Source organism: Rhineura floridana, chromosome 1, assembly GCF_030035675.1.
Source record: "Rhineura floridana isolate rRhiFlo1 chromosome 1, rRhiFlo1.hap2, whole genome shotgun sequence".
NCBI classification, from domain to species: Eukaryota; Metazoa; Chordata; class Lepidosauria; order Squamata; family Rhineuridae; genus Rhineura; species Rhineura floridana.
The window spans coordinates 44028767-44172945 of NC_084480.1; the positions used below are offsets into that span (position 1 = coordinate 44028767).

The 144179-nt window shown below is 41.2% G+C and overlaps 1 protein-coding gene and 2 long non-coding RNA genes across 7 annotated transcripts; 1 reads left to right on the top strand and 2 right to left on the bottom strand.

Moving 5' to 3' along the window:
- Positions 1-13324: 13324 nt before the first annotated feature.
- LOC133381100 (uncharacterized) lies at positions 13325-19777 on the bottom strand. The gene is made up of 3 exons (XR_009761622.1): positions 19066-19777; positions 17969-18312; positions 13325-13528 (listed from the first exon to the last, which is right to left on the bottom strand). It is a non-coding gene; the product is annotated as an uncharacterized LOC133381100 (long non-coding RNA).
- On the top strand, positions 19215-96505 carry PIK3R1 (phosphoinositide-3-kinase regulatory subunit 1). 5 transcript variants are annotated; one of them, XM_061619612.1, is made up of 16 exons: positions 19215-19304; positions 33836-34573; positions 67552-67644; positions 69932-70006; positions 72607-72738; positions 73645-73846; positions 74069-74148; positions 87380-87482; positions 87961-88059; positions 88167-88347; positions 89390-89515; positions 91072-91214; positions 91317-91493; positions 91592-91660; positions 93100-93270; positions 95194-96505. In XM_061619612.1, the coding sequence occupies exons 2-16, from the start codon at positions 34240-34242 to the stop codon at positions 95381-95383; spliced, it is 2175 nt and encodes a 724-aa protein (XP_061475596.1). In that variant the 5' UTR covers positions 19215-19304; positions 33836-34239; the 3' UTR covers positions 95384-96505. The 5 variants fall into 5 exon arrangements, with proteins under 5 accessions (XP_061475596.1, XP_061475586.1, XP_061475607.1 ...); XM_061619602.1 differs by lacking the exon at positions 19215-19304 and adding an exon at positions 19364-19589; XM_061619623.1 differs by lacking the exons at positions 19215-19304; positions 33836-34573 and adding an exon at positions 60563-60831.
- Positions 41884-67286, bottom strand: LOC133381097 (uncharacterized). The gene is made up of 3 exons (XR_009761621.1): positions 67208-67286; positions 49986-50088; positions 41884-43834 (listed from the first exon to the last, which is right to left on the bottom strand). It is a non-coding gene; the product is annotated as an uncharacterized LOC133381097 (long non-coding RNA).
- Positions 96506-144179: the final 47674 nt, after the last annotated feature.

Here is a 144179-nt window from a genome sequence, read left to right on the forward strand (position 1 = left end):
ACCCTACGTAGAGTGCATTACAGTAATCCAATCTAGAGGTTACCAGAGCGTGAATAACTGAGGCGAGGTTCTCCCTGTCCAGATAGGGTCGTAGTTGGGCTACCAGCCGAAGCTGGTAGAACGCATTCCATGCCACCGAGGCTACCTGAGCCTCCAGTGACAGGACCCCCAAACTACGGACCTGCTCCTTTAGGGGGAGTGTAACCCCATCCAGGGCAGGTCTGACATCAACCATCTGGGCAGAGTGCCCCCCCCACCAACAGCATCTCAGTCTTGTCAGGATTGAGTTTCAGTTTATTAGCTCTCATCCAGTCCATTATCGCGGCCAGGCAGCGGTTCAGTACATTGACAGCCTCACCTGAAGAAGATGAAAAGGAGAAATAGAGCTACGTATCATCAGCATATTGCTGAAAACGCACTCCAAAACTCCTGATGACCTCACCCAGCGGCTGTTGGTCAGTGACGCAGGCTGTGAGACTCACAGACAAGGTTTTTTAGCAGAGAGAGAGAAACCTGAAGCAGAAGGGTTAAGCTGTGAGAACAGAGTGCCAGACTATCAAGGTCAGTGGCTGGCTGGGAGTGTGATAAGGTGGGAAACTGGCAGGAACTCAGTGTGGGGGAAGAAATGTCAATGGAGAGAGCTGTGTCTAATGTCTTTCCCTAGTAAAGACTCTTACAAGAAACTTGCCTGGCCTGTCTTATTCCTGTTCTAAACGGCTCTTGAATTCAAACCACGTCTGACCTATTCACGCACTCGCCAACAGCGGCTTCATATAGATATTAAAGAGCATGGGGGACAGAACAGAACCCTGCGGGACGCCATATTGGAGTACCCAGGGACTCGAGTAATGCTCCCCAAGCATCACCTTCTGGAGACGACTCCCAAGATAGGAGCGCAGCCACTGCCAAGCAGTGCCTCCAATTCCTAAATCCGTGAGTCGCCCCAGAAGGATACCATGGTCGATGGTATCAAAAGCCGCTGAGAGATCAAGGAGAACCAACAGAGTTACACTCCCTCTGTATTTCTCCCGACAGAGGTCATCATACAGGGCGACCAAGGCCGTTTCTGTACCAAACCCTGGCCGAAAGCCCGATTGAAATGGATCCAGATAATCAGTTTCATCCAAGAGAGCCTGGAGTTGGTGAGCGACCACGCGCTCTAGAACCTTGCCCAGGAATGGAACATTTGCTACCGGTCTATAGCTGTTGAAATTATCGGGGTCCAAGGAGGGCTTTTTTAGAAGCGGTCTCACCACCGCCTGTTTCAGGCAGAGTGGGACCACTCCCTCTCGTAAAGAGGCATTAATCACCTCCTTGGCCCAACCGGCTGTTCCATTCCTGCTAGCTTTTATTAGCCATGAGGGGCAAGGATCCAGAGCAGAAGTGGTCTCCCGCACCTGTCCAAGCACCTTGTCCACATCCTCGAGCTGTACCAACTGAAACTCATCCAATAAAACCGGACAGGACTGTGTTCTGGACACCTCATTAGGTTCAACTGCTACAATATTGGAGTCAAGGTTCCGGCGGATGTTCGTGATCTTATCTTGGAAGTGCCTCGCAAACTCGTTACAGCGGGCTATTGATGGTGGTATTGCATCCGGAGGACCAGAGTGTAAAAGTCCCCGGACAACTTTATAAAGTTCCGCTGGGCGGTTACAAGATGACTGAATGGAGGCAGCAAAGTACTGCTTCTTTGCTGCCCTCACCGCCTTCACATAGCGTTTGGTAGAGGCCTTCACAAGTGCATAATTACAGCCGTTGGGAGTTTGCCTCCACTTGCACTCAAGCCGTCTCCTTTCTTGCTTCATCACTCTTAGCTCCGAGGTAAACCAAGGAGCCAATTGAGCTCTGCAAAGGAGAGGGCGCACCGGGGCGATTGTGTCAACTGCCCGGGTCATTTCCGTATTCCACAGAGTGACCAGGGTTTCGACAGAATCGTCAGTTTTATCAGCTGGAAAATTCCCCAGAGCCCTTTGAAATCCCTCAGGATTCATTAGTCTCTGGGGACGGACCATCTTAATTGGTCCTCCACCCTTGCAGAGGGGAGAAGACAATGTGAGTCTAAATCTCAATAGGCGGTGATCTGTCCATGACAAAGGAATAGATGTAAAATTCCTCACTCCCAGATCACCATCCCCTAGCCCAGTGGCAAAAATCAAGTCTAGAGTATGTCCCGACACATGCGTAGGGCCAGTAACAAATTGAGACAGCCCCATGGCTGTCATGGAGGTCATGAAGTCCTGAGCCACTCCAGACAAAGCGGCCTCGGCATGAATGTTGAGATCCCCCAATACCAAAAGTTTGGGGGATCGCAACACCAAATCCGCGACCACCTCTGTCAGCTCAGTTAGGGAGGCTGTTGGGCAGCAGGGTGGACGGTACACCAACAGTATTCCCAGTCTGTCTCGCTGACCCAACGCAATGTGCAGACACTCCAGGCCATTAGCCACCTGTATAGGGTGCCTAACGAGAGGAATGGAACTTTTATAGACCACAGCGATTCCCCCTCCCCGACCCTCGGATCTACCCAGATGCTGGACCGAATACCCAGGTGGGCACAACTGGGAGAGATTAATACCTCCCAGATCGCTCACCCAGGTTTCGGTAATACATGGCAGATCGGCCACCTCATCCACAATTAAATCACGGATGAGGGAGGTTTTATTATTTACCGATCTGGCATTAAAAAGCAGCAACTGGAGATCCGAGAGTTGGCTGATAAGACTACCAGCAATCCTGTGGGTGTGAGGAGCACCGGAACACGGCACAGCCACCAATTGTCTGGGCCGAGTTCCCCTTAACTGGCATGTCTTCCTCACAATGCCATACCTCCCATTACCCGTCACTGCACTGATTGGGGCCCCCTCTGGTCCTCCCTCCCAACACACTATCCTCTTGCCCAGGCACATAATAAAAATAAAGTAAATAACAAAGCTCATACTTTATACACAATCACACACTCACTCATACAAACCACTCATACATCCAAATAGCACAGCAGCAACAGCGATGTCCCAGCAACCAGCGGGTCGCAACAGCAGCAGCCATAACGGCAGGGGCTCAGGAGCGATGGAGCGGCGGTACCCCCCAACCAAACAACAGCAACGATGGCAGCGACCACAAAGGCTGCAAGGTCCAGGCAGCAGCAACAACGGTCAGCAGCGGCGACGACGATCCCCAGAACAATTCGAGGCCGTCGGGACGAAGCAGCAGTGAAACAGCACCCAGATCCGCACCAACTGTAGTAATGACGATGGTAACTCGGGCGCAAGGTCGTAATAGCAGCAGCGGCAGGCACCCAGTACTCGAGACCGCAGCAACAGTAGGGAGGCGGCGTCTGGGTCCACGATGGCCGTACAACGATGATGGTGCACCGGGTCGTAAAGTTGCAGCAACAACAACAGCAGAGCGGCGCCCAAGCCCACAGCAGTTGCGACGGCAATCCAGGGCGTGAAACCACGGCGGCGGAGATAGCACAACAGCCCAGGGATACTCTGCTAAAAGCCCCACAACGACCAGAGGCAGAGATGGAACCGACCCGGGAGGCGACAACGGCCGAGACCAGCGCACCGGGAGAGCAGGCACAAGCTAACACAAGCCGGGGAGGGATAAAAAGCAAAACACTCCCACTACAACACTGGCCATGCCGAAGAATGAACAAATATCATCAGCAGCAGAGAGATAGAAGGCCGCTACCATCCCCGGACTCAATTAGCCGCAACTCCCGGCTCCTGTGGTTCTTGCGGTTCTTGCGTTTTTCAGTTACCACGCCATTCTGTCTCCTATGCTATTTAGCATCTGTATGAAACTGTTGGAAGCTGTCATCTGGGGATTTGGAGCATGGTGTCATCCATATGCTGATGACACATAGCTCTACCTCTCTATTCCATCTGAATTAGTAGAGGCTGGGAAGATGTTGGACAGGTGTCTGGACGCTATGATTGATTGAATGAGGGCCTATAAAATGAGGATGAATCCTGATAAGATGGAAGGGTTATGGGTGGGTGTTTTCTGTGTCCAGGAATTAGGTGTACAACCTGTTATGGGAGCTGTTATACTCCCCCTGAAGGATCAGGTTTGTAGTCTGGGAGTACTCCTGGATTCCATCTTGTCACTAGAGTCTCAAGTGGCTTCTGTGGCTAGGAGGGCTTATGTCCAACTTAGGCTGATTCACCAGCTATGGCCGTTCCTGGACCAGCATAGCCTGGCCTCATTTGTCTGTGGTCTAGTAACTTCCCACCTGGACTACTGTAATACACTGTAAGTGTGTCTGCCCTTGAAGACAGTCCAGAGGCTGCAGTTAGTGCATAATGTGGCTGTTAGGCTGGTAAGTGAAGCAACCCAATGGGACCATGCAACATTGGTCCAGAAAGCATTGCACTGGCTGCCAGTGAACTACCAGGCCCAATTCAAGATGTTAGTACTAACATATAAACCCTAAATGGCTTGGGGCCCAAGTATTTAAAAGAAAACCTTCCCCAGTATCAACCATCTCGGATTCCTGTTGGCTGCTGCCTGGTTAGCAATGACCTATGACAGAGCCTTTTCAGTGGTGGCTCCCCATTTGTGGAATGACCTCCCTGGTGAGGTGTGTCTGTCCCCATCATTTTTTACTTTTAGGAGGAATTTGAGAACATTCCTGTTTACTTAGGCATTTGATGTCTGAAGGAGAGTGTTCCTGCCCAGAGATCACTAGATGGAAGAATGTTTTTATCTGAAACTGTTTTTAGAATGTTTTATCTGCAACTGTTTTTAGAATGTTTTAACTGTCACTATTTTTAGAAAGTTATTGTTTATTGAATGTGTTTTGTTGTTGTTGCTATTGTTTTGTTGCTATTGTTACGAATAATAGAAATATCTTATGAGGAAGTGGCTGATGTAATAGACCAGTCACTCACCACAGATATTTCAAGACTTTCATATCAGGCAAATCAAACCAACATATTTCAGGATACGTATACAGAATTGAACCTCATTTGAACTGTTAGATGGGACAATTAATGTGAAAGGATGGATAAGTGTATGTTATATGTTTTTATTGAAACTGAATGATATAAAAAATTGGATATTCTATACCTAATGAAGATTGAGAATGGCTCTGAGTTAATGTATTTCCCAAGCTAATTTCAACAGAATTGAAATAAAACTTCTTAAAAATAATTTCCGTTGTCAAAAGTGACATGCAGACCTTGGATACTGAGGGCTATAGCCAACTATGTTTTACTCAGAGTAGACCTACTGAAATGATTGTGTCTAAGTGAGTCATACTAGCTAAATAATTTTAAAAGGGACTCCTCTGAGAATGAATGTTGTTGGATACCACCCCTATTCTTTACATGCTCTTTATCAGGGATGGGGAACCTGTGGCCCTTAAGATGTTGTTGGACTATAACTCCCAGCATCCCTGACTAATGGCCATACTGACTAAACCTGATGGAGTCCAAAACCAAGATGGACCTCAAATTCCCTTCTGCTGCTCTTTATTATATAGTTTTCAAAGTGAAATATTTGACACTGTCAACAAGATTATGGCTTGTTGAATATCATACAATTCTAAGGATTTAACATACTGTCTGAAAGGAATTCGGAATAACCCTGATTTGGACTTACTACTTAATTTATCTACAGCTGCTAAGAGGTATATGGCATGATATGTGGAAAAACCTTGAATCCATCTGTATCAGACTGGTCACAAAAAAATCTGGAGCATAGTATTCCTGACAAAATTATTTTATAAGAAGCCAGAATATTTCCAAACAGATTTTTTGAAAGATGAATATTGGATATTGTTTATCATGTGTTTTACAATACATTCATAACATCAATAGATGCATATTTATATTAAATCAGTATTTTAATGTTTTTTTAATGTTTTTAACGTTTTGTTTTAATTTATTTTAAGATCTGTTTTTATGATGTTTTAAAGTATTTTTAGTGCTTTGTTTGCCACACTGGGCTCCTGCTGGGAGGAAGGGCGGGATACAAATTAAATAATAAATAAATAAATAATGCCCAGAACAACTAACTGTTTTTTTTACTTACATACAAATTGGTACAACTTCCTACCAGTCACTTTTTATCTGTTAAACCACACAAAAAGTAATAAAGTAATAAGGAAAAATATGGACCTTCAAAGATAAGGTTGAAATTCTGTCCTTTAACTTTGATATTGTGCTTCATTAGTGACATAGAAACTGAACCCCATAGGCTTGTAAGTAAACGTTCAGTAGTCTGGAGTAAAGGATTTTTCCTCTGAATTATTTTGTACATTATTATTATTATATTATTATTATCTGTTGGATTTCTTACCCGCCCTTCACCATAAGGTCCAAGCTGGGTCACAAAAAGATGAAAATATTAGATTAAAATCAGTTAAAACAATTTACAGTCAGAAGAATAGGGTTGACCCTTGTTTGTGTGTGTATCAGGTGTCAAAGGCCAGGATAAAGAGGTGTGCCTTCAGCATATAACTAAATATTATTAACAAACTATGGGTTGTTGTCTAAACCTTTGTCGCTTGTTTTTATTTTTTTAAAGCAGGGATGGGGAACCTGTGGCCCTCCACATGTTGCTGAACTATATCTCCCATCACCCCTGACCCTTGGCCATGCTGACTGGGCTGATGAGATCTGGGAGTCCAACAACATCTGGAAGGCTATAAAATAGCTCTCCCTGTTTAAAAGCATTGCTTTATACAACAAGAGGGAGGAAAAGTATCAGATAGCAGGGAAAATAATGTATATGGAGGCATGTATGATCCATCCCCTGACAGCCAGCATGATTAAGGAATGATATTGCTGACGAGGTGCGCCTGGCCCCAACACTGTTACCTTTTGTGTGCCAGGTCAAGACTTTCCTCTTCTCCCAGGCATTTTAGCATGTGTTTTTAAATTGCTTTTTAAAAATGTGTTTTTAAATTTGTATATTTGTTTTTAATGTTTTTGATTGTTGTAAACCACTCCGAGAGCTTCGGCTATGGGGCGATACACAAATGCAATACATAAATAAATAAATATTGTGATTAGAATTTTGGACTAAGACTGAGGAAATCTGATTTCACATCAACACTTCCCCTACAACTCTCAATCCTAATCTACCTCACAGGATTGTTGGGAAGATAAAATGGGGAGTGGGGCTACCTTGTACAGCACCCTGACTCCTTGGAGAAAAAATGGGATTTTTAAAAAAGTGATCAGTTTTTTTAAAAAATCCTAACAAGTCCTTAAGCTGTCAACCAGTGTCTTCTCACACACAATTGCCTCTTTGCAATTGAGTAATTGCAAGTTAGTAATGGTGCTAACTTGCTTGTGTGAAATGAGCCATCAGACATCAAATACCCCAAACAGAATGTTCATATCGTCACAGATACAACACTTTCCCATGGAGATAGCTCATGTGTTCAGTGTGAGTAATCTATTGTTATAAGATTAGGGGTTTGGACAGGAAAAGGTTAATGCAACCAGATGTGGTACTGGAGATTCTCAGTAGCAAAATTGTCAGGTACTTTTGTTAGGGAAACTACAGGTAAATGGCCTACAAAGGGTAGAAGATGGTTGGAGAAGACAACTCATCCTTATACTCACTCCAGGCAGAGAGAGGAGGCACGCTAGCTGTGAGTGGAGAACAATAGAAGCAGTTTCTCAGACAGACTATGAGAGACACAGGGACAGAAAAAGTGTTGTGTGTTTGTGTGTGTGCGTGTGCGTGTTCCTGGCTCTCATTTGAATGTTTAAGCTGTGCCTTCACCTATGCTCAACTTGTACATTTGTAAATAAACTCAGATATTACAAAATAAGCCTCCCGTAACCAAACCCAAGTAAGCACTACATCTCTGGAACTTCTCACCGCTTGGAGAAATGAGGAAAGGATAACACTATGTTTAAAAATAAACTAGTGTACATCTGTTTCATATCTGGACCTTAAAGATGCTTTACATCAAAGATATTATCTTTTCCACATACCCTGTGGGCTAGGTTTGACAGGTGGCAAATTTGCCCGCTTGTCAATCACATGATGTGATAATGATAAGCAAAATGGGTTGCTTATCATATTATGCAAATAGCAACTGAACTGTGAGGACAGTTTTATCTCCTTTTTATCTTTAAAAGAGAAAAAATCTGTGCTTATTGTTGCTGGCCAGGGCTCAAAAAGGGAGTCAAAAAGGGCCTCTCTAGTTGATGTGCAGGATGGAGCTGGTTGCAAGAATCAGGTGAGGTCTACATCATGGGAAAACCTCAGGGTGAACCTGCTGTTCTTCATGATAACACTGCCTAAGGGTAGCCCTGTATAGTGTTGTTCCCTATACCCAGTCCAACCTTCTGCTCTATTCTCTGTGGAGGTGCTGTTTATTTTACTTATTTGCAGATTTATAACCCACTTCACAGTGCAAAGCTACTGAAACAGTATACAAAAGACAAAAATAAGATCAAATACAAAAGATTACACATGCAGCACCTTAAAAACAATAAAATCATCTCCACAATTGTACAATTAATATTCTATAAAATGACTAGGTCACATTACAAGGACAGCCTTCATAAATAAAAAAGACCTTAAACAGCTGCTGGCATCTGTCTAATTTTGGCAGGTAATTGATTCCAGAGGGCAATGCAACACTGAAACCTGATTTCTAATATAAACTAAGCAGACCTCTGGAACATATGGTACTCTCAGCAGTATCCCACCTGAGGTGCACCGTTACCTGGCAGGGAAATACAGGGCAAGGTGGTCCCTTAGGCTAGGATGGAAAGATCTGTCAATTTCAGTTGTTCATATTTCCAGCCTGAAATTCAGTTCTCCTCTCCTTTGTTAAAAAACAAAACAAAAAATTCCTCATGAAAATTCTCCAGCATTTTACTACAAAATTCTCCTAATATCTGTGTGTGCAGTTTTGACTAATGTACTTTTGAAGGCAATTTCTAATTTTGCATTTAATTTTATTTTCACTAATATATGCATTTTTCTAAACATTGGTCGGAGAACTGCATACAAAATCCAGATCAGTGCAAATCTGGAAGGATGACTCTTTTTGTTCTCACATTATTTCACAAAGGCAAATCTGATAAATCTGGCTTTAAATGTGAACCAAACTGAATTTCTCCCCCCTTCCTTAGGTAATCTAGTTCCAAGTTGTTTAGGGCTTGACATGCTAAAAGTAAAATCTTGAACTGCGTCCAGTAGCATATTGGCAGCCAGTGCAGCTCCCTCCGTACAGGTATTATATGATGCTGACCAGATCTTCCCTTATCTGTGGAGATTTGCTGTAAATCCCACTGGTTCAGAATAAAAGGACTACACAAAGTAATGTAGCTGTATAGGTTGGTATCCTGCTTCCCTAGCCGTGCTCCAGGTAACAAGAAATCAGTAATGCTACACTGCATAAATTAAAATATTCCCTTTTCAGTATTCAAATCTGTTAAATGCTAGCATCAAATTGCTTGGGTTGTTGGCCTTTAGAAAGAGTGACATATGGTTTAATCTTTAATTGTCAAAAAGATTGTGTTACTTGCCTTGAACATTACAGATAAGGCAAGCTATATACTGAAATAAACCATAACAGATTTTTTAAACAGAAAAAAAAAGATCTTGAAAATGATGGATATACAAATGATACAGTAATCTGGTTAACCTGATATCTACTTAATCTCTCGATATTTATCAAATAGGTCCTGTCGTATCACTATTGCCATCCCATTCATGTCTGACAGTTACCATGACAGTTATCATCAATCCTTCATATTTTATAGCAATATCTTTTCCCTCAAACATTTGCTGCGCACATACACGTGTTTCCTGTCTACAAGCTATATCAGTGGCAAATGTGCACTCTGGTGATTTACATTTGAAGGCAATTTTTCCATTTTAAAATTAGTGGAGCAAATAGAAACCATTATTTTACCACTTTTTCGTTTGTGAAGTGAGATGGTACCCTCAGTACAACAATGTTGTTTTTCACACCTAATAGATTTTATTTATTTATTTATTATTTGATTTATATCCCACCCTTCCTTCCAGTAGGAGCCCAGGGCAGTAATAGATGTCACTAATACATCAGTGATGCCTAGGGTTGTCAGTGCACTCAGTTCTAATGTTACTGAGCCTATTACCAAATCCCCAGACTGCCACCCCAACAGACTGGGAAGAAACCAACAGAATTGATCAGACCAGAGGAGGCTGGTTCATTGCCAGCCCTACCGAGTGAAATGCCCAGCAGTTTTTGTAAAGTTTTCCCCAAAATCTTAAAGCCACACTCTTTCCTTCCACAATCCATTTCAGCATAGTCCTGAATACTGTCCTGTCAGTCTCCTGTTCTCTACCCAGATAGCACTCTGCACAACTCAGCCAATCTCAATCCAAAAGAGTTGCTATGGACAGGAGATCCAACCCTTCTGACTCTAGGCAGAAAAAAAATGTCATCAGGGCTGGCTCCAGGCATCACTGGGCCCTTGGGCACCAGCCTGCTGCAGGCCCATGGTGCCATAGCCCAACACCCCTCCCAGTATAGGTGGTGCGGGGCTAATAAGCCCATGCATATTCCCCATCAACCATTTGCATCAGTGTGCAGGATGTGTGAGCTATGTGTGCATGCCTGCTATCAACCAAGATGGCAGTGGGGGCATCATCAACCACTTAGGGAAGCCCCTGCCACTATCTTGGTTGATGCCAGGCATGCAAGCACAGCATGCACATTGACAGGAGAGGTAGATGGGGCATGCAGATGGGCTATTTGCATTTATTTTTGTGAATGGGCTGGGGAATATTATTGGAGGATCTGGAGGAGAAATGGTAGACTGTAGTCTGTGCCCCTACACTTGATGGACTAGTAGGAGGGGGGGGTAGCTGGTGAAAGTGAGTTATTTTCCATTTCTCCCACATTCCCATGCTCTATATGCTTGGTAGTTGCCTTCCTCTTCTGCAAATGTGTTTGATCCCAAAGGCTTTTGGAAAGTTGGAAGCAGGAGGTTGTGGTAAGTCTCCACTCTCCTAATGTCCCACCCACCTCTCTATTTTAAAAGCCTTCAAGATACTTCTCCTTGCTATTTTACCTGTAAAAGTCAAATATAGTAACAGTTTTTAAAATTAAAGCAAATCATTCTGCTTTCCACAGTCCCCCATTGCCAGTGGCTGCAGGCCTAAGATAACTCTTCTTAGGAATCAGTCCCCTCTGCACACTAATTTGGGAGTAAAATCAGTTGAACGCAAGTGGGATTTATGTATCTAAAACATGCAATAATCAGGGCAGATTAAGATTGGTTGAAGCGTTGGAGCTGCACTAATTTGCAGGGGGACGGGCAGAAAAACATGGCCCTTTATTATGTAGAGATGCTCCACTCTGGTAAAGGAACCAAATTTTGACACTTATGATACAAGCACTAAATCGCCATTTGCATTTTATTCCTCCATCTATATCTCCGCAACAGCCATGTGAGTTAAGTTAGGCTGCGAGTTGGTAACTGGCCCAGAGGCCGGTATGAGAGCATGTAGAATAGTGGTTAGAGTGTTAGACTAGGACCTAGGAGACCAGGGTTCAAATGCTCACTCAGCCATGAAGCTCTCTGGGTGACCTTGGGCCAGTTGTAGGCTCTTAGCCTATCCTACCTCACAGGGCTGTTGTGAGGATAAAAAGGGGGGAGATCCATGTACACCACCTTGAACTCCTTAAGGAAAAGGTGGAAAATAAGTGTAATAAATAACAAAATATGTTCCTTTCTAGAAGAGGGCCCTATTTTGGAAACTGCACTAGGGCCCCCAACCACACTAATCTTACCTTGATTGTTACATTAACTTCTTCGATTACCAAAAATAGTGCATCTGATGGACTCTAGCCCAAGAAAACCTATGCCATAATATTTTTTAAGTCCTAAAGGTGGTAGTACTGTTCTGTTGTTTTGCTAAAATTGTACTTGATCTACTTTAAAGGGTTGTTGTGAGGATACAAGACTATGAAACACTTTGGCAAGTTTAAAATGCTATGACAAAAAGTAGGAAGCTTCAGGGAATGGTGCAGTTCAGAATGCAGTGTGCACAGCCTATATGTAGTATGAGAGCATAGGTTACACCCTGCCTGCGTAAAAAAACCCCATCCCCCAGCAAGCCTGTCCCAGCAGGTAGCCAGCCACACATTGGATTTGCTGAGGATCTGCATGTAAAGTTCAATGCTTGTAGGTCTGAATATTCTGGTTATGTCCCAGATTTTTTTCTGAGTTTTTTTTTAGGTTGGGTTTTCTCATGATTCCAAAACAGCATCCCACCCCACTCCCAATTCAAAATCAGGGACAGGCAGGCTGGAGATGGATTTTTTTTTATTTTGAGTATTTCTGATTTATCAGTATTACATTTATATCCACTCTACCTTTCTTCCAAAGAACTCAAGGTGGCATTCATTTTCTCTGTTCTCCTCATAACTCTGACGTAGGCTAGGCCAAGAGACAGTGACTGGCCCAAGGTCACACAATGAGGTCCCTGGCTGAGCGGTGATTTTAGCTGTACCCTCCCAAGTACTAGTCCACTTAATTTTCCTGCATTTTATTCAAAATTCTGGAAAAAATGATGTGGAAATGAATAAGCCAGGGGAGGGGGGAAATAATATTTTCCCATAGGTCTGGAAATGTATGGGGTCCCTTATTAACAGTCCTGTGTGGCATCTTTAAGACCAATTCAGGCTGCAATTCTGTAGACACTTACCAGGGAGCAATACTTTCCAGAGAGCAATGGAATTCAGTGAGGGCTTACCTCTGAGTAATGTATGATCATTCTGGCATAAATCCACAATGTATCATTTGTATATCCATGGCAAAGGAGGATGACAGAGAGAGAACCAGAACAGGTGCAGGCCCTACAGCTTTTCTCCCAGCAGAGAAGCAACAGTGACAGCAGGGACCTTTCTGAACCAAAGAAAGACATTTTTTTTCCAGTTTAGTTAGGTGCTAACTATTTGTAAGACAGCCGTGCTTAAGTGTTTATAGTATATTTTCAAAGGAGGATGGTGAGAAAACCAAAACAACTGCTTCCTTATTTATATATTAAATGTATAACTTGCCCTTCCTCCCAGAAGGAGCCCAGGGGAGGAACTTGGCCACACCACCCTAACCACTCACTAGCTATGCCCCTGTGCTCTCAGCAGCCCCACCAGGTGGAATAGGCCCCAGTCACCCCTGAGTACAATCATCATCTATGAGATAATGTGGCTCATGCTTTATCGTGGCTGTGTTGGCAGCAAAAGACTTACTCATATTTTAGAAAAAGTAGGATCTGTATTGCCCTATGTTTACAATGTTGAAAAATAAACACAGATGTCACAATTACAGATAATGTTTGTAATCATTTTACTAAGTGCTTGCAAAAATTCAGATACCCAATTATCAGCCTAGAAAATGCTCAGGAATTGTGGAGTCTGGAGATGTTGGATTTCTGAAACCTGTCTATGTTGAGTAGACATAGTGGACATTCTTCTTTTTCTTTTTCTTCTTCTTCTTGTCGATTTTTACCAAAAAGAGAACTTCACTATGGTATGCTTGGCCAGCAGCATCTACAAATGTTGTGGAAATTCCATTAGTGCTAGCCCCAGTTAAACTGTACATGCCAGTCAATGAATGATTTTTTCTTAAAATAGAAGCCAGAAAATGAATGATTATGCTTTTGCCCTTCCCAATATGTTCTTAGGTTCTAATAAAAAAAAAAACACCAGATTTAACAGTGCAATCTTATGCATGTCTATTCAGAAGTCCCATTGAGTTCAATGAGTTGTACTAACAGGTAAGTGTGCATAGGATCGCAGTCTCAATCTTACTGTTTCTTCTGATACATTTAGAAGGTCTGATTCCTTCTCATTTGTCCAAACACTCCAAACTCTTGCTCATGCCTTTATATTCTCACTTGTTTATTACAAACCTTTGGTCCCTGACCTTTATGACAGTGGTGTCGCCTTCTTCAATCTCTACAAAATGCAATGCTAAATTAATCTCTTTTGATGGTCCCCATCATGGATATTAGAACCTACTCTTTTGAATATTTCTATTAATTCCCAGTTTCCTTTCACAATTCAGTTAAAATGCTCATTTTGGGTTTAAAAACTTTATTTAATCCTACCAGCCTATATATTTCACTCAACCTTTTATTACAATGTCTACATATGTTCATCTATGATATCTATACTCGGATAAGTTGTCTGAATACCCCCATCATTCTACAGCCATAAGAGTGGCTGTATACTATAGTCAGCATGGATTTTTCGCATTCTGCAATGTTAAATTGAAAATACCCCTCATGCCATTCTGCTCTTTCCCATAAACTCATTTCAAAACAAAACCTTACAAAACTTATAGTTCTGAACTCAGAAATGCTTGTTTAACAACCCTCCACATTTTCATGGCAATACACAAAACACTCAGAGAGAATAAAGAGCTCAACATGTAAAACAAGAGAACAAAATCCAGATCCCTGTTGGACTTTTTTCTGTCAGTGGTCTCATAATTTGTAGAAATTAATTAAAGATCAGCCATGTTCACAGAGTACCTGTAATCCTATTGCTGACCTTGCCCCATGCTCTGACCATCTTCTGCAGTTTAAAAGTTTTTAAAATGCCTGGCTGATTTTTAATTAATTTAAGAAAATTAACATTGGAGTCTATTATAGCATTGGGCATGCTCAGTAAGAACTGTCAGTGTTCTAAAAGCCAGACTCACAGCTGTTTGGCTTGGCTAATCAGGAGGCCACACCCAAGCCAGACCTTTATTTAGACAGTTATGGCCTCCCCCATATGGGAAGTGTAGTTTGTGAAGGTTGCTGAGAGTTGTTAGGAGACTCCTATTCCCCTGACAAAGCTCCAGTAGCCAGAGTGGTTTAACAGTCAGCCCCTGTTCTGGAGATGTAGCTCTGTGAGGGGAATAGGGCCTCTCCTAGCAACTCTCAGCACCCTTCACTAACTACACTTCCCAGGATTCTTTGGGGGAAAGCCATGACTGTCTAACGTGACATAAAGGACTGGTGTGGATGTGGCAAGTGACAGCTTTGGTTAAAATTTGGGTGGGAAACAACATTTGCCTACATCGCCTAACTGCTCTTCTGGCATGTCTGGGGGCTGCATGCTGTCCTCTTCAGAGGCAGTGCCGTCCATGGGAATTGGCATGAAGTCAAACTCACTCCCTTTCCCAAGGTCTTGAGGAGACTCAACTACTGGATCCTCCGCACCTTCTGAATGCTGGGGAACCTGAAACTCATGCCTTTTCCCTCCCTGGGCCTCATGAGACAGCTGGGGCTCAACACTACCCCTCCCCTTCCACCCCTACTCTCCCCCTTCCCTCTCCCTGCCCCTCCTCCAGGTCAGTTTCACCTATCCTAAGCATGATTGTACAGGAGTAAATCCCATTGAACTCAAAAAGCATGCAAATGATCAAACCTTCCCTCCTCCTCCCTCCTATCCCCTCCCTTTTGCCCCTTCCCTCTCCTGTCCTCTCCCCCTTCTCCTACATGGTCAGTTTTACCTATTCTAAGCATGATTGCATGGGAGTAAATCCCACTGAACTCAATAAGCATGCAAATGATCAGATCTGCCTTTCCCCTCCCCTTCCCGCTTTCTCCTTTCCCTCCCCTCCTTCCCCTCTCCTTTCCCTTCCTCCTCCCTTCTTCCTCCTCCCCTGCCTACTTAATCCCTCCCTCCCAGCCTCTTCTCCGCCTCCGCCATGGTCAGTTTCATGTATCCTAAGCATGATTGCACAGGAGTAAATCCTACTGAACTCAAAAAGCATGCACATTATCAACCTTCCCTCCTCCCCTCCCCCCCTCCCCCTCCTCCCCTCTGCCCTTCCTCCTCCCTTCCCTCCTCCTCCCCTACGCATCCCCCCATGGTCAGTTTTACCTATCCTAAGCATGATTGCAGGGGAGTAAATCCCATTGAATGTCCTGCCCGTTGTCGAAGGACTCAGTTGCAGACGTGTCTGTGGTTTTTTCTCTTTTTATTAAAGTTATAGATACACCAAAAGCTTTGCAGCTCTCTAACCTCTCTATGCTTTCAGGGAACTTTTGCCCTGTACTAACACTGACTAAGCATGACTTTGTGACTCTCAGATGTTGACTCAGCAACTAGCCTCTCCCCTGAGTCAACTTAAGTAGGCTTGGTTTTCACTTGTAAACATAGGCTCCTTCTCAACTCCATCCATTGAACTTCCTGCCTCTGAAGCCTCTGAGCGCAGGCAATGGGGGATGGATCTCAGCTTCCCCCTCTGACTGGTGGGGGCTATCTGTCTGCTCAAGTGTGGGAAGTTGTGGGGCGCTTGGCTGGGGAATGTCAGGTTGACAAGACAGCATCACTGGCATGGGTGAGGGGGGTATGTCTAATGGAACAGTCTCTAACAGGGCAGTCTCTGACAGTTCAGGTTGCACTTCAGCAGGGGAGCCAGGATTGGGGGAAACTGAACTGACACTGTCAGGAGTCTGGGCACGCTGTGAGCTCTGCTCGCTGCTAGTCCCTTCTCCCAGCTCATCACCCCAGTCCTCAAAGTCAGTGTCGCCCTCATCAGTGCTTCCCCTCCCAACCTGGGTCACACCACTGAACTCAATAAGCATGCAAATGATCAATACATTGTCAGCAAATTTTCACAGGATCCCATTCTTACCTCCCAGATTAAAAAGCAGAGAAATTCACTAATAGGCAAAAAAAACCCTTGCGGTTTAAGAACGTACCTATAGCCCAGATATTTCTATCAAACTTTGAAAACTTTGAAAATTGAGCAGCTATAGTGAATGCATCAGGGGAGCAAGACACTTAACTTCCTCTCCAAGATATTGTAGTGCCCTACAAATTTGTAAAAATGCAAACACAATTTGGATTGGTCTTTCACAGTCCAATCCACTTCCTGTGTAGCTTGGAAGAATTTGGTAACATAGTGAATATATATAGCCTGAGCTAATATATGGCAACACTGAACACGTCCCTTCTACCCCACCTCCTTTTAAACTGTACTTGTCTTATCATTTTGCAAGCCTAAACTGCTCATAGTGCAGTTAGAAGTTCCTGACACGTCTAAGCATGTATCGCTCATTTTGAATCTGACAATGTGCTAGCATTATGACTGCACTGTCACATTTTTAGATTTTGCAGGACAGACCTTTACAGTGAGGTCTGTTGCCCTGACAGTTTTTAGGAAGCAACTGTGCAACCATGACACATCATTCTCCTGTTGCAGCTTAGGATATATCAAATGCAGCTTAAGATATATCAACATGTCATAAGAAATGAATTTCCTTTTATTTAGGAGACATTTAATTATTACAACGCATAATATTCATTTTTTCAAAATCTGCAGCACAGAAGAAGCAAATGAAAAACACAAGCATTTACTTAATTTTGCATTGTCTTTTTGTTTTAACTCTCCTTATGCTATCATTTTAACCTATGGGGAACCTATGGCCCTCCAGATGTGAGTGTACTCCACCTCCCACCATCTCTGACCATACTGGCTGAGACTAATGGGAGTTGGAGTCCAACAACATCTGGAGGATTATGGGTTCCCCATCCCCATCATTGGTCTTCAACTGATGGGTCAGGGCACACTAATGGATCCCAGCCTGAGGTAAGGTGGGTTGCACCAGCAACATTATCACCATACAACTATATGATAGAAATGGGCCTCCAAGTACCTGTTTGAGCTAAAGTCAAGTCCCAAGTCCTGCATCTGAAAAGATCTTTAAACTGTTTTGAGCCAGATTGCCAATGCTACAACAAGTTCTATCAACTCTACAGTCCTGACATAGGCAATTTATGCATATACTTGTTTTCTTCTAAAGGGACATGATCTGAATGAAAACATATTTCTTTCAATTTTGTATATTCCTCCTGCTATTTCACAAATGCCATGAACTGCAACTTCCTTCAGTATCTGACATACTGCACAATTTCAGAAGTAGCTTGCTGGGTGATGTGGCAGAGCCACTACCCTAGCTTCTTGGCAAGAGGGTTTCTGTTGCTTACCAGGAGGAAGATGAGGGGTGAGGCTGTGGGTGGACAAGGCTATGTACTACCTCCAGTGTCGGGGGCAGAAATGCCTCTGCTAGCCAGTTGCTGGGAATTATATGTGGGAAGAGGGTTGCTGTGACCTGTGTCCTGCTTGTGGGCTTCCCATAGGCCATTGTGAGAACGGGAATGTAGCCTCTAGGCATCCCTGGACTGATTCAGCAGGGCTCTTTTTATGTTCTTGTCCCTGGCCATTGTCCATGTTGGCTGAAGCTCCTGGGAGTTGGAGTCCAAAAGCATCTGGAGGGCTGCACCCGATTTAGAGATGAAGGTAGGGGGGCAGGTGTGTACATTTCAGGCAGCTGTTAAAAGCAGAGAAAAAGTTGGAGGCCTTATTAAGTAGACAAATCAAACATATGCAGACCAGTAATGTAGTGGCAAATTCAGAAGTGCAGGGTCCCTGCATGACAGTCACAGCCATGCCCCCTTCTAAAATTACACAGCTTTCTAAGATTATAGAATAATCTGACCAGGGTTGAATACTGCTTTCTGCTTCTCTGTCACTGTCACCATTTGACTATCCTTTCTCACTGTCAAGAGATATTGCACGAATAACTGAATTCAGTGTCTGCACATTTATTTCCTGCTGCTACCAAACTGACTGATGAGTAGATGGGATGCTGTATCAACAGGATTCATGCCTCTTCTTCTTCAATTACAGAATTCTCACTCTGCACAACTTGGCTTTTTGAAGGAGGAACTAATAGAAACTCCTTTTACTCTGGCTCCAATCAGCAGGAAAGGAAAGGAAGCAAGTTAGAAGACTCCTCTCAGTGGCTAATACACTCCTCTTTCATGCTGCTTGGCTCATTGGATTTTGGAGACCTAGGAGCTCTGCAGGGACCTGTCTCCCAAAAAAGCAAGGGGGTTTAAGACTCTGCCCCCAGAACTTGGACGACTACCCCTGAAGCGGATGCAACTGGATTTTAAAATAACATGATGTAACCTAGAATCTGGTGTCAGGAAGGAATGCCTGAGCGAGAAAAGGCCAGCATATTGCGGCGCCTGGCTAACCATTCCCTTGGAGGGGATTCCCCTCCACGCCATACACAAACCTTTCTCCCCCAGCCTCGCTCCTGCCAGCTCTTCTCAGGGTCAATGGCCGGCTATTTTTTCTCAGCATCAGCACCTGACCTGAGGGGAATGGACCGCGACGGGCGCCCTGCAGCTGCAGCAAGTGGGACATTTTCGGCAGGCAGGGAGGCAAGCGGGAACCGCCGAGCCTGAGGAGAAGACAACAGCTGCGGCAGGAGCAGCAGCAGCAGCAAGCCGGCGTAACAGCCTAGCCGGACGGGTAGGCGGCGCTTTGGTCCCCAAGGCCCGGAGCGGGTTGGCAGGGGTGAGGGAGAGGAGGCGGGGCGAGAGGCGAGCTGGGAGGGAAGCCAGCCTTGCTGGGCTCAGGCTCCTAGCTGGGGCTGAGGCGAAGGAAGTAGGACGGCTGCTGCAGCTGCTGTGGCGGTGGTAGCGGCAGTGGTAGCGGCGAAGAAAAACAAGACGGAGGGTTTGCGGACTCGTTTTCCCTTTCCCCGCTCCAGCGACGCGTGGCTGAGGCCCAGGCGGGTGTGTGTGACAGCCGAAGGTGAGAGCCCGCCTGCGCGAGCCTTCCCCCCCCCCGTTGCTGGCCTAGTGGACGCGGGGGGGGGTCAAGTGGCGTTTGTCGGGCCAGGGCGCCGCTCGGCTGGGCAACAGACATCCTGTTCGGCGGCGCGAGGCCTCCTGCTGCAGCCGGGGAAAAGGGGAGTGCGCGGCGGCGGACTTCCCTCTCGCCCAGGCTCCTTTTTCTTTCCCTCCCGTGACAGACTTTGCGGCTGCAAATACCTGCAAGCCTTCGTTTCCCGTCTCCCCTGTCCCGCTTGCTGGGTGGAGGAAGTTGAGTAGCGGAGCTGCCTCCTGCACCGCTGGGACCCGATTCATGAAGTTCCCCGTGCAAGCCCCAATCCCACCGCTGGCTTCCCTCTCTGGGAAGCAAAAGCTCAGTGGGACGTCGTCTAGGAAAGGGTGCTGATGACTGCCGCCCTCGTACTGGTCGCGTTTATAGCAACCCGAAGCCGCAGACACGCAGGGCAAGCCTTAGGGGTGCCTCGTCTCTCTCCCCCAGGAACTGGGAAGACTGCGGGGAAGAGAGGGTGGAGGAATGGCCAGATGAAATACTCTCATGTTCCTTCTTTCTTGCTTCCCTTTCTGAAGGGCGGTGGTGGCGGGCAGAGTTAAAGCTGCACTGAATTGCATTGTGGTTAGGCGAATTGTTAATCAAGTCATTTAAAAAGCCGGGAAGAAATAATCCATTTGCTGATGTTATGCTTCAAAATCAGAACACATTTCCCTTCTGCCTGCTGCGCCCCCCCCTTCCCCGTTCTTTTTGTGGACTTCGCACACTGACTGACATGGTGAGGAAGTGCATTGCTCGTTTATGGGTTTTTTTAAAAAGCAAATCAAAGAGTGAATGGCACTTTTTGGTCTAGAAGAGTCTAGACAGTGTGCAATGGCAAGAGTGTAGCAAGGTGCTAGACTGGTAGATGCTAAATAAAGCTTGCTAAATATTGACACGGAAATCTCATTCTCTGGGTAAGTGACCGATCTGCAGAACTTAATTTGGAAAATTGCTTCATACTGTTTTCCTGATAGGAATTTTAATTGTGTATCTGATGGCTTTCTGCTACATACCTATAAAGCATTCATACTGCAAGTGTAGAATTTGCATAACATTGTTCAACTTACTTGGCTTTTGACTTGCAGATGTCTTTTTGAAAAACTTTAATTTCCCTTATAAATAAACAAATGTGGGCCACCCTATTCTAAATACATGGAGATCTTAGTAAATTTTTTGAATTCATGACACTGATGTTATATGAAGCCTGTGTAAGCTAACTTTCAGTGAAGAGAAATGGGCTGTTAAGAGAACTTCTTGAACTTCTTGTGTTATTGAGAGCACTGCTTTGTGTTTGTTGATGCCATTTTAGAAGAATAACTCTTATTACTGTATTGTGGCTTTCCTGGAAATTGAAGGTGTCGGGTTCTGAAGGAACAAATGGCTGATTGAAGGATTTCAATCAGTGAGGGGGAGAAGAAAGTTTTGTATTTTCTGTTGCCAATTTCTTGCATTCAAGCATTGGTAGAATTGTGTGTGCAGATCGTTGTGGCAATTATGAGGTGCAGGTTGGGATACAGATTCTGGTCTTGAAATCTTTGGAAAGCAAGCAGCTTCTCTCTCAGTAATTTTGGCCGTTAGGTGACCCTTTGACTGCATGGCAGTGGTGTATTCTGTGAGGGATGCTTGTGGAATAGAACATTCATAATAATTACTGTACAAATAATACTTAGAAGGATGCTTGCTTTTACTTTTATCTAAAAGTAATTATCCATTAGTCAAGATAGCTATTTTGGCTAATGGTTTATGGTGTTGATTTATTTATTGTATTTCTATGCTACTTCCCATTCAAATGAATCCCAAAGTGGCCTACAAACAATAAACAACAAGAACAACAATAAACATAACAATAGAACATCACAGTTACAGCAGAAAACATCACAATTACAAAGCTTGGGCCTTTAAGACCTGAGCCTGACAGCATCATATAATAACATTAAAAATTAACAATAAACAATTATATAAATAATTATAATCTATAAAACAAAATGGCAGCTGAAAAGACAACTAAACCTTACTACCCTCACACACCACATACACAAATGCAGTAATCATTTTCCTTTTTCAGTATATTTGAATACACTGCCCAACACACAGAGGACACTGATCCAATAGAAATACCCACCAGCAGAGCCATGTTTTAACAAACACCCAATCTCCCACACACCAGTCACACAGAAGTGTGTTCCTCTACTCACATCTAGGCTGCTGCCTCCAAACTCAAGCTCTCACCAAGAGATTGATATAAACTCCATACATCCCTCCCTTGGTGCTCTTTACTTTCACTGAGGAGTACCCACCATTCAGCTCTAATAAACAATTCCTGCTTGTTCTTGATTGCTTCTGACATAATTTAGATCCATCTATTTTTTATGTGAACATCTTTGAAGCAGTTTAGCGTCTGAGAAACCCCTCAAACAAGAAATCTCAGAGGCTTAAAGTGTTTCTTGCAAGGCTATATCTTTAAAGTGGTGCAATAAAATGGCCTTGTGACTTTTTTGAAAGTACATAGGATTACTTGCCAAATCAACTAGTAAATATACTTGTACTGTTCAGAGTAATTATACCCTATTTTACTACAGAGACAATTGAAATTTGCATCCAAATCCAACACATGTTGATTAGCAAATAAGTACATTGATTTTAAGATTTACTCCTGAAGTAATTCTTTTAGGATTGGGGTGCTAGATATCCAGAGAAGATGTTGAGTGTCTGCATGTATCAGCTGTTTAAGGTTCTTTTAATTTTGATTGGCTGTTGACTTTTTGATATGTGTGTTCATTCTGTCTGTATCATCATTGTCTTCTGATTAATGGTTTTTGAGGACTTCACTCCTGCAGCTGTCACCCATGCAGGAGGTCTATAGTAACCAGTTAGATTAAAATGTGACTGCACTGATATGAAGAGGATGTAAGAGGCATGGTAGTGTTTGTAAAAGCAAAGGAATTCTGGGCATTCAGATTACAAGTGCAAAAGGAATTGTAGAATAGATTTAAGCAAAGTGTTGCATTTTCAAATGGTATGTGTTGCTGGAATATAACTGATTATACTTTTAGTAACAGAGGAATTATGATGTGGGAATCCATAATGTTAAAAGTCAAAACATTGGTTTGTTTCCATCTAAGTTCTACTCAGAGCAAACCCAATGAAATTAATGAACATAAATTAGTCAGGTCCATTAATTTCAGTGGGTATACTCTGAGTGGAATTTACATACAATCCATTATTTTGGATGTATAACTGAAAAAGAAACTAGTAAAGTGTCTATAGTGCAAACAGGAGGAGCTATTATGACTTAAGGCTATGCCTTTCACAGGTGCAATCCCATGCCTGTCTACTGAGAAGTAAGTTCTACTGAGTTCAATGAAACTTACTCCTGTGACAGCAATTATACAATTTTAGCGTTAACATCCTAGAGTTGTCCTATTGACTTTGCAAATCTGAAGGTTTTTGAGGAATGAATCCAAAGTCTAAAAAATTGGATATGTGTTGCTGTGATGGGCACCATTCAATAGTAGAACACATGCTTTGCATGTATAAGGTACCAGTTAGTTAAAGGATCTTGTCCAGCAGAGCTCAGACTCTTAAGAGTCAAGAGTATACAGTGCTGAGGCAGAGAGACTGATTGCCTGACAGCATGAAATAGTACTCTATACCCTTACACAAGCCATGTTCAGAAATAATTTAAACTCTGTATGTATTCATTTCTCCTCCGAATGAAAACCTGTATACTACCCAAAAGATAAACTTGGACCGCATAAATTTAATTATTCTACTTCTTCATCAGGCAAATCCAGTGCCATTTTATTTAAAAGATAGTAATGATGTTTGCATGTAGTATTATGGATAATGTACAGTCCTATAATAACTTACCAGAGTGTAAGCCCCATTGCACTTAGTGGGCTTTACTTCTGAGTAGGCGTGCAGAGAATTGCATTCTAAGTTGTATAAACATCTATAATTCAGGATTGTTTATGATATGTTTACGTAGCTGGAGTCTATGTTTTAATTTTGGGTAAAATGTGATTGGCTTGCGTAACACACAAAGAGTAAATGTAACAAGTAAATTGGGTTGTGTTTTTTTAAAAAAATGTTGCTTAATGTGTAAGGTCATAAGAATGTCTTAGGCAGAGCAAATAGCACTTCAACATATTTTTAGAACTTGAATATTCATACTAAAATGTCTAGGTCAAGAAAGCAGTAGGCTTTCTCATGATAAATTTTTTCTTGTCATAGTAAATGCTGCAATATTTCTGTATTTTTTGTCATGGAAGTATTGGGGCACTGTGACTGTGTTGGTAAGATTCAGCAGTTTGCTGGCCTAAGAATAGGTTTAACTACTAGAGGTTTGCTGAGCAAGACAATTCCTTGGCCCTGATTTCCAATTTAAGTCTGTACTAGCAGATAACAAAAAGGCATTTTTTTTGCTGTGTTGGGGAATGCATTAGTATTTGGGTGCAGGGCCAGTGCCAGTGGGCAGCCAGGTTAGGCCCTGACCAAGGGCCCCTGTGGCCCAGAGGGGCTCCTCCTTAGGGTGGGAGGGTAGTGCTCCCATTCTGCGATCCGCGGCAATGTCAGCTCGCGATGCTGTGGCAGATCGCAGAGAGGGAGCTCACAGACACCTCCCCCATATAGTTAGTGTGGGCCACGCATGCCCCACCTACTCTCCCCTACCTCTAGCATTCCTATAAATGATGTACATGCTATGCACGCATGTCTACCATCAACTGTGTTGGTTGATGGTAACATGGGCATCAGTCCCTTAGGGAAGCCTCCGCCACCATCTTGGTTGATGACAGGCATGCATGCATAGTGCGAACGTCATTTATAGGAGTGCTAGGGATAGGTGGAATGCGCGGGGGGGTTATTAGTTCCACGTGGGGGTTGTGCTCCAGCACCATGGACCTGGAGCAGGCTGGTGCCCAAGGGCCCCGGCATGCCTAGCGCCGACCTGTTTGGGTGCATGGAAGTTCAGCATTTAACAAAACAATGTGTTGGTGCTTTGGTCACCCTCTTCCCTTGTCACTGTTTATCCTGAGGTTTAAGAGAGTTGTTGCTATAGTTCATCTATATTCATCTATAATCAATTCTCCCTTTTAAATTTACTGGTGAGTGTTTTTGGGGTGAGGGGACTGTGCTTTCTCTCTTCCTCTACTGAGGGGAGGGGGAAAATAGATTAAAGTAGACAAATTTTACAATGTTTAGAGAACTCAATTTGACAATCTTCCAAAATGCTTGTGGCAATGAAAACAAAGTGAGTAGGCCTCCTCACACTCTTGTGTGCTTGTTGAACTGAAACTATTTCATAACATGATAATAATTATTTCAAAGCATTTGAGATATTTGGGGAAGTGTTAATTTTCTGTTACAAGGTGTGTGTATATTTAGTTTAGTGTTGGCTGTGTTCCAGACTCTCAAGTCAAGGTGTGTTTAAGCGCATTTGCTTGTTTGTTGCAGGAATTAGAGAGCAAAACAGTGTACACAGAAATGATTGTAGAACAATTTAATTAATACTTAGGATGCATCCCTCCTCCCTGTTTTTCAGTTCCAGATGTGTTCCTGTGTATAGGTGTAAAAGTTATAAAATAATCAGAAAACTTTCAAAATTAATAGCAAAGTGTTCAGTTCCTTGGGGTGTGTGTTATGGTGCATAACCTTTTAATTATGAATCCCCCTAGCGCTATTCTCCAAGAGCCTAAATCCAATATAAGATGGTTGGCCAACATCCATCAGAACATAAGAAGAGCCTTGCTGGATCAGACCAAAGGCCTGTCTAGTCCAGGATTCTGTTCTTATAGTAACCAACTGGATGCCTGGGCAATAGGACTCTCCCTTAGGTGCAGTGGCAATGTATTGCTAAACTGCATGCTGCATCTATAGAAAGTGTTTCCTTTTCTATTTGAGGGTCTTTACTGAGTGTTACATTGCACAGATAATGATCTATATTTCCTTCTTACTAAGAAGTTTATCCCTGAGTTTTGGTTGTGCATTTTGTTAGATGTTTTTGTGCATGTCATACAACTTCATACACCCATTCTTTCAGTGCATAATTTCTCTTTCTATTAAGGTCTCCAAAGAAAGTTCTCTTGGGAATACCAGGGAGTGGAGAAAAGTGGCATATATTAGTAATTCATGTTCATTTCTTGATTTCTAAGCACATTAGAGACTGTAGAGTACATGACTGTAGAGTACATGGAGAAGAACTTATGTAGAGAAGCTACGTGATGCATTTGTAGTGTCTTCAGAATCAAAGGGCCAATTTTGCAGTGAGGTATGCAACAGAATGATAGAGGAGGAAAAATAGAAATCGTTAACAGAGCTTAGTAACTGTTAAAAATGTAACCAGCTATGGTAATCAAAGCAAGAGTTTTTCTAGGGACTACGTTTGCAGCAGGTCTGTTTCTCTTCTCCTCCTCCGGTAGTTTCACCTTTTAATTACGGTATGTTGATAGATGGTGGTTGGTACAAAGCCTCTTCTTGACATTGTGTATATGCATAGAAATGCTCTTTTAGCTTATAGTCACTCAGCCAAATAACAGAATGCAGCTGTTTTGAATGAAAATTCTGTTGATGGTTGATTATTGGTTGTTGTAATTGATTAGGCTTCCCCATAATTTCCCCAGTGCATGGGAGTTGTAGGGTGCCATTTTCTGTATCTTATGAAACATGGAAAATATTTATTTATTTATTTATTGCATTTATATCCTGCCTCACAGACAAAGCTCTCTGGGCAGTTTACAACAATTAAAACATTAAAAACAAATATACACATTTAGAAAACACATTTTTAAAAAGCAATTTAAAAATGAGTAAACATGGTGTAAAATCCCATGCAGGGCCAGCCCCAGACATGCCGGGGCCCTTGGGCAAAAGCCTGCCCTGGGCTCTGGCACTTCCCTTCTGTGATTCGCTGCAGGATCGCTGCTGCAGATCTCACAGCGACAGCTCTGGAGCACCCGCCATTCCCTTGCTCAACCTACCTTTCTCAGCTGTTGTGCAGTTGCGCGCACAGCACTGCCCTCAACCAAGATGGCAGTCCAGGTTTCCTTAATGGGCTGAAGCCTCTGCCGCCATTTTGGTTCATGGCAGGGATGCGCACACATAGCATGCATGCATGGCATCAGCCAAGATGGAGGCAGAAGCTTCAACCCCTTAGGGAAACCTTGGCCGCCATCTTGGTTAAGGGCAGTGCTGCGTGCACAACAGCCGAGAAAGGTAGGTTGAGCAAGGGAATGGAGCTCTCTCCATGCAATCTGCGGCAGCCATGCTGCTGCGAATCACAGAAGGGGAGCGGAGGGGCCCCTCAGGAGCCCCTGTAGCTCCAGAGGTCGTCAGCCAGGGCCCCACCTGGCTGCCCTTTGGAGCCGGACCTGATCCAATGTTTTTTAGATCATGAAAACCAAAGGACGTATTAGAATTAATTACAATCTACAATCCATTAATCAATAGACATAGATATTGGATTCTGTGCTCTGTTTTCACCTCTCATACATGATTGCAGAATGTAGGTCTATATATATAAGTAGGTATATGCTAAAGTTTCCTAATCACTTACATCTATCAATAACAATCAGTTATATTGAGAAATTTATCCCAATATTTTGTCCTACTACTGAATCTGTGTCATTGCTGTTGCTTGTGGAGCCAATTATTCATCTTCCTATAGACACACTGATACAGTTATCAAATATATACAACTGATCATCCCATCAAAGTTATAAGATAGTGGAACAATTGATGTCAATAACAGAACAGTTATGTCTATTGAAATGTTTGATAAAAAGTTATTTGTATGGGTTTAGGGGGTTGGACTCAATGGCCCCTTCCAACTCTGCTATTCTATGATTCTATGTATATAGGAAAGAAAAGTGCTGGATTTATTATTATTACTATTACTAAATTTATTACTTTTCACCAGAAGATCTCAGGGCAGGTCACAACAATGTAGGAGGAAAGAGGTTAACAGTGGTACCATCACTATTTTGGATCCCAGTATCTTAAGCTTCAACATCTTCCTTGTGGGAGGTTGTATTTTGTTTGTTACTGGGACATTGTAGAAATGTGAAAAATTAACACTCAGACAATGGAACCCCCTAAATCATGCCTGCTACTCATGTGACATATGATACTTTCAAGAAGCTCCTTTGAAGTTGTCACCTGATGTTACAATGATGTCAGGTGACTGGCATGTGGGTGGCCCTGGGGGATGGGGGAGGTTGGGATCTGGCCCACTGATCAGAAAAGGTTCCCTACCCCTTTCTACATTTTCTTCAGGATTCTGCATGTGACACCAATGAGCTGTACCGCATGTCTCCTGAATTTGTCATTAAGTCCTGGCATGGTTTGCACATCATGGTAAACTATAGTCTGCAATAAACTATGGCTTACCATGACTGATCAAAATGCACCGACTCTACCCCTTTGCTGTGCAGGAAGAACAAACCTTAGCTTCAGCTCACAGCTTTTTTGGAGAGAACCAAACACGAGTGCTGGTTCGCACATAACACTTAAGTCAGCCTCCACCATCCTCTGTGAGCCATCTTGAAAGATGGGTGGGACTGTCCACATGTCAGTCGCCTGACATCATTATGACATCAGGTGGCAACTTCAAAGGGGCTTGCTGAAAGTGAGCTGCAGAGGAAGACTGACCATTTGCAGGTGTGGTTTGAATCCAAACCTCCAAATGGACAAGGAAGCACTCACTTTAGTGCTGATTGGCTCTGACAGTGAGCGCCCTAAGCTGCAATATTGCAGCTGATCTCAGTGTGGCTCATTATCAGCCCTGATAGGTGCTGTCAGTGAGTGCCAATTGAAAAGAAACAATTGGGAGCTCACTTTAAATGCCTGATGGTTCCTTTGGAGCTGTGTTCTTACATGTCCCACACCTGATGTCTCATATGACATCAGGTGTGGAACAGGTGGGTGTGGTTTAGGGAAAATAGTCTTGCAGGTAAAATTGGGACCCATGCCAGGCCTAACTAGGCCTGCAGGCTGGGTTCCCCACGCTTGATGTACAATATTCTTTTTTACCACAGGCTTCTTTCCATAATGTTAGCTTCATCTTGTTTTAGTGTGTGTTTGATTGTGATGTGCTGTTGCATGTTGCCCTCTATGTATGTATGCACATGTTAGAGAGAGGGTGGGGTGGGTGAGAGGAACTTACATGATTTCTTTTGATTTGTAGTCTCTGGTTTTGCTTACTTGATTCTGCAGCCCTGCAGAAGGAGAGGACTGGTGACAGAAGACCAAGAGAAAGTGTGGGTGCATGGAGGCTAAGCACAATATGTCACAGTATAGAACATGGTTACCTCCTTCACTTACATAATGCAGAAAATAAATATGATTCCTTAACCTCGTGATGTTCATGCTTTTTGAAGCACAAATGAATTTGTAAGAACCTTAATTCTACTGAAGGTTTTTTGATCCTAGAATACCTGATTCATATTGAGAGGTGTAAATGGTTTCTGTAACTTTGAAAACATAGGATTTGACACCATATCCATTTTACTATGAGTCATAATTCATGAGATACAGAATTTCCAAAACCATGCTGTATCATGCAAAAATCATGGGAACTGCAGCTCCCATGCATCTTCCGGACTTCTTTGGCAGAATTAATCCATCAGCAGGAATTTTCACATAACCATTATTCGTTATACTAGCAGGAAATGGCAGAGTGACTATTAAAATGCAACAGGAAGAAATTATTATCCTGTAAAAAGTCTCACCTGCTAGAATTACATAGCCCCCTGAAGACACTTTGCTTTTCTCTTTAGAAGGCATTCATTGTGTGAGTACTTGTTGGTATAGCAATGCAGCAATTAGATTATGAGCTGAATTTTGATTTTTCTATAGCTGCAGAATCAATAACAGGTGAAATAATAAAAACTTTATAAGGCACACGCTGTTCTGGATTTCTATAGTGTTTAGTATGTGTATATTACTTTTTAAACTTTTCAATCACACCAACATGATTTAAATGGTCCAGCCCCATCGTTTGCTTCAGGTCTAAATTAAGTATTTACCATTTCTCCCAACCTGTCCAAATACTACTCCATAGGTGGCCTAGGTGTGTTAGCTGAAGTACAGTTAAATAAAACTGTGGGAAATCTGTATCAAAATATGAAAGGAATGTTAAAGTTTTCATAGAAAAATGGTAACCATGCAATTAAATTTTTTTTTGAGGAAATGAAAAATGGAGACATGATTTTACCTGCAAGAAAAAAAGTGTGTTAGAGCAATGCTTCTTCTAAAAAAAAACCATCCCAAAGCAAGAAGGTGTGTTTAGGAGAATGCCAAGGGTTAAGCCCACCAAAGTTTAAGTCCTCTTGCTCACTTTTGCCTTCAACATTGGAGACAGTAGATCAGTAGGGAAAAGAGCAGTGACACAAAAGAATGTAGGAGATTTTTAAGATAAGAGCCGTAGGAATAGTGGAGAATGTGAGCAGGTGCAGAGTATAGACAATTATGTTCATGACATGTATTTGTAAAGCACTAGTATTGGTAAAACACTATAGCAGGGATGGAAGAAAATGCAGTATACTGCTTCACTAGGGAAGTGTGTGTGCGTGCTTGTATGTGTTGGCAAAAAAAAGAGGGAGTGGATTTTCCTCCTTGAAGCCTAAGCTCTGATGATCAATCACAAGAGACAAGGTATGAAGCCACTCACATTGCATTGATTGAAAGAAATTAAGGGTGAACTGATACACTTGGAGACTCTTGTGCTTTTGTTTCCAGCTGCTGTCCTGTGACATCAGTGGGCTGCCTGTACTTGGAGAACCATTAGGTTTCAATGGTTCAGTGGTTGGGATGGAGGGACCGTCTTTCCCACCTTCTCCCATCTTATAGTGCTTCCACTAAGTTGTACGTAAAAGCAGTTAGGGCGGCGAAAAAATCTTATTTTGCTGCCACCATTAGAGCATCTCTTTGCCGCCCAGCGGAGCTTTTTAAGGTGGTACGAGGGCTTTTACATTCTGGCCCTCATGAGACTAAGGAAACATCGGAAGCCCGCTGCAACGAATTTGCGGAGCACTTCCGGGATAAGATTGTATGCATCCGTCGGGACTTAGACTCTGACATTATGACAGATGAATCCATTGAAGTGTCCAGAACACGGCCTTGTCCTGTATTATTGGATGAATTTCAGTTGGTGCAGCTCGAGGAAGTGGACGAGGTGCTTGGAATGGTGCAGGCGACCACGTCTGCTCTGGACCCTTGCCCATCTTGGCTGGTGAAGGCTGGCAGGGCTGTAACCACTGGCTGGGCCAAAGAAGTGATAAATGCCTCCTTGGGAGAGGGAGTAGTCCCTGGTGGTCTCAAGGAGGCAGTAATAAGACCTCTTTTAAAGAAACCTTCTTTGGACCCAGATAAGAACATAAGAACATAAGAAGAGCAGATGTTTTGTACAACTACAGACCGGTGGCAAATGTCCCTTTTTTGCGCAAGGTTTTGGAGCGGGTGGTCGCTGGCCAGCTCCAGGCGCTTTTGGATGAAACCGATTTTCTGGATCCGTTTCAATCCGGTTTTAGGCCTGGTTTTGGCACTGAAACAGCCTTGGTCGCCCTGTATGATGACCTTTGTCGGGAGAGGGACAGGGGGAGTGTGACCCTGTTGGTTCTCCTTGATCTCTCAGCGGCGTTTGATACCATCGACCATGGTATCCTTCTGGGGAGGCTCGCGGAGTTGGGAGTTGGGGGCACTGCTTGGCAGTGGCTCTGCTCCTACTTAGCGGATCGTCACCAGAAGGTAGTGCTTGGGGAACATTGCTCGATTCCCTGGACTCTCCATTGTGGAGTCCCTCAGGGATTGGTTCTGTCCCCCATGCTTTTTAACATCTACATGCAGCCTCTGGGTGCGGTCATCAGGAGTTTTGGAGTGCGTTGCCATCAGTACGCTGATGACACGCAACTCTACTTCTCCTTTCACCTTCTTCAGGTGAGGCTGTTGATGTGCTGAACCGTTGCCTGACCGCGATAATGCACTGGATGAGAGCTAATAAACTGAAACTCAATCCTGACAAGACTGAGACACTGTTGGTGAGCTCTCTCTCTGCCCAGATGGTGGATGCTCATCCTGTTCTAGATGGGGTTACACTCCCCTTGAAGGAACAGGTTCGGAGTTTGGGTGTCCTTTTTGATCCTTCCTTGTCGCTAGAGGCTCAAGTGGCCTCGGTGGCACGGAACGCGTTTTACCATCTTCGCTTAGTAGCCCAACTACGCCCCTATCTGGACAGTGATGATCTCCCCTCAGTTGTTCACGCTCTGGTAACTTCTAGATTGGATTACTGTAATGCGCTCTACGTAGGGCTGCCCTTGAAGACAGTTCGGAAACTTCAGCTAGTGCAAAACGCGGCAGCCAGGTTGCTGACGAGGACCAATCGGTCCGCACATATAACACCTGTCCTGGCCCGCTTGCACTGGCTACCTATTTGTTTCCGAGCCAGATTCAAGGTGTTGGTTTTGACCTATAAAGCCTTACACGGTGTGGGACCACAATACCTTGTGGAACGCCTCTCCCACTATGAACCTACCCGTCCACTTCGTTCAGTATCTAAGGCCCTCCTCCGGGTACCAAATCATCAAGATGCCCGGAGGATTATTACTAGATCCAGGGCCTTTTCTGTAGTGTCCCCCGAATTGTGGAACAGCTTATCAGAGGAGATACGCCTGGCGCCTACGGTACTTTCTTTCAGGCGCCAGGTTAAGACCTGGGTATGCTCCCAGGCATTTTAATGTTTAATGTTAACGTTTATGTTTCATGTTTAATGTTCTAGTTTTAAAATCTTGCTGCTATTTGTTATTGATTTTATTGTAATATTGTATTTTAACCTTGTACACCGCCCAGAGAGCTATTAGCTACGGGCGGTTTATAAATGAAATAAATAAATAAATAAAATAAATAAAATAACTTGAGCTCCTCTGTAATGATATGTGTCAAATAGGAATCCAGTAATTTGAGGGGGGAATTGCACTAAACAGATACCAGGGATGACTTGGGCATTAAGGTTAATCATACATGTACTTTTTAGGGAGACTTCACAGTCAATAGCAGCCAGTGGGATGGGGTGGGGTTGCTTACTTGGCTTCCCAACATGGAGGTCATTGCTGGAAACCAAAAGGGGTAAGGCGGTGGAGAGGCTGGCATGGTGCAGCAGCAGAGCCAGTCCCACACTCCTGATGCTATGTGCACACTGCATTGAATTCCTGACCACCTTGCTCCTCTCCCTCTCAGTTACTGGAAATAACCTCTGCATTGGGAAGTCAGGTATCAATGCCACCCCACCCTGCTGGGCCCTGTTACCCACTGCTGTTCCCAGTGATGTCTCAGCTAATTCCAACAGAATGGCTTTGGAATGGCCTTTATTTCGAGAGTAGATGAAGCTCAAAAGGAAGTACTGGCTGCCAATAAGCTTCCAGCTAGATTCAAAGTGTTGGTATTAACCTATAAAGCCTTATACGGAGCAGGGCCACGATACCTGTTGGAACGCCTCTCCCGATATGAAACGGCCCGTACACTACGTTCCACAACGAAGGCCCTCCTCCGGGCCCCGACTCATAGGGAGGCCCGGAGGGTGGTGACAAGATCTAGGCCCTTCTCGGTGGTGGCCCCCGAATTGTGGAACAGTCTCCCCGTGGAGGTGCGCTTGGCGCCGACGCTGTTTTCTTTTCGGCGCCAAGTGAAAACCTTTCTTTTCACCGAAGCATTTTAATTTAGTTTAATTTAAATTTATACAAATTGTTGTAATTGATTTTTTATTGTTTTTATGTCCTGTGGTATTGTATTATGATTTTACTGTACTTTGTTCACCGCCCAGAGAGCTATTGCTAGTCGGGCGGTTTATAAGCTTAATAAATAAATAAATAATAGTGCACTGGAAGCTAGCCTTTAATGTAAGCACAGAAGGTAGAGAGCACTCATCTCCTGTCCATTTTATGAAAAGAGTACAGTTAGTGTAGGAACATCCTCTATGTGACAAAGGGATCCTTTTCTGAGCTAGTGTTCCCTCTGGAATTCTTTCAGTTTTGTCAGGGCTTTCATCATAATTTTTGATCTGTGACCACATACCTTTTTTTAAAAAAAAAATTCCCCCTAGAACCTGAGCTTAACCATAGTAAAAGCCTTAAATGGCAGTTGGAGTAATTGCATTAATTTCCTGTTTGAATGTTTTTTCTCCATAGGTAAAGTATGTATGCAGAACTCCATCGCAAAAAGTTTAAGAAAAGCGAACATTTTACGGCAAGTACATCAGAAGGAGGTGCAGCAAGGAGTAATGTTCAGCCCACCTTGAAAAACTGTGCCCATAAGTGCCAAGCAAATCTGAAAAGGAACTAGCTGGGAATAAATAAAAATCCATTCTTCTGACTTCTCACTGATTAAATGTAAAGACACACATACAACATCAGCTGTACAACCACAGATTCTGGTGTTTCATACATGTTTGTGTTACAGCCCTTCTAACTGACACATTACTTCCTCTGTTTAGAACTCCATTAACTGTATATACCAAGTAGTAGTAAAACCGAGTAGCACTGTGTTGCTGTTCACTAAAATAACTGAATGTTAAGATAAGACCTTTGCCAAAATGAGTGCAGAAGGATACCAGTACAAAGCTTTATATGATTACAAAAAAGAACGAGAAGAAGACATTGATTTGCACTTGGGAGATATTTTAACTGTGAATAAAGGTACTCTAGTTGCCCTTGGATTCAATGACGGGGAAGAAGAAAAACCTGAGGAAATTGGTTGGCTGAATGGTTTTAACGAAACTACTGGAGAAAGGGGGGACTTCCCAGGAACTTATGTAGAATATATTGGAAGAAAAAAAATTTGTCCCCCAACTCCAAAGCCTCGTCCTGTCCGACCCCTTCCTATGGCACCAAGTCCAGCAAAAGTAGGAACGGACAATGATCAACCAGGTTAGTAGTGCCCCTCCCCCGCCTCCATGGTGGTTGTGATTCAGTATGAGAACTTTCGTTTTGTGGAATGCTAAATGGATACTAACTGGTAGGTCACCAGAATTAATCAGAACATCTGTGCTTTTTTCTTTTTGTGTTTTTCTCTATCATGTTCACTTTGTAACAACCGCATTTTCCTGTTGGGACTAGAACTGAGTCCATGCTTCCCTTGCATTTTGGTTGCCCTTGTGGAGCATGACCATCAAGTAGTAAAAACTTGTAATAGTTTTGGGAAGCACTTTAACACAGTGGTCTTCAAACTGTGTTCCAGAGAACCTTAGAGTACTTCATTGAGAATATCAGTAATGGCAGACAAGTTTTTTCTTGAAAGATACATTACTAATGAACTTCTGTAACATTCAACTTTTTGTGTGTCAAAGCATGTTGTCAAGTCATTTAGGGTGACAAATCTGACTAGTGCTCTGAGTGCTGCGCTCTGCAATATCCACAGAATCCTCTGCAATAAGTAGGGCTTTTCTTTCAGATAAGTATGGAAATGGACCCCCAAATGTAGATTTTTTCAAAAAAAAGCCAAAAGAGGGGCAGTGGCTGCTAACATGGTGCCCTCCAAATGTTGTTGGACTACAGCTCCCATCATCCCTTACTATTGTCCATGCTGGTTGGGGCTGATGAGAGTCCAGCAATATGTATGACCCCTATATATGAATTATGGTATTAGAAAAACACCCAAAGTAATAACCACACATTTCACTGATACTATTACTTGTCTTTAAGTCCCAGGCTATGGTCTGAAGGCACATGAGGCCAGCTCCCTGCTGAAGCTAAGCAGGGTCAGGTCTGGTCAGTGCCTGGATGGGAGACCGCCTGGGAACCGTATGGAAGCCGCCTTGGGTTTCTATCATGAAAAGAAAGGCGGGGTATAAATGTAATAAATAAAATAAAATAAATAAATAAATAGGAAAAATACTACTGCTGGATTATGTTCATGTGCCAATGTTGCTTATATTGCTTTGTATTTAAAAAAATCATACACAAACTTTACTAGAATAAATGCATGGTTTTAAAATGTAATCAAGGCTAGCCCTACCATTATGCAGAGTGAGGCAACAGCCTCAGGTGGCAGATGCTGGAAGCCAGGAGCAGCAGCCCCTGGCTGTTACTTATGAGGCCTCTAACTGTTCCCCTCTGTTGCCACATGGCCTGTCCTGGGCCCGAATCTGGCCTGCTGCCTCAGATGCAGTGGAGGATGGCATCGTGTTGCTAGTGTCAAAGTAAGATTCAACTGCTGGTCCAGTTGGCTTCTGGATGCAGGATGGGGACAAAGTGTCATCATGTCTTTAGCTTTAGACAGCAAAATAACTGAAAGCTGCCTGCTTTTGTAGTCACCATGTAAACTATTAAAAGTGGTGAAATTGGATTTTCTGCTCCCCAAAGAATGAAATAGTTACTCTTTTATGCAGTCCACATGAATGCAGGCAGCAAAACAAGAGGAATCTTCCCAGGATAATAAACTATTACTGATTGAATATAAGGACACCATGACATAAAACTTGGTGGACTGTATTTGGTCAAGTTTATATTTTCTGTGCTTAACTGTTTCAGACTGCTCTATCAGTATGAAGGGAACATGGAGGAGTGATGTACTATTTGGAGTCAAACTAGAAATAAAAACGAAAATATAGTTGTATGATGTACAGATTAAGCTTCTGTTGTGGTTTTTCACTGGTACATCACTATGGTACCTTTACCACAAACTATATTTAACATGTGTTCCCATAAACAAAACAAGCTTTCCTTGGGGGTTTTGCTTTTGTTTATCAATAACTTGACACTTGATTCAGTCCTCCTACCTTAATCAAACAAGTGTTTTGTCTTCCTGAGCTTTGATATCAACAGACATGATTAAAAATCATGTACTATTTTTGTGTCTCTAAAGCTTTAATTAACTTATGGAATTGCTTTCTGTTTCAAGTTTAATTCTCTATGCTAACTTATTTCTTATTCACCAAGCTCACAGAACAACTAACACAGGATTCATTTCCTAACTGTTAGAGCAGTACGACAATGGAAACAATTACCTAGGGAGGTGGTAGGCTCTGCAACACAGGAGGCATTCCGGAGGCAGCTGGACAGCCACCTGTTGGGTATGCTTTAAGTTGGGTTCCTGCAATGAGCAGGGTGTTGAACTCGATGGCCTTATAGGCCCCTTGCAACTCTACTGTTTTATGGTTCTGTGATTCATATATATTTAATGCTAACCAAAGGCTTTTAATATATGCATACACAACATAGAAACTTTAAGCAGTTGTAGAGCACTAATAATAATAGTTTCCAACTGTTTCCATATCCAATAGTTTCCATATTCTATATTAGTTGGCTTTTGCAGTTAAAACAACAGTTTTGCAATACCCTAAAGACCAACAAATTATCAACTGGCTTACCAATGCCAGGATGTTTGTATTATCGTTGAGACTGCTTTGCTTTGTGAATGGATTTACATACATTTAAAAGTTAACGTATCAGTCTATACTTTGCATTTTATTTTCCTTTGACCTCACCACTTACAAACCTCCTCCTATGCACGTATACACAACTATGTGTGTGAGTTTACCTGCCAACTTAGGAGAATGCTTCATACATCTGATGTATTTAACATTATCTGAATTGTGATGTTGCTGCTTCCCCACATTTGGACCTCTTTCTGTACTTGCCATATTTAGAAAGAAGAAGAATATGATATGGACAAACCATGTGGTTATGTAGAACACTAAACATAATTTTTTCTCAGGGATACTGTTGTTGGAAACAACCACATCACTCAAAGCATGTGGTTTCTCTTTTCAGGTGAGATTATAGCCATGAGGGATTTAGCCAACAGGCTGAGAGCCCCACTGCTCTGGTAATAACAGTCAGGCCTAAGTCCCTCCCCAGTTGCCCCCCCAGTTGCTCCCCCCAGTTGCTTATTCCACTCCAATGGCATTTGTATGGGTATCAGTGCTAGTACAGTAGGGCCCCGCTTTTCGGCGTTCCACTAATACGGCAGCTTTCAATTAGAGTAAGGCCCCACTCATACGGCGCTTGTTCCGCTTTTATGACGTTTTTCGGAGATCGGGCACCATTTTATTGATGGAGTTCTGCTTTTTGGCGGGTTTTGCTTTTCGGTGGGAGTCTGGAACGTAATCTGCCATATGAGTGGGGCCCTACTGTATAATCATGGTTGAGACACAGAGGGCACTTCCATTATTCCCCCCCCCTCCAGTTGTATGTATTCCTACACATTTGCCCATTGACTTGAGATAATAGGCCAGGTGTTATAAATATCTAACTTTGTAGGAGGTACAAAGCTGCACATGCCAGCTCTACTTTTTGACACTGATGAGGAAGGTCTGAAGTGGCATTGTAAGCCCATTCAGCACTATAATGTCAGGATGGAGGGGGCAGGGCTGACACACATGACCCTGTAGCTCCTATATAGTTAGACATTGATAACACCTAAAGAGGGCTCATGTATGTCTGTTGACAGTTGTGAACTCCACAGTGATGATGTGGTGTGAACACGGCTGTCGTATTCCTAAGTGAAAGAAAAAAAAGGAAAGTTCAATTTACAGTTCAATTTGTACGCTATTTTTGCAAAAAAAAGTGCAAGTTCAAGTGGATCACTGCACAACACAGAAACAGCATTTGAACATTTCAATAATATCAATAACATTTCAAGGCATAGCAATTTCAAGGATACAACAATTTGTAAAAAAAACCTTAACACTTAAAAAATCAATCCGGACAAAAAACTGAGCAGGCCAGAGGTTCCCAAACGTGGTCCATGGACCATCAGTGGTCTGTGAGCTTCATTCAGGTGGTCCATGGCATGTCCACATTAAATATTCATATTGATTTTTAATTGTATTTTATTGTATTATGATTTGAATTCAGTGGAAGGCAAATTGTAATACAATAAAATACAATATATAAGAAATAAAAGAAGCAATAAAATATTAAAAACCATACAGCATCTATCACAGTGCATTACAATTGCTACAACAGGTAGAAAAATCACCAACACCATCAACTTGGGGTGTGGGGGAGTTTGGGAACCGCTGGCATGGACATTAAAATGCCAATACTGTATGCAAAAGTGCCTTTAACTGTTAGCTTCATAATGGGAGTTTTCAAAAGGCTTCCTGCTTCATAACTGTTGCCTCCCATCTCTTACCTGGGGCAGTCTTTCACACCATGTCCCCCACCCCCAATGCCAGTGGCATTTCTAAAGTCATAAGCAATGAACATCACCCTCCAGAACTAAATGGGATGGCACCCTCAGCTCTGTTTGATGGCAACTAGAGTAATTCTGTGTGTGTATCTACCTTCTAACAGCAATTCATTTTGAGGTTGAGTGGGAAAATACAGATAGAAACACCCAAGCCCTTGATTAGCCAGGAGTGCCTTTTTCTCGTCAGTAATTTCTATTGTTTCCACCTTTATGATTGTGTAAACAACTTAATTTCTGAGGACAGTTAAAGAAGTGTTGACGATGTGTTTTTTAAATAGATTAGCCGTGAAGCTCCTTCTGGGAGGAAGGATGGGATGTAAATATAATAAATAAATTAATAAATAATGGAGGTCATCCCACTGTTTTGTAATCTATCAATATTACATCTGCCTTTGTTTATGTGTTGTTTACTTGAGCTAGGGAAAATCTAGAATCTCTGAAGGACCCAAGGTTCGCTGAGAACTAGAATTTTCCCGTGTCTGAATATGCCTATAGTCCATAAGACACACTGTGTTTTGGGGTGTTTGTTAATTTTTGAGACTGATCCCACTGAATTTGTAGACTAACTTAAATGAGCTACTGTCTATTTAAAAAGAAATATATTAATTATTTTTTACATTTATACTTGCCTTTCCAGAAAACATACCCAACACAGCCAATAGTAAAATCCAGGATGAAAAGTAAGCGATGTGACAATAAAATCAGATAAAAATGGAAGCTAGTTAAGACACAGTTAAATTAGAATTGCAAATTAAAACACAGGAAAGCAAAACAAATCAGCCCAGTAGGCCAAGCAACTGTTTAAACAAAAAGGGTTTTGCCGGTTGGTGGAAGACCATCGATAAGGGAACTAGACTTTGGTAGGGAGTTCCCAAGTCTAGACGCAGCCAACTGAGAAGGCTCTTTCAGTTTAGGCAATCTGAACAGTTCCAGAGAAGGGACAGTTGTTGAACAGGAGAAAGCATCCTAAGCACAGTAGGGCCCCACTCATACGGCAGGTTAGGTTCCAGATCCCCGCCGAAAAGCGAAAACCACAGAAAAGTGCAGAAGTCCGATTGCGCCAGAAGAGGAGGAGATCAGCTGTAGCGCGCTTCAGGTGATCTTCCCCTCCTCCGGCGAGATCAGCTGGAGAGCGGGGAGCTCTAGTCCCCCTCCAGCTGATTGCCCCGCTGGCACCGTGTTAGTGGAATGCCGAAAAGCAGGGCACCGAGAAGCAGGGCCCTACTGTACCTTCATCAGAAAATGAAAAAGTAGGAATAAGCATTTCTTGTCTTCTTCCTTTGCCGTTGCTGTCATAACGGGTTGTATGCAGCGTTGCTGTTCATCTTGTGCAGTAGACATTCACTTGTGTGGCAGAACTTCCCCCTCCTCTCACCTCCCCAGCAGCCCTCCTTGCACCCTCAAAATCTGCTCCAGAGGGTTGGCTCTAGAGCAGAATTTGGGGGCACTGGGGTGGAGGGAGGACAGGAAGGGGAAGTCGTATTGCTTGAGTGGAGCACTACATGTGCAGCATTGGTTACAGTCTAAGGCTCATCCAAACGGAGTGGGATAATCCATGTTTTTCATATCCACTTTGTCATCTGACAGTCCCCACTCACCTGTTTGTTCGCTCTTTCCAGATGTAAAAAACGTGCTTTTTTCGTGCCCGCACATGCAGCGGGAAGATCCCCACATTCTTTTTGCTTTTTCCCAGCTCTGCCTCCGACACAACCCACTACCAGCCAATTGGTGCGCAAAATCTGATGTGTGCTGCTCCGCCCATTCACCCACAATCAGCAACATGCATGCTCTTGAACGTAAGAGCGCGAAAGTTTGAATTTCCTGTGTCAGTAATGGAGTTCCTTGCCACGCGCCACTCTTGTATTTTCGATACTATGCAAAAATGAATGTATGTGTTTTTGCCGAGCTTTTCTACAGTGCAGCGCTCGGCTGCGGCTCCCAGCTGCTCCCCAGGAATGCTGCCCCCAAGGGAAGCAAGCGGCACCCCCCCGTGGGTGGCCACTCTTGGCTCGGGCAGGAAATGTGGGCAAAGAGCCCCGCGCGCTGCTGTGCAAAGCCTGAGAGATCCAGGCAATTCTGCGAGGTATTGGGGGGGGGGTTAGAGAGAGAATGGGGCAAGTCATCGCCATGTCGACTTTGCGTGGGGTCAACATGCTGATTTTTAAAAGGGATTTTTTTAAAACAAAAAATCTCTCTGAAATTAACAAGAGAGCAGGGAACAGGTTAGTCAGTGTCACGCGAGGGTGGCTCAAAGCATCCCTGCAGATGATGAGGGTGCCCTAGTTACACAACTTGCTCCCCCACCCATAAATCCATATTAAAATTGCAGAAAAGAGCCCCGCGCGCTGCCATGCAAAGCTGCGCTGAAACGGCCAGCACAGGCTTTGCGGTATTCCCACTGATAAAAGAAACGTGCAAACCACTTATATGCCAATAATACCTGTATTTCTGTTAGTTTGTATTTGTGACATTTCGCAAAATCGACTGTATGCGTTTCCACCTTTATGCATATTAATGTTTCTGGAGATACACATGGCTGGCAATTTCACTTATTTCTCCAGAAACGCAGCGCAATGCTCTAGCAAGCCACTTACAGGAATACCCTGCTATACGGACCTTCACTTAACGTACACAAATCAGCTGGGAGGCGCGATCGCGATCAGCTGAGAGGCGCGGCAGCGCAGCAGCAGAGGCTTTAGTGCGTGGGGTGGAAATAGACGTGATCGCGCCACTGCAGATCAGTTGGGAGGCACGATCAGCTGAGAGGCACGGCAGCGCAGCAGCAGAGGCTTTAGCACGGGGCTTTGAGGCTCCACATGAAGGAGAGGTAAAAAAAGTTAAAAGGTAGTGCTTCACTTTAAGGACATTTTCGGTTTACGTACTCACTCTGGTCCCATTGAGTACATTAATGTGAGGTATTCTTGTGCCAATATTTCCTGTATCTGCACAGTAGAAGTTGCAGAGCCCCCCCCCCAACACTGGACCATTGCTCTGATTGGTTCCCTTTTCCCGGGCTTTCCCCAGATATTCACGCACATGCGCAAAAGTGGAAATACGTGATTGGCTGGGAGTGAGGGAAGGAAACGCCCAAGAACCGCCCACAGCTGTAAAGTCCACGGTATTGCATCCGAGCGGCTGAAGGCACAGCAGATGGTTCCCAATTTAAAAAAGCAAATCGCATTTTTTGCAGTTTTGCCAAAGTGGATTTAATCACGTGAAAATGCGCAAAAGCATGTGAGGTCATCTGGACGACCGAAAAATAATGAGAACACAAAGCAATCATGTCACACATTATACAGTCGTCTGGATGAGCCCTCATAATCTTGAAGCTTATACATGTACATGGTAGCACATTAAAAACTTCTTCAAACAATATTGTTGAAAAATGTATTGGTATTTTCATATACCACTTTGTAATATAATTTGAGCCATAAGTTAAAATCTTTACTTGTTTAGATAGTTTGTTTTGTTGCTGGGTTCACCAGTTTCTTGAAATGCTGAATGGTTGAATTATCAAAGACATTCATACTCTGTTCAATTATATTAGCAAAAGTGTATTATTTCTGCCTGTTGGTTATCTAGGGTGGTTTTCTCTGAGAGTGCAGACAAAGATAGAGAGAATGGGGAACTGAAATGTATTACATATAAACAACACAAGCATTTAAAATATCTTGTCAACTATTGGTATATTTTAACAGTTTGGCAAGGTAACTTAATCTAAAACAATTACACACAAAAAGTGATTGAATTTTCAATTCATTTGGCGTATTTTTGTTATTGTATCCCCCCCCCCCATACTAGTGAGCGTCTCTCGCTGTTTGATGTTTGACTCCACCTGCTGGTAAATACTCATAGTCCCAGAAATGTGTAAGACAACAAATTGATGGATTGAAATGATTGAAATGGAATCTAATCATGTTTTTTTTTTACATAGACATTTTAATACTGTGTACTGTGCCATATTAATGCTGCATCACTGTCTTTTGTATCTAATAGGTCAAAGCTTACAATCTGATCATGGCTGTTGAAATTAAAAGAAAAACAAAAGCTGACAGTTTTTCTAATTTAGGGCCACTTGCTTACGTTCAAATAGCCAATTGCATACTGGGGTACTTAACTCCCACCCCCTGACTCCTAATAAAAATTGAAGTATATGCTTAATTGGTGGTAATATACATTACTGACACAGTCTGTAGGTTCTTTTTTACTTGGGGGTTGCATATAAAGGAATACTTTTTTTTGCTGCAAAACATGGTCATTTGCAGCTGCTGAGTTCTTGCTAAGAAATTATTAACTCTGTACCACTATGCCCTTAAATCTTTGTTTAATGCCATTTACAGATACACTGTTTCTTGTGAAAGAACACAGATGTCTGCAGCGCAGCTGGTCATAAAACCTTTTGGATGTGTATCTTGCTTAAAATCTTGTGTCCATGATGAATTACCATGAAATCAGTCTGAAGGTTGAAATCTGAGGAATTACCTTAATAGCCGGGAATGAAAAGGGCATTTGTGTTACAATTTAAGTATTTAACAATGGTTATGGTTTATGTATTCAGTGGCATTATATTAACATTACTCTAAAGTTGAAGGAGTGGTTGGGTTTGTTTTATTATCTAAAATCCAGCAAGTTTTTAATTTTTATTTCAAAGCAGAAGGGTTAATATATCATGTCTTTTAATTCTTTTAATTCTTACCTACCTATCACAAAGATAATAAGAGTATAACAATAAATGTGAAGGAATACATACAATCAACGAAAATCAAATAAAACATACATTTTTTTAAAGTTCTGTTAACTAAATACTGACCACAGAAGCCAGACAAACAAAGGTCTTACAGTGTCTCAGAAAGACACTTAGTCTTTTTGGCATTTTTCCGGGGTGGGAGGTGGAGAGATTCCACAGCTGTGAGAAAGAAGAGCTCTTCTTTCTGTGCCTTTTTGTTTTCTGAATATAGCCAGTGATGGGGGTTTCCAGCAAATCTTCTGATGCCCTAAATAGATTGGGATTCATTAGTAAGTTGGTTTGACTTGCATTTAGTGAACAAAACTTTAAAAAATGAGCATGTTAATTTTATATGCTGTATAAATATCACAAATATTTTTCCAATAGCCAAAAGTATTTGAACTGGAATATTTGGGAGATTATTGAAAATGCAGGAAAGCACACTTGAGTGCAGTTCTGTGCATGTCTACTCAGAGGTAAGTCCTGTTGGCTTCAATGGGACTTATTTATTTATTATTTAACAATATTTATATGCCACTTGATTGTTGAAAATCTCTAAGCAATTTACAAAAACATTAAAATTATCAATCAAAACGGTTAAAACAAGTAATTAAAACACTTTAAAACAATTTTAAAAGCAATAGACTACAAAGAGATAAAACACATCAACATTTATGTGTCTGAATAGGCTTGTCTAAACAAAAATGTTTTAAGCAGGTGCCAAAAGGATACAGCAAAGGTGCCTGCCTGATGTCAGTAGGCAGGGAGTTCCAAAGTGTAGGTACTGCCACACTAAAATAACAATTTCTTACAAGCGCAGAATGAGTATTATGTGGCACTTGCAACAGTGCCAGTTCCATAGATCAAAGCTGTTGAGTGGGCACATGGGGTGAAGCAGTCTGTAAACTGGTCCCAAGCTGTTAAGGGCTTTATATACCAACTGTAACATCTTTACCTTGACCCAGTAACAAATCTGCAACCAGTGCAGATCTCTGAGCAGGGGAGTTATATGCTACAGCATTCTACACTAGATGCAGTTTCAGGGTCAAGTGCAAGTCGAGCCCCACATACAGTCCATTGCGGTAATCCAGTATTGAGGTCATCAGTGCCTGAACTACTGTGGTCAAGCTCTCCTGGTCCAGGAATGGTTGTAGCTATCTTACCAAGTGCAGTTGATAAAATGTGCTTCTAGCCACTGAGGCTACCAGTGACAAAGCTGAGTCCAGATGCACCCCCAGACTGCATCCCAGATAAGTTGTGAATTAGACCACAGCTTCAATAAGATTGCAGACTTAGCTTTGTTTAAATGCTGTACTCAAAGCTTTATTTGGAAATTATTATTACTGTCATAAATATTTTAACATGTAACAACTCAATAATAGCATATGCTGTCCTTCAATTAAGGGAATAAAGGGACTGAAAACTTTTGCCAGACCAATTTTAACATTCTCTGAGACCAGTACACTTAGATTTGTTATATATGCATGTTTAGGGATAAGTAATCCAACTCTGAAGCTGTTCAATTTGACCAGCATTATATCCATTCATTATGTTACGAATTAATTTTAAGGCACAATGCATTTTGGAAATTGAAGCATTTCCACAGAAAAATATAATAGTGGAATTTTTTCCATACCACTTTCATTGATTGTAATACATGCAAATGGTAGTGTTAGGAGACTAGTCATAGCTGAACTTTGAATGCAGTAGAATGGGGAATAGAGGAGCAGCCAAAGTTAGATATGCCTAGATTGTTGAGAGACTTGTAGGAGAATTTTGGAACAAAATGTGCAGTAGTGTTTAGCACTAATTAGTATTACTCAGACACAGCTCTTTGAGCACATAAAATTCTTTGCAGCAGTTCATTCAGCTTTACAACTATAGTTGTCAATTTTTTTACTATTAAGACAGCGATCCTGACTTTGTTGGGGTAACTAGTAGTTATGTGGCTTAAGGGGTCAAACTGGGTATCACAAGGGAAACATGAGATTTCCTTCATAATGGTAAGGCAGGAAATCCTTAATAAGGAGAAGCATTTGCAGAGGAGCAGGTGGTCAGGAATGCACCACTTCACCTTGCTAATTCTCTGTGGAAAGTGCCTCGCCTGCATTCAGCATTACCTGTGGGGTTGGGACTGTGTGTTTTCCAAGATAAATGTAATATGGACCCTAAAACAGCTCTTAAATCAGGTTCTCTCTCAAGGCATAAGTCAGAGTATAAGTCGCTGAATGCAAACGTTATCGCCGCTGCAGTTAGTACAGAAGCTCCACAGCTGCTTGCCTGTTAACTGAACATCACAAAGTCTCGTGATGAATGGAAAGCAGGTGAACAGCACAGTTTGCATCACTATGATTGCTTTCCAGTACAAGCAAAAACTTGGTCATCATTGCACTGAGCTGTAAATTCAGCATAACCCAACCCATTTAAGTTGCATCTGTAATTCCTGTTATTGATAGTCAAAGCTGATTCTTTTTTGACTGCATGCCTTGCTGTAAACAAATTAGTACTGAGAGTAAAAAAAATGATAGTGCTGAGGCTAACAGTCTGATTAATCTGTTGTTGGGAGAAGGAGACCGAGTACCGACCAATAGCAAGAGGCATACTGAACTGTCCATGTGAATGAATGACTATCCTTTTTTGTGTAAGAAGCTTCAGGATGCTCAGAAGAGGATTACTACAGCTCAGAGCTACATGTGCTTTTGTGTTTTGTTGAAAGAGAAACTGATATTCAGAGAAGCAGTACTTGCATCCTGGTCTCAACTGTTAACCAAAGAGCTTCAGGTATGGAGCGGTATACAAATGTAATAAATAATAATAATAACCAGCAATGACAACATGTGAATTCAAGCCAGGGCCAGAAACGGATTAAGGGCTTCCTGTTAGTGTTGTGTATTAGGCTATAAAGCTTTAGTTTTAAACAGTCATTTGAATACTTAATCTCAACAGTTCTTACCAAAAAAATCCTATGAAGCAGACCAATATTATTATTCCTTATATTACAGATAAAAAAGAGAAGCTAAGACTGAGAAATGGTACTGAAGGCCACTTAACATGTTTGTGGATGAGCCAATATTTAAACTGGGCTCTATTCATACTTTAAAACTAGATAAACAGTAAAGAGTCCCAAAAGGACCTGTCCAGACTTTTATGACAAATTGCGTGAAGTATTAGTTCCCCTCTATTCAGCACTGGTTCGGCCTCATCTTGAATACTGCATCCAGTTCTGGTCTCTGCTCTTCAAGAAGGATGCAGACAAACTGGAACACGTTCAGAGGAGGGCAACAAGGATGATCGGGACTAGAAACCAAGCCCTATGAGGAGAGACTGAAAGAACTGGGCATGTTTAGCCTGGAGAAGAGAAGACTGAGGGGAGATATGATAGCACTCTTCAGGTTCATGAAAGTACATAGAGGAGGGCTGGGATCTCTTCTCAATCATCCCAGAGTGCAGGACACGGAATAATGGGCTCAAGTTGCAGAAAGCCAGATTTCGACTGGACATCAGGAAAAACTTCCTAACTGTTAGAGCCATACGACAGTGGAACCAATTACCTAGAGAGCTAGTGGGCTCTCCGACACTGGAGGCATTCAAGAGGCAGCTGGACAGCCATCTGTTGGGAATGCTTTGATTTGGATTCCTGCATTGAGCGGGGAGTTGGACTTGATGGCCTTATAGGCCCCTTCCAACTCTACTATTCTATGACTGTACAACTAAACAGCAAGTCAAAATTTCCCTAAGAAAATGCAAAGTGGTACATAGTGAGACAAAAATGTCTAATTGCACATACATGCTGATAGTGTTCAGATTGGTTAGAACTGCTCATGAAGTCCTGTGTTCATAGCAGAAAGCTCACTGACAACATCTGCTTATTGTGCAGTGGGAAAACCAGGTCATAGTGTGTGAATACAGAGAATGAAGGGACATATGTGGAGCATGATCTATGAACGGAAGTTTCAGCTGCTGAAGTTTCAGCTGCTGAGTTAAGGTGGTGAATAAAGATAACTGTCATTATTATGAAAAGTGCGGACAGAATTACAAGAGAGAGATAAATTATTCTTGCTTCAGACACTAGAACTTAAGAGTGATACAATAGAATTGATTGGCTGTACATTCAGGAGAAACAAAAGGAAGTTATACTTCACTAAAGCGTCACAAATGTAATTATGGAATTCATTGCCACAAGATGCTGTGACAACCATTAGTACAAGACTTTTTTATTTTATGAACTACTCTTGGCTTTATATTTTGATTGCTTCTTCTCTTGACAGAGAGAAATTTCAGAAATAGTGGCTGCTTGATTTTTAGCTTTTGAACATGGACCACAAAACAGATTTGGAGTTCTTGCAAATGCAAATCCAGTCAGCTGTTCCAAATCCACAATAATTAGTCTGCATAAGCATTTTTATGAAAAGCATTATTGAGGACCTTTTCTAGCTAAATCCAGTTCTGAGACTTGACCTCTCCATGTGCTTCAGAGTCTTGCCTGTTAGGAGGGGAAAGTGTTGAGGAATGCATGATCATTAATACAGTGGTAAATAACAAGAGCTACTTCTTTTTAAATCTGACATCTAGATTTTAAAAAACTTATGTTCATCAAGGAACAGGCTGTCTCCAGTGCACTGATGCTGCATAATAATGGTGAAAATAAAATAAAAGCTGTATCCTTACCTTATCTACCACCAGTTCAGTATTTTTGCAGTTTCCTCTCTGGGCCAGATTTTTGTTCGGATACTAACAAACCTTTTTTTTAATATGAATGATTTGCAGCCCCAACCTAACAACGGGGTTTTCATAAAAACACATTCTAATGAGGCACAAAAATTTTGGAATATACAGTCAGTGAGTCGGTTATAATCAAAGCACTATGGGCTTTTTAAAATTCCTTGTTGTAATAAGCTGACAGTTGTCTTTAATTATTCATTTTTCAAAGCACAAAGAAATTGTCTCTTTCAGTTTATGCACCATTGGTAAAAACTGTTTTAGTCTTTCCTTATGTAAGACTGATTTGACAGCTCCAGATCATTTCCAACAGTAACGCTGTTTGCTGGTGGGAACTGTGTCTGCACTGCAGGGTTTTTGGAAAGAAAAAGGGAAAGCATGATCTTATGCTTAACGGTCAGGAGGAGGTGGTCATTGCAGCGGATATCTCAGTCAGCACCATGTAAGTTCAAGTTGCTGACTAGCTAGTATCCTCCAACGTGTATTACAGGCATCAGTGGGACTGCTAGGTGGTTGGCAACCATATGCTTGCGTAGTACATTGCTTAGACATTCAGTGTCACCCACCACTTCCCAATGGTTGCATGCATGCTTTTCTTACCATTTCCCCCCTGACTGCCTTGTGGCAGTTCTCAGATTTGAGAATAGTCACTTGCTTATTTGCCTCTGGTGAGTAAGAATTATCTCCAGATGACTAAGCAGGGAAGGTTTTGCAATTTGGAAGTGATGGCTGTTTTTCCCTTTTTGTGAAGTGGGAGACAGGATAGTCACTTTTGCATGGTTGACCATAATTAAGGATCCATTGTAAGAAGTTCATAAAAGTTAAAAATCCACAACTTTTTTTTACTAACCTACCTGCCCGCACTTTGGAAGACATTTCTGGCCTAAAAAAAGAACCATTTTCAATAAAGTTTCTTGCCTGACTACCTGGAAATAATTCTTACACCAGAATACTAGATGAGTGGCTATTTATACATTTGATTAACGAAAACTACTCAAAGTATCATGTCAACTTCCTGTCTTGTACTCCTTGCAACATGTATATCAAATCTTTTGAATGTAGATATTAGCCCCCCTCCCCCCAACAATAATGAAGACAAGCTCACATTTGGACGGCAGTAGACAAAAAGGCCCAGACTGATTGTGCAAATATCAGTGAAGCTTGATCATTCTCGTCAACAGACATTGATCCAATTCGCCATAGCAGCATGAAAAGGGGAAGACAGTTACAGGCTGGTCTAGTTTTTTCTCCAGATGTTTCCTCCAAAACACACAGCTAGAGTTTTTATTATATTTAGGTAAGAGAAGGAACTAAATAACTTTTATTTTGTGCTGTTTGTCTGAGGTGTAGCATTTATCATTGACTGTTTATATCAAGACAGATATTAAAAGCACATATAGACCCCTTTTTAAAATTTGGAAGGATGTTAATTTTTTTTTATAAATGACAACCACTGAAATGCCTTAACAGTACCATTTGCCTCTAAAGATGCTCTTAGTTCTCAAGTATTCCATATTTGTTCAGAATAGCACAGGAAAGAGCAAGCAGTCTTCCTCCCATCAAGGTCATCAGCCAAATTCCTCATTAACTTGAGTGAAAATAGGATCAGACCTATAAAGATTATCCACTACAGCCATGTGTTGTAAAGCTTTAAAAAGAAATATGGGAAGAATTATTGGTTGTTGTGCCTGTTAGATTACCTTTGTATATCGTCTCTTCTCTTAAATACTATATGACACCTAAGGAAGTTGTCGTATTTTGTTGACCATTCGATGCTTTGCCTTGCAATATTGATATGAAAACCTGCAAAAACACATTTGGAAAGCTCTTTATATATAGTCCATCTTTTCCACATGCATTTCATTGATTCGGAGGGACTTTTTTTTTTGCTTTGCTTTTTAAGTATGGATATCAGAATGTACCAGTTCTAACTATGACCCTAAACATGAAACAAACTTTCCCCCAAATGCACGGTAGATTCCACTTAAGAATGCTGCTAGAATAATGAATTTCATGGCAACACCTTTTTATCTGTAAGAACTAGGGACTAATTATTGCTTCCAGTATGCTGTAATAATAAACCATAATAATCATTCCCTTCTCACATTCTGAAGTTATGTGTAGCCATAGACATGCTTCTTTGTGTTTCTTATGAATGAGATACATGAATCCAGCCATGTCTTTCATCTAGCTGGTGCTTTGCCAGATGCACATCTGAAGCCAAAAATTCACCACTCCAACCAATTTCCAGAGCATGAGTTAGGGAAAAGCTATGTTGGAATCACCCCTGAATGATTTTCATAGGCTTGAAGGAAAATTTAGAGCTGCTTCATATTTATATTTTATAACTACATAAAGCATTTTACTGTGTTTATATTATTTGTATTCCGTATTATACCAAATGAGTCAGCCTACATATAAAACAATAAAGTACACATCCACCATACAAACAACAAAATAAGAACAGCAAATAAAATAGTGAGGCCAAGTTGTAAATAAGTATGGGTACTGGATGGAACAACTATAATGTGGATCCACAGTTGGCTAAGAATCACATTCAAAGTATGCTTATCAATGGTTCCTTCTCAAAGTGGAAATGTAACAGGTGGGGTACTGCAGGGCTCAGTCCTGGGCCCAGTGCTCTTCAACTTTTTAACTAATGACTTGGATGAGGAGGTGCAGGAAATGCTTATCCAATTTTCAGATACAAAATTGGGAGGTATAGCTGATGCCCTGGAGGACAGAAACAAAATTCAGCGTGATCTTGATAGACTGAAAACAGCATAATGAAATTTAACAGGGATGTGCAAAGTTATACACCTAGGAAAAAGAAACCAAATGCACAGTTATAAGATGGGGGATACTTGGCTCAGCAATACGACATGTGAGATGGATCTTGGCATTGTTGATCACAAGCTGAATATGAGCCAACAGTGTGATATGACTGCAAAAAGGCTACAAAAACATCAATTTAAGCTTCTATCATCCATCTATCATCCATCTATCATCCATCTATCATCCATCTATCATCCATCTATCACCTATCTATCACCTATCTATCACCTATCTATCTATCTAGACTTTTAAAAGGAAAAAAATCTATTCTGGTTTTCTCTCAGAAGAACATAGAAAGCAACAAGGTAGTTTGTAGCAGTAAGAAACATGCAATATGATCATAAAAGCAAGTCTTTAACTATCTTTGGCTTCCTGGACGAGCCCAAGACATTCTGCTGCCTGAGGCAAAGCCCATCCCACATTCTGAAGCTACTGGACTGGCAGTTGAATCTTATTTTAACACTGGTGACAAGATAGCATCCTTCATAGCACCTGAGACAAGGGGCCCGAATAGGTGGCCCGGAACAGGCCAAGTGGCAACTGAGCGGGAATGGCTGGGGAGCTCAAGAGGAACAGCCTAATGGTAGGGGCAGCCTTGTTAGCTTCACCTGTGGTCTTCAACAGAAGTATATTTCTCTGTGAATTCCTTTAAAGAAATGGAGATGGGGAGGTGGTGATGAGAAGGAATAGTGGCAAATGAGAGATGGATGGAGCACAGAAATATGTGCGCTTTTTGAATACCTAAGGGTTGTGAATGTACATTTATATAACAGTTAACGTTGCGAGAACCAATTGAGTTGGGCAGAGCAAACTTCTGACAGATTACATGCAAGTCCCTGCGTGTGTGTTTCATTATTTGATTGCCTTAGGAGACTGCTGTTTAAGTTGCAGATCAACTTATTAAAAGCAAAGCTTGTCTACTGGCAAAATTACAGCATGCTGGGGGGGGAGTCCAAATGATGATGTATAGTGTGCTTATAGTGTAAGGAAACTATAAAGTTATTGAGAGAAAGTAGGATTAAATGTGGTTCCAGTTTATTGTACTGGGCTCAAGATGATAGTCTTCAGGATGTGGGAGTGATATGATGAAACCTTTTTATTTCTGAGTCAGATATGTTGGAAAAATCTTAAATACTTTGGTCTTCTAGCTCCTTGAAATAAACTCCTTGAAATACTGGAAGTTTTGCTCTCAATATTTCCTAAATATTTGAGCAGTTTTAAAAATAAAGAATTTAGATGGTAACAGAACAGTTAGATGTGCTTAGTCTTACTAGCCCAGTTTGCATATAATGCTAAGCCAGCACTCTGTTTGGTTTCCTCCTGGTGCAACACAGAGAGGAGCAGCTGAGCATGAGTGAGCAGCAGGCTAATGTTTGCTGCTGATTCACAGTAAGCCATGGTTTCTGGTTTACTGTTGCATGTGAACCAGGTCACTGTGTCCACTGGCAATCTAGTGGTGGGTTTTGTTGTCGTTTTTATCATGTGTTTGGATGCTGCTATGATGGGTTTGGGTTCATGTGTGTACAGGATAACTGGAAAAACACAATAAACCAGATAACCCTGAATAAGCATAATTTTGGTCCTAATTCAGGTTCTACCTACACATTGCAAACTTGGGGCCAAAGCAGACATGTGCTTAAGTGCATGTTTATTTTGGCCCTGACAGTACATTTGGTCCATTTCCATTCTAGAGTAGCTACTCCTGTAACCTGGTGCTTGCTCCTTCTTGTTGTTGTTGTTGTTGTTATATTTGTTGGTCACCTCATACCCAATGGTCTCTAGGCGACTTACAACAGATTTAGAAACATACAATAAAAAACATTTTAAAACATACAATATAACACAAATGTAAAAACATATAATATAAAAACTTAAAACCCAAACAAAAGAAACTAACTTAAGGCAGCACACCGGCCCAAAGGTCTGAGTGAAAAGGAAGGTCTTGGCCTGGTGCCTGAAGATGGATAAAGAAGGTGCCAGGCATGCTTCCTTCGGGACAGCATTCCATAGTGGGAGAGGGGGACACCGCTGAAAAGGCCTGCTCTTGTGTTGCCACCCTGTGAGCCTCCCATGGAGGAGGCATACAAAGAAGAGCCTCTGGTGACGAGTGCAGGTACAGTTGAGTCATATGGGTAGAGGCAGTCCTTCAGATACTGAGGTCCTGAGCCGCTTTATAGGTCAAAGCCAACACTTTGAATCGAGACCAGAAACTAATTGGTAGCAAGTGCAGCCATGCCAGAATTGGTGTTATATGTACCAACCAATTTACCCCGGTCGGCAGTCTGGCCGCCCAATTCTGCACTAATTGGAGTTTCTGAACCATCTGCAAAGGCAGCCCCACATATAACTCATTGCAATAGTCTGCCTTAGAGGTTTCCAGAGCATAGACAGCCAAAGTTAGGCTATCCTTGTGCAGATAGGAGTGCAACTAGGCTACCAGTTGAACCTGATGGAAGGCACTCTGAGCCACTGAGGCCATTTGAGCCTCAAGTGACAGTATTGGATCCAGGAGTATCCCCAAGCTATGTATCTGCTCCTTCAGAGGGAGTGTAACCCCATCCAGAATGGACCACAACCCATCCAGTCTAAACACCCACTAACATTGCCTCAGACTTGTCTGGATTAAGCTTCAGTTTATTGACTATTACCAAGGCATGACACCAGTTTAGTACATCCATTGCCACATCTGCATATGTAAAGGAGAAATAGAGCTGTGTGTCTACAGCATATTGCTGACGACATACTCCAAAACTCCAGATGACCCCACTCAGCAATTTCATGAGATATTAAACAGCACGGGAGATAAAATGAAACCCTGCAGGACCCCACACTGAAGGTTCCACTGAGCCAAACAGCATTCCCCAAGCACCACCCTCTGGGAACGACCAAGTAGGGCTGGAACCACTGCAAAGCAGTGCCGCCCAACCCCACCTAAAAGAGCCATTCCAGAAGAATGCCATAGTCAATGGTATCAAGAGCCACTGAGAGATCAAGGAGAATTAACAAGGACACACTCCCCCTGTCTCTCTGCTGACACAGTAGGGAAACTATAATGACTAAAATGCACCAGGAAGTCCTTACTTATTTTATAGCAAGGGTGGGCAACCTGCAGCCCATGGCTTAATTTGAAAAACTCCCTGAAAGTGATCACTGTAGACTTCTAGCAAGACCTGTCTGTCCTCTCCTGCAGCCCACTGAGTGGAGAGAAAGAGGGCTTTCTTACCACCCACTGTTGGCTTCTGCCCCAACCATCACCAGCAAGCGGCCCCAGGCAGATTCCACCTAAGGAAATGTGGCTCAAGATAGAAAAAAGTATTCCGCCCCTCATTTGTAGCTGAAGTTCCAAATTCACAACTGCTAGAGTACTGTCAATGTGTTCAGGTGATTTTGCATGGGCCTTTGATGGACCAGCTGCTTGCATTGGGCAAAAACTGCTAAATATTTTCCACAGATGGTAATAATTAAGTTCGCTATGTATACTGAATGCTTTTTATATGAAGGCATCCAGTATAGGTGGAGTGATTGGCTGCAGTCCTAGACACACATACTGGGATTAAGTCCCCTTGAACTCAATGGAACTTACTTCTGAATAGACATGGATGGGACTGCACTATTATGTATCTTTTTAAAAATAAAAAAACCAGCTTGTAGAGAACAGGAAAGAAGAAGTGATGGACAAGAAAATAAGTAAATAGCCTAAAATACCCCCAGAGGGTTGCTGCTCTTTTTGTAGCTAAACTATGATGAGGTGCAATAGGTTAAGGTAATTGCCATATCAGCTCAGTTCTGAGCAGCTTTAATTGATGCATATTTTGTACATTGCTGTAAGATTCAAAAGAAAGGATAATTAGGGTACAGCTTGTTCTAACTGCTTGCGCGAATTCAGCATGATAAAAATCATGTACAAGTATATATTCAGGTACTGTGGGTGGTGTTAACGTTAGTTATCTTAGGAATAAGTGCACTAGGTTATTAGAAGAAAAGTTCACCAGAACTAGTTGGGACACAGCTCCCTTTTTTTTAACCATTTCCTGTTAACCAGAATTCAAATAAGTAGATTTTAAGTTCTAAGTGAGGCTGTCTTCTGTAATGGAAAGGTCTTAATTGAGCATTCTGATGTCAGCATTTTCTGTCTATAGTACATGAACATCCTTACCGGTCTGGTCTAGTGCCATGTTGAGTGATGCTGTGTAAACATAACAGCAAGCACATGTTACCAAATTCTTCCGAGCTACACAGGACGTGGACTGGACTGTGAAAGACCAAGCCAAGTTGTGTTTGCATTATTACAAATTTGTAGGGCAGTACAATATCTCAGAGAGGAGGTCTGGTCTCCTGTTCCCCTGGTGCACTCACTATAGCTGCCCAATCTCCCTGCTTTTTAAAGTTTGATAGAAATGTCTGTTGGCTATAGGTACATTCTTAAACTATTAATGAATATATATGGGGCTCTTGTGGAACTGTGTAGGTTAAAAGGGGGGGTAAAATAACTAAATACATAAATTTTAACATATAATTAATGAATAACTAGAAACCTAAAAGAGAGCTCTGAAGCATAATGACCTACTATTGTATAGGAGACTGATCCAAGGTATTGGCGGAAAACACTGACTATCTAAGGTGGAGAATAACTTCAAAGCAATCAACGCAACCATAGGATCACTGAAATCTTATATTACTTAATTTGTAGTAGATTTTGCTGCTCAGTTTCTTTCCCTTTAATATCATCCCATCAAAGCATTTTGAGAAGGTAGGCACTTTGGCACTGACCATATGTAATGTGCTTAAGTACACAGAGAGAGGCCTTGTACCTAGTCAGACCCATTTGTCCATCTAGCTCAGTACTGTGTGCATTGACTAGCAGGGTTTCCTCAGAGGTTAGGCAGGAACCCTTCCCAGCTATACATGGTGATGCCGGGGATTAAACCTCGGATCTTTTGCATGCAAAGCATTTTAAAAACCTTTTTTTAAACAATCATCTTTTGAAATGTTGTTTTAGTTACTGCTTTCTAGGCATTTAAAATTCTTCATTTTTTATGCATAATGGCACACTTTTACCAACTGGTACTTGCTCCTTTTTCAATACAATACAAGCCATGGCAAGTCATTCACAGGGTCCAGGAGAAATATATTGTATGCCAAATTGGTGTTAGATAATGCAAATCAGCACCATGTTCCTGCCTAAACTGGGCAACAGCCGCCACAAGGGAAATCTTTGGCCAGTTAGTATCTCCCAGGGTACCTGTCAGCCAAGAGAGAACTATGTAGGGGTATAGCTCCTTAGACCAAATGTAGGATATAAATTAAATATTTGAAGGGCTGTCAGTCCTCTGAATGAGTCCTCTGTTTTGAAGGGCTCCTCAGTCCAAGTAAATCTGGTTAAAAGGGAGAACAGGAGTGCTGAAGTTATCACCTGGATACTAGTCAGAGCAGACACACATGCTAGCTGGACACAAGGCTTCCCTTACAGTTTTACATTGAACATGGCATTTTTTTTAAGGAAGGCTTATTGAAAAGGTGTCATTACTTTTATGAAATAACATGTACTTTCAAAGTGGCCCATAGGGGGGAGTAGAATATAGCAGACACTTTAACTACAGGCAACTTTTTTTAAAAAAGGTTCCAATTGGAGCCAACAAAAAACATCTGTTGTCTTATTTATAGCTCCCAATTCCAAGAAGCATATTCTATAGCAGATGAAAAAGTGGATGACAGCTCATAATTCATAAAGTTACCAAAGCCTAATCTGATAGAACATAATGTACAAAACTCCTCTCTACCACACAGACAATATCATTTCCTTTTAACACAAGGGAGCATGCTTTGCTACGTATTAATTGAGAGCTGACATACAATTTGCAGCTCTTGTTGTAATAATTAAAATTTAATAAAGAAGCATGGTGTCTCAAAATGTTGGCTCAGAACCAGCAATTTGGGAGACGCATTTTGTTAGCATGCTTCTAAACTGGCTTTTTTGAAATCAAGTTTACCCCCCTTAGTCCCCAAAAAACTGTTTTGGTTTTATATGGACCCTTTGCATTGTCATGTTGATGTTTTTGCTTCCTATATAATATTTTTGTAAGCATCATACTCCATTCTTCTATGCAGGCACAAGCCTGCACAGAAACATTCATATGTAGCATTACATTGTGAGGCAAGTTGAGGCAGCAGTAGCAATGGCCCTGATGCTTGCTCGAGTTGCCCAGTGGTAGCAGCAGCGCCCATGGCAAGCAGGTGAGCAAGCGAGTGGATGGAGGTGAGTGAGGCGTCCGGCAGTGGCTGGCCCTGGGCCTTGGTGGGTAGGTTGGTTAGTCAGGTGGGGGGAGGGGGGAGACCGGTGGGGGAGACCCATGAGGAGGGAGGGAGGGAGGAAGGGCTGGTGACCCATGGGGGTAAGGCTGGTGACTCATGAGATGGAGGAGGAGTGCTGGCAACCCATGAGGGGGAGTGCTGGTGACCCGTGGGGGAAGGGAGGAGGGGAGCACTAGTGACCCGTGGGGGGAGGGAGGGGAAGCACTGGTGACAGCAGGCTGGCCTGGCAAGCAAAGCAAGCTGGGGTGGAGCCCCTAGTAAAAAAACAAAAAAAGACAAAGGGAAGGGAAGAGAAATGACATTTTCTTGCATGTAATTTTTGGTAAAATATTGTTTTGAAACTTGGGAAAAGGCTACATTGGGTTACCAATAAGTTACCAAAGCTTTCATCAGAAACTTGACTATGAAGTGAGAGTTGAGCATACATTCTCACACAGTCTAGTTCAATCCCAGGTCAGTATTGCAGAAAGCTGCCGTTTACCAGTATTACCTGTGTGCACACATACAAACTATGGATGGGATATCATCTTTATAAAACCAGCTTAAAATGATATAGTTAAGTAAAATATAAATGCATAATTTAAACAATATAAAATATAAACTCTCATGTACAAATGTCTACATTATGTTGATCAGAAAGTACACTCCACTGGGAATTCTTTGAACAAGCACCATTCAAATGAACAGCTGTTGCAAAATAATACCAGGGCTGTGAAAACCCATCTTGCCAGACCTTTGAACAGACACAAAAGTTGTGGGGGGGGCATTTTGGGAATGGGGCAGAAGTTGTCTGAGATTCAAGAGATGGGGGGAATTGTGTTACTTATTAATTGTTGTACGAGCTGGTCCATGGTCGCCACATAGGGACAGCTATCTTGTTTCCCTACAGTGTCCTGCTAACCACACTACGTCACACCATACTACACCTTCACATAATGACATTCCCAGGGACTTTAGTGGTCCCATTTGCCAAGCACACACCAGCTATGCTGCCAAGTAAGTGCGCTGTCACTAACAAGCAGCTTCATTGTAAATGTTTTAAAAAAGAAGAAAATAAAGACACCAGACCTTGGAACAGGGAAGGAGGAGAAATTAATTTGGTCCACATTGTAAAGCAAACCAACCTAATTCGCCAGTCCAGAACTGAAATATGGATCTGAATGCAAGTGCCAATCAGATTACACACTTCTCAGAATTTTAAAACCATGCACAAAAATATGTATTTTATATATAGAAATGCAAAAATACGTATTTAATGGGAAAATGCAGGGAAAAGCATACAGAATGTATATTTTAGGAGAAAGAGCACAATTTGAATGCAATTTTTTCATTTTTTTAAAATGTAAGATATAGGAAGGACTGTGAATAAGCACATGTGAAATTGACACAGAATATAAATAAGATGATCGGGCCATCCCTAACTTTGGACCACCTCACAAAACACAACAAGAACAATTTAAACCCTGACTGAGCAGCAGCAGGGCATGATAGAATGATGGAGCCGCTGTTGCATCCATATCCCCATCACTCATGCTTGTGTGGAAAGTAGGAGGTAGGCAGAAGCTTGCTCCAGGCTTTGCCCACCTGGAACTAGCATAGCAATCAGGCCTAGTGCTGTCAAGTGACAGCAGAGGGGCCAGCTGAGCCCCTCCCAACCTCCAGTAATCCCTGTAATTCTGCAAAAATATTCATATATGAATATTTTGTATAACCTTGAAAACAACTGCATGCCTTCATGTGTGCACCTCTTAAATAGACATCTAATTTTTGGAGAAAAACAGGTAAGTAGTGAATTCTCAGATTGTTAAAACAGAAGTAAATGTTCATGTTTTCCCCCATAACCAGTTATATGTTTTTATTTATGTCGGAAAATTTCCTCCCCTTTATCGCATTTTGTCTACCTATATAGTATGAACCTGTGCACGTTTACTTGAAAGTAAATCTTATAAAGTTCAGCAAGGCTCGCTCCCAAATAAATGTGCATAGAATTGCAGACTTAATATTTCTGACCCAATATCTCTATGTTTTACACTGCAGTCATGCATCTGTTATTAAGAAAACAGTTTCATTCTGTCAACATTGGGCGCAATCCAAGGGAATGTGAAGAAGTCCCATGGGAATAATTGGCCATGATCTGATGAGCCCTGTTAGGCACCCAGCAAGCTTTCAAAAGGGTTTTTTGTTTGCAAACATCATCATTATTCTTCTCCTTCCTAACCTCAGCCATATGATAAAACACTTCTGAAGCTCACTTCACTTCAAAAGCTGTTTGCTATGTGGAACAAAGTTGGGGGGCGGAAGAAGGGAATGAAAGTGGCTGTGGAGAGTTTACAGCTAGTGGCAAATCAAGTGGTACTAATTTTCATGCGACACATCAACTTGACTTTCTCTAGACTAATTCTCATACGATATGTATTTCAAAGATAAATTCACACATCTAAACAATTTTGTATGTATTTCTATGAAAGCAATTAATTGATGGAAGTTTTATATCTGTATACCTCGCATAGGAGATAAAGAAATAATTCTTTTCCAAACACCCATGCTTCATCACACTCACGACAGAAGACTATGAAAATCCAGGAGAAAAGAAAAGGTAGAATTATTCAGGTTTGGATTTTAACTGATGTTAGACCATAGTCTCCTGTATATCTTCTAGTAAATGAGTCCTTTTTTAAAAAAGTGTATCTTACTACATTTTAAAGGACAGGTTGGGTTATAATTTTTATTCTATCTGCTTCTTCTAGCAGTAATGAAAGGTTTGGCTCAGATGCTTGGAGAGCCAATCTTCCGGCTTTAACTTTCCATAGGCCTTTGCCAGGTAATAACTCTGAAAATCTCTTTTTACTGAGAACTCCTCCAAAAGGTGCAGCTGTGTGCTGGTTTCATCTTGCAGTTTGTAGCTATGTTGGCAGTGCTTAGTTGCAAGGTATGTTGTCAGCTCTCACACGTTGCTGTTGCTAAATGCTGTTCAGGCCTGTCTCTGTTAAGGAGAGTGGAGAGCTTTTGGATTGGAGGGAATCTCAAGTTCTGGTTCATCTGATTGGTTATCACTCTGGCAAGGTAAAAATAGAACTAGTGGAAAATCCAACATTTCTGACATGTCATCAGAAGCCTCCTTTTAACCTAGGATAAAGTCCTAATGACCAGTGAAGAAGGCTCATTTAAGACACCTCCAACAACTTTTAAATATTGGAGACAGTGGGGTTTAAAATAAACCCAAAGAGTACACTTTGTCTTATGTGAAGATTGTAATGATTTCTTTAAGTGAAAAATTGATACTGGATTGTAGCAAAGGAATCAACAAATTTGCCCAGATTCTTAAGAATGGACTTGGGTCTCCAAACCTCTGTGCTGTGTTACAGCACACTTCGAAGCAGAAGATAGTTTTAAAGTCAGGTACTGATTGTAGGCTGCTTGTTGAGTTTTATTATTGTGTTCCTAGAAAATAGTATGTTGAAAGGGTGGGGAGGGGGTTGGTTCTTGCTGTAATCTTTTTGATGTGCGTGCAGTCCTTTGCTCTGTTCTAATCCATATTCAGAGCTTGTTTTGGCTTTGGTAGCTGGAATACTTATTTTATTCCATTCTGTTGCTGTAGCATGTCAGTGTCTTAAAAATGTAAAAGCATAAGAACAGACCTGGCCTTCTTCTGTGTAAATCTTGTAAAATGGCACTTAGTTGTAAGAATGTTGTAGAGTGTTTAGTTTGGCAGACAAATGTTTCCTGAGGTCTTAAAAAAAACTTTAAATGACTGTAATTTTCAGTTTTGTGCCAAAGGTGGAAAGTTTGCTGTCGAAAGTACCAATTGCAGTATAATAGTATGGGAATTTTGTACAGGAGCCTTGCAGAACAACTAGCTGCTGCAAGAGTGTTTTTAAGTGGCATACTGTGACATTGAGTCAGTTTTGATGGTGATGTGCTTTGCTTATTCATCATTGCATCACATGACACATTTAATTTTTTTAAAATTTTCATCAGTTTCTTTTGAATTTAACTGGAATTGTTAAGCTCTTCATTAAAATTATAATTTCCTCAGTTAATTTGAATTTTGAATCAATGAGATGATACATGGTTTCCAAAAACAAAATAATCAGGGTTGGCACCCAATTAAAGAATTCTTTGTTAATTGTATGGTTTTAGTTGATTAACCCATGATTATTCAGTTAAATTTGCGTATGACTAAAAATAAAAACTATTGTGAAGTGAAAAGGATGATATGCAGACATCACACTAGTGCCCCTCCCCCTTTTTCATATCATCTTAGTAGAGGCATTTTTAAGTAATTTGTCTGCTTGGGGGTAAGCCCATTGAAAATGTGCATAGGATAGCGCTTGACACATTGCAGTCCTCAAAATTATCCTTTATAACTATAGGAGTATTTCTAACTGCAGCACGCTATTTTATCCACTACAGAATATAGGATAAGAGAAACCTCTCCTCCAAAATGTTAAAATATTTATATCTGCTCTAAAATTACAGTGCAGTGTTATATTTGTGGAAATAACCAGTCTTGAAATATTATATTTGTCCATTGCTGCTGCTCTGTACTGAAACTGGTTCTGTCCAAAAGTGTACATAGATGTTTAAAGCCTATGTATAACAATAAAAAGTGAGTAGCATGGTTGGCTGAGGCAGTTACTACCCTGGAGCTCTCATTTTTTAAATTGTGTTGATAAGAGGTTAACTTTTCATAATACTATCAGTTTGAATAGTTTTACCTGAAAAATTGGAACTTTGAAATTTTTACTTTCCTGTTTGGATTATCAGTGACTGATAACTTGCTGTTGCAGTTCCTGAAGTGTAATGTATGTATAGAGGGGAAATGCCATTGCAACGGCTTTAGTTTGGAAGGAGACATAGATTGGATTCTGTATAGTAGATTGCTAGCTGTGATGTTCCTATATATTAGTGTATATATGGTAAGTGCTGGTTGTTTAGAGTATACATGGTAAGTAGTGAAAGAGGAGGGGGAGTGAATAGGCAATAGAATGCTTGATGATTGGCTGAATGTTTAAAATGGCTGACAGTATAAATGAAAGGATGACAGGTAAATCTGGGTGAATGTGAGGTGGTGAATTGTGGAATCTGGGGGGAGAAGAGAAAGAGTGGATTGCTTGGTGGGGTTTGAGAGAGTTGTTTGCCAGGAGAGAGTGGAGAAGGAAGGAGGTGGAGTTCGGATTAGTATTGAGTAAAACCATATGCTTATGTGCCTTAAGAAGAAATCTTGTTAATCTTGTTAGCTTTGTTATCTGTAATAAATACTTAATTTGGTTTACCAAAGGCCTGATCCTTGGCTGGGGTTTCACAGACCAGAAGGGAGGGTAAGGTAATGACCAAGGCTGAAGGGGAACTGTAACAAATGGTGGCAGCGGTGAAGAGAATAACAATACCAGTATTCAGAGTCTCTGGGAATACTAGTATTGGGACGTTACTGGTGGTTGCCTAGCAGGGGGATCTGTTGAGATCTGTGCTAGAGCGGGGAGAGAAATCATAAGAGAGAGCGGTCCGGACTGGTGGAGTTCCTGGTGGTGCCTAGAGACAGGCAGTAACCACGAGCAGGTAGGAACCTGACAGGGAGAGCCAGGGAAGGAAGCACCACACTAGCCACGATCCAATATTTCTAAATTACTTCTGATGAAGGATAGAATAACTGGACTCAAAGGAATAAGGGGAAAAGGGGATTTGCTTACCTTACAAAACCACTAGAGGGAGTTAGAAAAAGAAGGCAGTGAGCTGGATTTTTTATTCCATCATTGCCTTCCCCAGAACTGCTAAATATAGAAGTATTTTCTGTGCAGATACTCTGAATAGAAAATCTATGTATGCATGGTCATGTGTACATGTATTGGAAAGATGCAGTTGGATATATAGACATTGATTTGACACTTGCATTTCTGGTATGGATATCATTCAAAATTATTGATTTTCCAGAAATAAACAGAGCTTCTTTTAATTTTATATTACTCCTTTTTAGCAAAAAACTATATTTAAATATTTCTGGCTCCACCATGCTAGGATAAGGGCGAACAACCTTTTCATGTCTTTTACTTGACACACTGCTCACAACAGCACTTCAAGGAATCAGTTTAGACTCCTGTCCTGTGAATTTCCTAGTAATGGTGGCAAATTCAAAGAACTGCTCTTAAGAGGATTACATGCAAACTATAACAAGTTTCTGTTGCTTTTTTTTTTAAGTGCTATGTTCTTGTAGAAATCACATACTCCCCTAAAAGAAGGTGTATAGCACCCTCAGGTGGTGCTAGATGTCAATCCAGGGTTTTTATTTTATTTTATTTTATTTTGTTATGAGAAGCTTGTATAGATTGTGCACATAGGCTATGTTTTGTTTTGAGTACATATGTGTTCTGTGCTCGTGCAGAGCACATTTTGGCACGTAGAACATGTGGACAGTGCATATGGAAGGCACTAGTGTGTGTGTGGTCTTTAATGTTCACACAGCAATGCAGCCTGTGTAGAGCAGGGAAAGAAAGAAATAGGAGGCTGTCACCAAATATCATGTACTTGCAAAGGAAATATGAAACAAGCATTATGATGTGCACCCTGACAACACCTTGTACAATAGCTAGGCTTCCTTGTACCTATCACCAGCCAAGTGCAGTCAGTTCACAACTACTCTCTACATCCTTTTCTCTGGGGAGACAGCACATGTCACTTGAGGGAGATCACAGATTGCAAAGGTAGCATATCGGCCTTGTAGAGCTTTTATAGTGACAGCAAAAGGGAGGGGTCAAGGGAGCTTGGGTATTGGTTATGCTGTGTAGATAGCAGTTGTAAGTGTCTTTTGGGGATCGATAGGCATCAGGACCTTGATGGCAGGAGAGGAGCAGAATCATTTGCTTCTCCCCTCTGAATTTCCCAGTGCAAATGGACCCAGCATGGAAAATTGATGCAACACCACGTTATTGTAGATGGTCACCATGCCCAACCAGCTTCTCTCATCACTGAAGAGGGAAATGAGCAAGCCTGGAGCAGGCACGGCAAGAATTCTCAGTAGGTCAGCCCGAGGAGGTGCTCCAGTTGTCAGACTAGATTAGAGTGTGCCCTTGATTGCAAAATGGATACCAGACCCACACCACAAAACACTTTTTGAGAACCACCATACAGCAGTTATCCCATTATATCCCCTGTGTATTTGGGTATATGTGCTCAATACTCATGCAGTTGGTGCAAAGAATATGGGACCATTTTTCCTCCAGCTGGGACCATTTCTGGTGGGAATCAGTGCACACTGACACTTGCTCTGATACTCTGCATTAGCTTCCCTTGAAAATATCCCAAGGTTATAGGAATAACTTTCACTATAAGGTTTGCCTTTTTTTACAAGAAGGTGATGGTAGCATAGTGACACTAAAGCATTCCTGTGTGACATAGTTGCTATTGCCCTCCAGTGTAACACTTGTGCATGGCTGTCACACATGGGCTACACACAGACCTGGATTAGGTTCATGCCCTTCTTTTTATTTACATTCTCAGAAGTGAATGTTCATTGTTATGGCATGGTTTGAGGCTCTTGGAATGAAAGAGTTATAGCAATATAATGCTGAATATTATTTATTCACTACTGTCTGAAAAGTTCAGATTGTAGCTGTATACTATAGCCAGCATGGATTTTTCACATTCCACAATGTTACCCCCATGCCATTCTGATGCTTCCCGTAAGCTCACTTCAAAACAAAACCTTACAGAACCTATAGTCGTGAACTCAGAAACGCTTGATTAACAACCCACTCAGTTTTCATGGTGATACACAAAAGTCAGAAAGAATCAAGAGTTCAAAGTCTAAAAAGAGAGAGAGAAAACCCAGACCCGTTTTGGGCTTTTTTCTTTCAGAGTTTTCATAATCTGTTGAAATTCATTAAAAATCAGTCATGTTCACAGAGTACCTGTAATCCTGTTACTGACCTTGCCTGATACTCTGACCTTCATCTTCTGCAGTTTAAAAGTTAAAAAAAATGCCTGGCTGATTTTTAATTAATTTAATAATTTTGCATTGAACTGAATGATAATGTCAGGCATGCTCAGTAAGAACCAACTGTCATTGTTCTAAAAGCCAGACTCACACCTGCTTGGTTTGCCTAACAGGGGGCCACATCCATACCAGACTTTGATTTCACATGAGGCAGTCATGGCTTTCCTCAGAGAATCCTGGGAAGTGTAGTTTGTGAAGGGTGCTAAGAAGAGACTCCTATTCCCCTGAGAGAGCTCCAGTGGCCAGAGTGGTTTAACAGTCAGCTGCTCTGATTGAAGCTCTGTGAGGGGAACAGGGCACCTCCTAGCGACTCTCAGCACCCTTCACTGACTACACTTCCCAGGATTCTTTGAGAGAAGCCATGACTGCCCAAAGTGAAATAACAGTCTGGTGTGGATGTGGCCAGGGACAGCTTTGGTTTAAATTTGGGTGGGAGACTACATGTGCCTTCTACAGAATAAAAAGGTTGGGGAAACGCTGAAAAGCAATGATACTATTCACAATGCTTTCCTTTTAGAAAGGAAAGGGGCTTCCTCTCTGCTCAGTGCCCACCCACCCAATCTCCTCCACTCCTCCCCTCCCTGCCCCTCCCCCAGGTTAGTGTTCGACTATGACCTGGGAGACCAGGGTTCGAATCCCCACACAGCCAAGAAGCTCACTGGGTGACCTTGGGCCAGTCACTGCCTCTCAGCCTCAGAGAAAGGCAATGGTATAACCACCTCTGAATACCATTTACCATGAAAACCCTATTCATAGGGTCGCCATAAGTTGGGATCGACTTGAAGGCAAGTCCATGTCCATTTTCAAACATGATTGCACAGAAGTAAATCTCATTGAACTCAAAAAGGATGCAACTGATCAAACAAACCCTCTCTTCTCCTGCCTCCTATCTGCGCCCTCTTGCCCCTTCCCTCCCCTCCCCCTCCCCTCGCTCTCCCCCTCCTTCCCCCTCCCCCTCCTCCTCATGGTCAGTTTTACCTATCTTAAGCATGATTGCATGGGAGTAAATACCATTGAACTCAGTAAGCATGTAGATAATAATAATAATAATAATAATAATAATAGATGATAAAACCTGCCCTCCCCTGCTCCTTCCTCTCCTTCTGCTGCCCTCTCCCCTCCCCCGCTCCTTCCCCATGGTCAGTTTTACCTATCCTAACCATGATTACATAGGGGTAAATCCCACTGAACTCAATAAGCATGCAAATTATCAGACCTGGCTTTCCCCTCCTTCCACTTTCCTCTCCCCTCCCCTCTTCCTCCTTCTCTGCCCACTCCAGCTGTCCCTCCCTCCCCCCAGTCAGTTTTACCTATTCTAGCATGATTGCATGGGAGTAAATCCCACTGAACTCAATAAACATGCAAATGATCAGACCTGTCCTTCTCCCCTCCCCCTCCTTCCTGCTCTCCTCCCCTCCCTCCTCATCCTCCCCTTTCCATTCCCTGTGGTCAGTTTCACCTATCTTAAGCATGATTGCAGGGGAGTATATCCCTCTGAACTCAATAAGCATGCAAATGATCAATCCATTCTCAGCAAGCTTGCACAGGATCCCATTTCTTATCTCCCGGATTAAAAAGCAGAGAAATTCACTAATAGGCAAAAAACCTTGCAGTTTAAGAACGTACCTATAGCCCACAGATATTTCTATCAAACTTTCAAAAGCAGGGAAATTGGACAGCTATAGTGAATGCCCCAGGGGAGCAGGAGACCTGACCTTCTCTGTGAGATATTGTACTGCCCTTCTGAATAACTGATTTAAAATAGCAAAAGGTGAACAAAATTACCTGACACTGACGTGTGTGTTTCTGAAGTTCCATTTTATAGTGGAGAATTGCTACTGAAGCTATGCTGAATGTGTCCTGGATTTTTATAGTTTTGGTTAAATATAAACTTGATATTTGGGACTGAAAAGAAAAACCCTAGGTGATTACGTATGATTCTGATACGAAATAAGACTGATGAAAAACTGTTTGCATAGACTTTGACAGGTGATAAAGGGAATTTGTTCAGTGTTTAAAATTTAACTAGCTGCATTACATCATGGTTTTCATAAACTCTTAACTGTAGCTCAGCTGCTTTTAAAAAATCTTTATTATTTATTTATTTATTTTTCTTTCTTTCTTTACAGCTTTCACACTTCCAGATCTTTCCGAGCAGTTTTCACCACCTGAAAATGCCCCTCCTCTTCTTGTAAAGTTAGTGGAAGCTATTGAAAGAAAAGGTATGAAGATGATGAATGGGGCTAGGATATTAATTTGCTGTGTGCCTAGTCATTCAAATACCACTCCTTTTGAACGTCACACTTTTAAATTGCAAATGGCATGTACAAATGTCAGGAGCCATATGAGCTAATGCTTAGGGTTGCCCAATACTCATGTGCTTGCACAATAATATTGGATTACACCCAAGGTCCATAGGGTTTTTTTTAAAAAAAAATCAAACAAATCTAATTCAATATTCACATGCTGCTTGAACTGTGGCTACTTGGTTTATTAACCTAGTGATCAAGCTTGAACAGTTTGTCACCTCATAACTGTCTATAGAACTATATTGAAATGAATATTACTTAAAGTCCATTTGGAAAAGCCCTAGAAAAGTGAAGTGTTTGCAATATAGGTAGCAAAATCTCTGTCCTTGAAATGAATAGTTGATCCAAAGGCAGGGAACTGTTTGGTATCTTTAAAGCAGCTTTTCCCAACCTGATACCTCCAGATGTTTTGGGCTACAGCTCCCATCAGCCCTAGCCAGCATGTCTAATGGTCAGGGATTATGAGAGTTGTAGACCAAAACACCTGGAAAGCATTAGGCTGGGGAAGACTACCTTAAGGGGTCCCCATTTCCCTCAGGTGTGAGAAGTTCAGGGACAGTGGGTTTCCTTTGGATGGCAGGGAGCCTGGAGATTTACAAATTACGAGGAGTCTGGAGAAAACAGTTGCTAATTTTGTGTCACGTTTTTAGAAAGAGCAACAGCGGGCAAAGTACTTCAGTGTTTGTAAACATCAGTAAAAATTCTCAGTTCTCCGTGTGTGTCAAAATGCAAACTCGCAACACATTTTTCTGTATCCTTTCCATTAGCTGAAGAATGTCACCTTCCAAAGACGGAGGAGAGAAATTTCAACCATCAAGAAACATAAATGTTCTGTTGTTATGTCCCTGACCACTTATTAATTCATCAGTGAAAGGCCCATCCATAGTAGTCAAAACAGCCAGTCTCATAACAGCACATTCACTTTTCTGCTTTAAAAGTACATGTTTATTCCTTCTATATTTTGACCAGTATTTCTCTTAGATTTCCCCCCCTACTGTACTGTTCCCAGTGCGGTTGGGATTACTATGTATTTGTGTTTCTCCCTCCCTCTGATCTTCACTTTCCGTGGTTGGAAATGCTGTTTCTGTAGTGTTCTTTCATTGGCTTTAAAGTTACAATTGGACTGGCTATTGGTGGAGGTTAAAAGACAAAGGGCTTGAGGGTTGGTTTGTTGCAATTTCAGTGTTGTTCTTGCTGTCATGACTATTTTCTTTTAAATGGAGCCAGTGTTAATTGTCAGCAACATCAAACAGCTCCTATGAAAGGAATTAGCACCCGTACTTGAAATGGTTGTTTCAAAATATACAGGCATTTTTTTGCTTTTGTGTTTTTGTTAATCAGCCTGCCAAAATCCTGCTTTAATGAAACCGCTCCTGACACTGAGGAAGGGGTGGTAGGCAGGGACTATTACACCCAATAGTTTTAACACATTTGTCCTGTTTTTGTTTTTGTTTTTAATTAGGCAAGGTATTATAGTAATCGCCAGCCTGCACTTGATTTTCTCTGTCTCCAAGTACGATGTATAGAAAGGGGTTGCATAAAATACATTTGTAGATGCAACATCTCGGAGATCTTCAGTCTTACCTGAGATGCAAGACAATGAAGATGGCAGAGGGTGTTCTTTTACCCTCCTGTGCGCTAAGCTATACATGTTGCAGCAGTTTTGGGACCCAATCTTTCTTGTTTTGTTTAAAAAATATTTAAAAGCACCTGCAGGAGCAACCACGTTTGGATCAGAGCAATAGCGCTAGGGAAGATATTGTACATATCTCCCCCCCTCCCCAATTGGGATTAATAGGTACTGGGGGGGATTTCGATAGGTGAAACATTGTGAGAAGAAAAGGTTCAAACCCCCAACCCCACTGCTGCCCTGAACCAACTCAACCCCTCTCTTTTAAGGTTTTTTAAAAAGTCAAAACTGATCACAAATCTTCCACTTCAAGTTTAATTTGGTCCTGATGCAAATCCCAAACTCAAGATTTTGGAATCCATAAGCTAGATTTCTAGTATAGCTCAGTTATTAGTTTGTAGTCATGTCCTGTATAGAGTGCAGTTATATGTGAGGGACAGAGAATAGAATTACACATGTACATACTACCCTACTACACAGTGGCATTTGGATGAAATATGATATACAAAAAGCCAAAGGACATGTTTAAGTTTTTCTATTTAAAAAAAATCAATCTGTTTTCTTTTTAAGGTCTGGAATGTCCAACGCTGTACAGGTCACAAGGATCAAGCACCACTGGTGAATTAAGGCAAATTACTGAGTGTGGTAGGTACAACTCTTTTTCTTTTTAGTAAATGGATTGGATTGTAAGTTAATAGATTTCAGTGTTACATGGGATAAATTAATTTTAACATGCAAACCTAAATATTGTAGAATATTGTGTATTCTATTGGTATTCACTTACAGTATGAGATTTAACTGAACCCATGTCTCACCGACTCTATAAATTCTATAGAAGGAATTAGACTTTCCTGGAAAACCCTTGGACAAAGACAATTTTGAAGAAATGTGATTGGCTGAATAACTGTGATACAAGCTGTAATGTAGGTTAGGTTAGGCAAGGTGAATTAAATTTATACATTGCTTCCCACTAAAAAAGCCCTGAAGCAATTTAAAAGAAAGTAAAAAATACAATAATAAAATCATATAAACATTATTAAAAGCAGATTTAACAGTACAATATCATATCATTAATACTGCCCAAATGCCCAGAAAAGTACTGGCACTGAAACAATCGCAAGGATGGCACCACCAAGCCAACAATGGAGTCTAAGTCCCTACAGTTACAATTTCATCCCCCAAAATGCCTTGAAAATAGATAGCAGCCGGCCACTGAGGGTACATTTACCTCCTTCAGGCTGGAATGTAAAAGGCCCCATACTTTATGAAGTTACACTAAGCAAGACAGTTCTACTGAATCTGATACCCCCTCAGTAGTAATATCTTCAACAAAGAAACATAGGAAGTTGTTTTATAATCAGACCATTGGTTCATCTGTCTTAGTATTGTCCACACTGACAGGCTCTCAAGGGTTCCAGATGAGGGACATTCTCAGTCCTATCTGGAGATGCCAGGGATTGAAACATGGGACTTTCTGTGTACAAAGAAAATGTTCTCCCATTGAGCTATGGCCCTTCCCCTGAAATATAAAGTTAATGATGTAATTTGTTTTGATGAAGCAGGGTGTTTCTGTGTGATTGGGAAAATTGGAAAGCAGATTCCACATCCCTGTGTTTGATTTTTAAAGCCAGTTTAATCATTGGGACGAGTTTAGTCTTAAAACATACTCTTTATTCAATTGTAAGCAATCACATGAGGGAGAGGAGGGGCACGCTGCCAAACGCTGCACTCTCTGCCGTGCCATCTCTATTCCATGTAGAGCCCTCCACTAGTTTGAGGGCAAAGGTCTGCAGCAAGGAGTCTTCTGTCCCTGTGGAGACTCCCTGCCCAATTTAGAAGCGATGTTGCTGCTGCTGCTGCTGCTGTTGTTATTGTTGTATGCAGTAGGGCCCTGCTTATACAGCAGGTTAGGGACCAGGCCCCTGCTGTAAAGTGGAAATCGCTGTAAAGCGGAACCCATTGACTTTAATGGGTCGTGTCGCGTGAAAATTACGCAAAAATGCAGCAAAACGGCAAAATTGGCTTTAAAATGGGGAATTTCCCCTGATTGAAAGCCGCCGCATCAGCGGAACGCCGGAAAGCGGAACGCTGGAAAGCGGGGCTCTACTGTATTGTAAAGCAGCCCTGGGAAAAATGTATTTAATGTTGGGATATAAATTCCTTAAATATAACAAGGAATTGCAAACATATTTTTAAACTTTAACATGCATCTATTTAAGAATTCTATTCTGCTTGCACAGATTACATGTGGATAGTACTTCAATATATCTGAAATTTTAGAATTCTAAATTCACGTTCAGTACCAATAAAATATTTCTTTTTTTTTCCACACTGGCCATAGCATTGGTTGTAGTGCTTTACTGTGCTACTGTTTACACAAAATATTAGTAGATGAAACATACCTCAGTTAAAAATACCTTGGACTTAGAAGGCCTAAAACAATTAACTCATATTGCCACATGAGTTACAGGTATCCAAGTAACCAAGTATGTGAAATTTGGTCATTTCGGAGAAGATGCTCATTGTGTAGGGTTTGCAGTCCTTCATTACCAATGTGCAGATTTGTCATGTTCTATCTTAACTGTTATCATAATTCTATATGTAAACTTGCCATCAGAGAGGAGGTGACATTACAACTGTCAAACCACTTATATTAAGAAGCAGAGCTTTTACAATAGATTGTCTTCCTGCAGTGTATTTTAGATGTGTTCTAATGTAATGAATAATGTAATATAATGTATGAAGATCTCCTTTTTAGACAGTTGCAAAGGTCTGCAGACCTAGGGGGAGGGGAATAAGAAGCACACATCCAGGCAACAGAATACCCAGGCAACAGAACATCCAACTGCCACCATTTACAAGTTCACCCAAGACACGGCTGATATATCTACCTCCCTGTCTGCCCTTGCACTGTAAAAAAACCTACAGTCATCGGAGAAAGAAAGCATATGCTACTCCAGAACAACAATATGCAGGAGAGTGGGTAGAAATAGCCCCAGTGATGCTGTATATTATTTTATGTAAGCTGCCTTGGATATCCTTCTGCATCAAAAGGTGTGATAGAAATAACATTAATTAATAAATAAAAGTACATGTTTAGGTGTCTTGTTTGCTACAAATATTTCATTATAAACCAAACTGAGGTGTAAGCCCTGTTCCTGTTTTGTATGAAGCAAGAAATGGGGGGAGAGAACTGAATTGTTCCAAAAGCAAAGCATTATAGGACCTCTCTCTATGTCTTTCAGATGTTTCTACAGTGGATTTTGATGCCATCGATCTGCAGATTTTATCAGACTCTTTGAAGAGGTACTTTCTGGACTTGCCAAATCCTGTCATTCCAGCATCTGTTTACAATGAAATGATTTCCATAGCACAAGGTATGAATGTAAAAGTTTTTCTCAACACAGAATTATTGGTTGATTTTTGTTACCTCTGTAAATAGGATAGGAAAAGCTTAATATACCAAAAAGAGGACCTTTACACAACCCTTGTATACATTTTTTGAGCTTTGCACAAACACACACTTGTACCTTTTAGATCAGCTTTGTACACACATAGTCAGGATCTGCAGCTTAATCCTGGTGCCCTGACACGTGTATATTTAAAAACATCTTTTTGGTGTATCTTAAGAACATAATGTACAAAACGGTTCTTAGTGTTACAAACTCAGTGCATCTTGGCAGGTACAATATTTTTACAAACACTGGTTAACAAATTAAGGATTTGTCTGTATGCAGAAAGAGATAATTGTTAACCTTTTATCAGTACTTGCAAAGTAATTGTATTAGAGTAGACAATAGGATACAATGCAATAAATATATAGATAAGGATCATCCATTTTCATAGAGAATTCAGGCAGTAGGACTTAACCTATTCAGTGGTGGTCTTCATATTCAGTTGCAAATTCTAGGGACAGGATATTGCTGCTGATGTAACTTCAAAGCTAGAACAGCACTTCTGAGACTTATCTGCGACATCTCAGAATTATCCAATCATGTATGACACTAAACAGAAGACAGACTTCTACCAGCACACGCTGAACATTTTGTGGCTTTTTACCCAATGATACTTCTGTTTCACTTTGACTTTTGTGTAGTTGGTCCTTTCCCCCAGCTATGCTTACTAAAGTTTTCATTGTTTGAAAGAAGAAATATAAACTTGGGATTTACTGAAGGAATTAATGCTTTCCTGTAAAATTAATACTTTTCTGTATGAAATCAATACTTTTTAAAGCAATTGTTTAATGACACCGAGCCCATTAGGAAACATTTATTTCTTCACAGAAGTGCAAAACTCAGAGGAATATGCTCAAGTGCTGAAGAGGCTCATCAGATCACCTAATATACCTCAACAGTATTGGCTCACACTCCAATATCTGCTCAAACATTTCTCCAGACTTTGTCAGAACTCTGCCAAAAACCTTTTGAACGCAAGATCCCTTGCTGAAATTTTCAGCCTTCTGCTGTTCAGGTCCCAGGTAGCAAGGTAAGATGTATATGTTTAACTTATTTATTTGTAAGATTTCTGACCTGCCCTTCACCGTAAAATCCCAGGGCAAGTTGCAATAATATAATCATACAGTTATAAGAACAGTTACAATTATGAAAACAAATAAAGCAGTTCATACATGTATCTGGTATTATTCAGAATATTTTATTAGTTCAGCATACATTTTATAGTTTTAATATATGGTGAATATTTTTACAGCTCTGACAGTACCGAACACAACGTAAAAATCCTGGAAGTGTTAATTACAAGTGAATGGAATGAGAGACAAACTGCACCAGGTGAGTAAAATCTGTGTTTTGGAAGCATTTTGAAGTGAATTTTGGAAGAGATTTTGCTAGTGGCATTTTCTGAGCCTTTCAGTGTTTGTTTTTGAATTGGGAAGTTTGAGGCAAAACCCTTTTTGCCTTTTCTTATGGTTGACAATAGGGAACAATGAGCACAGCTGAAAAACCAAGTAGGCTGTTGAAATTTGTTGAAAAGAGTCTTGATGCAGAGCTTTTTGGGGGTCTAACATGCTATCCTCACAAACAATTGGGATGCTGAAACCTGCCCATAAGCTAGCTACAGGGAATCTGGGGCAGTGCAAAGGAGCACTGCTGATGTGCAAATGTTGTATCTTCCTACTTGGCTTGTTTTGTGATTAAAACACCGGGAAACTGCTGTGTAGACATATCCAAAGCTGAGATACGTTGTCAAGGGCAAGACATATACTAGTTATCTTAAAGAAAAATAAAATAAACTGAATATTGTTCATGATGTGGTTTAAATTGATTGTCCTCTGTATATCTCCAAATGCATGTCAGCCATGAACTTACTTGGTACGTTTACACAATCTGCTGTGCTCTCCTCACCCCTATTGTAAGTTGGTGATAGTAATCCATCATCAATATTTTTTCTTAGAATCATAGGTCATCAAAACACATAGTTTTGTACATCAGTGTATGGCTTCCTGTGACTGCACAAACATGCTGGTTCCTGGAAAGGAGCTTGCACCCACTTTTCTCCTCCCTGGGCTTTTTTAGGTCAGTGCAGGATGTCAGCTAAGCCAAGGTTTGGCTTAGCATGTCGTCCAAACCCAGGACCATGGTTAAGATCTCTCCTCCCTAAACATGACCTGTAACCATAGGGAAAACCTTGGTGATGCACTGTCCTAAAAGCCCGGGAGGGAAGCAAAGAGCAAAGCAGGTGGAGTCTCCACAAAAAGATTCTGCATTTTTGTCTGACTTTTCTCAGCAATAAATGCATGCTTGTTATAAAATTCTCATTATCTTATAGGAGAAAACAATTTTGCCCAGTAATTTCTACAATTACAATTCTGATGAGAATGTCTAAAAGGAACCTTTTCCTGGGAGATTTTACATACAGTGGACGTTGTGTAGTGTAGTACCCTTCAGTGACTGCTGACCACACAAACAAACTTTTTGCACATACCTTTCTTCTGCATAGACCGAAAACATGGTCTGAAAAACAGAGCATAGTAGAGCCTTCCTCAGGAACAGGATGTTAGGTCGTACAGATGTGACTCTTGGGTGTGATCTGAATTTTAAAGAACAAGAGTAGTTTGAAAACAGCATGTTGTAAATACCCAGAAAGAGATAGAATGTATCAGTATTGGGTATGATAACCGCAGCCTACGTTAGAGGGAATACTGAGAAGATGTGTGTGACTGCTGCATTAATCAATTAACTTACAAGACCAAGCTGTTAAAAACCTCGTGGTTGATTAGAAAGTTGTTGTAGGTTAATTAGTCAACCCATTTTTTAGAACGTTCTTTTTTACATAAGTACTTATAAAAACTGCAGGCCTTGAGTTCTATTCTAGCAGAGACTTTCTTCCTTAGCCCACATAAACTGTGGTGGGACTCTTGTAAGGTTGTTATATACATGAATATCCTGAAGAGCATACTTTCCTCCAAAACCAATCTGTATTGTTTATGCAGAATACTATTGTGATAGCCCTAATGTAAAGTGCTTTGAATGTTTGAATTGGCCTTTATAAATGATAAGTATTTAGCATCACAAATATAATGTTCACTTTTTCATTCTGTCTGACTAGCTATCAATTCTGGCATGTATTTAGTAGCTTTCTCATCACCTTCCTGAGTAGCAAAATATGTCATATACTTAAGTGAGGTCTGGAAACCTTGTTGTGTCAAATGTTACATGCAAATTAAATAATTTGTAATGCATGTGTTGCAGAGCGTTCTTTTCTTTTCATCAGACATAAGGTACATATTTGAAGTCGGTTTCAGAATTAAGCAGAATTCAAGAACCTAGGAGGCTGCCTTTTATAGTGAGTTAGACTATTGGTCCATTGTGCGCAATGACTGGCAGTGGCTTTCCAGGGTTCCAGACATCATTCTTTCCCAGCCCTACCTGGAGATACCAGGAATTGAACCTGGAATGTTCTGCATGCAAAGTATGTGCTTTACCAGTGAGCTGTGGCCTTTCCCATGATGCAACAGTGGTAGAGGTCACAATTGCTAGAGAAGATAAATAGGAATGTAGAAACGTCTGCAAAGATGCTGAAGATTTCCTTAGTCTGTTCCTAACTTTAAGGTCTTGGTAGCTCTTCCTTGGAAGAGAAGGGGCCACTTTCTTTTTGATGATGTTACCAGTCCAGTTCAACTTAATGTGTTTTTTTGGAGTTGCTACTGAAATAGTAGTAGTAATAATCATAATCATCAATATACCACTTACTTGCCAAAATGGCTTTTAAGTGGTTTACAACTATAAAACCAGGTACAAAAACATGGCCACACATAATTAAAATATACAATAAAACAATTTCATAAAAGCATTAAAATTAACATGTACAATTAAAATTAAAATGTAAAATAAATAAGGCCATTAAAACAGCATAACAATTAAAACATTTAAAATAGCAGTTTTAATTGGTGTCATAAAATCTGAAAGTGGAAATCATTGTATGTTATCATATATTAGATGAAATACAAGGACATATGAATGAACATTATCTGATTTTATATCCACTCTTGAGACTCTTTTTCCTATTAAAAAGAAACTTGATAGAAAAAGCTAGTGCAGTTGCTTTTAGGCTGCAATCCTATGCATGTATACTTGGACTTAAGTTCTGTTGAGCACAGTGGGAAATACTTATGAGAAAACATGCATACGATTTTTCTGCCTGGATCTGTGGCAGGGTGAAAAACCTCCAAACAAATATTATTAAAAATCTGTAGGCAATAGGGATGAGTGAGAATTTCGATTCAGTTCTCATTTCAAGTGGAATCTATCAAATTCGTACTTTCCAAAACAATATGAGAACTGAAACACAGTCATCCTTCAAAATTCACACTTATTTGAATTTTGCAATACAGTTTGCCAGCCAAATAGTGTTTACAAAAATTCATACATTAGGGGAAACTGCATAAAAATGAATATATAAGTAAATAACATGCAAAAATGCATTGCAAAAGTGTGTACATTATTCAAACCTGTCTATAAAAATGTGTTTATTAGGAGAAATACACTACTATGCTGGAGAATTTTCATGAGGATTTTTTTTTTTTAATCGCAAATTGGTGCAAAAATGTGGAGAACTGAATTTAAAACTGGAAAAATGAGAAACTAAGAGAACCGAAATTGACAGATCTTTCCATCCCTAATAGGCAATAACTGATGCTTCCTGCATGTCAAATGAAATTTGTTTCAGTTGAACAGGGCACTATAGAGGATTGTATAAGAACATATCATAGATGACGTCCAGTGATGTCTCACTGCTTGCGCAACAGAAATCCACTTGTGCAACCAGACTTTTTTTTTTTCCTTTATTATTCTTTATTGTTACGGTCATAGACCAGAACATTCACATATAACGCTATGAACAATTATACAAAAGTACGAAGATACAATCATAAAATAACGGTAAAACAGTTACATAGCGTGGCGAAAACACTCATAATAAAAACGGTAAAAACAATGGAGCAATAAAACAGTTATAAGACTATGGAGAAATGGGAACATCTGGAGGGGTGAATACCCTCCGAGCTGATTGGGCCGCAAAAATGTATTTAGCTACTAGCAAGGTAGTATCCCTGCTAGCCGCAGACAGAAGATAAAAAAGTAAGCGGTCAAGTGGTTTGTAAGGAAATTTATTTATAATAGGAGTTATAAATTTAGAACGAATATCATCATATAAAAAACATTCAAAGACGACGTGAAATAAGGTTTCTATGCCGTTAACACCACATGGACATAAGTGATTTGCATAAGGAATGCGCTGGAATCTCCCTTCTAATAGGGCGGAGTTGAGACAGTTGAATCTAGCCTTCATAAAGGCTAGACAATATTTAGGGATCGTGAGGTATTCCAAATAGGGGACACTGAGTAGTGGCGCAAAACTTAAACCAAAATGAATAGGGGAACAGGTCAAAGTGGCAGTGGTGATGGAACTTTGAAAGTCCATGTCACTAATGCGGGTCAGGATTGAAAGCTTAGCTGACTTTAAATCCTGAGACGCCAGATGTTCAGCTGAAAGGCCAATACTTACAAGATAGTTTGTATACATTTGGGCCCATGTTGAGATGAAGGGATCTTCCCAAAGTAAAGGGAGGTAGCCAGAAGAATTTTCATATGACATTTTAAGCCAAAAATTTAGGGCAGCCTTCCAGGCTTGGGACTTAAGCGAAGCTAGACCAGTTTCTAACCTGAGGACCGCCGATGGAACACATCTAGGAACACCTAGGATTTGTCTAAGAAATAGGGATAAAACTGCCTCCATTGAGGGGTTAAAAGCGCCAATCCATAAAGGTACCCCGTAAAGAAGTCGGGAAACAGTTTTAGATCTAAAAACCTTAATGGCTGCCGGGATATATTGTCCTCCTTTAGTGAAGAAGAACCTTCGGATGCCATTAGCTGAATTTCGAGCAGTAGAGATGGCTCCTCTAATATGGGGAGTCCAGGACAGTGATAAGTGAAATAATAACCCAGGGTATTTAAAATGGGAAACCTGTTCAATTTTGTGGGAATTGATTATCCATTCATGAGGAGGAGAGTGTTTGGCAAAAGCTAATATCTTAGTTTTAGAGAAATTTATAATCAATTTGTTTTCGTGATAGTAACTCATAAAATATCTAATTAGGCGTTTGAGACCAACTTTAGAAACCGATAAGAGAACAGCGTCGTCTGCATACAATAGCAATGGACAGTGCAGGTTCGCTAGTTTGGGGGGGTGAAAATCCGGGGAGTGACAGTAATGAGACAAATCATTCATAAAAAAATTGAATAATAGAGGGGCAAGAATGCAACCCTGTCTAACTCCTTTTGTTGTATTGATAGGATTTGTGAGGTGTCCTTCATGACTACACCTAACACGAAGAAAAGTGTGATGATGCAGTCGACTAATTAGAAAAAGGAGTCTCTTGTCAATTTTAGATTTAGCAAATTTTGCCCATAGTAAAATATCCCATATCTCCCTGGGGATAGAGTCAAAGTCAACCAGACTTTCATTTTCATTTCTCCCCCTCCAGTCCCCCATGCACCCCCAAAATCTTGGATTGGATTGGATCTTGGATTGAACATTGGATCTCGCCCCATGTTTTTATTATGAAGCATTTTAAATCCATTATCAATCAATATTTTAAGCTGTGCCTTTATAGATTTCTGTATAAACATTTATCACAAGTCACCTGTGCTTAAATGAAATTAATGCATCTAAGTGGTTTGGCATGGAAAATATACTTTTAACCTCCCCCCCCCCCGGCCCACTCCCTCTTACTCTCACTTTAAGTCAGGCTACATTCTATTGTTTGTCCAGCAGAGGGCTCTCCATCTAAACTAATAATAACCAAGGCTCATATAATTTTTAACAAATAAAATACTTTGCTGAATTTGTGATCCCCAAACTTTGTCATCACTTCTTATATCATGTGTAGGAAATATGGATACTTTAGTTATTTTCCTTTTATAGACTGCATAGACAATTACTACAGTTGGAATTATATATACTCCACTCAACCTCTGCCTTTAGATAATTTGTGGATTCATTCTTTCAAGCACCATCTACCAAGTACCAAAACCAAATCATGCAAGAGATGGTGAAATCCTGATTTCTGTGAAAGAGAGAATAGATCAAACTGCATAAACAAGGCACAATCCAGCTTGTCTCTGCATCTTTTGCTTTCTACATGTGGAGCTGTGTATACTTTAATGGATTACACACACATGTGCTCATCTTATGTGTTCAGTGCCATCTGTAGAGGAAGGGCTAGATTGGGCCCAAATTAAATATCATATACAGCTATAAGTTAAATTTGTGGAAATGTATAGGTGGCAGTGACTCCTAATAGTATTCTTGTTTTCAGAGACAGAGTAGATGGGAACTGGCTTTTCCATGGAACCATAGCAAAAACTGGAGGCAACATGTATCTATAATTAATAGCAGTTTGTGTAATTAAATGTAAACAGTTTAAGCAGATTGTCATTATGGTACTCACAGAATATAAATGTGTCTCCTCCCCCCCCATTATTTTTCTGTTCCCAGTTAAAAGAACTAGTAGATACTTTTGTTTGTAGTCCTTTAACTTTTTCTGTAGTCAAAGACAAGGAGATGCAAAGCTCTGAAAAAAGTAAAAACTCCCAAAAGATGTTCCTGCCCAAATTGAGGACTTTTAATGCAGTTTGCTTACAAGCCTGATCCCAGAACAGGAATTGAGAATACCAATTGCTACACAAGATGTCAAAGTATAAGCATAAGTTATGATGGTCAGATGACCAACAAATCCTGATTTAATTTATTGATATATGACAATACCGCAAGTAAACAGTGAGGCTTAGGTTCAAGTTTAAACAAAAAACAACTTGTAGGATGAGTGTTCACTATCAAAACTTTCTAATTCCTTTGTGCAGGCCTCAGTGTAATAAATGAATCAAATACTGTTGTTCCTTCCAGTCAACCTTCCATTTAAATATTTATATGGAAGGTTTTCTGGAAAGAACAACAATACTTGATTGGTAGAGCTCTTTGGGTGCTTTCACACTGCAGTTTATTCTGTTATTCTGACAGTTTCTTACCTGTTAACTTTCACATTATATTTGACCTTTCACACGATGCACAAGCTAGCTTCGGAATTCTGATGGAATGTAGTGGAAGTTTAGCGATAATTTCAGTGTCAAATGATACCACAAATAATCCGTTAGCAAGGCTGGGAATACGGAACATCGCAGGAGTTTTCTGCTAGTTACAGTCACTCACGTGACAGGCATCCCAGCATGCAGTGTGGAACAGAGGGGAAAAATGAGCAGGAGCCGCCTTAAAACAGAGGGGGGAAATTAGCAGGAGCCACCTTAAACAGAGGGGGGGAATGAGAACTGGGGCCAAAGAAGGGTGAAGGGAGGTGCGTTATCAGGCACTTCCCCTCCCCACAATTGACTGCAGCCGCGAGCTCCGGTATAGTCCAGCCAAGACAGGGAGAGCAAGGGTAAAAGGAGCTGCCTCTGCGAACTCCCAATGGCCGCTGAAGCTGGCGCCACTGCCCGCAGCCACCAAAATAAAAATTAAGAATAAGGAGAGCCACTTCCGTGAGCTCCCAGCAGCCGCAATAGCAGGTGCCGCTGCACCCCCCAACCCCCAGGGCCACCTCCATGAGCCTCGAAAACCAAGTTGGGGGGGAAATACACCAAACCCCCTAAAATGAAGGGGGGTGGAGAAAAACTCTGCCCTATTCATTGTAGTTCTGCGAGTGTGTGAAAGACCGTTGCGCAAAATGCCGGTATAACAGGTACTGCAGTGTGAAAGAGGTTTTAGAAATCGGGACAGAAGTGCTTCCTTTTTAATCAGTTAAACTAACGCAATCAGCCCCATGCATGAAAGCAACCTTTGTGGCCATGATGAGAACAGAGAGAAATGAGCAAACCCCACCTTTCTAGGGTGAAAATAGGCCATAGTTTTTATTGAACCTGCAGCTATAGTTTGGCTAGAGCACTGTTCTTCAACCTTAGGTCCCCAGATGCTGTTGGACTATCCCATCAACTCCAGCCAGCTTAGCCGATGGTCAGAGATGAAGGAAGTTGTAGTCTGACAACATCTGGGGACCCAGTGGGCTAGAGGACAGGGACTCAGACATCATAGCAGTAACACCGTACTCAATTATAAGGACGATATTAGAAGAGAATTATATAAGGAAGAGTTCATACAGTTTGATGATGCCCTTAAACATCATCCCCATAAAGGATGTTATTAACTCCAGAAATGTGCCTCTTTAGGAGGCTCCTTAAAGTTATTCAGGAACTATTTATGCCCTTTAAGTATTCATGGAGCAGACTGGGACAATTCTGCCTTCAGTCTGACCACCACATCTCCACCCTCAAGCCCTGGGCTCCTACTGGGAGAAAGGGTGAGATATAAATCTAATAAATGAATGAATAAATAAATAAATAAATAAGCAAGCCAGCCAGCACCGTGGGGTCACATCATCAAGAGACAGAACTATCCTGAGAGGGCAACATGCCTAACCAATGTTCTTTCTGCGCTATGGGAGTCCTGTGCCAGTTACTCCCCTTTCCAGTATGTTGTGCACCCATCTCCCATGACAGGCACAAAAATTCCCCAGTTGAAAGCCAAGACTAGCTCATTCCAAAGAAATGGAACAAATGGAATTTTAAAAATTTAGAAGGGCAGATAAATGCAGACAACATATTTAGATGTGCTTAACTGCTTCAGGTGCATTATTTAGCTGGCTTGCGGAGTTATTTGGAATTTTTTTCTCCTAAATACGTTGTCAGAACCTAGAAGGTTTGGCAATCTGTCTCCCCTTTCAGTGAAGGTTTGTGACTTTATTCTTCTCTTGGACTCATTTATATAGTTCTAGAGAGGGTAAATAATGTCACAGAAGGATTAATGGAAGGACTTTCTCTTCTCTCTTTCACTCCATCTGCACACCTACCTCATCAGATGCAGCAAATGTGATTTCACTCAGTCACTTTTACGTCAGAATTATTATCTTGCACACTGCTGACAATTGTATTTGACCAAAACAATGCACTTGCTGAAGGCTGCAACCTATGCACATGCACTAGAGAGCAAGCCCCGTTAGAGACAGTGGGACCTCTTCTAATTAAGCATTGCATAAGATTGAAAGTTCTGAGACAGTCCATGTGTCAACTTGAAGCTAGCAGGTATTTGGGGAGGGATTGTGGACTTCAGGTTGATTTTAATTTGATTCAGCAGTGCAGGCCTTCATTTTATAGGTCTTCAGACAACACCTGTCGTTGTGATCCGGTGAAAGTGTGTGGAAGGTGATTCAGTGAATGCTTCTTCTGCACTTGTGGGCTCTCAGAGGCACAGAACTTTACAAGGAATGCTTTCATTCCTCCCACAACCTAACTCGGCCACTTCCTGTATTTGCCTGCTCATAATGCTTTTCTTGACAGTCATTTACTTCACTACTGCATGCAGCAGCCAGCTACAGAGACTATTTTAAGGCCACTTACAATGGTCTTCTCATTTACTTGGCTAAAATGAGACTGGGTTAGTCTTGCATTGGCCACTTGTTAGCTGATGACAACTCTGACTTTGACTCTGGCTACCCTCCCCCATCTGAAATCTCTTGCTCAGCAAATATTTGAACCAGCCCAAGTTAATCATGAAACTGAGATCTTTATCGCAGAGAGACGTGCAAGCTACAGAGGACTTTTTTTTAAACTAGTAAAATCAGTGATGAAATAGAAATGAGCAGATAGTCTCAGCGAGCCACAGTAGTTGATTCTTTCTAAAGGTAAAAGGGCTTAGAGTTTTCTGATTCTGCACGTTTCAGCTTTTTCTTCTGGATTTAAGGAGCTAGAAAAATAGATTGCACTTTTGGAGATACTTTATCCTGGTTGCCTATCTTTTTGAGAGAGAGATCTTCTTGCAATATATATATATTTAAAATACTGTGGAGCTGGACAGAGCCCACCTAACACTCTGGAATTTCCAGGTTGTCAAACACAAGGGTGAGCATGTGCCATGCACAGTATACAAAGTAAGTGACTCTCAATTTGACTATATATTAAAGATTTATCAGATAGATAGATAGATAGATGTGTGTGTGCGTATGTAAAACATGCAATATGTATGCTTTTTACTATATATGATTGTAAAACTGATCAGCAAGCTTTCATAGTTAAAATGTGATTTGAGTGAAAGTTGATACCTGTTCAGTATATGCTGGAGCAGTGGAAAATCACCTGTCTGTCAGTGCCTTGCCTGTTCTGGTTTGCCACATGGTGTCATAGCAAGCTAGACTAGTTTGGGTTAAGCAGTAACCTGATCATACAAGAGTGACTGTCCAGAGTTTAGCCATTAGTAAAATCTTGGTGAGAGAGTGTACTTATTCCTCCCACTTTTTGTGTTGGAAGCTATTTGAGGAGAACACAAATAAAAATTACAGTAACTGCATCATCGGACTACGGTAGCTAGCTATGTGTGCTTTGCGTCTTTCATAACCTAATTTAAGCAATGTACCTTGGCAACGCAACTATTTGGATAGCAGGTGGGCTAAACCTTCAAGTTCAGTGTTTGGACTTGTGTCTGTGACTGTCTGAAGTGTCCAGTTACACGAGGCAAATGGAAGGAATCTCTGGAGCACATCCACCTAAATGGATACGGGTGGGAGGCTACTTCGTGATGAGTTTAAGCATGGCTGTTGCAAGGCAATGAGTGTGTGCATGTCTTTGTGCTGTTGGTGCTGTAACCATGTTCTTACATGCTAGTACTTGTCTCAGAGGATAAAAATGGTCAAGAGATTGTTTGTATGTGTAATGTTTAGATGTAAATTAATTTTTATTTCTGGTTTTCTGCAAAACACATCACCTAGCGGTTCCACTGTAGTAACTGGTATGGCAACAGTAGAGCTAATGAGTTAAATATTTTCTATATCTTTCTGTAAAACATTCAGCAGCTATTTGCATGGCAGGTTCTATAATAAGCAGGATTTTTCAGAGATTGTTGCGTAAGAAAATGCTTTGTTAAGAAAAGCATAAACTTTAGTTGAGAGAGTCTGGAGGAGCACACTTTAGAAAATACCGTGTCTAAAACAGAGAAGGCTGACCAAGAATTGTTGCTCTTTAGGAACTGCCAAAATGACAAAATGCTCTGATGAGAGCAGGTCAAGAGAAATAGTATGAACTGGGTGTACTGAAATATTTTGCCAAGCATTTAATGGTGGTGGGGTTGATTTAATGAACAGGAAGTTGTTTGGTTTTACTCGTTGCAGTGTAAATTTTTATTGTTGCCTGTCTGTCTTTAGAAAGTTTGACTAGAATTGAAAACAGCAAAGCTACATTTCAAACTCATGTACTTTGTGGAGGATTAGACAATTGCATTTGTCTATACAGAAAAAGGCATCTCTTGAGGATTACCTGCTTATTAATAATAATACAAGGCATTGTGACTGTTTTAAACTAACATTCAGTACACAAACCTGTGCAGAACGGGCACTTATAATATATTTGGAACTTCCTCCTTGATATGCTTTTCTGTACACCCCCTTAGCTTCAGAAAATGTGCATAAAAGGATTCTGTTCAGTAAACCCTGCTAGATAGTAGAAAGCCCTGAAGGAGAAGTGATCTCTCTGTATACCAAGAAATCTACTGTGTTGAAGGAAAATGCTTCCTGCTGCAGCTATCAGCCTTTTGTCAACCTGCCAGCAGTGGAATGTACCAAGCAGCAGACAGAAAAGATTAAGGGGGAGGGGAAAAATCAGTGTAAACTGAGAACATGTTCAGTCATCTTTATAAATAAGATCTGGTGCCGATCACAATTCTGTTAAACGTCTATTCTTTCTGAAATGACAATTGTTATAAGGTTAACAGTGGATAACAAAAAAGATAAAACAGGAGTGGTCCAGTGACATTATTTTTGACATGATTGGCTGGGGATTATGATGTAATAGGTTACAAGTGCAGCCCCTTATAGGTTTTAAAATGAATTCCAAGACACCATTACAAAGAGATCCTGACTGTTTCCTCATAACTGAGCTTACTTGCTGACACTCATACAAATGTACAACCCTGTGTGGACCATGGAAGAACTGGACATAGACTATCCTAGGACAGACATAAATTGTGGCACGGACTTGATGTTTTACATAGAAATGGACCCACCAGGTAATGCTGCAGCGTTATTGTTGGACTCTGGCATATTCTGGATGTCACAATAGCTGCTGTTAAAGCAAAATTGAAATTTTAGGGTTAATTTATTGCTGTTAAGTTACTGCTCTTGTTGAATTATATTTTCTTAAGTGTATGAACAAAGAGCATAGAAAGGATTATTCTGCAGAATTCTTTTTGGCTTGCTTAATGAAACTGTAATTGTCATGTGATTTCTGTTTTTAGTTTCTCACCTGTAGTTCTGTTTGTTGTACAGTAAAAATAGCTCTGCTTTGTGTGTTATGACAGACACAAAATCCCTTAAAAATCTGTTTTTTCTTAAAACAATGATAGCATTTTTGGACACTGTTATAAAATGTTAGATGTGACCATTTTTACTTGCATTTTGCACAGGATAGGAAGATCAATGGGCTGCATTAAACCCCTGAAAATACAACATTCATTTTGATATAAAACTTTTATACGTGCATTGCTGTACATAAACAGGATTGAAATTATGGTTGAACTAAACAACTTGATTTAATTTTCATTGTTTGTAATCCTGACACCACCCCTAACCACCCTGCTGTAGCTAGTAAGCTAGAAATGCTGCAGTATCTTCTTTGGCACCCACTGGTGTATGTATGCAGGTCTGACATTGAGCAAAAGTGATTTGGGAGTTTTAAACTGCGTATCCCATTTGGAACAGTTTTATCCTATAGAATGCTTAGCACCAGGGATTTTGGAGTCACAGATGGGCTCCTTCAAGTGTCTTTTTGGAAGATTATTATACAAAATGCAGAGAACCCAAATTCTTTTCCTACAACATACAGCACTACTATGCAATTTTCTGTTTGTTACTAGCCACAGCAGTGCCGAATCTAGAAAGGAAAATAATTTTTCCTGTATGATTAAATGTGTGTGTGTGTGTGTGTGTGTGTGTGTGTGTGTGTGTGTGCGTGCGTGCGTGTGTGTGTGTGCACACGCACGTGTGCAAACTTCACTTTATATCTTTTGGTGTCTGAATTGAAATTTGTGCTAGATGGAGTGGGGGAGGAGTTTCCTTTGGCTGGGAACATAAGACTTTTAGGTAAATCATATGCACATTTACCCAGGGAGAACTGTGTTCAATACAGTGGGCTTACTTTTAAGTAAATGCATAGGATTGTGCTTAAAATGACAGTAATTGTGTCAGGTCTCCTTACCAAGGAATGACGTTTGTTTTCTGGTTATTAGTGGAATGGGGAGAATTTTCAAAATGCTGCTGATTTTTTAAAAATTAAAATACAAGCTGTAATAATTTGCCACTGCTAAATAAATTTAAGTTGATTATCATTTTAGAACTTAGCCTGCCTGTACACAGCAGGCATTTGAGAAAGAGAGAGATATCTTATTGTTATTGTTATTTGCATTTTGCAGCACTGCCCCCTAAACCTCCAAAGCCTAATACTGTAACAAATAACGGTATGAATAACAACATGTCTCTGCAAGATGCTGAATGGTACTGGGGAGATATCTCAAGGTAAGGACACCATTTATCTTTGTAATTATATATGCAAGTGTTAGCCCATACTCTATTTAAACAGAAGTATAACTATTCTAAACATTTGAAGCACAGGTTTCAGTTGTACAGTTTTTTAAGAGTTAAAAAGTGTGTGGTAACCAACTTAAAATACAAATAAACATTTCTCTGTTGATTTCCTACAATTGGAAATATTGTTTTGCAAACATATCAAGAGTACCAGCATTTGTTTTTACATTTGAAATTATTGATGTTAATACAGAAAAGTAAGAAGTGCAATATAACTGTAGCATTTAACCTTTTCGTACATAGGGGAGAAAGTAGGCTATCATTGAGTCCTCTTGGTATAAACTTATTGGAACAAGTGGGAAAAGAGCTGTTCCAATAGTACTGGGCAGATTCTCATATGAAGATTTCCACAGTGAAAGGCTAGTATTTTTAGAAGCTAAACTAAATGTTGCTTTTGGTTCCATCACAGGGAAGAAGTAAATGAGAAACTTCGTGACACTGCTGATGGTACCTTCTTGGTACGAGATGCCTCCACTAAAATGCATGGAGACTATACACTTACACTAAGGTAAAGTTAGTTGCATCAGATTATTTACTGAATTGTGTTTTACATAGCTGTATTAAATGTTTTCAGCATAAATATGGCTGACTTTTCCCCTCAAATATTATTTACAGGAAGGGAGGAAATAATAAATTAATCAAAATATTTCACCGAGATGGAAAATATGGCTTTTCGGATCCATTAACGTTCAGTTCTGTGGTTGAGCTAATAAACCACTACCGGAATGAATCTTTAGCCCAGTATAATCCAAAGCTGGATGTTAAATTACTTTACCCGGTATCCAAGTATCAACAGGTAAAAAAATGAGGTTTTCCTCTTCTCTTCTGCTTCAATGCAAATGTTGTAAGATTATCTTCTGGCAAAATGACCACATATTAATTATGAAGGATAGGAATTGATTGCTTATTTTATTTGGCAGTACAGACTAACACAGCTCCTCTCTTGAAATGTGCATTATTACCCAAATAACTGTCCCACTTACAAGTGGTTATGCAAGTCCTGAGCTGGTATTTAGAAACAGTGATAGGCTGGAAAGGACCCATAAACTGAGAATGAATCTTGGAGGGCCGGTGTTCCCAGGTCCAGGAAACTGGCCATTTTCCTGCTCTGGATGGGGTCACATTTCCTTTGAAGGAGCAGGTTCATGGTCTGGGAGTACTTACTGATACATCTTTGTCATTCTGTGGTCAAGTGACTTCAGTGACTAGGAGTGTCTTCTACCAGCTTCAGTTGATAGACCAGCTGGAGACATTCCTGGACAGGTATAATCTGACCACAGTGGTCTATGCACTGCTTAAGACATGAGTACTGCAGTGCACACTATGCATTTCCCTTGAGGTTGGTCTGTTATTTTTGGTATATATATTTAGACTTATTTTTGGTTTTCTATACACACCTCTGATGTTTTATAATGTGAGTGGTTTACAAATCTTCTAAAATAAAAAATAAAATAAGAAATTGTCTATTTGTATAACTGCAAATTTCAGGAAGTCTGTGAGTAGCAAAAACAAAAGGAACAATTTCTTGCAACTTAGACTATTGGACTAATCATGACATCTGCTTTTGGTGTCAACATTCTAAGCAATGCATTGCATCATGTGCCAAATTCATTCTTCTAACAATAGGAAAACCAACACATGAATGTTCATTCTTTTACAGTTATGACTCTTTCTTGACTAATTACTGGGGGGGGCTGCCGGGGGTGTGGAGGGGAAGTCAGCTTTCGCCAGCCCCATTATGCATGCCTTTCTCTTGACCAAACCCATTGTCTTGTGAGAAATATTAATATTATAAGAAGCTCGGCCTTCATTGGACATATTTCCATGTATCATTCTAGGATCAAGTGGTTAAAGAAGATAGCATTGAAGCAGTTGGAAAGAAATTACATGAGTATAATCTCCAATTCCAAGAGAAGAACAGAGAGTATGACAGACTCTATGAAGACTACACAAGAACATCTCAGGTGGGTAGTGCTGAATGTCTACCCTAAACCCAATCTGTAAGTGCTAAACCACAGTGGGGCCTTTTCAGTAAGAATTATCTTGGGAGTATTCTGAAGTTAATCGTTGTGGCATAAGTATTATGACCTTTGAGTGCATGTTTTGAAAGGACAAAGAGTACGTGGTTTGAATAGCCGAACAGATTGAACAGATTCTCAACCATTAATGTAATTGAGTGATTTGGCACTGCATATGCTGAATGCTCATTTGCTTAGCAAGTGTCGTCCCCTCTGGTCACATCCAGGTGCACTAGCACAATATTAAGTACTAACTTTCAAGTAAAAATGGTGTGCTGTTTGAACAGGACAGTTGGCTACAGCAGGTAAATTAACATTATTTATTCAGAGACTGAAGGTTCCAGGGTGCTGAAACTGCTCTGTCAATATGGGAGGAATCTTTTACTTGTAGAGAGTTTTAAAAGTGTTATCTGGAAGATGTGGGCTTTTATGCAAAATCTGAAGTGGATGAAGACATTTCAGAGGGTGAATTTGTATATGCCTTTTAAAAATCTTCATTCTGGATTGTAGTAACTTTATAGCTTTTATGTTTACTGTCTGCACAAACCTGGTTTCTGACTATTGCTTAGTTCATGGTAATGGCTTGTGTTTAATAAAGATACTATAGACACATATTTCTGATCAGACAGAACCCTGTAATGTTAGCACTCTTGAAATGCTTCTCCTTAACCATTGGATTCTCCAACAGTAACTAGACTGAATGCAATGCTTTACAGTACTTTCACTAGTAGACCATTGATATAATGTTTGTGGGGAAACAGCCACAAACTGTGAGAACTTTAACCAATTACTTAGATGAACTTAATGTCAGAATAAAATGTTCCGACTATTAAAAGTAGTGTTAATGCTGAATATATGTTGGGTTGGATCCAGACTTCTAGTTGCCATTGAAATCAGTGGACTTGACCTAATTATAACTAACTTAGTCTGGCTCCAGCCCATAGTATATGCATCTCCATGTGATTTGTTATCCTGGTTGTAAACCTGCTGGGATCTAAAGAACCACTTTAGATGTGCCCCAGAGGATTTTGACTTTTTCTCTGAGAACATCTGCTTTTGAATGTCTCAGTGATTTAGCTTGCCATGTGCTTATACTTGGGTGAGGGGAAGGACTGCTGTACAGGACACAAAAGGCCATCGCTCCCTTGGGCACATGGAACTGGTTGCATGGTTCCTTGGATCTCAGCCAAAGCAGGGTTGCAGCAGGTCCCAATTCCAGTCCCTGAATCTTCAGGTAGGGCTGGGAAATGCTCATGCATGCCCCGTGAAGTACCACTGCCAGTTACTGTAGACAATACTGTGTTAGCTGGACCAATGGTCTGATTTCAGAACAAGGCAGCTTCCTGTGTTCCACAGTCAAAGTTGATCTTCATGCAGGTAGCCACTGTTGCTACTTTACTGATATTAAAAAATATCCTGCCACAAATGTGCTTTAAGTATATATTATCCAGTCGCTCCTGGAGTTTTACTGAAACTGAAGTTTCAACTTTTCTCCTCTCTAGGAAATACAGATGAAAAGAACTGCTATTGAAGCATTTAATGAAACCATAAAAATATTTGAAGAACAGTGCCAAACACAGGAAAGATACAGCAAAGAATATATTGAAAAGTTCAAACGGGAAGGAAATGAGAAAGAAATACAAAGGTTGGTAGCAATTCCTAAGATTTTTATAGTTAATATATAAAATAGTCTAAAAACAATGCATGAGAATCTGTCCAGAATCTAACATACCAGTTTTTTCTCCAGAATTATGCACAACTATGAAAAGCTGAAATCTCGAATCAGTGAAATTGTGGACAGCCGGCATAGACTGGAAGAGGATTTGAAGAAGCAAGCTGCTGAATACAGGGAGATAGACAAACGCATGAACAGCATCAAACCAGACCTTATACAGCTCAGAAAGACCAGAGATCAGTATTTGATGTAAGTACATATGAGCTGCCAGACTTTAAGTGTGCTTCTTCAATAAGAGTCCAGTTTCTATTAACATTACTAACCATGTCTTCAAAATTGCTTTTCAGGTGGCTGACTCAGAAGGGTGTTCGGCAAAAGAAATTGAATGAGTGGCTTGGCAATGAAAATACAGAAGAGTAAGTATTGAAAGACTCTTTGAGCACTTGTATTACCTCAGTTAAATTCTAGTTCAGTGCATTTTCAATTGTGGAATATGAATCTTCTCTTACCATGTACTGTACTGTAGAGACTGTGATACTTGGTTTCACCAGGAAAACTTGCATAGGCATCAAAGATCCTTTTTCTGCAAGTGGAGGGCTAAGACCTGGGTCCTTTGCAATTTCAGATTTTGTGAAAGGAAGCTAAGGTTTCTGATTGTCCCACAGTCTTATCACCACAGGCTGGCTATCATTTTAACCATCTTAAGACTAGGATAATAAAGCAGATAGAAATTCAGATGCAAGGTGTGGTTATAGTTTTGTCTGTCTACAGAGACATCATCTAAACTGGCACCTCTGTGGCACCTCCTGTTCTCTCTTATTAAGGGAAGCCCTCAGTGCCCCTAAGCAATTCCCATTGCCCACACTGCTCCTGCATGTGTGTCAGAGCCACTAGTGGGCCTAGTGTTCTGTTGAACCCACATTTGTGATTTGCAGCAGCTTGTTATGGTTTTAACTGTGGGGGGGATCCAGTGCTTTTTACCCCCTATTAACATGGACAACCTACATTACTATAGGGCAGGCATGGGGAACCTTTGGCCCTCCAGATGTTGCTGGACTACAGCTTCCATCATCCTTTGCCATTGGCCATGCTTGGTGAGGCTGATGGAAGTTGTAGTTCAGCAACATATGGAGAACCAAAGGTTTTCCACATCTGCCTTTAGGGCCTGCTTTATAAAACACTTTTGTGATTATGGATAGCAATACGTGTATTTGGTCTTTGTTTGAAGAATGTAGGGCCATCTTAGTGGATCAAAATCCACATCATGTTGAACTGTTGAATGTTGACAAGAGTGCAGCGCCATTAGTGATGGCAATACGTGAAAACTTCACAATTATATTGGGTTGGATTCAGAAATCACTCCCACTAGTGAGGGAAGAGAGAAGACTTACCTATTCCTGCCCCCCTCCATGCCAGCATGCAGCCCCCATTGCACCACTCACTTTGATCCAGATAGTTGGAAAGAGATTTTCCACCCACTTGAAGGGATTCTGGATCCATGTCATTTTTTTTTTAGTCGGTTGTTGTCATAATGTGAAGCTGACAAGAATCCTCTTGGTTTCATTGAGTTGCCATGTGCAAACATTGTGGGCATCAATTTGTATGTTATGTAGGCTCAGGAAAACAAATCTGCAATTGTAGTGTGTGTTTTACCATATCTGGAAGAAAATCATGATTAATTTATTCTCATCAAAGCCTGAATCCTGTCCTCATGAAAAGACTCTACTTGAGAATGTTGACAGAGCTGACTTTTTTGAAGTTTTTAACTAAATAATGTGAATGCAAATATAATGCATAAATTAAAAATTATTTTTGTCCAGTTTTTAACTATTACATATTGCTGTTTTTTAAATAGCCAATATTCTATGGTGGAAGATGATGAGGATTTGCCTCATCATGATGAGCGAACCTGGAATGTGGGGAATATCAACAGAAGCCAAGCTGAAAATTTACTGCGTGGCAAACGGGATGGAACATTCCTTGTTCGGGAAAGTAGCAAACAGGGTTGCTATGCCTGCTCCGTTGTGTACGTATTCAGATGTTTTACCCAGTTTCTAATAAAGCAATGGGCAGAATATGTAGCATCCCCAGTTCTGACAAAAATCATCTGTTTTGAAACATTATGTTTAAGGTATGCTGGAGAGCAGAGGCTGCTAACCTTTTTCAAGCCAAAGGCTGCATTGACCATTGGCCAACCCACTCAAGTCCACATTTCAAAAGTGGGGATAGCTGAAGCACAAAAGTGGGTGTGGCCAAAGTGTGAAAGCATCCCTTCCACTCCTTCACCTCTTATTTCTTATTAATTTCCTCTTATTTTTTACTAACCTCCAATCATACCCCTAGCTATCAGCTGTAGTACTACTAGTAGAATTTATATTTCTTACCCCCGCCTCACGTCAGCATATTAAAATTAGTTAAAACAAATTTCCACCCCTCCCCACCTAATACATAGGGCTTTTTGCTCAAACATTCCAGTCTTTCTGTGCTACCCCGCCCTCTCTCTGCTCCCTCCACACACAACACATCTGCATCCCAGCACAGATGGTGATGCAGATCTTCCCTTTTCTGCTCACCAAATCAGTCACCTGATGGGAGTGCATGGAAGGAGTGATACATATTTCCCAACTGCATCCTGATGCTGAACAATGGAGGGGCTCAGCACTGGGATGGGGATGCAGATCCTTCTTCCTCATCATCACCACCACCACCACCACCAGATGATCCATCTGGTGAGTAGGGGGAGGGAGGATTTGTATCCTCACTTTGTAACTTTCATAATTTATTAGGGAACAATAAGAACACACACGCATCCCCCCATTAATTACTTTGCCTTGCACGGATACTAATCAGTTTATGCCTGCTGTAATCTTAGAATTCCTCCACCTCTTCTTCTTCACTTACCCCCACAATTCCAAAAAAACTGCAGGGCCATTTGTGGGCTGTGGGTTACTGTACTGTTTGAAAGCAACAAGGGCGCAAAAGAGCAATTCTCAGTGATTCTCCTCCCCACACCTGCACTTACTGAATTCCCTCCCTCTATGATTATTAATCAAAGTTCAGGCCCAAGGTACTTCTCCATTTGGTTTCCCTTTCAAGGGATTGTTTTAAAATATTTTTAATGGCTTGAAACATACACATATCCCTCGATAATCCCTGGTGATAAACTAAACTAAAATTTAAATGAAGAGCGACTGAGGATATTGTACTAAATCTAAACATTTTTACCTTAAAGTGATCAACCTTTGCAGTAGTGATATGTACGCACCTACCTAATCTTTGTTACGTATATGCTTATCCACTCTGCTGAGAGGGAAGTCTCCACTAGTCTGTGTGATTTGCTTTGCAGTGTTCCCCTCACAATTACACATTTGTTTGCTTGAGTATTCCACATTGTTTTAAAAATGCTCACTGAACTTCTCTGCAAAGCCAACCAGACGTTCTACACCATTTAGGCCTAGCTTTGCGTTTGAGTAAAGGCCAGTTGTCCACATTAAGTTTTCCACTTAACAACTTAAAGATGAATGAAGTATACAAGTTGTCTACTTAATGACTTAAACATGAATTAAAGTTTCATGTTTAGGTCATTAAGAGGACAACTCAGTGGTACAAAATGTTTTTGAATATTGAAAACTTGCCTACCCTGAAGTAAGCTCCAGTGAGTTCAGTGGGACTTGCTCCCAGCTATGTATGTATACCATTGCAGCCTAGGTTGAATAAGAAACATTCTAAGAGATGCTGGAAGTGTTACAGAAAAAGAGGAAGCTTTAACATATCTACAAAATTAAAAAAGATTATTACTTAAAGACTAGTGAAGCAATGTCAGTACTTTTAGGTTCTACAATAATAATGGATCAGAGGACATTTTTGTTGTCTTATTTAAATGATAACTTGAATCAGAATGTATCATCCTTGGCAACATACACAAAATCTCTTTTCTCTCTTCTTTTAGTGTGGATGGTGAAGTGAAGCATTGTGTTATCAACAAAACGCCTACTGGGTATGGATTTGCCGAGCCATATAACTTGTACAACTCGCTGAAAGAACTGGTGCTACATTATCAACACACATCGCTAGTGCAGCACAATGACTCTCTCAATGTCACACTAGCCTATCCAGTATATGCACAGCAGAGGCGATGAAAATGTTAATACTCTGGGGTTTGTCTCTTTATATTAAAACACCCACAAAGATCATTCAACAGTCTTGAGGCCTCTGGGTAGAGAATGCTCTTGAGCTGGAGCTAAAGTGTCAAAGCCATCTGTCTTCAGGTGGGACTGAAGCTTTCTCCACAATCGCAGTGGGAGAGAACGCAGTTGAGAGCTGTGAACACACATTTCTAATCTAAAGTGCTTTTAAAAACAAAAACTAAGCAAAAAGCAAACACAACGAAGGAGAAGTGCTACACCTGTCTCCCTGCAGGGACATAGAGGCCTTTAACCATGGTGCTTGTTGACCATCTCCTTGAAGCTTTAACAGCTCAAATGTTGGAACTCCGAAGACCCCAAAGTGCGGCAGGGGCTATGTAAAATGGCAGCAGAATTTCTCAGTCGTGACTTGGGTGATGTGGCAGTGGATGCAGATGACCAGCGTTGTGGATTGCTGGTTTTCTGGAGGATGATATGTAGCAGAATGGCACTTTCATGTTTTAAGGGACACTTTAAAAGACACTTTAAAACAGATGTGGTAACAGAAGTGCCAGGAAGTGTTTTTGTTTAGACATTTAAATTCCTGTTTTAAGAAGATATTTAAGACTGAAGAAAACTGGACTTTTATGGCATACAGTATATAATATGTACATAGTTCTGGATGACTAACTATCATAGATGGATACTGTCAATACCAAACTCATTCTGTTCATTATTTGTTTTACCGAAAGCTGAATCCTTACACTGCTATGCAATACTTCATTTTCTATAGGCTGTATTTGTTTCAAGTGTAACTAGAGGATAAGCTTTTCACTTTTATTTTTGTCATCTCAGAATGTTCCCTTAATTCATAATTTTGTGTTATTTTTCAGTTTGTTCATTCTTCCCTTCCCTCTTTTTTAAAGAAATGTACAGGATGTCAGTAAAAGTTGGTTTCAGAATTAAAACTATGAACTATTTTAACAGGGTCCCCCCCTCCCATTTGTTTAGAGTATTGGGCTGCTAGCTCAAGGTTAAAATTCAAGATTTCCTTCTTGACAAAATATTTTGTTGGGCAGTGCCTGATAAGCTTCAAAGCTGCTTTATTCAATAAAAATATATGAACGTTGCAATGTATCTCCGAGTCCAACAATATTGTTTGAGAAATACCTTCAGATTATGAATTCCCACTGTATTTCATCCAGAGAGTTTTAGATTCTGTCCTGATTCTGTTTGTATTTGGATGAAGACAAATGTCCATCTTATTTTGAATGCTGCAGAAAACAGGTGGAAAACATTGGCTACTAGAGTAGTGAGATCAAGGTTAATACTTTAGATGGTCATGTGAAATTTTGACCAACATTTTTAGACACTGCATCAAGATACTTTTCATATCATATGAAAGAGCTGGTTTTGGTGGGGTTTTTTTTAAAAAAACCTGTGTCTGCATGTGGCTTCTGTATTTCATATTTTTCTGAATAACAGAATATAGAATAGGGGTAATTTTGGGAAGCCATGTTTCTGTGACACGTATTTTCCACAATTAATCTTTTATTACTTTTATATCTCTATGAAGTAATAAAACAATATTGTCATCTGCAAAGGCAAACAAACCAGGTACCAGTGGATTAAAGGTAATGAAAGAAGCATAAAACCTCACTGTTACAATATTTAACCAAATTCTGCATTTCTTGAACAAAACATTAAAAATCATAGTTGAGTTTTATGTTTTACAGATTAGTGTTAAGGAATTCTGGAATACTTTTTTTAGTGAATAAGCAAAAATAAAAGAGATCGTGTGGAGCTTTTTATGGCTTTGACCCAACAGGCAATCAGTGCTTCTTACAATGAAGCATTAAGGACTACTTGTAGATATATCTTTATTGTTTGGTACATTATTAATAAATTGCCTTGGTTCCCTCCAGGTTTTTTTGTTTGTTTGTTTGTTTTGTGTTTTTTTAAACCGGTATCTTTATATCTGATGCTGTGATGAATTTGTTTATAACCTGTTGACTTTGCTTTTCTGAGGAATGTGGTTTATTTCAGCAAACTTCAGGGTTCAATTCAAACTCCTTTAAAAGCCAATGGGGACTTTGCCAGCATGGAGGCTGTAGAAGATTGGGCTGCAACTGTAAGCTTGAATCCTCTTGCCTGGATTAGTCTCATTAGAGCAAATTGAATTATTCCAGGTCTACTTGGGAGGAAGTGGGTTGGGAATGTCATTTCATCTCATGGAGCAATGATCAACCAAAACTTAAACCAATTTTTATCAGTTCATTTATTCTTCTGCACTAGACATCCCGACAGTAGAAAAAAACATGCATTTTGCTCTGATAATAAGAAGAGCCTGCTGGATCAGGCCAATGGCCCATCTAGTCCAACATCCTGTTCTCACAGTGGCCAACCAATTGCCCATGGGAAACCTGCAAGCAGGACATGAGTGCACTCTCCCCTCCTGCAGTTTCCAGCAAGTGGTATTTGGAAGCATACTGTACTGCCTCCATCTATGGAGGCAGAGCATAGCCATCATGGCCTAGTAGCCATTGATAGCCTTTTCCTCCATGATGATTGTTCTTGAGTGGCAAATTATGACTGTTCACTGAACAGCAAGTAATTTACCATTGTGATATGACCAGAATGCACTTTGATAAGAGATGGCTGTGCAACATACCTGGCTTATTGTCAAACCAACAGATGACACTGTAAGTTCTGATCACCTGTTTGGAGGAAAGAGAAGCCTGAATATAGGTCCCTTTGGACAAAGAAATGTGACATTGGATTCAGTCCTCCTCACACCATCTAAACCACCCACCCAGCTGATCAGCATTATTCAATTTGATAGTATTTGTTCGCTGTGCGCTGTTGCCTATCTTGTACTGGAAACTACATGTGCAATCTTTAGAGTTGGATATAATGACTGAGCCTTGGCAACTTACACAGTAGTATCCTTTTTAGTGTGCAGTTCCTGAGCCAGCAGTGGGTGCACATACAAAACCCTGCCTCTGTGCATGCATCTCCCTATCTGATTTAGGATGCAGAGAGATAAAACCCAAACTCCTGAGCTACAAAGATAATTACACAGAGCTAGAATAAGAACTGCCATGTTTATATCATGATGCACCTAAAATGAATACACTACTACAGACAAAACAAGTTATGGAGTCCTTAACTTGAGGCTTAGATGTGTTGTCTCTGGTTATGGTGTGTGTTTGGAGGGGGGCATGTTCTCACTGCAGTTTTCAGCGAATACAAGCATTCAGTGAAACTTTCCCATTTATACAAACAACTAGGAAGGATCAGGCTTGGCAGTGTTCTTAACTGTATTTTAGTATTTAGATTTTATCATTTTATGTGTCATTGGCTGTCCTGAAGGTTTTCTGTGCCATTTGGCAGGAGGTGCATTATAAAAACAAAATAGAGAAGTTCTGTTAATTGGAAGTTTGTATAAATGGGAGCACTCTTTACATGGAAAAAATTCAGATGACGATTTTGTTTTTTAAATGAGATTTGAACATGGAGGAAGTCTGCTATACATACAGTCATTGTACTATACTGAGCATATTTTAACATCTCTAACTTGTATTGAAAAAGGAGCACACAACCTCTTTTCCTCCACTTTCCCTTCAGACAAGATACTCACTAGTGAAGAGTGAATGACATGGGTGCACCTGACTTTAAATTCAAGTAATCTGTTTCAAAGGCATAGGGAGCTTGGAAAGGTCAAGTTTCTAGAATTTTGTTTTAATGTGTTGAGCCAAATCTTATGTTTCAGTGTTGGCTGTTATGTAGAAAAAGTGGCTTTGTCTTGTAATTAACAATGAGCTATGATGCGGGGAGGGGGGATCATTCTGATGTTTTTCAGTGGGAAGAACATTGGTTAGTTTTAACACAGTGCTTTTGCTATGCATGGTATTTGTTTGAGAAAGTGATTCCTAAGGTGGCTTTTGTTCAGGATCGCTTTTAGAATGGGCAGTTCCAAGCAGAATGCCTCCTATGGGACATGGTTCAATCTGCAATATTCCATTAAAAAAAACCACATAGATCTGATTTTAAAATGAGCCAGATACAAAATTAGGAAAACTTACATTGCCATTTGTCCCTATGAGACTGCATTAGCTGCCCAACCTGCTGCTATTTTTATTCTTAGTTTCTCCCCTCCTGAAAAAAAAATTAAGCTCTGTTCTGTTCAATGTATTTTAAAATGTTTTTAATGTTGTTGTTTTCTAGGGAGGCAGAGGCTAAATGGATTTGTTTGCATGTTGCCTTTAAAAGGCAATATTAACAAATGCACCTCCTTACGAAATGTTGGCTTTCTGAAATTGATGGAGCTGTGTCCTGTTTTTAGTTGCTTTTTTTTTTTTAATGTACTAGATCTTCAGCCAGAATAAAGATTGTTTTGCAACTGCACTTTATGCGTTGAATCCTCAATGAGATCATCGTCGCATTGCTCTCTTGTGTGCTTGAAAATCTAAAGGATGGTAGTTTAGGATTCCCTCCCCCCAAAGAATCGCAAGTATTAAAAGGAAAAATAAATATTTCAGCTTGACACCATAGTAGCTGAGTAGCTCTAATTATGAGATGAGTATACTTTCATATTTGGATGGTAAGAGTATAATACTTTCTATGTGATATCATAATACAACTTCATTCACACAAATGTTTTTTTTGGATAAAGATTATGAGATTATTTGCATTTTAGGCCTCCTGCAGACTCAGTGATCCAGAAGGGTTGTAATGGGCAACCAGGGCTGGTATGTCACTAACTCTTTTCCATGTGGCAAATCACTTTTGAAACATCAAGGATTTCCAAAAGCAGATTAACCAGAGGATCTGCTAATTTAAAGAAATCTCACTGGGCATGCCCAAATCTTCAAACGTATCTCAAGCGGCACTCTGTTTCCTGGCTTCTCTGTCACACTTCTCTTTTCTTTAAGGCCTAAGGCAGAAGTGTGAAACCTCAGGCCTGTGGAGTAAATTGGTTCTGTGCCTCTGGTCCTCGTAGTTTCCTTTTTGCCCCTTTATTTGGCAGTGCTCTGTTTTATTTTTAATCTAGACCAGCCCCAGTTTCATCATGGTGAAACTTCGACAGGAGATAGATAGCAGGGCCTGGTTCAAAGAGAGAGCCATCTGTGGGAGGGAAGGACAATATAGAACAGCCTGTCCCAGCTCCCATCAGCCTCAGCCAGAATGACCAGTGGACAGACATCATGGGAATTACAGTCCAGTAACATCTGGTTTCCCATCTTGGTTATAGGTACATGAGAAGCCGCCATATACTGGGTCAGGTACTTTGGATGGGCCAAGTGAGATGCTCATTAAATGACTGCATAGGTAAAACTTGAAAGAACAGCTTGGGAAAATGTTCCACATAACTGATAAGAAAGGAAGTCCTCTGATGCAGCCATGTCCATGTCAAATACACCACAATGCAGTGTGATATTATGTAGTGCATTCTTGTTCAGGATAAGGTCTGGTGTCAGGGACAGAAACCTACAGGAGATTCTGGCCTGGTTCACACATCATGGTGAGCCAGAGTATGGCTTAACCTGACTGTGCCAAAGTTTTGCCTTCTGGAGAGGAGCTTGCAGCTGCTTTGCTACTCCCTAGGCTTCTTATCTCAGTGTAGCAGGACAGCTCAGCCAAGGTTTGGCATAGTGTGTATGCCATCCAACCCAGGGGTCATGGTTGAGGTCTCGCCTCCTTACCTACAGTCTGCAGTTAAGGTTTGTCCTATGGTTATAGGTCATGATTAAAGGGGGGAAACCTGGACCATTATCCTGGGTTTGGATAAGCCAAATCTTGACTTAGCTGCCATACCGTGTTGTGCTAAAAAGACCCAGGGAGGAGGAAAATGCCTGTGATCTCTTCCTTGGGAGCCAACATGTCACTAAGCCATGGTTTGGCTCAGAGTGACCTTTAAATGAGGCCAGTGGGTGAACAGAAGCTGGGGTCGTCTAATATGGAACACACACAAAAAGTGACTAGTAGTTCACAGCAGGGGTGCGAGAAGTGAACAGAGAAAGCAATGACTGTTATGAAGAAAAGAAATGGAGAATACCTGATGATATATTTATTTAAGGTTAAATCATGGTTAAATTGCTGGAAGAGAACATTTGAAGAAAAAAAACCCTTAGTTGGCCCAGTAAAGGTACAGACTCACTTGATGGTTGATGTACTGAGCGTTGCTGTCACAACCTGAAAACTCCAGAGTTCTGATTAAATATTGTGGCTCCATCACTTCCAATGCCTGGTCCAAAAATTCTGTTAGACACTCTGACATCCACTATACTTTAGACAAATCTGCTCACAAATCACACTTGTGACACTTCCACACAAGCAGGTCTGTGGGCAGCTGGCATTCCAAATCAGAGCACTGTTTTTTGAAGAGGCAATCTATGTTATGATTGCTGCTAATCCACATGGAATTGTGCAAGCACCAACTGTTAGCATCTTCCTGTGGGAAAAAATCTCAGCCTTTTCCTTTTGGGTATTATGCGAGAAGTGGGGAAAAGCAGGTGCGAAAATCATTGGTGTATTCATTGTTGGTGCTGCCTGAAGCATCATAAATTGTAAAAAGACTTGGAGGTGGTTTCAGTCCATTGATAATCCTATTTAGAGGTCCACAGAAATAAAGCTGTTCAGTTAAGAATATCCAAAGCTTTCTAGTTCTGTATTATTATTTATTATTACTCTTTATTTTTACCCCGCCCTTTTTCCAAAACTGGAATTCAGGGCGGCTTACAAATAAAAACTACACATAGGTAAAAAACATACAAAAATATACAATTAAAATAGAATTAAACTATTTGTAACATTAAAACCATGAAACATACACTTAAGATACTAAGACAATTTAAAACATTAAGAATAGGACCATAGAACAATACAACAGACCTTATGAGGCCCTATCTTAAACATCTTCTAGTCCAAAAGCCTGTCGGAATAAAAAAGTCTTTGCCTGCTGAAGGAAGGATAGCAAGGAAGGGGCTATTCGTGCTTCCCTAGGAAGAAAGTTCCAGAACCTGGGGGCAGCCACCGAGAAGGCCCTATCTCGCATGCCCACCAATCACGCTTGCAAAGGTGTTGGGACTGAGAGAAGGGCCTCTCCTGAGGATCTCAAAGCCCAGGCAGGCTCATATGGGGAGATACGGTCTGACAAATAGCCTGGACCTAGGCCGTATAGAGCTTTATAGGTCAAAACCAGCACTTTGAATTGTGACCAGAAACAAACTGGCAGCCAGTGGAGCTGTCGCAACAAGGGGGTTGGCAGAGCTTGGAAAAGTTACTTTTTTAAACTACAACTCCCATCAGCCCAATCCAGTGGCAATGCTGGCTGGGGCTGATGGGAGTTGTAGTTCAAAAAAGTAACTTTTCCAAGCTCTGGTTGTATGGTCCCTGTAACCAGTTCCAGTTAGCACTCTGGCTGCAGCTCTTTGTACTAGTTTAAGTTTCCGAACAGTCTTCAAAGGCAGCCCCACATAGAGCGCGTTACAGTAATCTAAACGGGATGTAACTAAGGCATGCATCACTGTAGTCAAATCAGGCATCTCCAGGAACGGGCGCAGCTGGCGCACCAGTCTTAGCTGGGCAAAAGCACTCCTGGCCACTGCAGAGACCTGGGCCTCCATGTTCAAAGCTGAGTCCAGGAGCACACCCAAACTGCGAACCTGTGTCTTCAGGGGGAGTGTAACCCCAGCCAGCACAGGCTGAATCCCTATTCCCTGATTTGCCTTTTGATTAACCAGGAGCACCTCTGTCTTGTCTGGATTTAATTTCAATTTGTTCGCCCTCATCCAGTCTACCACTGATGCCAGGCACCAGTTCAGGACCAGGACAGCTTCCTTGGCTTTAGGTGGAAAGGAAAAATAGAGTTGGGTGTCATCCGCATACTGATGACACCGAACCCCAAACCCCCGGACAACCTCACCCAGCGGTTTCATGTAGATGTTAAATAACATGGGGGACAAAACTGAGCCCTGAGGGACCCCATATGTCAACGGCCAAGGAGTCGAACAGAAATCCCCCAGCACCACCTTCTGGGTTCGTCCCTCCAGGAAGGAGCTGAGCCACCGCAACACAGTGCCCCCAAGTCCCATCCTGGCAAGGCGGCCCAGAAGGATACCATGGTCGATGGCATCGAAAGCCGCTGAGAGGTCCAGTAGAACCAACAGGGACACACTCCCCCTGTCCAGCTCTCTGCGTAGGTCATCCACCAAGGCGACCAAAGCCGTTTCTGTCCCGTAGCCGGGCCTGAAACCAGACTGAAATGGGTCAAGATAATCTGTTTCATCCAAGAATCTCTGGAGCTGGGCAGCCACCACACGTTCTATTACCTTACCCAGAAATGGAATGTTGGAGGCTGGCCAATAATTACCCATTATAGAGGGATCCAGGGAGGGCTTTTTCAACAAAGGTCTTACAACTGCCTCTTTTAGGCACATTGGAATTCTGCCTTGTTGTAAAGAGGCATTTACCACTCCCCTCACCCAGTCGGCCAGTCCCCCTCTGGCACTCTTAATGAGCCAGGAAGGGCAAGGGTCTAGCAAACATGTGGTGGCTCTCACCTCTCCAAGGATCTTGTCCACATCCTCGGGCTGTACAAATTGAAAAGAATCCATTGTTATTGGACAAGCAGGAGCCAAAGTTACATCCCTTGAGACTGTATCAATTTTAGCATCCAAGTCAGAGCGAATCTGAGTGACTTTATCTGCAAAGTGCCGTGCAAATTCTTGACAGCGGGCTGTTGAGTGGTCTATATTACCTTCTCGGGGGCCTGAATGTAAAAGACCCCTGACCACTTGAAACAGCTCCGCTGGACGGCTCCCGGCAGACGCAATGGTGGCAGAAAAGAAAAGTTTCTTCTTTACCCACACTGCCACGGAGTAGGCCTTCAAATAGGCTCTAGCCCGTGTTTGGTCAGACTCATTCCGAGTCTTCCGCCAACATCGCTCTAGTCCCCGTCTTGTTTGTTTCATCGCCGCCAGCTCCCTGATTAGATCAAATTCTACAAGCAAATGATCAGGCACCTAGCTATACAACAATACATAGATCAAGGGTTGCTAACTTCTTTGGACAAGTGGGCACATTTGATATTTTGAGGAAGTGCCATGGGTACCATTCACAAGGTTGCTGCTGTGAGGTGTGTGGCATAACACAACATGGCTGTTCTGGAGGTGCGGCATAACACAAAATACCTCCCACGTCCAAAAAAGAGACAAGAAAACACAATGGTGCAGGCATGACTTCCCATCATCAGTGCACTCCCTCAAACAGAGAAACTCTTTGCACCTCTACTCTGTTCAGAACAGAAAGGAAAATGAGTCTCCAATCCTGGTATCCAATAAAATGTAGGTATATTTAAGGAGGAAAGTTCAATGCAGAAGAGGCCAAGCCAGTGCAAATAGGAAATGAACAAGAATGGGAAAAGTCTATTGTGCATTGTGGAGTTTTGAAATGATATTTACTGAGACCCGTCGCTGGCACCATAGGCAATACTGGCAGGCAAATGGTGCACACAGGCTCTAGGTTGGTGACCCCTGCATAAATGTTCCACCAAAGGCATACCTTTGAAAGGGCAGTGCCTGTCTGTGACTCATAGGAGGAACATCTGGAACTATGCAACTCTGTTAACTGTAGTGGGCACAGACCAGTATACTATTTGTATCTCAAGTTTCCATCCCTTATTTCCATCTGCAATCAGAGAGTGGATACACACACAGATATGAAAGTCTCCTGTTTGAAGAGTATGAGCTGCTGTTTCCATCATTATCTCATTTTCTGTTCTCTTTAAGGCTGAAAATAAAATTGTCAGTTCTGCAGCCTTTCATTCTACCCTTTCTCCAGTTAAACCAGGGTAATGCCATTATCGGCATAATTGCTTAAAGTTTAAGGAACAATACAGATGGTTGCATTACCCTGGTTCAACAGGGGAAAAGGCGAGCCGAGAGACTGTAGTATTTAGTATTTTATTTGATAAATTATATCCATCCTACTTTCTGCCCAGAACGAATCCCTGTTTAGATTACTTTGTTAATTAGTCATTCCTTCACTCCAGGAAAGCTAAGCTTCTTGTGTTTCCTCGGCTTGGCTTTCGTTGTCATGTGACTTAGTACCATGCATTTACCATGTACAGGAATACTTATGGAGCTAATCTCTCCTCCCTAGCTGCCTTACATTCTTTACATATCCAATGGGCACGCCTCATAAAAAGACAGGGAATCCCCCAGCATATTTGGAGAACATTGTGTGTTGTATGACAGAGGCTGTGGGCACACTACTTGCTTCAAAAGCAGCAAAAATGGTTTTTCTGGCTGCATTTTGAACAGACTCTGCACTCAGCTGGACACACCTCCCATCCCCATTGCTGACTTCAGACCTTTCAGGACTGCCCACAGCAAAGTGTTGGGTTAATCACTGTCTCTGCCTGAGCCTGCAGCAAAGTGTTTCTATTGGCCACATCTGGAGGGGCAATGAGTTGATCTACCAATCGCAAAATCTGTCTGAAGCCTAATTTTTTTTAAAAAATGCTGATCTGACCAGGTTTTAGGGTAAAAAGGGGTAGATTTTGACTAGCGCCATGTGCCTCTGTTTTCAGAAAACAGGTGGAGACTCACTGAACCTGGCACAACAGTATGTCTCTACCCAGAGATACGGTACCTGTGGTCATCCAGATGTTGTTGAACTTCAACTCCCATCAGCCCCAGCTACCTTGACCAATGTAATGTTGGAAGGTGTAGTCCAATGTCATCTGGAAGGCCACAGGTTCCCCATCCCAGCCTTCCAAGCACAAGCTGAACTTAGAGCAAACTTTGAGTACAGGAGCTCCTAGGGTGCATTTGGAATACTGCATACACTTCTGGTCACCACACCTCAAAACATATTATAGCACTTGAAAATGTTCAGGAAAGGTCATCAAAATGGAGCAACTCCCCTATGAGAAAACATTTCTACCAATGTTTGGGACTTTTCAATTGAGAACAAAAGGCAAGTAAGGGTGAACATGATAGAGGTATATAAAACTATGGATGGTGTAGAGAAAATAGAGAGGGTGACTTTTTCTCCCTCATAAATACTAAAACGATCAGCCATCCAATGAAGCTGAATGTTGGAAGAGTCATGGCAGACACAAGCAGGTTTTCTTCACACAGTGCATAGTTAAACAATGGAATTTGTTACCACAAGATGTAGCAATAGCTGCCAACTTGGATGGCTTTCAAAGAGGATCAGACAAATTAATAGAGGGTAAGCCTATCAATGGCTATTAGCTATGTTCTACCTCAATGCTGTATGCTTCTGAGTACTAGTTGCTGGGAATCACAACTGGGAAGAGTGGTTTTGCAATTAGGTCCTACTTGTGAGGTTCCTATTCTGACAGTGGCCAACTTGTGTGTATATGTGTGTGTGTGTGATGTGCCTTCAAGTTGATTACGACTTATGGCGACCCTATGAATCAGTGACCTCCAATAGCATCTGTTGTAAACCACCCTGTTCAGATCTTGTAAGTTCAGGTCTGTGGCTTCCTTTATGGAGTCAATCCATCTTTTGTGTGGTCTTCCTCTTTTTCTACTCCTGTTTTTCCCAGCATTATTGTCTTTCTAGTGAATCATGTCTTCTCGTTATATGTCCAAAGTATGATAACCTCAGTTTCATCATTTTAGCTTCTAGTGATAGTTCTGGTTTAACTTGTCTCACACCCAATTATTTATCTTTTTCACAGTCCATGGTATCCGCAAAACTCTCCTCCAACACCACATTTCAAATTAGGTGATTCTTCTCTTATCCGCTTTTTTCAGTGTCCAACTTTTGCATCCGTACATAGAGATAGGGAATACCATGGTCTGAATGATCCTGACTTTGGTGTTCAGTGATACATCTTTGCATTTGAGGACCTTTTCTAGTTCTCTCATAGCTGCCCTCCCCAGTCCTAGCCTTCTTCTGATTTCTTGACTATTCTCTCCATTTTGGTTAATGACTGTGCCAAGGTATAATCCTTGACTAGTTCAATGTCCGCATTGTCAATTTTAAAGATACATAAATCTTCTGTTGTCATTACCTTAGTCTTCTTGACGTAAAGCTGTAGTCCTGCTTTTATGCTTTCCTCTTTAACTTTCATCAGCATTCGTTTCAGATCATTACAAGTTTCTGCTAGTAGTACAGTATCATCTGCATATCTTAAATTATTGATATTTCTCCCTCCAGTTTTCACACCTCCATCTTGATCCAAACTCGCTTTCCGTATGATATATTCTGCATATAGATTAAACAAATAGGGTGATAAAATACACCCCTGTCTCACACTCTTCCCAATGGAGAACCAATTGATTTCTCCATATTTTGTCCTTACAGTAGCCTCTTGTCCAGAGTATAGGTTGTGCATCAGAACAATCAGATGCTGTGGCACCCCCATTTCTTTTAAAGCATTCCATAGTTTTTCATGATCTACACAGTCAGAGGCTTTGCTGTATTCTATAAAACACAGGGTGATTTTCTTCTGAAATTCCTTGGTCCGTTCCATTATCCAGTGTTTGCGATCTCTGATACCTCTTCCTTTTCTAAATCCAGTTTGGACATCTGGCATTTCTCACTCCATATATGGTAAGAGCCTTTGTTGTAGAATCTTGAGCATTACTTTACTTGCATGGGATATTAAGGCAATAGTTTGATAATTACTGCATTCCCTGGGATCCCCTTTCTTTGGAATTGGGATGTATATCGAATTCTTCCAGTCCATTGTTTTATTTTCCATATTTCTTGACAATTTTTGTCAAACTTTGGACAGATTCAGTCTCAGTAGCTTGTAGCAACTCTATTGGTATGCCATCTATTTCTGATGATTTGCTTCTTCCAGTATTTTAAGAGCAGCTTCCACCTCACATTCTAAAATATCTGGTTTTTCTTCATATGGTTCTTCCATGAATGAATCTGTCATCTTTCCATCTCTTTTATATAATTCTTCAGTGTATTGCTTCCATCTTCCTTTTATTTCATCTAAGACAGTCAGTGTGTTCCCCTGTTGATTATTCAACATCCCTACTCTTGGTTTGAATTTCCCTTTCATTTCACTAATCTTTTGGAATACAGCTCTTGTTCTACCTTTTTTATTATCTTTTTCTATTTCTATACAATAATTATATAGTTCTCTTTGTCCCTATATACGACTCACTGTATTATTGCATTTAAGATTCCAACCATGTTCCTGTCTCCTTTTGCTTTTGCTTTCCTTCTATCTTTAACCATTTTAAGAGATTCATTAGTCATCCACTGAGGTCTTTATTTTTAATTTCTTTTTGCCTTCTTCCCTGATAATGTCTCTCACTTCAATCCCTAGTTCTTCTGGTTCTGTATCAGCTAGGTTTAAAGCCTCAAATCTGTTCCTTATTTGACCTTTAAATTCTTCAGGGATGTTATTTAGATTGTATTTTGGCATTATGATTGCTGTGTTGTTCTTCTTTAACTTTAGTCTGATTTTCGATATGATGAGTTCATGATCTGTACCACAGCTTGCTCCTGGTCTTGTTTTTGCAGAACGTATGGAACTTCTCCATCTTCTGCTTCCAATTTTATAATCGATTTGATTTCTATATTGACCTTTTGGTGATGTCCGTATGTACAGTCATCTTTTCAGTTGCTCAAAAAAAAGTGTTTGTAGGAAACAAATTTTTGGCTTCACAGTATTCAATAAGTCTCTCTCCTGCTTCGTTTCTACCTCCTAAGCCCCATTTCCCCACAATTTCTAGTTTTTCTTTGTTCCATTCTTTTGCATTACAGTCCCCCATGATTATCAGCACATCCTGTTTTGGTGTGTGATCAATTTCTTCCTGTACTTCTGCATAAAATCTCTCCATTTCCTCTTCTTCTGTATTTGCCGGTGGAGCGTAGACTTGGATGATGGTTATGTTGATAGGTTTCCCATTAAGTCTCATTCATATCACTCACTCAGACCTTCCATTATAGCTCTTAATTGCTTTTGCTACATCACTTCTCACTATTAGAGCAACCCCGTTTCTTCTTAATTTATCATTTCCTGCCTAAAGTATTTTGTAGTTGCCTGATTGAAAATGTCCCATTCCCATCTGTGCACATCAGCCTCTGGGCTTCCATTTGGCTTTGACCCAGAGGCGTCATTAGTCACAGCGCTACTTGTACTTGTCCATTGTTCTTCCCCAATAGCTTGATGAGTGCCATCTGACCTGGAGATCTCATTTTCCAGCACTATCTCGTGTTGCATTTTGGATAGTCTGTTTATAGGGTTTTCATGTAAAAAGGTATTCAGAGGTAATTTACCATTGCCTTCCTCTGAGTCTGGATGCATCCTAGTCTGGTGTCTCAGCTTTGACCATTCTGCCTTGGGTGACCCTGCTAGGAGTCTAGCCTCTTGGTCTAGGCTCCTGAACAGCATTGCTCTCAGCTTCTTCAACACTCTCAAACCCCCTCACCACATTAAGGTGTGCATCCTAGAGGGGAGCCAACCAGATGCCCATGGAAAGCCCACAAACATTTGGTTGGCCACTGAGAAAACAGGATGCTGGACTAGATGAGTTTTTGACCTGATCCAAGAGGGCTGTTAGAATCATAGAATCATAGAATAATAGAGTTGGAAGGGGCCTATAAGGCCATCAAGTCCAACCAGAGCTTGGAAGATTACTTTTAAAAAGTAATAAATTACAGTTACAATTACTTGGCCCAAAAAAGTAGTAATTACCGTTACAATTGCATTTGCTCTGAAAGTAACTGATTACTTTTTCTCAAAAGTAATCACTACAATTACATTTCAGTTACTTTTTAAAAAAAACTCCTACAAGGTGCTGGCATTGGCTGCTGCACATCTAAGAAGCCTAAAACAATATTAAAAGTAAACACACACACACAGGGGGTAGTAGAATAAAAAAATTTATCCATAAGATTAACATAATCTTAAACATAAGATTAATCTTAACATAAGATTAAATAATATGTTTCCGGGCCAGATTCAAAGTGTTGGTTCTTACCTATAAAGCCCTTAACGGCATCGGACCGCAATACCTGGCGGAACGCCTCTCCCGCTATGTACCTACCCGGTCGCTGCGCTCGACGTCGAAGGCCCTTCTCCGTGTCCCAACGCATAGGGAGGCACGGAGAACGATAACTAGAGCTAGGGCCTTCTCAGTGGTGGCCCCCGAACTATAGAACGCCCTCCCTGATGAGATACGCCTGGCGCCTTCTTTGCTATCTTTTCGGCGCCAGGTAAAGACCTACCTCTTCGCCCAGGCATTTTAAAAATTTTAAAAATTTTAAAATTTGAATTTAAAATTGAAAATTTTTAATTATGTTTTATTGTGTTTTTGTATTTTAACCTGTTTTATTATGCTGTACACCGCCCTGGGAGCTTATTGCTATAGGGCGGTCTAAAAATGTAATAAAATTAATAAATAAATAAATAAATAATGGCATAACAGAATCTCACATCCCCCCAAGCAATGAAGATACCCCAACTCTTGAAATCAAATTTTACACTTGAAATGCTTTTATAATATGTTTCTGTTAAGTCTCAAAAGAACAAGATGCTCAAAGAGCATGTCAGACAAGGAATGTCTTTTTACAGTCATTACGTTGCCACCAGTACTGAACAGGCGTTCTACTGCGGCGCTTGAAGGCATGCCTGTGTTGTGCTGCAAAAAACACCGCAGCACACGTGGAAAGCCATGGAGTGATGACACTTCCCTGCTGGGAGACCTCAGGTACCTCACCAGTTCCTCCTCAGCAGTGTCCACTGCTGACTTCTTGCCCTGGGGCAGAAAGTTAAAGAAGTCATCTTCTAAGTCATCTCCTTCCTGGTCTTTATCTGAAGACTGATCACTGTCCTCATTAAGTACACCCATCTTTATTTCAGCTTTCAACAAGGCTTCCATTGTGTATCTAAGAAAGAGAGAGGATATGTTAACACATATATGTTAGGAAACCATCATCTGCTCTTCATTTCCTGATGCTTGTCATGTCCCCTGGTTCAGGGTCCAGCCTGAGCCTGTGGATGATGACATGGAAGGTAGGAAGGTGACCAAGTCACCACACTCATGGGGCAGCACAGCAGACCCTTAAGGATTACCTGCAGCAACCCAAGGTTGTGATGAGGAGCCCCAGGAAGAAAAGGCCCAGCCCCTGCCTACCACCTTAAGCCCTCTGATGCCTCCCTTGAGACAACATTTCCCTTGGAGTAATCCACCCAAAGGGCTTCCCTAATGTTCTTACTTGTTGGTATGGGTTGCGGCCTGACACGATTCCAGCCAATCTAGTTTGAAGCGAGGGTGTAGGCAGGCTGCCAGAAGAAGCCTCTTGTTCTCCCAGATAGCTGCAAACCGCTTTCTTAGGGCTTCGCGCACACCTCTCAGCAGCTGAAAACAGTATGTGTACCTCTCAGGTTTGTTTTCCAGTCCTTCTAACTTGCGGTCTGGATTGCAGAGCGTTGGTAGCAAATACCCCATGAACATGCCGTTTTCCCGTTGCAGGATATCTAGGGACTGGGCTAGTGGCTCCATAATCTCTGTGTATTCCTGTACCACTTCAATCTCAGCAGCTGTGATCCTGGACAAGGAGCAGCGGTCCATTATGGCATGCATTTTTAGTGGCACAGTTGACAGGAGCTCATGTAGTTGCTTCAACGCATCAAAGGTGGAATTCCACCTGGTCTTATTCGGTACCTTCAGATACACACCACATTGCGCATGGATATACTCAGCAATCTGTGCTGACTGGTTCTGCTTGGACCACAACTTGCTGCACTTTCCCATCAAGGAACGAAACTGTTTCTTGAAAGGACCAAGAAGACTACTTTTGGAGGAGTCAGAAAGCATGGCCTCTATGTCTTGTGTTGCCACAAGGTTGAGGGTGTGGCTAGCACATCTCTGGTGTGGTGGTAAAACAAAATCCTCTCCTGAGTCTGCAGCTTCTTCCTCTGCCTCAGGTCCTGTGTCCAGGATCTCACAGATAGGCACAAACTCCACCTCAGCCTTCTCCTCCTCCTGGTTATCACCATCATCGTCACTGGTGCCTGCAGGTTCCACTGGTTCTTTGGCCATGTAAACTCTGAACGCTTTCACAAAGTTGGAGCCATTGTCTGTAGTAGTGCACATAACTTTGTTGTGGATCCTGTACTGCACATGTACATCATGCAGTGCTTTTGAAAGGACATCGTATGTATGGCGCCCCTTCAGATGCTTACAAGCCAAGGCTCCGACCTCACGTTTCAGGGTAGTTGGGTTGATCCAGTGGGCTGTTACCCCAAAGTAACTCTTCTTGCCATTGGTCCAACAATCTGCAGTGGTTGCTATATATGCCACAGCACCCATTCGGTTTGCAAGAGTTTCTCTCATGTGGCATGCTCTCTTCTCAATTCTGTCTCTCAGAGTCTTGGCACATATGATGGTGAGATCTTTGGGGAGTCCAATGCGAACCAGATTAATGAATGATGGTTTGTCCACAGTCTGAAGTGGTAATGTCTCCTCTACAATGAAATCAATGATTCTCCTGTTGAGATTGCTCTGGGTGACAGGCTCCCTGCCAGATCCCCACCTCTCAAGGGTTGTCTGCTGCTGCTTCAGCATTTTGGGAGGAGGGGTGTCATGCATTGGTTCAGGAAGGCCACATCTCCTTGCCTTTATTGCTTCTTCAATTGCTCTCAGCTTCTCAGGGTGTGCCCTCTGAGGAAGAAGAACAAAGCATGAATCCAAGAAAAAATGGAAGAGGAACTTCACAATTTAAACATAAATAGACAATGGACACTCTTTGAGGACCAGCATGACAAAGGCTTACCTCAAAATGTTTCTTCACATTGGATGAGGAGGAAACAGCTGATCTCAGATTTTTGATCCTTGGAAGGCAGTAATTGCATCGTACAACAACATTTTTCCCACTCTGGCTCACAAATGTACAAGCTTTCTCAAAGCCAAACCATGGTACTTGCTGTTCTGCAGATGTGGCTGTGGGCAACTGGCACTGCTTCATGCCCTCCTCCTCCTCATGCACAGGGCCTCCTTTCTGAACCTCACTTTCTAGTTTTGCCTCCTCAGGATCAACAAGCTGTGACTCAAGTGGCCGCACTAACTGACTGCTGCTCTCAGCAGCAAAACCTGCAACAGGCGTCTGTGTAATAAACAAGAGATAATGCTCCTATATGGGTGAACTTCAGCTGTGATGTGCCCCCATCTCTTCCCCATGCTGCAAGATGCCCCAGTCAGAGTGGAAGTAAGCAGGTTGATAGCACAATTAAAAGAGATCCTATTTGCATCATTTTTGCTCACTGAATAACCCTGCCTGGGCCAGTCTAACCTACTATCTCACAGGGTTGTTGTGAGAACAAAATGAGACTAGGGTTCAAATCCCCACATAGCCATGAAGCTCACTGGGTGACCTTGGGCCAGCCACTGCCTCTCAGCCTCATGAAAACCCTATTCATAGGGTCACCATAAGTTGGAATCAACTTGAAGGCGGTACATATATTTTTTATTTTGAATATGATTATGATAATAAATATGCAGCATTTCAAATTAATTCTGTATGAGAAGCATTCCATGCCAAGCTTGGAAAACCAAGGATGAGGTATAAAATGTAGACAAAAATACTTTTGACAAAATGCCGTTTATCTTTTATATCTATATCTATAATTAGCAATACAGCTGAATGATGTATGTAAAGTATTTTTTCTTTCCCTTTTCTTTTTTATTAATATTTTAGTACTACTGCTAAAGTTCTGATGAAAGAATAAAGCATTCATTAGCCAAATTCAAATGATTAGAACACATCACATAAATTCCACTGAAGTTGGAGTTTTTGCCATAGAAAATGAAAAAAACATATAACCTATGATAGCCCAATAGACGATCAGAACTAATATAAAACCCTATTGCTTCTCATTTGCAAATCTTGCAAGATCTAAGGTAACTCTAGATCATGTGAGTTCAGGTGATGCATGTTATGTACATTTGTATAGATATTAGCAGAGATTGTCAACAGTCTATCTCTCTCTGGGACTGGGAATCTCTCACAGAACATGAGTTTGAGAGCTGGGGGACTGAGAGGAGGAGCTGCAAGGACCCTACTTCTCACCGCATCTCTGCCAAGAACAAAAAAATCAGCCTTAAGCCATTTATTATACGCCTAATGATTTTTTATTTTTATTATTATTATTATTATTATTACTGAGACAGTTTTTGTCCCACATACAATTCAGTCTTGTGATTAAACAGGACAAAAATACAAATAAAAAGAAAGATGGAGTTCAAATAAATATACAATAAAAAGCTAGTCGGCATTTTAAAAGGCAGGAGTGCTCTGTCTGGATAAATACAGCACACAGGTATGTATGCATGGGAACAAGGGGGAGAGTTCAAAAAGGGGGGGGAGGAAGAGAACCAGAGCTTGGAAAAGTTACTTTTTTGAACTACAGCTCCCATCAGCCTAATCCAGTGGCCATGTTGCCTAGGGCTGATGGGAGTTGTAGTTCAAAAAAGTAACTTTTCCAAGCTCTGATAGGCCGAAGTTTCGGAAGTGCCTTGTGATTGATGGAGGGGGCGGCAGAGGCAAGGAGAGGCAGTGGGGGGGGCAGAACGGTGCCACGGGGGGGCAGAACGGTGCCGCAGGGGGGGCACACACACACACACACACAAATCATTGTCACTCATCTCCACAGCTCTTTGCCATTCTGCTGCTGCCTTTTCTCCTCCGTTGTCCTTGCCCTGGCTTTTTCCTCCAGCGTCCATTTTGTCCTCTCAGACGCTAGCAGGCCCTGCCTATTCACCTCTTCCCTCGTGCATCCTAACACAGATCACGAGGGAAGAGAGAGTCTGCGCAGAGGTCCAATCAGTGTGAGGCACATGTCTTGTGTTACCCAATCACAGCCAGGAGCTGTCTTCCCCTTGTTCCCGCCCCCAAGTAACGTGCAACCTAACGTGGAAACGTTAAAGTTGCAGCTGAAAAGTAGGGAAATTACTAGTCGTTCCGTTACTTGCCAAATGTAATGGAATTACCCACTCGTTATTTAAAATTGTAACAAATTACAAGTAACTCGTTAAAAATAACGAGTTACTTCCAAGCTCTGAGTCCAACCCCCTGCTCAATGCAGGAATCCAAATCAAAGCATTCCTGACAGATGGCTGTCCAGCTGCCTCTTGAATGCCTTCAGTGTCAGAGACCCCCCTACCTCTCTAGATAATTGGTTCCATTGTTGTATGGCTCTAACAGTTAGGAAGTTTTTCCTGATGTCCAGTCAAAATCTGGCTTCCTGCAACTTGAGCCCATTATTCCGTGTACTGCACTCTGGGATGATGGAGAGATCCCGGCCCTCCTCTATGTGACAACATTTCATGTACTTGAAGAGCGCTATCATATCTCCCCTCAGTCTTCTCTTCTCAAGGCTAAACCTGCCTAGTTCTTTCAGTCTCTCCTCATAGGGCTTGGTTTCTAGTCCCCTGATCATCCTTGTTGCCCTCCTCTGAAACTGTCCCAGTTTGTCTGCATCCTTCTTGAAGTGCGGAGACCAGAACTGGATGCAGTATTCAAGATGAGGCCTAACCAGTGCTGAATATAGGGAAAATAATACTTCACGCGATTTGGAAACTATTCTTCTGTTAATGCAGCCTAATATAGCATTTGCCTTTTTTGCAGCCACATCACACTGTTGACTCATATTCAGCTTGTGATCAACGACAATACCAAGATCCTTCTCACATGTCGTATGGCTGAGCCAAGTATCCCCCATCTTATAACTGTGCATTTGGTTTATTTTTCCTAGGTGTAGAACTTTGCATTTATCCCTGTTGAATTTCATTCTGTTGTTTTCAGCCCAATGCTCCAGCCTACCAAGGTCCCTTTGAATTTTGTTTCTGTCTTCCACGGTATTAGCTATGCCCCCCCAATTTTGTATCATCTGCAAATTTGATAAGCATGCTCTTTACCTCCTCATCCAAGTCATTAATAAAAATGTTGAAGAGCACTGGGCCCAGGACCGAGCCCTGTGGTACCCCACTCGTTACTTCCACCCAGTTTGAGAAGGAACCATTGATAAGCACTCTCTGAGGACAATTCTGGAGCCAGTTGTGGATCCACCTGATAGTTGTTCCATCCAGCCCACATTTAGCTAGCTTGCTAATCAAAATATCATGGAGCACTTTGTCAAAAGCTTTGCTGAAGTCAAGATATGTGTTCTTATGTTCTTATCAAACTCCAGCGTCTTTGGCATGCTATTTCTCCAGGACTGCTGCGTTACAACCCAGTCACTGGTTATAGCCTTTCAGTCTTGCTCAAAGGCTGTACAGCACTCCTGGAGGATCTCTTCTCAATCGTCCCAGAGTGCAGGACACAGAATAATGGGCTGAACTTACAGGAAGCCAGATTTTGACTGAACATCAGGAAAAACTTCCTAACTGTTAGATCAGTATAACAATGGAACCAATTACCTAGAGAGTTGGTGGGCTGTCCAACACTGGAGGCATTCAAGAGGCAGCTCTACAGCCACCTGCCGGTCATGCTTTAATTTGGATTCCTGCATTGAGAAGGGATTTGGACTCGAGGGCCCTTCCAACTCTGTTACTCTATGTTTCCATGATTCTGTACTCACAGCGAAGAGCAGGGTTCAACAATGTCACTCAACCCCTTGATAAGAGGTCAGTCAGGCTCTGGCAAGCCAGGCAGGCTTGTGACTTCCTCTTAATGCTGGAGCTGCAAAGGAAAAGGCCCTTCCCCATCCCCAGATATGGGTGGAGGCCTGTCAGGCTATTGAAGATTCCACTAACTGCAACGTGTAGAAGAAAGCTGGCTTCTGCCGCATGTGGTCAGGAACAAGACTTTGCCCCTTGGGGCAGGGACATTTCCTGTTGACCATACTTTTTGATTGGCCACCAAATTTTCCAACCTCTGATAAAGAGGATGGGTTGGGGGAAGAACAGTGGTCCTCTCTCCTTTTTTTGCAGGAGATTTCAAGGCCTATGTCTAGTTGTAAAGGGTCAACCCTAGTTTGCATTTAGGGATGACGGGGGGAATTGAATTTGGATCACATTTATTTATTTATTTATGGCATTTATATCCCCACTTTTCTCCAAGGAGCTCAAGGTGGCATATGTCGTTCTCCCCCTCATTTAATCCCCACAACAACCCTGTGAGGTAGGTTAGTCTGAGAGGCAGTAATTTGCCCAAAGTCACCCAGTGAGATTCATGGCAGTGTGAGGATTCAAACCCTGATTTCCCAGGTCCTAGTCCAACACTCTAACCACTATACCTCACTGGCTAAATTTGATAAAGCCATATTTATCAAATTTGCACTTTCTTAAACAGTATGAGAACCAAAACACTCCATCCGTCAAAATTCACACTTCTCCAGATTTTGATGCAATTCTCCAACTAATGGTTACAAAAATGCATGTGCATAAAATGAATATATTAGTGAAAACAACTTACAACAATTCATTAAATTAGGAAAATTTGCTTGTAAAAATATGTACATTAGTCTGCATACATAACTGCCTACATAAATGTGTTTAATAGGAGAAATTCTCACTAAAATGCTGAAGAACTTTCATGAGGTTTTTTTTTTTAAAAAAAGCACAAATTGCTGCAGAACTGAATTTACTATTGGAAAAATGAGAAACGGAGAGAACTGAAATTGCCAGATCTTTCTATCCCTAGATGCATTCAGTGTAATTGTTCCATGAATGGAAGGAGCATCTGATCATGAAACGAGATATTATTGTTATGATTGTTTATTAAATTTATATCCCACCCTTCCTCCCAGTAGGAGTGCAGGGTGGCAAACAAAAACACTAAAACCACTCTAAAAACATCTTAAAAACAGACTTTAAAATATATTAAAACAAAACATCTTTAAAACATATTAAAACAAAACATATTTTAAACCATTACAAAAAAAAAAAGCTTTAAAAACATCTTAAAAATAGCCTGACCACTGTTGTCCACACACTGGTAACCTCTAGGCTCGATTACTGTAATGCGCTCTATGTGGGGCTGCCCTTGAGGTTGGTCCAGAAGCTGCAGCGGGTGCAAAATGCGGCGGCAAGACTGCTCACTGGAGCAGGGTATCGCAAACATGTCACCCCACTGCTGAAAGAATTGCACTGGCTGCCCATTTGCTACCAGGCCAAGTTCAAGGTTCTAGTTTTGGTGTACAAAGCCCTATACAGCTCGGGACCAGGATACCTGAAAGTCCATCTTATCCCTTATATACCCAGCCGATCACTGCGCTCTGCAGGTGAGGGTCTCCTGCAGATACCATCTTATCAGGAGGTTCGTTCTGCACAATATAGGAAACGGACCTTTAGAGTGGCAGCACCTATCCTGTGGAACTCCCTCCCTTTGAATATTAGGCAGGCGCCATCTCTGTTATCTTTTCGGTGCCTTTTGAAGACTTTCCTCTTTCAACAAGCCTTTTAAATTGAGACCTATCCCAGTCTGCATCTGTGTCAAAACTGTTTAATATGTTTTTTAATAATGTTTTTAACCCTTTTTTAAAGTTTTTTTTAAATGTTTTTAATGCTGTTTTGTTTTAATGTATTTTAAGATCTGTTTTTATGATGTTTTAAAGAGTTTTAGTGCTTTGTTTGCTGCCCTGGGGTCCTGCTGGGAGGAAGAGCGGGATACAAATTAAATAAATAAATAAAATAAATAAATAAAAATCAATTTCAAGAAAGATGCAGGCTGGGATAAGGTCTCTGCTGAAAAAGCTTGTTGAAAGAGGAAGGTCTTCAGTAGGTGCCAAAAAGATAACAGAGATGGCACCTGTCTAATATTTAAGGGGAGGGAATTCCAAAGGGTAAGTGCCACTACACTAAAGGTTCATTTCCTAGGTTGTGCAGAATGGACCTCCTGATACAATGGTATCTGCAGAAGGCCCTCACCTGCAGAGCACAGTGATCGGCTGGGTATATAAGGTATATAAGGTATTTTGGGTATCCTGGTCCCAAGCTGTATAGGGCTTAGTACAACAAAACCAGAACCTTGAACGGCCCGGTAGCTAATGGGCAGCCAGTGCAATTCTTTCAGCAGCATGGTGACATATTGGCAATACCCTACCCCAGTGAACAGTTGCAGCACCACGTTTTGCACCAACTGCAGCTTCTAGACCAACCTCAAGGGCAGCCCCACATAGAGAGCATTACAGAGATGTGTTCATGGAAGTACTCGCTTATCTGAGTGCGATGATGTATCCACAAATTGAAGCTCCTTCCATTCATGGAACGATTGCATTGGATGCAGCCCCCTGATTCTGGAAGCGACTTCTTTCAAATAATTTCTTTGGATGGTTTCATAAGCAATGGGTTTTCTCATCATCTCATTCATTCTTATTACTCTCTTTTGGATTTTGCCACTGTTAAGCTGTGTCTATACCTGCACCAATTTAGTTTTGTTCCTCCCTGTCTCAATTTATTTCTTGTTCGTACATGATTCCTCCTCCCAGAATTGAAAGTGTGTGTGTGTGTGTTGTGTAGTTTGTTTTTTAATAGCAATGCTGCCAAAGTTTCTAATGTTTGGACTTGAAATACAAACTCTGGCATTTCATAATGTTCACCTTCAGTCTGAGGGGAGCGTTAAGGCACTGGAAGTTTTTTTTTCTGGGCAAATGTATCTTAAGCCAGAGAAGAACCCCTCCCCGCCTCACCATCTCTTTCCCTTTCCCCATACTTAAACTCGCTTTTGATGACTCAACCCCCATCCTCGCTGTCTCCCTCTAGCATCTAGAATGCTAAAGCACAGGCACTAAGGAGTCTCACAAATGTAGTTACTCGGGGTGCCTAAGTTCATACTATGGGTGCAAGCATCCTAGAAAGCTACATTTCCGAAGGCTTCTTGCATCTCTGAATGCTGCTATTGCATCATTTTTGGCACCAGGGGCAGGGGAAAGCCTTGCCAGTGCAACTGCCAAGTCTCTGCCTGCAGGAAAGTTCAGGGAAGGTAAGGGCTGGCAGGGCAGGATCTAGGGATTCTCAGAGAGGTATATGGATGGAGGATGGCAAAAGTGGTTGGAAACTCTGTCATGCTTCCAATAATGCCCTTCAGGTTCCAATAGACATTCCAAGTGCAGAACTGAACATGGAGGAGCCTCTGTTCTCCAACTTTTTTGTCAAGCCCAATGCCAAATCAAGCTGGTGGTGTTCACCAATAGCTACTTCCCCTTCCCCAACGTAACATTAAATTGTGCACGACTGACCCATGCAATTCCCTTTAAATCCCTCAATGGATAGAGCACATGCTTTGCGTTCATGAGATCCCTGGTGCAACTGGCAACCCCAGGTAAAAAGAAGTCATGTAGCAGGGCTGCTTGGATCCTTGGAAAGGCATTGCAGTGGGAATAAAAACTGAGCTAGACCGACTCCTCCTACATCAGCTTCCTTTGTTCACAGCAGATAAACTTTAGCAAGGTATCTAGGTTGCTAAGTACATGGGGGCATGCGTCATAGAAATGCTAGAAGAAAAAAAGGAATAAGGATCCAGGAATGGGGACGCAGGCCAATGGTTAGGAAGTAAGATGGACTCTTAGCTAGACCACTTGTTAGAAACACATGCCTCTTTAATGAGGTACTAGATGCTCACTCACACTAGGTGGTCATAGTGGCAAGACTATATCTCCTTGTTTGACAGTCAATAGCAAATGGTGTAAAACATGCAATCTAGACACATCCTGATTCATGTTTACTTGTTAGGCAACTGAGTCTGAGATAATGATTTGCTAAATGCTACCCAGTCTGATTGGATGGCTCAGCATCAATTTGAACTAAATTTGATTTTATCTAAATCAAACCACTGCTCACCCAGTGCTCACCCAGTGTACCCAGTATATTCTGTATATGAGGAGCTTAGACTCTTAATTGCAGAGAAATCTGCAGGAGGGCATGAGGAAGGCTATGGAGCCACCACTGGGACAAAGCTATTAACAATGAAAACAGCTGTTGATACCCTGGGAAAGGATAATACATGCCGGAAAAATTTGAACTTTCCAAAGCTCTTGGAAGTCGAATAACATTTGAATCCTGGGATTACTTCAACCATCCAGGGAAGACCCACAGAATGTGTTAATTGTTTGTCATTGTGATGTGCTAGGCAACCTATGATGCTGAAAATCCAAATGGTTCCAAAGAACCTCAGGGACCAAGACTTTTCAGATACATGAATGGAATGGGGGGGGGGGGGGAGAGAGAGACAGGTTGTTTTGTTTCTGTTTTTAAAAAAGAAGCTGTAACCAGATCACGCTGGACTCAATCCATAAAGACTTGAAGAGAGACATGTATTGTAGGAATATCTTTATTATTGTTTGTACTGTGATAGCATCTACAACAGTTTTGGACAGGTTTTTTTCCCCTCTGTAACTCTCCTCCTCCTACACACACACACATACACACACTCATCTAGATATAATCACACACAACAGTGCATGATCAAAAGCGTAGTGAGGGGCATGCACAGCACACACAAATGTCCTTCTCACCATATCACCCAAGCAAAAGCTTAGTGTCTGAGGGTAGATACACACTTACTGTTCTGCCAGTTCCAGTTTGTCTCCACCTCTCTTTTCTGAAAACGGGGGCACACGCAGCTAGTCAAACCCTGCCCCTTTTTATTATAAAAACTGGTGGAATCAGCTTGAGTGCATTTTTAAAAAATTCGCTTCAAAGAGATTTTGCAACTGATCGGTGGATCAACCCGTTCCCCCCACAGGTGTGGCCGATGGAAATGCTCACAGCCTAAGTGTGCATTACTCTGCAGATGTATTCCTCTTCCTTGATTGAAAATGGAAATGGACTGCCTTCAAGTTGATCCCGACTTATGGCGACCCTATGAATAGGGTTTTCATGGTAAGCGGTATTCAGAGGGGGTTTACCATTGCCTTCCTCTGAGGGTGAGAGGCAGTGACTGGCCCAAGGTCACCCAGTGAGCTTCATGGCTGTGTGGGGATTCAAACCCTGGTCTCCCAGGTCATAGTCCTTAACCACACCTTAACCACTATGCCACGGTGGCTCTCCTTCCTTGATTAGTGCACTGCTTTTGACCCTGCAAGCACACAGACCTGGTAACAATATAGAGGTCAGCTGGGGGGGAGGGGAGGTGGGATATACATGATGCTTTCCTATCATATACAGACAAGTAGACATTTATTTCAAATAAACAATGTGGAAACATTATAAAAATGAACACCCCCTCCCCCCCAAAAAAAGATTTTAAACAGTGATATATTTTGTGAGCCAACAATCCAGCTGAACACCTTTGGGTCTAGACAGAGGAGAACAATTCAAATTACCTATCAAAATAGTAGGTAATTGTTCAGATTTTTCAGACATGCAGTTTTCTTCTGTGGCATCAATCTTCTCTACTCCCGACTTCCCGGAAGGATTGCTCCGCCTGTGGCTGCCTCTGAGATGAGCTCTGTCTCAGAGGAAGCTTTTTTCAGTTTAAAATCAGTCAAAAGGGAACTTTGACTGATATAAATGTTCTCCCAGGCAAGGGTGAACCGAAGAGATTATCCACAAAAACTTCGTTGGGCCGTCGGTGGCTGGAATTGATCAGGAATTCCCTGGGAAAAGAAGGCATACCTAGCAGCCGAGGACGGAGTTAGGACTTCCAGCAAGCTGGGCTGAAAAAAAGCGAGACGTTTTTTCTTTTAAACGATCCACAACAGGTGAGCTTTCTTCTGTCTAATCTTATCATTTGGCTTAAATTACTACAGTAAAAGAGATTTGTTTAAGAATCAGCAATTAAGGTACCTGGGTGAGTTACACTTCTCTCTTTTATACAAGGAATTAAGGAGGAGGAAAGAAAATTTAAAAAGCTTATCTTATTTTTTATGGCAAAAAGCTGGCCTGAATTTGGAAACTATAAAGATTAAAACGGATGAGGGGCAATTTACCCGAAGAGAAAATCTGATTTAGATGATTATTTGATTGATATATGTCTGGGACTACTTTTTCTTGGACTACTTTCTTTAGATGAATCTGCTGTTCGTGTATGTTACTAATTGTTCGGCGCTGTGAACCAAATTTGTTTTGCATTCTTGGACATGCGGGAGATAAGAACTGTGCTGGCCAGATGATGTCAACAGGCCTGGAATATTAACTCCCTTATTGCTGGAAAAAGAAGCAAATTACTCTTTGCTTGGGAATTGTGGCTATATTGGAAATTTGAAGGGGTTTTTTTTTCGGCTTTAAGAATGACAATCAAAGAAGTGGCAGAGACCCTAGATGTACCCCTGGAAGGGTTTTCCCCTCTGGATATGTTTCAGAAGATAATGGATGAGATTAAGATAACGAAACAAGAACTGGGACAGAGTAGACAAGAGATGGCAACTGAATTTGGTAAAGTGAAACAGGAGTTGAAAGAAATAAAGGATTATATGAGAAAAGAAGCAGATGGACAAGTAATAGAAGATGAAAAAGAAATTAAAGGGAAGGAGCAAATTCTGGAGATTGGATCAGATATATCAAATGTGGAATTGGAAAAAGATTTGGACTTTATGGCAAAAATTGAAAGGAGGATGCAAGTCCTGGAGATTGGAACAGATATATCAAGTGTGGAACTGGAAAAATATTTGGAGTTTGTGGATCCTGGAGATAAAGATTACTGTTTGGAATTTGGCATTGTCCCTGGAGAAATTGATGAAGATATTGGACTTCCCAGGAGGATCCCTCCGCCTGTGCAGCCTCTGAGACGGGCTCCCGTCTTGGATGAAACTTTTTCAGTTTTAAATCCAGTCAGAAGGGTTTTTTTTGACTGGGGATAATTTCTTCCGGATAAGAAAGAAATGTGAGATTTCCCACACAGCTTTGTTGTGTTTGTTGGAGACTGGAATTCGTCAGAATTGTCTGTGAAAGAAGGTCTTCCAGCAGCTCGGACGGAGCTAGGATTTCTAGCTAGCTCAGCTGAATAAGTGAGCCATTTTTCTTTTCTTCAAAGAAAAACGGTCTAACAGGCAAGCATTCTCCTGTCTACGCTCATTATTTTGTTATCTATACAGCTAAAGAGATTTGTCAAAGAACCAGCAATTAAGAAAACCTGGGTGAGTCAAAACTTTCTCTTTTACTCATGGAACTAAGGGGGAAGAAAATAAAAATAGCCTATCTTTTTTTTGTATTGCAAAAAGCTGACATGGAAATTAGCATTATAAAGATTACAATGGATTAGGGGTTTCTGATTGGAAGAGAAAAGAAAAATCTTTTTGATTTATAAGACTTTTGTGTAATATATGTCTGGGACTATTTTTTCTGGTCTACTTTTTTTTTGACGAATCTGCTCATTCTTTCTGCTACTAGTTATTTGGAAGCTGTGAACTAAAGCTGTTTTTGCACTTCTGGGCATATAAGAGATAAGGGCTGTCTAGAGTGTGACGTCAGTTGGTTTGAAAGATTAACTCCTTTGTAACTGGATAAAAAAATAAATTGCTCTTTGCTTGGGACATTGAAAATTGAAGGAGTTTTGTTCCTTTGGTTTTAAGAATGACAATTAAGAAGATCATGGATGTACAAGAAGGAACTTTATCTTTAGATATGTTTCAGAAAATAATGAATGGGATTAACTCAATAAAACAAGAACTGAGAAATAATAGTCAAGCGTTGAGAATTGAATTTGACGAAATGAGACAGGAGCTGAAAGAAATTCAGGATTCTATGAGAAAGGAGAATAAAGATAGATCTGGAAAACCAAAAAAGGATGAAAGAAAAATTAAAGGCAAGGTTCAAACTATGGAGATTGGATTAAATATGGATCTGGAAAAAGATTTGGATTTCCTGGCTGTGATGGATCCTGGAGACAAATATTACGGTTTGGAACTCAGCGCTGTCCCTGAAGGAATTGATGAAGAGATTGGAGATAAAGATATTATCGGTTCGAAAAAATTCCTGGACTGGAAGGATTTGATGGAACTTGAAATGGAGAAAGTTAACAGAATTAATCCCTGTTTTGTGTCAATGGAAAAATCTTCAAGAGATGTGCTAGTGTATTCTGTAAAAAAGAGGAACAGAGATGCGGCTTTGCAACAATACTTCAGTGATACGTTCGGAATTGATGGCAAGGAAATATCTGTGATAAAGGAAATTCCTATTAGACTCTTATTATATGACTATGACAGCAAGATTATTGGGTGCGTAAAGATGGAAGATGGAAGATGGAACCAATACAGATAATGGAAGAAGAGCGATTTGAAATTACTGGACTTAGTAGACTTGATGAGTTGGATTAATTGATATGTTTATCTAGAAAAAAAATTGATGGACATATATCTCAAGGATTGGAAACTTCTCTTTGACTTTTTGTGGAAGAATAAAATGATATGATGTTAATGAGATTTGATACCAATTAAGATAACCGCTGGAGGAAGGTGATTTTATAAACTATTAAGAGACAGGCTTGTTATATATTATAGACTTATAGCTGAACTACGACAAATCGGAAGTCAATATTTTAATTTTTTTTCTTTGTTTATTGTATTAGTTATTGATTTGTGTTTTTTCTTTTTGTATTGTTTTGGTTTTGAAAATTTGAATAAAAATTAATTGGAAAAAAAAGAGAAATTGATGAAGATATCAGAGATAAAGCTATCAATGTTTCGATGGAATTTATGGACTGGAATGATTTGATGGAACTTGAAATAGAGAAAATTTATAGAATTAATTCCAGATATGTGACAATGGAAAAACTCTCAAGAGATGTGCTAGTGCATTTCGTAAAAAAGAGGAACAGAGATATGACTTTACAACAATATTTCAGCAACACATTCAGAATTGATGGCAAGGAAATATTTGTGATGAAGGAAATTCCCATCAGACTCTTACTATATGACTATGACTATGACAGCAAGATTATTATGGGTGCAAGGATGGAAGTTGGAAGATGGAATTAACACTGATAATGGAAGAATGGCTATTGAAATTACTGGACCTAGCAGACTTGATGAGATGGATTAATTGACATGTTTATTTGGAGAAAGATTGATGGATATATTTCTCAAGGAGTGGAAGCCTCTCTTTGACTTTTTGCGGAAAGAAAAAAGTGATGTTAATGAGATTTGATGATTAATTAAGATAACTACTGGAGGAAAGTGATTTTGTAATGTATTAAGAGACAGGTTTGTTATATATCATAGACCTATAACTGATCTGCGACAAATCGGAAGTCAACATTTTATTTTATTGTTTAATTTGTTTCTTTTTTGTTTTGTTTTGTTTTGTTTGAAAATTTGAATAAAATTAATGATGAAAAAAAAATCTTCTCTACTCCCCAGACTCTCCAAATCTGAGTACAGGGAGATCTAGTTATAAATAGTTGAGTACATGTTTCTGAGGTGTTTGTCATGTTTAGGATAGATTGATAAAAAATACCTGTTCACAAGCCTCATGCACACACGCACCTAGTTCATACCATCAGAAGCCCTGGGTTTGTTGCCAGAAGGAGGATGGCTTGCTGTCTTCCCAGGATCATGTGAAAACACCATGGAGATCAATGACACCTTCTCAATGGAAGCTCTGCCAATTGCCTTCTTGCAGTGGCTCTTTCTTTCTCTCTCTTTTTAAATGAAACCAGGCTTATCTCCTGGCAGGCAGGCAGCAGAAGCAGCAGCAGCAGCAGCTCTCTATTAGAACCATCATGTTAATTTCCCACTGTGCCCCAGAGCTATGCTATGTTGGGGGCACTGTAGGAAATTAAAATGGCAGCTCTCCTACCAAGCCACCCAGCCACTCATTACAGTGGGTCCCAAGGGAGGTGACTCTTCTCTCTTTCTGTGCCCCTAACTCAGAGGTGGGGGAGAACCTCAGACCCGGGAGCCAAATGCAGACCTCTGTCTGGACCTCCAGACACTCCCCAGTCTCACTCTTTCTTCCTCTCCCGAGCCCAACTTTGCATCGTCCTTGAGTGTTTTTGCCTGGCTGGACAGTGGCCTTGAACTCTGAGAATGCCTCTTGCTGGCCCAGACGGAGGACAGAGAGCAGTGTGTAAGGGTATGCAGAAACTAACCTACTGTACAGAGATAAAATTTACATTTGTTGCTCTGCCCACTTTTGCCTCTGGCGTGTGGTCCCCGAAAGGTTGTTCAGAGGGGAATGCAGCCCTTGGGCTGGAAAAGGTTCCCTACCTCTGCCCTGACTTATCATAGAATAGTAGAGCTGGAACGGGCCTATAAGGCCATCAAGTCCAACCCCCTGTGCAATGCAGGAATCCAAATCAAAGCATTCCCGACAGATGACTGTCCAGCTGCCTCTTGAAGGCCTCTAGTGTCGGAGAGCCCACTACCTCTCTAGGTAATTGGTTCCATTGTCATATGGCTCTAACAGGAAGTTTTTCCTGATGTCCAGTCAAAATCTGGCTTCCTGCAACTTGAGCCCATTATTCCGTGTCCTGCACTCTGGGATGATTGAGAGATCCCGGCCCCCCTCTGTGTGACAACCTTTCATGTACTTGAAGAGTGCTACGCACGCACATCTCTACCATCAACTAAGATGGCGGCAGTGGCTTCAGTACCTTAAGGAAGCTGTGGCCACCATCTTCATGAAGGGCAATGCTAAAAAGCCAGCTGACAGGTAAGTGGGGGGCGCGGATCACGGAAGGGGAGAGGAGGGCCCCTCAGGGGCCCCTCAGGGGCCCCTCAGGGGCTTTTGTAGCTCTGGGGCCCTCAGGCCAGTGCCCAACCTGGCCGCCCTTTAGAACCGGCCCTGATTAAGAGATCCCGGCCCTCCTCTGTGTGACAACCTTTCATGTACTTGAAGGGTGCTATCATATCTCTCCTCAGTCTTCTCTTCTCCAGGCTAAACATGCCTAGTTCTTCCAGTCTCTCCTCATAGGGCTTGGTTTCTAGTCCCGATCATCCTTGTTGCCCTCCTCTGAACGTGTTCCAGTTTGTCTGCATCCTTCTTGAAGTGCGGAAACCAGAACTGGATGCAGTATTCAAGATGAGGCCTAACCAGTGTCGAATAGAGGGGAACTTATACTTCACACGATTTGGAAACTATACTTTTGTTAATGCAGCCTAATATAGTGTTTGCCTTTTTTGCAGCCACATCACACTTAAAATTCCCTTTCCCTTAGAAGCTGGGATCAATATGAGTTAAGCACAGGAAGGAACTCTTTTTTCAGCTTGATTCATACAACGGTGCTGACATTGATTTCACCGTACTTTGCCCTTCTCAGGGTGACGAAACAGCTGAGTGTCATACAACATGATCAAATTTACCCAGCATGTCACCAGAATCCAGAGCACGTTTGAGATACTAGCCTGACAAGGAGTTTATGCAGCTTAGCTCTGAGACTCCAAAGAATCCTTTTGCTTTTGGTTAGACATTATTTATTATGGTTGTTATTTATTGAAGGCTTTTATATATCACTCTTCAGGCGGACCACACAAAGCATTTTACATGTATATATTTTTATAAAAATATTGATATATTGCTATTCTGTTTTTTTTAAATCAAAGTGGTTTACGATATATATAAATGCAGAATGCAACCATATAAAATTTAAAATAAAAAATCAGTCAACTAACTACTGCAAAAAGATACTGTCTCAGTTGCCTGCACAAGCCTGGCAATTTAGTGGGCAGGTACTCAACATCTAACGAAATTTTTGTGGCACGGACTGCTAAATGGCTTTTTCTAATGTGCTCAAAGATAAAGGTATTGACCATGTTGTATATCAGGAGGTTTTGAAAGCACACAATAAGTGGGCCTAACTTAGCTGTAACCCTGGGAAACTTACAATAAATTGTCAACATGGATTGGCCAGGGCATGTTGTTCTTATAGAATGCCAGTGACCTTTTGCAGCAAAGGTAATACATACAAGCTTAATTTCTCGTATTTCTCAGCTTTTACGGAAAGATTCTAAGAGGCTCAGTTTTGAACAAGATTAAACATGTTCACAGCTGAAATCTAAATGGGTTCTGTATCAGTGTTGAAATGGTGTGCCTAAACACTGATCCCTAATGCAGCCTACGCGAGACCCACAGCAAATGTTCTCCCCAGCTGCTGTTCTTCCCATTAGCAGAACGGGGGATAAGAATTAAGGAATCACCCTCACTAAACAATCTGAAGCCAAGACTTCAGTAGCTGTCAGTTTGTAGGCGGAAGACTATAATAGATTTGATAGCGGCAGAAATTCTGAACTCAGGTCAGCTCCTCCAAACGCAATCATAATTTAAGGGAGGGCTCTTTTGTGTGCTGCCTTGGTTATATTTAGAGCCTCACTTACAGTTCAGTTTCAGGTTATTCTCAGCAGCCATGAGGGCTAGAACTTTTTTGGGGGGGATTAGGCTGAGTGAGCTCCTCATCATTTTATTGGCAGCGTGGCAATTTCACTGGAGAGAAATGGGTAACACCAGATGCCAATGACAAAGCAATATGCCATCATCCTTTTGAAGCCAAAGTGAAGAGCATTGCTTCTTTGAGAGGTCCATCACAGCTTACCAATGGCAGATTATTGGCACAATGAAGCACACAGCATATAGTTTTCCACCTTACCTTCAGTTTAGATTAACAATGGCTGGTGCTAGCTCACTGCTCATGGGAGCACATTGCAGTGTTGATATGCTTGTTTGTTTTCTTTATATGATTTCAATGATGGTGACATCATACAAGTGGCATTTTAATTAATTTTTAAATTGCAATTTCATTAAGAAGAAAAGGAAAAAGAGAAAGAAAAGTGAAAAAAGGGTCAGCTAAGATCAACAAAACATTTAAACGACATCTATACATCCATTTAGGTTACACATAAAGATCAATACTGTATATGCCATCCAAATGTGCAGATATGTATCCAGATGAAGTTGATGTTTATAAAAGGTATGCTCAAATGTAACAAGGGCATTTAGGTCATCAAACCATTGCATAATAGTTGGCAGGTATTTGTCCTTTCAGGTTTGCAGTATGAGTCTCTTAGTAACCATATGGGCATGTGAGGTCCATTTTTGTTGCCCTGTCATTAATCTCCATATAACAGGAATATAATTTAAAAGTATGTGGACATCTACAAAATACAAGGGTTCTGCCAATACAAAGTTAATATGGGCAACTTCAGACTAAAAAGAAAATATCACTGGACATGCCCACATCATATGCCTCAATGAGGCATTTCCAGCATTGCATCTCCAGCATCTAGGGCTCCTTCTAGGAGGAAGAGTGGGATACAAATTTAATAAATAAATTAAATAAATAAAATCTATCTGAATAAGACAGTGCTTTCCTATAAAAACATTGTGGAGTCCAATATGCCTAGAATACCAATTTTGCTCAATCAATCTCAATTTTAAATCTATAAAAACATTTTGTATGGATTCCATAGCAATCTTCCATTGTTTAGGTTATATAGCATATTCTAACTCCCTCTTCTAGTCTTCCCTAAGTTCTTGAGCTTCCACTTTACTTGCCTCTATTGAATATTTATAAACAACACTTACAGGTTTGATTTTCAGTAGAGATCCAATTATTCCTTCCAAACATTTAGGGGATGCTGAGACACTCAAAGCAGACAGGCCATGGATGGACTCCCAACAGGTGTTGAAATTGTAAATATTGCCATTCAGCACTTGCTGGTAAATGATATCTAAACTGCAATAAAGGAAATTGCAAAAATTCTCCATCTGTTCCTATCAGCTGATATAACATGTAGATGCCACAACCTACCCATTTCTCCACAAAAAGGATTGCCTCTCTATCTTCAAATCTGGGTTACCCCGTAACACTAATTTAGCATGAGCATATGGATCAAACTATAACTGCCTAGCCAATATACACCATGTTTCTCTAGCTGCAAAAATTGAAGGCGGTACAAGTTCTTTCTTTAGTACATGTCCCCAGTGCCACCCATCCAAAAAGAGGAACTAGATAAGCCATCTTTAAAATTATCCATGCTGGGATATTCATAGAAAATGAGAGTTATCCATTAGTCATGTGCACTAACAAATATGCTTTGTGGTAAAGACTTATGTATGGAAAGTTAAATTCTCCTCCCAATATAGACAACTGCATCCTTTAAGTGATTTACGAGGTGAAGATAAATTTCCAAAATATAACATCCATCTTTTGAAAGTACATATATTACTTGTGGTATTCATCTTTAGTATGTTAACCTTACCCCAAACAGTAAGTTTAAGTGATGCCTATCTTTCCAAATCACTATAAATTCCCATTAACCTGTTTAAATGTATGTTAGTCATTTGAGTAATATCCCGAAGTATGTTGTAACCTATAGGTATCAACAAGTAGCATTTGGGGACAAGAACAATCCCTCACTACATCAAAGCTGGATAGGGGAATATTCAGCCTGTTTCAGATACAGACCTTCTTGGTGCTAAACACACTCCTGAAAAACAACAGCTACAAAACACATTTCATTTCCACATGAAATCCAGCCTCTATTTATGCAACACGTGCACAGGATTTTATTTTGTCCCTAATGCATTTTAAAAATATATATATGTAAACTTGGTGCTATGGTATGAGAATCAGTCATTTTGAATCTGAAGAATGCATTCTGTCCATTTGAAACAATCCAGTCTTGGGTACATGTTTTCCTATTGTTTTGACTGGACATTATTATCTTGCTGAGGATGCTCATAGCCATTAGAAGTGCACTACAGCTGAATAACATGCTCTTTAATATATGGAGGGAAAAAGGCAGGACCACATGCTCCCAGTCTCCATACCTTCATTGGAAAGTTATAACAGGGCCTGTGTCCTAGTTCTTCCAGACCAACCTCTAGGTCAATGGTCAGGGATTTGTAGTGTAGCAACATCTGGAGGGCCACATGTTTTCCACCCCTGCCTCAGATGCTGCTGCTGTGATTCTTACAGTTATAGAAAATAGTGAGTGTAGTGTATAATCAAGACTACAGCTGCACCTTACACTAAAAACATTATTATTCACTTGTTGTTATGTGTCTTCAAGTTGATTATGACTTATGGCGACCCTATGAATCAGCGACCTCCAAGAGCATCTGTTATAAACCATCCTGTTCAGATCTTGTACGTTCAGGTCTGTGGCTTCCTTTATGGAATCAATCCATCTCTTACTTGGCCTTCCTCTTTTTCTACTCCCTTCTGTTTTTCCCAGCATTATTGTCTTTTCAAGTGAATCATGTCTTCTCATGATGTGTCCGAAGTATGATAACCTCAGTTTCATCATTTTAGCTTCTAGTGATAGTTCTGGTTTAATTTGTTCTAACACCCAATTACAGTATTTGTTTTTTTCACAATCCATGGTATCCGCAAAACTCTCCTCCAACACCACATTTCAAATCAGCTGATTTTTCTCTTATCCACTTTTTTCATTATCTAACTTTCACATCCATACATAGAGATCAGGAATACCATGGTCTGAATGATCCTGACTTCAGTGATACATCTTTGCATTTGAGGACCTTTTCTAGTTCTCTCATAGCTGTCTTCCCCAGTCCTAGCCTTCTTCTGATTTCTTGACTATTCTCTCCATTTCGGTTAATGACTGTGCCAAGGTATTGATAATCCTTGACAAGTTCAATGTCCTCATTGTCAACAGTAAAGTTACATAAATCTTCTGTTGTCGTTTAGTCTTCTTGACATTCAGCTGCTTTTGTGCTTCCCTCTTTAACTTTTATCAGCATTCATTTCAAATTACTGGTTTCTGCTAAGAGTATGGTATCGTCTGCATATCTTAAATTATTGATATTTCTCCCTCAAATTTTCGCACCTCCTTCATCTTGGTCCAATCCTGCTTTCTGTATGATATGTTCTGCATATAAATTAAACAAGTAGGGTGTTAAAATATACCCGTCTCTTTCCAATTGGGAACCAATTGGTTTCTCCATATTCTGTCCTTACAGTAGCCTCTTGTGCAAAATATAGGTTGCGCATCAGGACAATCAGATGCTGTGGCACCCCCATTTCTTTTAAAGCATTCATAGTTTTTCATGATCCACACAGTCGAAGGCTTTGCTGTAATCTATAAAGCACAGGGTGATTTTCTTCTGAAATTCCTTGGTCCTTCCATTATCCAACATATGTTTGCAATTTGATCTCTGGTGCCTCTTCCCTTTCTAAATCCAGCTTGGACGTCTGGCATTTCTCACTCCATATATGGTAAGAGCCTTTGTTGTAGAATCTTGAGCATTACTTTACTTGCATGGGATATTAAGGCAATAGTTCGATAATTACTGGATTCCCTGGGATCCCCTTTCTTTGGAATTGGGATGTATATCGAATGCTTCCAGTCCATTGTTTTATTTTCCATATTTCTTGACAATTTTTGTCAAACTTTGGACAGATTCAGTCTCAGTAGCTTGTAGCAACTCTATTGGTATGCCATCTGTTCCTGGTGATTTGTTTCTTCCAAGTATTTTAAGAGCAGCTTTCACCTCACATTCTAAAATTTCTCATTCTTCATCATACCTGAATGAATCCATGAATGAATCTGTCATCCTTGCATCTCTTTTATAGAGTTCTTCAGTGTATTGCTTCCATCTTTCTTTTATTTCATCTCGTTCTGTCAGTGTGTTCCCCTGTTGATTATTCAACATCCCTACTCTTGGTTTAAATTTCCCTTTCATTTCTCTAATCTTTTGAAATAGGGCTCTTGTTCTACCCTTTTTGTTGTCCTCCTCTATTTCTATACAATAAAAGAGAACTATTGTCCCTACGTACTAGTTGCTGTATTGTTGCATGTAGGGTTCTAACCATGTTTCTATCTCTTTTTGCTTTTTCTTTCCTTCTCTCTTTAACCATTTTAAGAGTTTCATCAGTCATCCATTGAGGTCTTTTTCTCTTTTTTTAACTAGAGGTATTGTCTTTTTGCATTCTTCCCTGATAATGTCTCTGACTTCACTCCATAGTTCTTCTGGTTCTCTGTCGACTAAGTTTAAAGCCTCAAACCTGTTCCTTATTTGATCTTTATATGCTTCTGGGATGTTATTGAAATTGTATTTTGGCATTATGATTGCTTTGTTGTTCTTCATTAGCTTTACTCTGATTTTTGATATGACCAGTTCATGATCTGTACCACAGTCTGCCCCGGTCTTCTTTGGATCTTCTCCATCTTCTGCTACTAATTATATAATCAATTTGATTCTTATATTGACCATTTGATGATGTCCACATGTACAGTCATCTTTTCGGTTGCTCAAAAAATGTGTTTGCAAGAAACAAATTATTGGATTCACAGAATTCAATAAGTCTTTCTCCTGCTTCATTTCTATTTCCTAAGCCCCATTTTCCCACAATTCCTAATTCTTCTCTGTTCCCTACTTTTGCATTCCAGTCCCCCATGATTATCGACACATCTTGTTTTGGTGTGTGATCAATTTATTCCTCTACTTCTGTGTAAAATCTCTCCAATTCCTCTTCCTCTGCATTTGCCATTGGAGCATAGACTTGGATGATGGTTATGTTAAGAGGATTCCCGTTAAATCTCAGTGAAATAACTAGCTCAGACCTTGCGTTATAGCTCTTAATTGTTTTTGCTACATCACTTCTCACTATTAAAGCAACACTGTTTCTTCTTAATTTCTCATTTCCTGCATAAAATATTTTGTAGTTGCCTGATTGAAAATGTCCCATTCCAGTCCATTTTAACTCACTCACTCCAAGTATTGTAATGTTGATACATTCCATTTCTTGCTTGATAATTTCTAACTTTCCCTGGTTCATGCTTCTCACATTCCATGTTCCTATTGTGTGCGTCGTACAACTCCGGACTCTCCTTTCGCATCTGTGCATATCAGCCTCTGGGCTTCCTTTATGCTTTGACCTAGCTACGTCATTAGTATTATTGGTTGATGTCATATTATGGTGAAGATAGCCTTTTTGCTTCAAACTGCTCTATTTCTATTTTGGGCGCATTAACAGTTGAATCTGAAATTGCAGTCTGATGTAAAATCAGACTGATTACAATATGTTGTACTTAAGCAATTACTCTAGCTGTTGGGGGGGGACTTGGCCTGCCCAAGATGCATGTGTTCAGCCTGCTATGCTTAAACTACTCCACTTAAGGAAAGGTGGGCATGGTCAATTAAAAACATAGAGCACACCTAGAATTTTGCTAGAATATATTTCACCTTTCACTGTTTTATCTTGTGCAAACAGACACTCCTCATGTCCCTTGGAAACTATTCTGCAGAACAGTCAGTGTCATTATTCCAGAATTGTTTTCGGAGCTCTTTTATAGCGTTGCAAAGTGCTGCTGTAGTTCATATATTCACAGAAACAAAAGCAAACGAGAATGATTTTACTATAGGAAACTTCACTAAAATTGCAGAGCAAACTTATTTAAAGTGACCATCTGAACGATATCAACTGTTTTAATATAGTTGCTTCCTCCCTGCTAAAACAAGATCAGCACAGCACATCTTGTTTGTTATTTGGGCTGACTGCAGTTGTTGCTCCTGTCTCTTAGGTCATAGTCCTAGGATAGGTAAAACTGACCATGGGAGAAGAGGAGGGGGGAGGAAGGAGGGGAGGGGGAGGAGGAGGAGGAAGGAGGGGATTGGACAGGAATGGGGGAAGGGAGGGGTGAAGGAAGGGAGGGGGCAAGAGGGAGAGGATAGGAGGGAGGAAGAGGGGAGGGCAGGTTTGATCCTTTGCATGATTTTGAGTTCAGTGGGATTTACTCCTGTGCAATCATGCTTAGGATAGGTGAAACTGACCTGGGGGAGGGGTGGGGGGAGGAGGAGGGCAAGAAGGGGAGGGAGAGGGGAGGAGATTGGGTGGGTGGGCACTGGGCAGAGGAGAAGCCCCTTTCCTTTCCAAAAGTACCATTCTTTTTCACTGTTCCCCCCACCTTTTTATTTATTTATTTATTTTATTTCATTCGATTTATTAATCACCCATCTGGCTGGATTTACCAGCCACTCTGAGTGATGTACATAACAAAACATATAAAACAACAGAATATCAGAAAGCAAACAATAAAAACTGTAACAATAAATGATAACTAAACAACAAGGTAGAGGCAACTCAGTTTCAATAATAGGCTTCTCGCCTGTATGGTCCGAGGTGTAACTAGAGATAGGAGTTCCTGATGTAAGTCTTCCCATCCTGGCATAAAACCAGTGTGGGAGATAGTCCATTTACAAGATCAAAAACCAGCATCTCCCCCAACCCCAGCATCCAGCAGTTCCAGGGAGGAGAGGGGCGGAACAACCAGCCTCTCAAAAACAAAACTAACAGAGCAGGTCTTCTTAGAGAAGCCTCGGTGAAGGGGCCAGAGTGTAAATGCCGCCGATATCAGGCAAGTGGATGAAGGTTGTATTGAAGGGTGGTAGCCGCTGCAGGGGTGCTTCCCGGGCCTCCAAGCCGCCTCCAAAAACGCCAAAAGATCGTCACAGGAACTGACATCCTCCAGGCCACAACAACGGCACATGTAGCCTCCCACCCAAATTTAAACCAAAGCTGTCCCTGGCCACATCCACACCAGACTGTTATTTCACTTTAGACAGTCATGGCTTCTCCCACAGAATCATGGGAAGTGTAGTTAGTGAAGGGTGCTGAGAGTTGCTAGGAAATGCCCTGTTCCACTCACAGACCTTCAATCAGAGGGGCTGACTGCTATACCACTCTGGCCACTGGAGCTCTCTCAGGGGAATAGGAGTCTCCTCTCAGCACCCTTCATACACTACACTTCTCAGGATTCTCTGGAGGAAGCTATGACTGTCTCACATTAAATCAAAGTCTGGTGTGGGTGTGGCCCCCTGATTAGGCAAGCCCGGCAGCTGTGAGTCTGGCTTTTAGAACACTGACAGTTGGTTCTTACTGAGCATGCCCAACACTATCATTGAGTTCAAGCCAAAATTTCTTAAATTAATTAAAAATGAGCCAGACTTTTTTTAAAAAAAAAACTTTTAAATGGCAGAAGATGTAGGTCAAAGTATGGGGCAACGTCAGTAATAGGATTACAGGTACTCTGTGAACATGGCTGATTTTTAATTAATTTCAACAAATTATGAGAACTCTGAAAGAAAAAGTCCAAAAGGGGTCTGGTTTTTTTCTCTTTCTTTTTACACTTTGAACTCTCGATTCTCTCCGACTGTTTTGTGTATCCCCATGAAAATTTAGAGGGTTGTTAAGCAAGAGTTTCTGAGTTCAGGACCATACATTTTGTAAGGTTTTGTTTTGAAATGAGCTTATGGGAAGGATAAGAATGGCAGGGGGGTATTTTCAGAGCTTTTTAAACTACAACTCCCATCAGCCCCAGCCAGCATAGCCACTGGATCGGGCTGATGGGAGTTGTAGTCCAAAAAGTAACTTTTCCAAGCTCTGGCTATTTTCAATTTAACATTGTGGAAAGCAAAAAATCCATGTTGACTATAGTATACATCCACTCTTGTGACAATATAATAACACTTTAATTGTCATGGTTTCCCCCAAAGAATCATGGGGGACTGCAGTTCGTTAAGAATAGTAAGAGCTGTTACGAGACTCCTATCCCCTTCACAGAGTTACCATTCCCAGAGTAGTTTAACAATCAATCCTTCTTCCCAGGGAACTTTGGGAATTATAGCTCTGTAAGGAGAATAGACCTTGTGCTCTCAGGCATTTGATGGCATGTAATGGGCTATTTTTAGTGATCAGTGATCGTTGTTTTGATTTGTTTGATTTGCTAGTTGTACATACAAACAGAAAGTTGTCTTATATCGAGTCAGACCATTGGTCCATCTAGCACAGTGTTGTCTACAGTGACTAGCAGTGGCTCTCCAGGATTTCAGGGATCTTTCCCAGCCCTCCCTGGAGATGGCAGAGACTGAGACTGAGATCTTCGGCATGCAAAGCAGATGCTAGCCCTCACTTATTTTATACTTGTTTCACATATTTTTACATTTCTAAAAGTCATCTCAAGTCATTTTAGAGAAAGACGAATTTAAATAATAATAGCCGGGTGTTATAGATGAGGGACAATGAGGCCTCCCCCTACCCATGATCTATTTCCCTGCAGCTCCTTCCCAGGCATTAAAAACATATTTTATTCATATATGCAAAAAATTAAAAACAAATTGAAAGTAAACAATATGGGATAAAGTCAAATTTTCTAAACCAACGTCTAATTATTTTAAACAAAGTCATAAATCTAACTTCCCTGTAGTAACAAACTCCTTGTTTATGCACTTTTCTTCTTACTGGGCTCAATTCTTAACATTAAAGCTTCCACTGGAACTCAAAAAGTGACCGAAGGCATTTTTCTTACCATTTTTGCTGGTTCCTGGTGCTGATTTTCCAATCTTTTGATATGATTTTTTAAAATTGGATTGTGTTGACTGTTCTTTTTTTAAACTGTATATTGCCTCATATTATCACAATCTGAATTGCTTTGATATTTCTCACAGAAGTGAAAAGTCACAGACACAGACAAACACACACACATACACACAAAATAAAATAAATAATAAAATATAAATTCAGTTGAAAAGAAAAGTGGGAGGACCGGCTGCAGGAAAGTAAGCCATTAATGACAAAGGGTTAAACATTCCTTACCCACATGTCCCTTCTGATCTTCAAAAGAGACCCCACCTCTCACACATGATGGGTGACTGGGGCAGATTTGCATTTAAAGAGATGAGTCTGTGACTATCATATCTAGTCTGACCTTGACGAGGTTAAGAGAAAGGTCAGAAGTCAAAGACAGATGACTTAAAAACACTTCAATTTCCTAAAACCGACAATAATGATGGGGCAGAGTTAGCAAGTAAGAGGTCAAGAAACAAGTGAAAGAGTAAAGGGCATAGCTGCAAATTGTCCAAACATCCAAGAGTCTACACTGGTATATACTTAGTGTCATCCCCGGAATAAGCATTTCCTGTTTGGAGTGCAAACCAATTCCACAGAGGATGAATTAACACTTATCTATCAGGCCAGATAAGATAAAGCTCTTGTGACACTACAGCAATGATAGAGCTATCATATTTTGCACACACTGATTCAGAATCCAAGTCTTCCCGTACCTACAACTATCAAGGAGTCAATCCTCAGAGCCTCTCTTAAACAGGAATAGTCTAGCAGCAGTTATCCATTTTCTGATAACCTCCTGTTTAGACAATTACAATACATTATTTGTGGGGTTGCCCTTGAAGATAGCCCACAAACTACATCTACTACAGAATACAGAAGTCAGAATTTTAACTGGGATAGTTCTGTAGGAATATACCTCACCAGTTTTGAAAGATGAGTTGTTCTGTGCATGCCATCTGCCTATACATGATCACCTCTATATGCTCCAACAGTGGCTTGAGGTCAGTAAAAGCAACAGCTGACATGTCACCAGTGGTTATGAAAAGAAGCCCTAACTCTCCTTGCATCCCCAAAAAACGCAACTTCAACACATCAGTTGGTTCATGAAATTTATTTAAGCTTTGGGATGCTTCACAAATCTATTCATATTTTGTTGTGCCCTAGGCAACTGTGTATTTAATTTGATATATCTGCTTCCAAATTAGCTAAGAATACATTTTTATGCATGCTTACCTGGATTCAAACCCGACTGAACAGAGTAGGACTTGCTTCCAAGTAAAGATGCATATGTTTGCATTCCATGACCGTGTCCAGTAGAGCATACACCTATTCATGCATTTCCCACCCATATACACTCCTGCTGGAATTATGAGTTCCACAGTTTAGACAAGGTGCTCACCCACAGGTATGACTTTAACAAGCCACAACCAGACAAAGCTCTCCTTTTTAGTGTTGGTATCTCAGCCTAACAGAGCACATGCTTAGCATATGGAAGGTCCCAGATTCAATCCTGACATCTCCAGGTAGGATTAAAAAATCCCTATGTGTGAAACCTAGAAAAGTCTCTCAGTCAGTGACAGCGCCTTCCTCTGAGTTTGGATGCACCTTAGTCTGGTGTCTCAGCTTTGACCATTCTGCCTTGGGTGCCCCTGCTAGGAGTCTAGCCTCATGATCTAGACTCCTGACGACATTGCTCTCAGCTTCTTCAATACTCTCAAACCCCCTCACCATGTTAAGGTGTGCATCCTAGAGGGGGACACCAGACTAAGATGCATCCAAACTCAGAAGAAGGCAATGGTAAACCACCTCTGAATACCTCTTACCACGAAAACCCTATGAACAGAGTATCCAAAATGCAACACGAGATAGTGCTGGAAGATGAGACCCCCAGGTCAGAAGGCACTCACCGAGCTACTGGGGAAGAACAAAGGACAAGTATGAGTAGCGCTGTGACTAATGACACAGCTGGGTCAAAGCCGAAAGGAAGTCCAGAGGCTGATGCGCACAGATGCGAAAGGAGAGTCTGGAGTTGTACGACGCACACAATAGGAACATGGAATGTGAGAAGCATGAACCAGGGAAAGTTAGAAATTATCAAGCAAGAAATGGAACGCATCAACATTACAATACTTGGTGTGAGCGAACTAAAATGGACGGGAATGGGACATTTTCAATCAGGCAACTACAAAATATTTTATGCAAGAAATGAGAAATTAAGAAGAAATGGGTTGCTTTAATAGTGAGGTGGTGTAGCAAGAGCAATTAGGACCTACAATGCAAGGTCCGAGCGAGTGATATCAATGAGATTAAATGGGAAACTTCTTAACATAACCATCATCCAAATCTATGCTCCAACGGCAAACACAGAAGAAGAGGCAATGGAGAGATTTTATGCAGAAGTACAGGAAGAAATTGAGCACACCCCAAAACAAGATGTGCTGATAATCATGGGGGACTGGAATGCAAAAGTAGGGAACAGAGAAGAATTAGGAACTGTGAGGAAATGGGGCCTAGGAGACAGAAATGAAGCAGGAGAAAGACTTATTGAATTCTATGAAGCCAATAATTTGTTTCTTGCAAACACATTTTTTGAGCAACCAAAAAGACTGTACATATGGACATCACCAAATGGTGAATATAGGAATCAAATTGATTATATAATTGGGAGCAGAAGATGAAGAAGTTCCATACTTTCTGCGAAAACAAGACCAGGAGCAGACTGTGGTACAGATCATGAACTGGTCATATCGAAAATCAGAGTAAAGCTAAAGAAGACCAACAAAGGAACCATAATGCCAAAATACAATTTAAATAACATCCCAGAAGCATATAAAGATCAAATAAGGAACAGATTTCAGACTTTAAACTTAGTTGGCAGAGAACCAGAAGAACTATGGATTGAAGTCAGAGACATTATCAGGAAAGAATGCAAAAAGACAATATCTCTAGTTAAAAAGAGAGAAAGAACATAAGAACATAAGAAGAGCCTGCTGGATCAGGCCAGTGGCCCATCTAGTCCAGCATTCTGTTGTCACAGTGGCCAACCAGGTGCCTGGGGGAAGCCCACAAGCAGGACCCGAGTGCAAGAACACTCTCCCCTCCTGAGGCTTCCGGCAACTGGTTTTCAGAAGCATGCTGCCTCTGACTAGGGTGGCAGAGCACAGCCATCATGGCTAGTAGCCATTGATAGCCCTGTCCCCCATGTATTTGTCTAATTTTCTTTTAAAGCCATCCAAGCTGGTGGCCATTACTGCATCTTGTGGGAGCAAATTCCATAGTTTAACTATGCGCTGAGTAAAGAAGTACTTCCTTTTGTCTGTCCTGAATCTTCCAACATTCAGCTTCTTTGAATGTCCACGAGTTCTAGTATTATGAGAGAGGGAGAAGAACTTTTCTCTATCCACTTTCTCAATGCCATGCATAATTTTATATACTTCTATCATGTCTCCTCTGACCTGCCTTTTCTCTAAACTAAAAAGCCCCAAATGCTGCAATCTTTCCTCGTAAGGGAGTCGCTCCATCCCCTTGATCATTCTGGTTGCCCTCTTCTGAACCTTTTCCAACTCTATAATATCCTTTTTGAGATGAGTCGACCAGAACTGTACACAGTATTCCAAATGCAGCCGCACCATAGATTTATACAACGGCATTATGATATCGGCTGTTCTATTTTCAATACCTTTCCTAATTATCGCTAGCATGGAATTTGCCTTTTTCACAGCTGCCGCACACTGGGTCAACATTTTCATCGTGCTGTCCACTACAACCCCGAGGTCTCTCTCCTGGTCGGTCACCGCCAGTTCAGACCCCATGAGCGTATATGTGAAATTCAGATTTTTTGCTCCAATATGCATACTTTTACACTTGTTTATATTGAATTGCATTTGCCATTTTTCCGCCCATTCACTCAGTTTGGGGAGGTCTTTTTGGAGTTCTTCGCAATCCCTTTTTGTTTTAACAACCCTGAACAATTTAGAAATGAAAGGGAAATGTAAACCAAGAGTAGGGATGATGAATAATCAACAAGGAAACACACTGACAGACCGTGATGAAATAAAAGGAAGATGGAAGCAATACACTGAAGAATTCTATAAAAGAGATGCCAGGATGACAGATTCATTCTCGGAGGAACCGTATGATGAAGAAACAGAAATTTTAGAATGTGAGGTGAAAGCTGCTCTTCAAATACTTGGAAGAAACAAATCACCAGGAATAGATGGCATACCAAAAGAGTTGCTACAAGCTACCGAGACTGAATCTGTCCAAATTTTGACAAAAATCTGTCAAGAAATATGGAAAACTAAACAATGGCCCACAGACAGGAAGCATTCCATATACATCCCAATTCCAAAGAAAGGGGATTCCAGGGAATGCAGTAATTATCAAACTATTGCCTTAATATCCCATGCAAGTAAAGTAATGCTCAAGATTCTACAACAAAGGCTCTTATTATATATGGAGCGAGAAATGCCAGACGTCCAAGCTGGATTTAGAAAGGGAAGAGGCACCAGAGATCATATCGTAAACATAAGTCGGATAATGGAACAGACCAACAAATTTCAGAAGAAAATCACCCTGTGCTTTATAGATTACAGCAAAGCCTTTGACTGTGTAGATCATGAAAAACTATGGAATGCTTTAAAAGAAATGGGGGTGCCACAGCATCTGCTTGTCCTGATGCGCAACCTATACTCTGGACAAGAGGCTACTGTAAGGACAGAATATGGAGAAACCAATTGGTTCCCCATCGGAAAGGGTGTGAAACAGGGTTGTATTTTATCACCCTATTTATTTAATCTATATGCAGAATATATCATACGGAAAGCAGGATTGGACCAAGATGAAGGTGGTGTGAAAATTTGAGGGAGAAATATCAATAATTTAAGACATGCAGACGTTACCATACTACTAGCAGAAACCAGTAAAGATTTGAAACGAAAGCAGAGGAAAGTTAAAGAGGAAAGCACAAAAGCAGGACTACAGCTGAATGTCAAAAAGACTAAAGCAATGACAACAGAGGATTTCTGTAACTTTACTGTTGACAATGAGGACATTGAACATGTCAAGGATTATCAATACCTTGGCACAGTCATTAACCGAAATGGAGAGAATAGTCAAGAAATCAGAAGAAGGCTAGGACTGGGGAGGGCAGCTGTGAGAGAACTAGAAAAGGTCCTCAAATGCAAAGATGTATCACTGAACACTAAAGTCAGGATCATTCAGACCATGGTATTCCCAATCTCTATGTATGGATGTGAAAGTTGGACAGTGAAAAAGGCAGATAAGAGAAAAATCAACTCATTTGAAATGTGGTGTTGGAGGAGAGCTTTGTGGATACAGTAGGGCCCTGCTTCTCGGTGCCCCGCTTTTCGGTGTTCGGGGCGATCAGCTGGAGGGGGGGCTGGAGCTCCCCGCACTCCAGCTGATCGTGCCAGAGGAGGGGAAGATCAGATGTAGCGTGCTACAGCTGATCTTCTCCTCTTCTGGTGCGATCAGACTCGCCCGCTTGAGCTGATCACACCGGAGGAGGGGAAGATCAGATGTAACGTGCTACAGCTGATCTTCTTCTCCTCAGGGGCGATCAGACTCACACACTCCAGCTGATTGCGCAGGAAGA

What these genes read in the sequence shown, in the direction of transcription:
- PIK3R1 (XM_061619612.1), top strand. Translation starts at nt 34,240, where the DNA reads ATGAGTGCAGAAGGATACCAGTACAAAGCTTTATATGATTACAAAAAA. An exon ending in GGAAGCTATTGAAAGAAAAG is followed by an intron (nt 67,645 to 69,931) that starts GTATGAAGATGA and finishes TTTCTTTTTAAG; the next exon opens with GTCTGGAATGTCCAACGCTG. An exon ending in TGCTATGCCTGCTCCGTTGT is followed by an intron (nt 93,271 to 95,193) that starts GTACGTATTCAG and finishes CTCTTCTTTTAG; the next exon opens with TGTGGATGGTGAAGTGAAGC.